The sequence below is a fragment of the Schistocerca cancellata genome, chromosome 7, assembly GCF_023864275.1.
Source record: "Schistocerca cancellata isolate TAMUIC-IGC-003103 chromosome 7, iqSchCanc2.1, whole genome shotgun sequence".
NCBI classification, from domain to species: domain Eukaryota; kingdom Metazoa; phylum Arthropoda; class Insecta; order Orthoptera; family Acrididae; genus Schistocerca; species Schistocerca cancellata.
Window position 1 is genome coordinate 401,983,618 of NC_064632.1, and position 144,179 is coordinate 402,127,796.

General features: G+C 43.8%; 1 pseudogene; it reads left to right on the forward strand.

Annotated features, from left to right (window-relative positions):
- Window positions 1-25,363: 25,363 nt before the first annotated feature.
- Window positions 25,364-25,481, forward strand: LOC126093145 (5S ribosomal RNA; annotated as a pseudogene).
- The last annotated feature ends 118,698 nt before the right edge of the window (window positions 25,482-144,179 follow it).

Here is a 144,179-nt window from a genome sequence, read left to right on the forward strand (position 1 = left end):
CGTCGAATGGCGCTAGCTGCGCAGCATTTGTGCACCGCCGCCGTCAGTGTCAGCCAGTTTGCCGTGGCATACGGAGCTCCATCGCAGTCTTTAACACTGGTAGCATGCCGCGACAGCGTGGACGTGAACCGTATGTGCAATTGACGGACGGACTTTGAGCGAGGGCGTATAGTGGGCATGCGGGAGGCCGGGTGGACGTACCGCCGAATTGCTCAACACGTGAGGCGTGAGGTCTCCACAGTACATCGATGTTGTCGCCAGTGGTCGGCGGAAGGTGCACGTGCCCGTCGACCTGGGACCGGACCGCAGCGACGCACGGATGCACGCCAAGACCGTAGGATCCTACGCAGTGCCGTAGGGGACCGCACCGCCACTTCCCAGCAAATTAGGGACACTGTTGCTCCTGGGGTATCGGCGAGGACCATTCGCAACCGTCTCCATGAAGCTGGGCTACGGTCCCGCACACCGTTAGGCCGTCTTCCGCTCACGCCCCAACATCGTGCAGCCCGCCTCCAGTGGTGTCGCGACAGGCGTGAATGGAGGGACGAATGGAGACGTGTCGTCTTCAGCGATGAGAGTCGCTTCTGCCTTGGTGCCAATGATGGTCGTATGCGTGTTTGGCGCCGTGCAGGTGAGCGCCACAATCAGGACTGCATACGACCGAGGCAGACAGGGCCAACACCCGGCATCATGGTGTGGGGAGCGATCTCCTACACTGGCCGTACACCACTGGTGATCGTCGAGGGGACACTGAATAGTGCACGGTACATCCAAACCGTCATCGAACCCATCGTTCTACCATTCCTAGACCGGCAAGGGAACTTGCTGTTCCAACAGGACAATGCATGTCCGCATGTATCCCGTGCCACCCAACGTGCTCTAGAAGGTGTAAGTCAACTACCCTGGCTAGCAAGATCTCCGGATCTGTCCCCCATTGAGCATGTTTGGGACTGGATGAAGCGTCGTCTCACGCGGTCTGCACATCCAGCACGAACGCTGGTCCAACTGAGGCGCCAGGTGGAAATGGCATGGCAAGCCGTTCCACAGGACTACATCCAGCATCTCTACGATCGTCTCCATGGGAGAATAGCAGCCTGCATTGCTGCGAAAGGTGGATATACACTGTACTAGTGCCGACATTGTGCATGCTCTGTTGCCTGTGTCTATGTGCCTGTGGTTCTGTCAGTGTGATCATGTGATGTATCTGACCCCAGGAATGTGTCAATAAAGTTTCCCCTTCCTGGGACAATGAATTCACGGTGTTATTATTTCAATTTCCAGGAGTGTAGATTAGGAAACAAGACACTTAAAGTAGTAAAGGAGTTTTGCTATTTGGGGAGCAAAATAACTGATGACGGTCGAAGTAGAGAGATATAAAATGTATATTGGCATGGCAAGGAAAGCGTTTCTGAAGAAGAGAAATTTGTTAACATCGAATATAGACTTAAGTGTCAGGAAGTCGTTTCTGAAAGTATTTGTATGGAGTGTAGCCATGTATGGAAGTGAAACATGGACGATAATTAGTTTAGACAAGAAGAGAATATAAACTTTCGAAATGTGGTGCTACAGAAGAATGCTGAAGATTAGATGGGTAGATCACATAACTAATGAGGAGGTATTGAATAGCATTGGGAGAAGGGGAGTTTGTGGCACAACTTGACAAGAAGAAGGGATCGGTTGGTGGGACATGTTCTGAGGCATCAAGGGATCACAAATGTAGCATTGGAGGGCAGTGTGGAGGGTAAAAATCATAGAGGGAGACCAAGAGATGAATACACTAAGCAGATTCAGAAGGACGTAGGTTGAAGTAAGTACTGGGAGATGATGAAGCTTGCACAGGATAGAGTAGCATGGAGAGCTGCATCAAACCAGTCTCAGGACTGAAGACCACAACAACAACAGCGTATTTAGTAATAACGACGCTGTAATTCACGATTCCACTTTTACCGCACTCCGCTTCGGAAGGACGCGAATGTCACATTAATCCCTGGCCCACATGTTATTGTTGTTGTGATCTTCAGTCCACAGACTGGTTTGATGCAGCTCTTCATGCTACTCTATCCCGTGCAAGCTTCTTCATCTCCCAGTACCTACTGCAACCTACATCCTTCTGAATCTGCTTAGTGTATTTATCTCTTGATCTCCCTCTACAACTTTTACCCTCCACGCTGCCCTCCAACGCTAAATTTGTGATCCCTTGATGCCTCAGAACATGTCCTACCAACCGATCCCTTCTTCTTGTCAAGTTGTGCCACAAGCTCCTCTTCTCCCCAATTCTATTCAATACTTCCTCATTAGTTATGTGATCTACCCATCTAATCTCCAGCATTCTTCTGTAGCACCACATTTCGAAAGCTTCTATTCTCTTCTTGTCCAAACTATTTATCGTCCATGTTTCACTTCCATACATGGCTACACTCCATCCAAATACTTTCAGAAACGACTTCCTGACACTTAAATCTATACTCGATATTAACAAATTTCTCTTCTTCAGAAACGCTTTCCTTGCCATGCCAGTCTACATTTTATATCCACTCTACTTCGACCATCATCAGTTATTTTGCTCCTCAAATAGCAAAACTTCTTTACTAGTTTAAGTGTCTCATTTCCTAATCTAATACCCTCAACATCACCCGACTTAATTCGACTACATTCCATTATCCTCGTTTTGCTTTTGTCGATGCTCATATTATATCCTCCCTTCAAGACACCATCCATTCCGTTCAACTGCTCTTCCATGTCCTTTGCTGTCTCTGACAGAATTACAATGTCATCGGCGAACCTCAAAGTTTTTATTTCTTCTCCATGGATTTTAATACCTACTCCGAATTTTTCTTTTGTTTCCTTTACTGCTTGCTCAATATACAGATTGAATAACATCGGGGAGAGGTTACAATCCTGTCTCAGTCCCTTCCCAACCACTGCTTCCGTTTCATGTCCCTCGACACTTATAACTGCCATCTGGTTTCTGTACAAATTGTGAATAGCCTTTCTCTCCGTGTATTTTACCCCTGCCACCTTCAGAATTTGAACGTAGGTTTTCCTTTCGTTAATCTATCTTCTAAGATATTGTCGTAGGCTCAGTATTGCCTCACGTGTTCAAATATTTCTACGGAATCTAAACTGATCTTCCCGGAGGTCGGCTTCTACCAGCTGTTCTATTCGTCTGTGAGGAATTCGCGTTAGTATTTTGCAGCCGTGAGTTATTAAACTGATAGTTCTGTGATTTTCACATCTGTCAACACCTGCTTTCTTTGGGATTGTAATCATTATATTCTTCTCTCCCACATATCGGTGTATATTACCCGCTTCGGGACGTGCTATGTTGCATATGCGCCGCAGCAACGCTAGGAAACGCTAGTTGTTTGATTATCGTTTCTTGTAAGGAACTTGATTACTTCTGTCCATAGATTATTATCAACTCACAACTGTTCTACCAGCAGTGCGTACAACTTACACTACCAAAACAATTTGTAGAAAACACACGGCAAATTTCGACACGATAACCTCCAGTTACACATTTGATCGGAATGGTACACATAATATAGAACCGTGAGACAGGCACATAGTCCGATTGTTAGACGGTTATGAAAAAAGCAGTCCGAATATACTCAAGCACATGTATTCAGTATAATTACATAGAATACATGATTGATCACATTTATTCAATTAACGGAACAATATTCGATATATGTTACTAATACCCCTTCCGCAATCTTTTTCAGAAAGTTTACATCAAAAATGATTATTGCGACCGCGTGGTAATATGCTAAAAATGAATCTTGGATAATGAAAAGCTCCAGACCAAGATTTTCGGAAATTTCATCACGCATGGTTTTTATACGAAACTTCAGTTGTCCACATGTATGCGGTTATTCTACAGTTTACACTTAAGGTTTAGCAGAGGTTTCATGGAACCACCTTCAGACTTTTTTCGACCGTTCATCACTCGAACAGCATGTGGGGAAAAATTAACTCACACAACTTTCCGCGCGGACTCTCATTTTTCTTATTTTATTAAGATCGTTGTTTCTCCCTCTGTAGATAGGAATCAACATAGTCTTTAATATTTAGACGTGGTGATTTAAGTTTAGTTAACAGACTTCACCACAGCAACAAACACTTAGTCTTAACGATTGTCACCCCAAGTGACTTATCATATCCGTGGCACTCTTTCTTCTCTATTTCGCGATAGTACAAAACGACCTCCCCCCTCCCCTTTTTGTTTTACGAGCGGGATGGCGCATTGGTTAGTATACTGGACTCGTATTAGAGAGAACGACGGTTCAAATCCGTGACCGTAGATCCAGATTGAGGTTTTCAGTCATTTCCCTAAATCGCCCCAGGCAAATGGCGGAATGGTACATTTCAACGGATACGGCCGATTTCCTTCCCCATCCTTGATATATCGAGCTTGTGCTCCGTCTCTAATGACTTCGATGTCGTTGGGGCTTTGAACCCGAATTCTACTCCATTTTTGTTTGTACCTTTTCGGTGTCCTCTGACGACCCTATCTGGTAAGGATCATATACTGTGCAGCAATACTCCAGAATACAATGGACAAGTGTAATGTAGCCAACCTCTTTAGCAGATTATGTCCATCTTCTGAGTGTTCCGCCAATGACACGTAGACTTTATTTCGCCTTCCCCCCCAACATTTTCTGCGTGATGCTTTCAATTTACACTACTGACCATTAAAATTGCTAAGGCAAGAAGAAATGCAGATGATAAACGCGTATTCATTGGACAAATAAATTATACCAGGACATGTGATTACGTTTTCTCGCAATTTGGGTGCATAGATCCTGAGAAATCAGTACCCAGAACAACCACTTGTGGCCGTAATAACGACCTTGATACGCCTGGGATTGAGCCAAACAGAGCTTTAATGGTATGTACAGGTACAGCTGCCCATGCAGCTTCAACACGATACCACAGTTCATCAAGAGTAGTGACTGGCGTATTGCGACGAGCCGGTTGCTCGGCCACCATTGACCAGACGTTTTCAATTGGTGAGAGATCTGGAGAATGTGATAGCCAAGGCAGCAGTCGAACATCTTCTGTGTCCAGAAAGGCCCGTAAAGGACCTGCAACACGCGGTTGTGCATTATCCTGCTGAAATGTAGGGTCTCGCAGGGATCGAATGAAGGGTAGAGCCACGGGTCGTAACACGTCTGAAATGTAACGTCCACTGTTCAAAGTGCCGTTAATGCGAACAAGAGGTGACCGAGACGTGTAACCAATGGCACCCTATACCATCACGCCGGGTGATACGCCAGTATGGCGATGACGGATGCACGCTTCCAATGTGCGTTCACCGCGATGTCGCCATACACGGATGCGACCATCATGATGCTGTGAACAGAAGGTGGATTCATCCGAAAAAATGACGTTTTGCTATTCGTGCACCCAGGTTCGTCGTTGAGTACACCATAGCAGGCGCTCCTGTCTGTGATGCAGCGTCAAGGGTAACCACAGCCATGGTCTCCGAGCTGATAGTCTATGCTGCTGCAAACGTCGTCGAACTGTTCGTGGAGATGGTTGTTGTCTTGCAAACGTCCCCATCTGTTGACTCAGGGATCGAGACGTGGCTGCACGATCCGCTATAGCCATGCTGATGAGATGCCCGTTATCTCGACTGCTAGTGATACGAGGCCGTGGGATCCAGCACGGCGTTCCTTATTAACCTCCTGAACCCACCTATTCCATATTCTGGTAACAGTCATTAGATCTCGACCAACGCGAGCAGCATCGTCGCGATACTATAAACCGCAATCGCGATAGGCTACAATCCGACCTTTATCAAAGTCGGAAACGTGATGGTACGCATTTCTCCCCCTTACAAGAGGCTTCACAACAACGTTTCACCAGGCAACACCGGTCAACTGCTGTTTGTGTATGAGAAATCGGTTGCGCGACCGCTACGGTCGCGGGTTCGAATCCTGCCTCGGGCATGGATGTGTGTGATGTCCTTAGGTTAGTTAGGTTTAAGTAGTTCTAAGTTCTAGGGGACTGATGACCACAGATGTTAAGTTCAAAAATGGTTCAAATGGCTCTGACCACTATGGGACTCAACATCTTAGGTCATAAGTCCCCTAGAACTTAGAACTACTTAAACCTAACTAACCTAAGGACATCACACACACCCATGCCCGAGGCAGGATTCGAACCTGCGACCGTAGCAGCCTCGCGGTTCCGGACTGCAGCGCCAGAACCGCACGGCCACCGCGGCCGGCAGATGTCAAGTCCCATAGTGCTCAGAGCCATTTGAACCATTTGAGAAATCGGTTGGAAACTTTCCTCATGTCAGCACGTTGTAGGTGTCGCCACCGGCGCCAACCTTGTGTGAATGCTCTTAAAATTTAACATGTTTGTATCACAGCATCTTCTTCCTGTCGGTTAAATTTCGTGTCTGTAGTACGTCATCTTCGTGGTGTAGCAATTTTAATGGCCAGTAGTGTAATTAGCTCGTACTTGTAATCTCCACGTATGTAGCTGAAACTACGAAATTTAAAATAGCGTGATTTATTGTTTAACCGAAACTTAACGGAATTTTTATAGCATATACGTGTAGAGTCTCACATTTTCTTTACTTAGGGTCAACTGCCACTTCTCGCACCATTCATATTTCTTGTCTAAATTATTACGCATTTCGTTCTGATCTTGCGATAATTGTGTTAGATTGTAATCCAGCTGGAATATGGAACCATATGGTCGACCATATCGAGTATTTAGTTGGATCCTGTGAGTTCAGTTAAGAGAGAGGTAATTTCTGCAGTGAATATCGAGTCAGTTCCTTACTTTTATTCAGTGGCGTAGCAATTCCCCCTGCCAGAAGAATGTTGGTGTATCCAGTAAGTTGGACTGAAAACAGCAGTCTGAAATAACAATGCTCTCTCAATCATGTAATCGTTTGTAAGTTCCCGCTGCAAGAAGTAAAGTTTTATGTTGATTTCTGTGCTTTAACGATTATGTGGACGTATAAAAATGTTGTAAATGCTGTGACTAAAGTCACACCAAAGAAGTTCCGTAAGTGTAGGGAGTGAGTGCGCAGCCACTGTGGAACAGAGGGCCAACAGAAGTCAACGAGAAACAAGTCTGCGTCCCTTGTCACACTAGGAACAGATAATGTGACTCACCTGGGAAATACTATGCAGCTTATGGTTCTACGCAGAATATGGATCTATCTGAAACACAAGCAGACGTAGAGTGGCCAACTCCATATCTAAGCTACATAAATCACGAAACAGAAAATATGTTGCACAGGAAACGGAAGCACAAGTCCCAGTCGACACTAGCCAGAAACTGGCGTCGTGCCTCGCGTGGCGTCAGAATCTTGGGATGACACTATCAGGGAGAGGAGTGTCACATTTTGACAACATTCCGGCACAATTTACTACTGAATTTATAGAGAATGAGCATCTTGACTTCATGAATTTCTTTGACGACATGACACTGCAGAATAGATTAGAGACAGCGGTTGCAAAGGGACTTAGAATACAATCTATTAAATGGGTAATAACCCAGAAAAAGATGGGTTGCATGATAAATGAACTTGAGCAACAGAAGTTTTGTGGAAGTGAAGCTGAACATTCAGGTAGCTTCAGCAGAGATAATATAACTCATAATGACCTGTCCTCAAGACAAGGAGGCAATTCATCACGTGCGAAACCATACCAGATGAAGTTTGTGAACTTAGATCAAGGAAAGACATTGTGGGTGAACACCTGCACCAGACCAAGCTGCAAGGGCTGGTGGCAGAAGAGATGTTCCTGGTGCAACAACGCCTGCAACACGAAGCTTTCCGCCTTGACGCTTTGTAAAAGCGTATGAACTCGTTTTCTTTGACCCAACTCTCCCCTCTCTGAAGTGGTTTGTTTACACTCGAAACACATAAAAGGATGATGTGCTACAGATAAATGATGCTCGCAGTAAACTGGGAATGACTAATATTGACGAGCTGATGGTGGAATTTAAAAAAAAATCTCGCTAAAAGAAAGAAAAGTGTTGATATAAGCTGTTTATAGGAACCATACTGTAGAAACAGTAAGTTGTTACATTTTCCTGTGGATATGGTAACAGCTACTGGTCACAATGAGGCAATGTCAGCCATTGCGTTACAATTAGGATATGCATTGTGACAAAGGTGGCACAGCTGAGTGACAAGCACATGTTCACAGTACAAGGACGCGCAGGCAAAGTGGGATGTAGTAATCGTATAACAACCAGTATTCTCATCACATCGTACCGTATGTAGATTAACTCAGTGAAGTTGTTCTGTATGGATGCGGTGCGCGTTTCCTTGTGGTAACAAATGCGAATGTAAAATCCTTTCTGTGCCACATTAGGCAAACTGAAGAACGAGGTGAGATACTAAACGACACAATACAGGAACTGGTCCTTATTGTTTTAAATCTAGAAGGTCACCCAAGTATGTTCGAGATATGAGTAGGTGTAGCTACTAGCATAGATGTCACTTTAGCAAATCGCATGGCAGTAGCTAAGATTAAGAACTGGCAAGTGCTCCAGTAACTAACATCCTGTGACCGTAATGCATTTCTAATCGAAGGGGGAAATGACAATAACACAGGGAGACAAGCAGAGGAAAGCAGGAGTAGTAGGGTACTGGGGCTCCTGGTGCAATTTTGCCAAATTGGTGGCGGTGTTGGTGGGACCTCTGTGAAACATGAGGAGTAGAGGAGTGGGAGGCACCTGTGGTCGAGTGGGAGCAGGCGGCAAAAGACTTCCCAGGCGGCCGTACGTAAGGTCTTCCCGGTTTGTCTGACAAACAGATGCTGTCGCTTGTCCTGTTTCAGAGGAAACCACTCAGTGTGCAAGATCCCGGCAAACACAGAGTGTCGGATTATTGGTAGTTGGGAGCTCCAACGTTAGGCGCGTTATGAGGCCCGTTAGGGACTTGGCTGACAAGAAGGGAAAGAAAACCAATGTTCACTCCGTGTGCATATTGGGTGGAGTCATTCCAGATGTGGAAAGAGTCCTCGCGTGAACTGATATTCTGAGATTTTTGCCTCAAATTTTGTTATGTCCTGAATCTTTATGGGAAACTAGATAGTGTCAAAGTTATAACAGCCACGAATGTTAAGGTCTATTCTGTATCAAGATATGAGCTCTGGACCCTATTTTTCTTTCAGAAGCCACGATTTGCCATCCAAAACAAGCATTAGCCTTTCCATTTTGGACATTAATGCATGTCTTCTTGTCAGCTATATCCTTAGGAAATTTGATATAACTGGACCCTTCATTTAGCAGACCATAGACATAAATATAGATGTCTAGGTGTGGTATTTGGCCGAGTGGTTAAGCTGACCCTCTTACTTCCATCTCGGAAAACTGGACCAGTATAGCACCCTAGGTGGGCTCACGATACCACTTGGCGATTGATAGCGATTGATATAGTAGTGCAAGCCTTTCTGCTCAACAGCACCCTGCTGCTTGGGAGGGTAAGTCAACATGCAGCAGAGTACTGCGTTACATTTAATGGCATTAAATCTTGGATCATCTAGGGCTTTGAGGAGCTCTGCCTCCAGCACATAGGCATGCTTCTAGAAACCTGACTGGGTTGCAATACCTCCCCGGGGAATCATCTATTCTGATGAACGAGATATGCCCCTCAAAGGCCCTATCAACCAACAACCGCCGAGTATTCTAGAGGAGTCACGACACTGCAAATCTGATGTCCTTCACTATCAGAATGATATCTCCATTTATATTTATACTCCGCAAGCCACCCAAAGGTGTGTGGTGAAGGGCACTTTACGTGCCACTGTCATTACCTCCCTTTCCTGTTCCAGTCGTGTATGGTTCGCGGGAAAAACGACTGCCGGAAAACCTCCGTGCGCGCTCGAATCTCTGTAATTTTACATTCGTGATCTCCTCGGGAGGTATAAGTAGGAGGAAGCAATATATTCGATACCTCATCCAGAAACGCACCCTCTCGAAACCTGGACAGCAAGCTACACCGCGATGCAGAGCGCCTCTCTTGCAGAGTCTGCCACTTGAGTTTGCTAAACATCTCCGTAACGCTATCACGCTTACCAAATAACCCTGTGACGAAACGAGTCGCTCTTCTTTGGATCTTCTCTATCTCCTCTGTCAACCCGACCTGGTACAGATCCCACACTGATGAGCAATACTCAAGTACAGGTCGAACGAGTGTTTTGTAAGCCACCTCCTTTGTTGATGGACTACATTTTCTAAGGACTCTCCCAATGAATCTCAACCTGGCACCCACCTTACCAACAATCAATTTTATATGGTCAGTCGACTTCAAATCGTTCCGTACGCATACTCCCAGCTATTTTACAGAAGTAACTGCTACCAGTGTTTGTTCCGCTATCACATAATCATACAATAAATGATCCTTCTTTATATGTATTGCAATACAAATACATCTGTCTATGTTAAGGGTCAGTTGCCACTCCCTGCACCAAGTGCCTATCCGCTGCAGATCTTCCTGCATTTCGCTGCAATTTTCTAATGCTGCAACTTCTCTGTATACTACAGCATCATCCGCGAAAAGCCACATGGAACTTCCGACACTATCTACTAGGTAATTTATATATATTGTAAAAAGCAATTGTCCGAAACACTCCCCTGTGGCACGCCAGAGGTTACTTTAACGTGTGTAGACGTCTCTCCATTGAGAACAACATGCTGTGTTCTGTTTGCTAAAAACCCTTCAATCCAGCCATACAGCTGGTCTGATATTCCGTAGGCTCTTACTTTGTTTATCAGGCGATAGTGCGGAACTGTATCGAACGCCTTCAGGAAGTCAAGGAAAATGGCATCTACCGGGGAGCCTGTATCTAATATTTTCTGGGTCTCATGAACAAATAAAGCGAGTTGGGTCTCACAAGATCGCTGTTTCCGGTATCCATGTTGACTCCTACAGAGTAGATTCTGGGTTTCCAGAAACGACATGATACGCGAGCAAAAAACATATTCTACAGTTCTACAACAGATCGACGTCAGAGATATAGGTCTATAGTTTTGCGCATCTGCTCGACGACCCTTCTTGAAAACTGGGACTACCTGTGCTCTTTTCCAATCGTTTGGAACCTTCCGTTCCTCTAGAGACCTGCGGTACACGGCTGATAGCGCACTACTGCTAGCCACAGGTTCATTATCATTTACACTACAAATAGGAGACTACTGTGTCCACCTGGTGAATGATGGCGTTGTGGGGAGGTGCCCTCTGTGGTGAGGCACACATACCTTTCGCTGCCAGTGAGGGCGAACAGCTAGAGACGGAGTATGAGGAGGTGGCGGCAGTGAGCTTTTGTGGGAGCACCCAGGCTGTGATGAGGGTTCTCATTGGTGCTGCTGCACGCTGAAGCCTTCACCATCGATAGCCTGGTGAGTGGGAGATCGTTGCTCTGACTGAATCACCCATGGATGCCAGAGAATATGCGATGGTGCGGGAGCCACGACTGCAGCGACGGAAGCTGCTTCCGCCGCCTCTCGCGTAGCCACCAGTGGCGCTTTGCACGCCGGTACGCGTCACTCGGGCGTATGTTTGTTGCCAGCCCCCATGACCACCGCTCTAGGTGCACATGCGACAGCAAGCTGGTGGCGGTGTTGGTGGGACCTCTAACACATAAACAACGGAAAAAAGTATACCGATCAAGATTTTTAAAATATAAGCTGTAAACAAATAACAACAAGTACATCAGCATTCCAAAATAATAATTTTACTGGGTGATCAAAAAGTCAGTATAAATTTGAAAACTGAATATATCACGGAATAATGTAGATAGAGAGGTACAAATTGGCACACATGCTTGGAATGACATAGTGTTTTACTAGATCCGAAAAAATACAAACGTTCAAATAATGTCCGACAGATGGCGCTTCATCTGATCAGAATTGCAATAATTAGCATAACAAAGTAAGACCAAGCAAAGATGATGTTCTTTACAGGCAATGCTCAATATGTCCACCATCGTTCCTCAACAATAGCTGTAGTCGAGGAATAATGTTGTGAACAGCACTGTAAAGCATGTCCTTAGTTATGGTGAGGCATTGGCGTCGTATGTTGTCTTTCAGCATCCCTAGAGATGTCGGTCGATCACGATACACTTGCGACTTCAGGTAACCGCAAAGCTAATAATCGCACGGGCTGAGGTCTTGGGACCTGGGAGGCCAAGCATGACGAAAGTGGCGGCTGAGCACACGATCATCACCAAACGACGCGCGCAAGAGATCTTTCACGCATCTAGCAACACGGGGTGTTTTTTTTTTTGTTCTAATAAAACCCCATGTCATTCCAAGCGTGTGTGTCAATTTTTACCTCTCTATCTACATTATTCCGTGGTTTATTAAGTTTTCAAATTTATACTGACTTTTTGATCACCCGGTATGTTGTAACAATGACAGTTGCATTATAATCACCTTTTACACTCTGGGTCCCAGGATTGATCAGTTCAGTCGATCTTTCTGCCAGTTCACCCACCCAATAAAATATTTCCTCTTCTTCATCCAAAAGGGCGAGATGGCAATCCCTTTCAGCAGCTGCCACCTCATGCACCTACTCTGGTATTGCGCCCTCGCCAGAATTTTTGTTGTGCAGCCACTGATCCATCTCATTGAAGTCGTCTACAACAAGATATTTATGTATAGAAAATAACAAAAAAAATCTGTACTGAATTTGCCTGCAGCGAAATACTGATTAACTACCAAAAAAAAGTTCATACCAGAGGGGAGTGATGAATCCTGGTCATCATTCTCGAAACATACCCCTGCTAGATTCTCATCCTCCTCTTGCTACATACCAACATCTTCAACAATGAAGAATATATGCCTCACACAACTGTATACGATGAAAAAAATGTCTAACAGGTATATATTACAAATATATTTACATCTTTGCTGCCTTTTGGCTTCCAGCAGCCTCTCAGTGTACGTCAGTTGACACTATAATGCTGCAACAGCGAGATCAAAACTTTTATAATCAAGTGTCACAATCTGAGTACATCAGGAGCTGTTTTCTGAAGATGTAATTCTTACACAGAATTTGGAGATGTACTTACATGATGGTAGCGCAACCTCCTCGGCTTGCTGGAAACTTCCACCATCCAGCTGCTGTTGCTCTACTGTCAGAACAGTTATAAGCACTTGTTACGATTTGACTACTTTAAGATATGTTTTCTGAACATGTAAACTATCACACACAGCACTTTTTGGGTGTACTTATATTATGGTAGAACAATCTTTTCGGCTTGCTGGCGACTTTCAACTTACAGCTGATGTTCTAATTCATCAGCACTGAACGCTTCAACAGCAAGGAAAATAAAATGAATTTTTATAACAACTTTTTACGAAAATGTATCAGCAAGGAAAATAAAATGAATTTTTATAACAACTTTTTACGAAAATGTATCAATCTCCAAAAATTGAGTACTGTGCTATGAAATTTTATAACTGACGCAATTCGAACTCATAATTTTTTTTATAAACCCTTGTATTGTATTTTATTGTATTGTATGTAACTCGGGGACCTAGGAACGATGGAGAGGCTCCATCCCCGCCGCAGCCGCAGCGGTCCACAACCCCACGACGACTAGCGCAGTCCACTTAACCCCTCCGACGCCCCACACCGAACTCAGGGTTATTGTGCGGTTCGGCACCCGGTGCCCCCCCCCCCCCCCCCCCCCCAGGGAACGTCTCACACCAGACGAGTGTAACCACTATGTTTGCGTGGTAGAGTAATGGTGGTGTACGCGTACGTGGAGAAAGTGTTTGCGTAGCAATCGCCAACATAGTGTAACTGAGGTGGAATAAGGGGAACCAGCCCGCATTCGCCGAGGAAGATGGAAAACCGCCTAAAAACCATCCACAGACTGGCCGGTTCACCGGACCTCGACACGAAGCCGCAGCGCGGATTCGCGCCGGGGAACAGGCGCTCCTTCCCGACCGGAAAGCCCTGCGTTAGACCGCATGGGCAACCGGGCGGGCTTATAAGCCCTTACATGGCAATTGCCCCAAGTTTGGCCATTTCCCATCACTACTGGCGCTGGCATCGCTACTTGCTGATCATTTCATGTTGTGAGAATCTACATGGACTGGCACTGTCAAAAACTGATCATCGTTGTGGCGCGTGTTAGGTTTTATATAACTTCAGACTCCACTCTCTAGTTTGCAGAGGACCAATGGAAACTCAGAACGGCATACCAGGAAGTTATAACTTGCCTTGTTTTCTTGTAGCACGCTTGGTGCAGGTAGCTGCTGTGAGGGAGAAAAAAATTCTGGGACAAACAGATAGAGGCAGCTATCGAAAACATGCTCTGTTTGCTGGCAAGTGACCGCATGGAGCTGGGAAACTGGACGGATCTGCTGTCTTTAGACTAACAGATAGCCTTCTGAAACCGAGTGCATCCCTCAAAACACAAGTTGTTGTTCGTCAGGTCACAGCTGTGGAAGGAAGATGCTAACCTTCGAAAACAAATCTATTGTTTGGGGTAGATGGCCACCGCCGTGCAGCGCACCTGGGGAATGGCAGCTCATATTACAGTCATCTGGCGATTTCTCTTTGACCGCTGGCTGGCCGCTCCAGTCATCCCCTGTGGCGCTGAGCGGTAATAGAGGGCGTGGAGGCTGGATGGGAGGCAGTAGGCAGATCTGGTAACGTGATGAAAGGCGAGGCAGCTGTGGTCCAGCCCGTAATTTTGTTCTGACAGCTGGGCAGCCTGAGAGAGAGAACCCTCACCTTACAGTAACAGTTGCGTGGCGTGCCACATGCACCCTTTGGAACGACCGCAGTGTATGATGTGATAAGAAGATAAATAAGGTTATCCCTGTCCTTCGAAACACAAATGCGTAATTTCCCTATTTCCAGCGACTGCTACAGTCGCAGGTTCGAATCCTGCCTCGGGCATGGATGTGTTTGATGTCCTTAGGTTAGTTAGGTTTAAGTAGTTCTAAGTTCTAGGGGCTGATGAGCTCAGATGTTAAGTCCCATACTGTTCAGAGCCATTTGAACCACTTTGAACCCGATTTCCCGTCATCTGAATTTTTTCCGATTTCTGCTTCCTATCCTCATTTTATAAACAATTTTCACCAACAATTCACGTTAATATTACGTCCTCTGAATTGACAATTGCATTTAACAGTGAAATTCCGAAATTACTGCCAAAATTAGAACTTCCCGCAAAAATTCGAAATTTCCACCAATATAGTAGATGGAGGAGGGGGAGGGGTCAGATGGGGGGGGGGGGGGAGGGGGCGTTGGTCAGGACGGGGACTCATGTGCCGGATGGAGAAAACATATGATCAATTTGAATATAAATTTAATAAATCCCAATACCGTACTACTAACAAGATTCGCTTGGACATCAAGAAAACGGATTGTGATGACTTAGTTGCCTACTTGCAGCATTCTCGATGGGTTCGCTTCTGATACGTGTGGAACTGGGTGCGCAGCTACTATCTAACTCTTGCAAAGAGCACAAGACATTTATATTCCCAAGAGAAACGTAAACAGTCAGGCTACAAATCCTGGAGCGCAGAATTCTCCAAGCTAAGGCGAAGGGCGATATCAACAAGAACTTATCAACGTGCTGTAGGGCAATCATGGCGCTATGCTAGGATCCATGAATACGGGGCAATTAAGATGCGCTACAAAACATCGCTTCAAGAAACTAAAAGAATAAACTGGGAGAAATTTCTGCGAAGGCGATTACAATCTGGAATATGGGGAGGACCGTTTAGATTAGTGACTGACAAGGGTAAGGCGCCTACTGATATGGCCACAATTTGTAAAGAGGAGGGCTCAATGACTGCTAGATGGAGGGAGTCAGCAAAATATCTGCTAGCCGCCCTGCTCCCTGATGATAACATACACATAGATACTGAAATATAAGCACAAATGGTTCAAATGGCTCTGAGCACTATGGGACTCAACTGCCGTGGTCATCAGTCCCCTAGAACTTAGAACTACTTAAACCTAACTAACCTAACGACATCACATACACCCATGCCCGAGGCAGGATTCGAACCTGCGACCGTAGCAACAGCGCGGCTCCGGACTGGAGAGCCTAGAATCGCACGGCCACCGCGGCCGGCAATATAAGCACAACTTAGAAGTGAACTAGATAACGAATACGACAATAAGATGTTGGTGATAACGCCTATCGCAGTTTCCAAGCTCAGAACTGGAAAGTCGCTTGGTTCGGATGGCGCCCACGCCGAGGTTGTGCGGGTGGCAGGTCCTTTAATAGTGCCTTATTTGACAGCATTACTAAACGAGGTGTTGCGAAGGGGAAGGATCTCGGCGATATGGAAAACAGATATGGCAGTAGTGATTAAAAAGGGAAAGGATAAAGATCCAGCATCATCGAAAAACTATAGATCTATTTGCTTATTAAATGTCTTGCCCAAATTTCAGGAATGTCTGTCCTGTGATCGGTTGCATGCGCACAGAGAGCTGTTGGGACTAAAAAAGGAGGTCTATAGATGATGCAGTTTATAGAGCTCTTCACTTTGTAGAAAATTCAACAACGAAGTATGCACCGCGTTCGCGATTAACATCGCAGGTACATTCGACAATCTATGGTGGCCAGCGCTGGTCGTACGCATTCGAGATCTCAGAGTCCCCAAATATCTGTACGAGAACTTTGCAGATTATTTTACAGGACGTAGCGTTCAGTGTCTTGCGGGCCTGAGCAAGGTAATTTAAACGGTTACAAATGGTTGTCCTCAAGGCTCCATAAGTGGTCCACTGTTCTGGGATCTTAGTATTGAACCTGTATTACCTCTTTTAGACGTGGCAGATGCTACTGAAGGAGCTGTTTCATACGCAGATAAGATCCTAGTAGTTGTGTCTGCAGACTCCAGGGCGGGGCTTGAGGTAAAGACCAATGATGTGATTGCTCAGATGCAGCATTGTTGCAAGAGCAGCAAACTTACTATAGCTGTTGATAAAACCACATACAGACTTCTGAAGGGAAGAATTCCCAGAAATCCTTCTCCGAGGCTGTGAAACGGAGCACTGTTTGTAGATACGAAGTTTGAAACTTAAACAGTGGCAACTATTTATTCACAACCGATACTCTGTTACTGTCCTTCAAAGTAGTAACCAGCGTTGTGTAGAATCCGTTATCAGCGATGTGGAAGGCGCAGTATACCGTTAGCAGAGCCTGTTCTGATGATGGTGCGAATGGAGCGGTCTGAAGTTACCCCAACGCGTTACGTTCCTCCACGGCAGACCGTCAATGCACAGTATTACTGTTCGTTTTTGGAGCCTCACCTGCGACCAGCTTTGCGAAAGAAGCGGCGATGCTTTCTGCGCAACCCACCCATCATTTTGCACGACAATGCGCGGGCGCATACAGCGCAAGCTGTGGCTGCTCTGTTCGGTCGATGAAATTGGGAAGTACTGTACCATCCACCATACTCCCCGGACGTATGTCCTTGTGACTTTGATTTGATTCCGAAGATGAAGGAACCACTTCGCAGCATTCGCTTCAGAACTGTTCCAGAGATTCGACAGGCAGTAGACCGCTCCATTCGCACCATCAACAGAACAGGCTCTACTAACAGTGTACTACGCCTTCCACATCGCAGGCAACGGGTTCTACGCAATGCTGGTGACTACTTTAAAGGATAGTAACAGGTGCAAACGTGTAACTCTTTTGTATCGGTCATGAATAAATAGTTGCCACTATTTAAGTTCCAATCCTCGTATTTAGGCATTCTTCTAGACGAGAAAATAAACTTGCTAGAACACGCAAAATCTGTTACGTTACTCAGAAAGCGGCCAAAATTATGCATAAGATTGCCTGTGCTTGCACTGCTGACTATGAATTACCGTTGCATGTTGTGCGTTCGTATCACAAAGCTATCTTCAACGCCGTTGTGGGCTTCGCTGCCAACTTCTGGGCAAATCGCCTCAGACCGGCAGCTACAAAACAATACTGCGGCGAATCCAGCGGAGCCTGCTTCTGAGGCTCACCGGTGCCTTTCGCATTATACCTGTTTACTGGTGCCTCTCGCATTACATCTGTTTACTGGTGATCCGATGGATATCGTGGTACGTTACAGGGCAGCGCTGTATTGGTTGGCGCGTGAACGATATGATCGCGTGTACGAGATCGCAGGAACGCTTATTACTGATAAAAGACTTTTACCAACCTGGAAGTTAGATGAACGGCGGTCTGATTGGGACACTAGGAGCACTGCAATCCTCTAACTGCGCGACATTGCCCCTACTCGAGGCACAGTGCACCTATTAACAGGTGGCAGTTATATCCCAAACATCTGCATATCGAGTGGGGTGTAGTAAGACACCAATCTGTGAACGTGGAGACGAAGGTTCCGCTGATCATGTCGTTCTCAGACGTCCCGTTTCTCAGATAGAGAGAGACTGCAGATGATTAGACCGCGATCTGCAAACGATTGTAAGAGACCAAAACTAGTGGACTAAGGTCAGCATGTTCAAATAACTTACGGGTTTACTGCCGGGTGACGTCGTCGGACACCGCCGATATTTCGACAGAAGTACACCCTGCCATTCTCAAGGCACAAATGCAAGGAAGAAAAAATGTGCAAGCAAATTTAATACCTCGGTTCATAGAGGAGAAACAAGGAAGATACCACACACAGAACAAGTGTCAACACAACCAAAGATAACCAACATCAGAAATATCGATGGTTACTATTCATCAACAGATGAGGTAGCACTAATTTTGTCCCTCTGTTTTTTGAGGAGAGACAGAACCGGATTCCAAGCAGCATTTAAACAAACTCCACCATCTCTGTTAATAAGGTTGCTTGATAGTCTGATTTCAACAGCTTACTTAATAACACTATCCCAATAGTTTGACGTGCAAGCCAGAATCTCCGTGTTGTTTTATTCCATAGGATGACCGGCGTCAAGACAATGTTCTGCAATAGCGGATTTGCTCGGCTGTTGTTAGCGTGTGTGACGCTTATGTTCAATACACCGGTCTTCCACAGTCCTGATTGTCTGACCAATATATGACATGCCACAAGGAATACGATAGACCCCAGCCTTACGCAAACCAAGATCATCTTTTACGGACGCCAACAGGGCCTTAATCTTGGAAGGTGGTCGAAAAACACATTTCACATTAAGGCCCTGTTGGCGTCCGTAAAAGATTTACAGAATCTTTAAAATTGCCAATTATCTCTTATTAGTCATCTTTTTAATTTTATCTATATAATATACTAACTTCTTTTTATCTATACAGTGTATTATCTTAGTGTTATTCATAAATCTATCTCAGCCAGAAGAGTCGCAGACCGGAAGTTACCTCTATCGATTCATAACGATGTTGAAAGATCGCGCTACTGTCGACTAATGGTCGTGACTGTCACCTACACTGCATATTGTTATACAAACTAACAAAAAAGAAATGACAGTTGACGGTTGGTTTTCTTAAACATTTTTGTATTCCTATTTTAAAGAAACGTAATCAGTTTCACTATATTATTTCATCTGCAATTAAATTTTATATACAGATTGGATAATACATATATCTGTGTATCATATGTCACTCAAGTAGATAAATAAAAACAAGCACGTATTCCATTACAACTTTATCACGATTTCAAAAGAATCAGTGAAGAACTTTCGGAGATTTAAGATGTTGTGCAAACGAACATTTACACCTTTATTTATACAGATAGATACAAATATGTTTATTGGCTCTAGGATGTGACTAAAAGAGGAAAGTTTCCTCTTTTTGTTGTCTCCTAACGCTTTGTCTTTTGTGGGTACATAATATAACTTCTTTGACTTACACGTGTATATCAGTGTTTACGTATGTGCTAGACAGGAAACATCGCCCATTTAGAGATGACCTTGAAGTAAAAAGACTGAAAAGGAAGGAGCTTTATTATATATTATGCACGCTTTTTACTGTGATAAATCATGCAAATTCCGGAGGTTTATTTTGTCATGCTTTGCGCATTCATGTGCAGCAATTACTCATCTTACGCAGTAAATAAGAAATGCTAATGGTAGGTTACGCGGTAGAGAGGAAAATGGCAAGGCAGTTGTTGTTGCAAATTGGACAAGAAATAGGGCAATTAACGGATCTGATATGCATGACTCCCTCCATAAATCATGTCTCTATGAACGCAGAAGACTCCCGTTTGCCCAAGTGTGCTAGCAGCGCATGCACGTGTTTTGCAAGCTGGATGTAAGTACAGAGGCAGAGGTCAGATCCTCGAAATCGTCCCCTACCGATTCAATTACAACACTTACGACAGATTCAATTATAACACTTCCGTCTTGCTCATTGATTTTCCGTCGTGATGTAAGGTATAATTTTAATGTTCGCTTAAATGGGAATCGAGTAGGTAACTAAACGACTCTCCTACGCTATCTTTTTCTTTTATTCGTAAAATCGTTGCCTCAGAGCGTTATGAAATGTCGGTTAATATACGTTAGTAGGGACGAGGCGGTCAGGTAAAATATTTTATCAGCCAGATCGAGGTGCCGGCCCAGCATGGCCGAGCGGTTCTAGGCGGTACAGTCTGGAACCGCGCGACCGCTACAGTCGCAGGTTCGAATCCTGCCTCGGGCGTGGATGTGTGTGATGTCCTTAGGTTAGTTAGGTTTAAGTAGTTCTAAGTTCTAGGGGACTGATGACCTCAGAAGTTAAGTCCCATAGTGCTCAGAGCCATTTGAACCATTTGAACCAGATCGAGGTAACTAACAACAAAAAATGTATACGGTTTTACCTCTGTATGAGATACTACCGTGATCATGGCGCAGAATGTACTGCAGCATGCGACGAATGGGAAAAAAAGTACTCCGTCTTCAGGCCACAAGTGGCCCATCGGGACCATCCGACCGCCGTGTCATCCTCAACTGAGAATGCGGATAAGAGGATGTGGTTAGCACACCACTCTCCTGGTCGTTAAGATGGTTTTCTTCGACCGGAGCCGCTACGCTCGAGTAGCTCATCAAGTGGCATCACGAGGCTGAGTGCACCCCAAAAAATGGCAACAGGGCATGGCAGCCTGGATGGTCACCCATCCAAGTGCCAGCTACGCCCGACAGTGCTTAACTTCGGTGATCTCACGGGAACCGGTGTATCCACTGCGTCAATGCCGTTGCCAATGGGAGGAATTACGAAATTTTTAACCGCATGTGTTGGGTAAGATGGAGCATTACTTGTTAGAAAAACTTATAAAAATTCATTAAGTGTGCAGGGTGGTTACAATTAAACTTTCGCTCCTTGAAGAGGCGCCCGCGTTCGATTCCCGGCGGGGTCAGGGATTTTCTCTGCCTCGTGATGGCTGGGTGTTGTGTGCTGTCCTTAGGTTAGTTAGGTTTAAGTAGTTCTAAGTTCTAGGGGACTGATGACCATAGATATTAAGTCCGATAGTGCTCAGAGCCATTTTTTTGAAGAGGCGCACCCATGGAAAAGTGTAATCTTAGGGCAGTGATACTTTGTGAAAACATTTATAAGACTATGCGGAAGAGAAATAACGAAAAAACCATTGAAAAACACATATTTTAATTTTCATATGAAAGGGTAACATTTTTTAATTACGTACCATGTCACAAATGTTGCTCAATATGAGGATAACCTATAACCATGTCAGCATGGAAACGCACTGTAGATTGTTCTGTTACTGCCCGAAACAACTGTTCGCATCATTTTTCGAACGGTGGACTTCGAAACGTTCGTCTGTCATGACACAGCTCACACACTGCTTGCAGACCGCACATTGCTTCCAGCATTCTCAGCCATGGCAACAGCAACTTCAACAGTTTGTGGCGCATGCCATGTAATTCGAAATTCCGAATCATGTTCTTCAACCCCGGTGCGGAAAGAAGACCCCCCCTCCGTATTCCTTTAATGTGTCGGTACTTGCGAAGAACAGAAGCACTGTTCATGCTGGTTTGATAAAACAACAAGTAGAACTCTGCTCGCCTTGTACAGTCCCATGTAAAGTTTAATTTTAATGCACACTGATGCTTGTGTTTTAACGCTACGTCGTTGTACCAGTACTGGCGCCTAACGGCAACTCATTACACGAAAACTGCTAACAAGCAAATCCTGAAGCACACAGCCTGAGTTGGCTACCCATACAGTAAATAGGTTTCTATTCACACTGGCTCAAGTAACCAAAGTATTAATAACTACCCTGTATAACAAAACAGGAGGTAGTGCCGAAGATCGAACAAATATACAGAGAAATGTTTCGCAACAGACGTATGAGTCTACGTCTATGTGATTACTCTGCTAGTCACATAAAGTGCCTGGCAGAGGGTTCAGTGAAACGAGCACTTAAATTTTTCTGTGTGAGTCCTGATTTCTCTTATTTTATCGTGATGATCATTTCTCCCTATGTAGGTGGGTGCGAACAGAATGTTTTCGCAATTGGAGGAGAAAACCGATGATATAAACTTCATGAGAAGCTAGCGCCGCAACGAAAACCGCCTTTGTTTTAATGATTGCCAATCCAGTTCACGTATGATGTCTGTGGCACTATCTCCCCTGTTTCGCGATCATACAAAACCAGCCGCCCTTCTTTGAACTTTTTCGATGCCATCCGTCAGTCCCATCTGATGCGGATCCCACACCGCACAGCAATACTCCAGAATAGGGCGGACAAGCGAGGTGTGAGCAGTCTCTTTAGTACAAATGAATCGCAGTCTTTGGTTTGCTCTACCCACGGTATTAACTATGTGATCGTTGCAAATGGTTCAAATGGCTCTAAGCACTATGGGACTTAACATCTAAGATCATCAGTCCCCTAGACTTAGAACTACTTAAACCTAAGTAACCTAAGGACATCATACACATCCATGCCCGAGGCAGGATTCGAACCTGCGACCGTAACAGCAGCGCGGTTCCGGACTGAAAATCCTAGAACCGCTCGGCCACAGGGGCCGGCGATCGTTCCAATTTAGGTTATTTGTAATTGTATTCCCTAAGTATTTAGTTGAATTTACAGCCTTAAGAGTTGTGTGACTTATCGCGCCATCGAAATTAAGCGGATTTCGTTTAGTTCTCATGTGAATAACTTTACACTTTTCTTTATTCAGGGTCAATTGCCACTTTTCACACCATACAGGTATCTTATCTAAATCATTTTGCAATTCGTTTCGGTCATTTGATGACTTTTACAACACGGTAAATGACAGCATGATCTGCAAACAATCTCATATGGCTGCTCAGGTTGTCTCCTATGCAGAGCAGGAACAACAGAGGGCCTATAACACTTCATTGGGGATCGCCAGATATTACTTTTGATGACTTTCCGCCTATTACTACGAACTGTGACCTTTCTGACAGGAAATCACGAATCCAGTCGCACAACTGAGGCGATACTCCGTAGGCACGCAGTTTGATTAGAAGACGCTTGTGAGGAACGGTGTCGAAAGCCTTCTGGAAAGCTAAAAATATGGAATCAATTTGACGCCCCTTGCCGACAGCATTCATTACTTCATGAGCGTAATGAGCTAGTTGTGTTTCACAAGAACGATGTTTTCTGAATCCGTGTCAATAAATCGTTTTCTTCGAGATAAATCATAATGTTCGAACACAGTATATATTCCAAAACCCTACTGCAATTCGATGTTTATGGGCCTACTGCAATTCGATGTTTATGGGCCTGTATTTCAGCGTCATCCTAATTGACAGACTCTGGTCGATAGACAGTACCAAGTTAAAAATGGAACAAAAGTATCATGGGCAAGTGCTACTGTGTATACTGGTATTATGGTAATCTTATACACTGGAATTTTTGATGAGATCGATGCCTTCTCAATATGTATAAAATCTCATTAGTGTCCAGACCGCGTCAAATCGGAGTTGAAACTCGAGCTTTCGAATATTAATAACATGCTCTTCGTCAAGAGATGACTCTCTGCAGGGAAGGCAGTCTACTTTCTTTATTGTGACGTTCAGGCTTGTCAGTGATCGGCTGATGCCGCTTGGAATTATTGTGACTTCTGTTGGTGATGTCGCCTCGAGGACGGAATTCGCCTGTTCCATCCAGGAAATCGGTAATTTGGTGATATGCCACCACTCTACCACTGGGCCGCGACTGAGGGTGTAGAAGGGACTGTAGAGAACCCCAGCATCAACTGTCCCGCTCAAGAGTTGTAATAAAGGATTGTATACCTTTTAAAGACGCTCCATCTCAAGTGCTTATGTTCGGGCACCACTCAAATTATAGCTCCTGTCTGTCACAATTATTACTGCATATGCGAATTGCTACCGCTTCTTTTATTGTGAAATCCCCTTACGTCGGTTCGTGGAATGGGACCTTCGTTTTCCCGAAGCCGATGTTGTGCCCGGTCTACGTTGAGTGCAGCGCTCCGCTAAGGTGGGGATTGTCTTCCCTACGTAATTTTGGTCACATTACCGTGGGACATTATAGACACCAGGCACTCTCAAATCCAGGCTGTCATACAGGGGACACAGCAAATCCATAATATTCCGTGAAGGTCGGAATACTTGTTTAATACCACATTTCCGTAATACGCGCCCAAATTTGCTTGAGGCTGTTCGCAGAATGGAACGAATGCTAGGGGTTCATCTCCTTCCGTTGGGTGCATGACTTTGCACCTATGTTTACCAGCAAATGCAAATCTACTTCGATGAAGTTTGCATCCATTTTTCCTAAATAGTTTCTTAAGGTGTTTTAATTCAGAACTCAGGGGATTTTGGTCAGAAATTATCTGCGCTCTCAGGTTATTTTACACAAGGGTGCCGCTGCGAATATGATGATGATTTGAAACCTAAACTGCGAAACGCCGACATGCAGAAACAGTTAGTATTGCCTGATCATCTGCAAAAGCTAGGCAAAACACCTGGATGTCGCCTTTAGGTCTGCCACGTCGTATGAGTTTCCAGTAGTTTTGGTTCTTAAGTTATTTTTCTTACACTCTGATGACATTGTCCAGCACAAGATTAAAGCGGGTAGGGTTCAAATGGTTCAAATGGCTCTGAGTACTATGGGACTCAACTTCTGTGGTCATCAGTCCCCTAGAACTTAGAACTAATTAAACCTAACTAACCTAAGGACATCACACACATCCATGCCCGAGGCAGGATTCGAACCTGCGACCGTAGCAGCAGCGCGGCTCCGGACTTCAGCGCCTAGAACCGCACGACCACCACGGCCGGCAAAGCGGGTAGGGGGCAGACAACTCTGATGAACACTGGTTTTGATCAGAATTGGTTCTGACACTTCGCCCATTAATTTACTTTGGTTGTTGTGTTGTTGAGTGTTTGTCTGTCGACATTTCAAGTGTTCGGGTCGAGTCCTTGTTATTCGAGGATTATAAGAAAGGATTGCCAATCGTGTGAATCACAAAGGAGCCTATAATGGAGCTGTTCCTGAGTGCTTTACGTTAGGCAACGGCCTTGCCGCAGTGGATACACCGGTTCCCGTCAGATCACCGAAGTTAAGCGCTGTCGGGCGTGGCCGGAACTTGGATGGGTGACCATCCGTTCCGCCACGCACTGTTGCCATTTTTCGGGGTGCACTCAGCCTCGTAATGCCAACTGAGGAGCTATTCGACCGAATAGTAATGGCTCCGGTAAGAAGAAAACCATCATAACGGCCGGGAGAGCGGTGTGCTGACCATACGCCCCTCCTATTCGCATCCTCATCTGAGGGTGACACGTCGGTCGGATGGTCCCGATGGTCCACATGTAGCCTAAAGACGGAGGACTTTAAACTCCACGGCTGGCCGTGGTGCATTATAGGAATTAATATGCACATGCATGGTTTGGTTTAGCGATGTAGGCCACATTGATTTGGTGGGCTTCGTCAATAAGCAAAATTGTTGCATTTGGGGGACATAGAATCCGCATTCACGATCGAAAAGTCTCTTCGTCCTCAACAGGTGACTGTATGGTGTGCAACGTCTAGTCACGGAATAATCGATTCGATATACCTTGATGGCACGGTGACTACCGAACGGTATGTGAAGATTTACGAAGATGATTTCATCCCCATTATCCAATGTACCCTGATTTCGACAAGATGTGGTACATGCAAGGCGGAGTTCGACCCCATGGCTTTGGGGACTGCAACCTGGCTCTGGGGTACAAAGAGGCCACCGACATTGTGCTCGATTGGCCGACATATTCTCCCGATCTGAACCATGTGAATCTTTTTGTGAGGCTATATTATAGACTAAACTAAACTAAATTCCGTCCGAACAGGCCACGAAGGCCCAACGGTACCGACAGGCCGCCGTGTCATCCTCAGCCGACAGGCGTCACTGGATGCGGATATGGAGGAGCACGTAGTCAGCACACCGCTCTCCCGACCGTATGACACTTTACGAGACTGGAGCCGCTACTTCTCAATCAAGTAGCTCCTCAGTCTGCCTCACAAAGGCTGAGTGGATCCCGCCAGCCAACTGTGCTCGGCAGACCAGACGGTCACCTTTCAGAGCGCTAGCTCATCCCGACGGCGCTTAACTTCGATGATCTGGCGGGAACCGGTGTTACTACTGCGGCAAGGCCGTTGGCATATTAAAGACAAAGTGTACAGCAATAACCTCAATAGCACTGCTGAGCTGAAAACAGGCGTTCAGGAGGTCATCGACAGCATCGATGTTCCACTTCAGTGGGTTATGCAGAATTTCGCTATTCGTGTGCGCCACATCATCGCCAATGATGGCAGGAATATCGAACATCTCATAATGTAAATCCGAATATCTGTAATGACGTTTACATGTTGAATAAAATATGTGCACGTCATAGTTTGTAACTAATTTATGTTTCTTTCATATAGCTGAATAATTGTCACCATATATATTATACGAGGTGCCCCTCCTAGCAGCCTTCAGGAGCATTTTCTCTCACGTTCCGACAGATATTACTATCATTTTTATAATGTGTCGCTTGAGTCAGCCCAAATAAATAGTGCTCATGGGGTCTTTCTAGGGACGCCCATTGCCGACAGAAACTTTCGGCTTGTTTCCCGTTACGAGAAAACTGTTTTCTTTTATTTTTTTCTTTTATTTTTTTAAAGAACTTTTACGTGCCCATTTGAATGAGCGATTCTAAATTAGTGCAGTACGATATTTGTTTTATCGATATGCGTTAATGGGGACTGTAAAACACAAAAAATAATCAGTACTCCAAGAGCGACAGCAGTGTCCTGGCCTGCGCTGATTACTACCCCTATTCAGCAACGCTCCTCAGTGACTGTCCCTCTTAATGCATATCGATGCCGCGCGGGATTAGCAGAGCGGTCAAGGGCGCTGCAGTTATGGACTGTGCGGCTGGTCCCGGCGGAGATTCGAGTCCTCCCTCGGGCATGGGTGTGTGTGTGTGTGTCCTTAGGATAATTTAGGTTAAGTAGTGTGTAAGCTTAGGGACTGATGACCTTAGCAGTTAAGTCCCGTAAGATTTCACACACATTTGAACATTTTTGCATACCGATTAAATAAAAATCGCACTAGACCAACCTGGGACCGCTCAGTCGAATGGACACGTAAAATCCCGCTGTAAAGATCATTTTGCTCGTAACGGGAAACAAAACTACACTCACTGTCGACAGCGGGCGTCACATGGAAGACTAGATGAGCAGTGGCTCTTGGTGCTAACTGCAGCCACACATTGCGGAAAAGATATTGCTAGTATGTGCCGAAACACCATAGAAAATGAGCCTGACGACTTTTAGGAGAGACACATGGTATATGAATATATTCCTCAAATGATAGTAGGCAGAGGAACACATACACTACTGGCCATTAAAATCGCTACACCAAGAAGAAATGCAGATGATAAACGGGTATTCATTGGACAAATATATTATACTATAACTGACATGTGATTACATTTTCACCCAATTTGGGTGCATAATTCCTGAGAAAACAGTACCCAGAACAACCACCTCTGGCTGTAATAATGGCCTTGATACGTCTGGGCATTGAGTCAAACAGAGCTTGAATGGCGTGTACAGATACAGCTACCCGTGCAGCTTCAGCACGATACCACAGTTCATCAAGAGTAGTGACTGACGTATTGTGACGAGCCAGTTGCTCGGCCACCATTGACCAGACGTGTTCAGTTCGTGAGAGATCTGGAGAATGTACTGGCCAGGGCAGCAGTCGAACATTTTCCGTATCCAGAAAGGCCCGTACAGGACCTGCAACATGCGGTCGTGCATTATCCTGTTGAAATGTAGGGTTTCGCAGGGATCGAATGTAGGGTAGAACCACGGGTCATAACAAATCTGAAATGTAACGTCCACTGTTCAAAGTGCCGGCAATGCGAACAAGAGGTGACCGAGACGTGTAACCAATGGCCCCCCATACCATCACACCGGGTGATACGCCAGTATGGCGATGACGAAAACACGCTTCCAATGTGCGTTCACTGTGATGTCGCCAAACACGGATGTGACCATCATGATGCTGTAAACAGAACCTAGATTCATCCGAAAAAATGACGTTTTGCCATTCGTGCACCCAGGTTCGTCGTTGACTACACCACAACAGGCACTCGTCCTATCTGTGATGCAGAGTCAAGGGTAACCGCAGCCATGGTCTCCGAGCTGATAGTCCATGCTGCTGGAAACGTCGTAGAACTGTTCGTGCAGATGGTTGTTGTCTTGGAAACGTCCCCATCTGTTGACGCAGGGATCGCAACGTGGCAGCACGAACCGTTACAGCCTTGCGGATAAGATGCCTGTTATCCCGACTGCTAGTGATACGAGATACGAAGCCGTTGGCATTCAGCACGGCGTTCCGTATTACCCTCCTGAACCCACCGATCCCATATTCTGCTAACAGTCATTGGATCTCGACCAACGCGAGCAGCAATGTCGCGATATGATAAACCGCAGTCGCGACAGGCTACAATGCGACCTTTATGAAAGTCGGTAACGTGATGGTACGCATTTCTCCTCCTTACACGAAGCATCACAAAAACGTTTCACCAGGCAACGCCGGTCAACTGCTGTTTGTGTATGAGAAATCGGTTGGAAACTTTCCTCATGTTAGCACGTTGTAGGTGTCGCCACCAGCGCCAAACTTGTGTGAACGCTCTGAAAATCTAATCATTTGCATATCACCGCATCTTCTTCCTGTCGGTTAAATTTCGCGTCTGTAGCACGTCATCTTCGTGGTGTAGCATTTTTAATGGCCAGATGTGTAATTCTGTTACGAGGTTTGTCCGTAAAAGAAGGTTTCCCCGGACCTGCACCTGTGAGGAACGCTGTTACGCGGGATCCGGAAACGCTGGCATGTGCGTAGCTTGGTTCTCCCTATCCCATTTCCGCCGCGGCAGGCTGTCTCCGGCGCTTAGTCTTGGCTTGGCAGCCGTTAGAGATGATCCTCCCACTCTCTATTCACGCCAGGTGCGAATTACCCTCTGTGATTCGTTTTTGTGTGCAAAAAAGACTGCGCCGAAGGATATTCATTCCCAAGGGTGTGGAATCTACGGAGAAACGTGCATGAGCGTACAAAATGTGTGAAAATGATGCAGAGAATTCAAGGGCAGACATACAGATGTCCATGACGAACAGCTTTCTGGGAGGCCATCGGTTTCAGACGAAAAGATTACAAAAGTGAAAGAAGCAATGCTGAAAGATCGACGGATGACGGTTCGGGAGCTCTGCGAGATGATCCCTGATGTTAGCAAGACCAGCACTGACAAAATTTTGAGATACCGTTTAGGGTATGCTAAGGTTTATGCAAGCGGGGTCCCGAGAACGGGAACGTGTGGAAGCCGCCCGTAAATTTCGTCAGGCCTATGCAACTGATGGCGAGGAATTCTTGGCCTCTGTTGTCACTGGGGACGAGACCTGGGTCCGCTACACAACACCGGGAACGAAACAACAATCCCGTCAGTGGCAACATCGTCCGCCCCCGGTAGCTGAGTGGTCAGCGCGACAGAATGTCAATCCTAAGGGCCCGGGTTAGATTCCCGGCTAGTTATCAGATTTTTCTCCGCTCAGGAACTGGGTGTTGTGTTGTCCTAATCATCATAATTTAATACCCATCGACACGCAAGTCGCTGAAGAGCCATCAAATCGAAAGACTTGCACCCGGCGACGGGAGTCTCTAGTCACACGACATTTACATTTAGTGCAAACATCCAGCGTCGCTGAAGCCGTGGAAACTTAAACCAACACTGTCTGCCGGCAAAGTGATGGCCAGCGTGTTTTGGGACAGGAAGCGGTTATTGTTCTGTGGATTCCTGCCTGCTGGTACAACAATCAATGCGGAGGGCTACAGTGAAAAGTTGTAGAACCTTTACCGCTTGAACCGAAACAAGAGGAGAGGCATGCTCACAAAGGGAGTGCGTTTCCATCAGGACAACACTTATTCGCACATCGCCCATGTGACAACCAATCTCAACAACAAATTTGGGTGGAATACTCTCTCAAACCAGCCCTACAGCCCAGACATAGCCCCAAGAGACTTACATCTCTTCCCTGACTTGAAGAAGCACCTGGGTGGCACACATTTCACAATTGGAGAAGAGCTGAAAGAAGAGTTTTCAAACTGACTTTGTGACACGGCGGGAGAGTTTTACGATGCAGGCATACAGAAGATGGTACACCAAATGCAAAAATGCATTAATCTCAATGGAGATTATGTCGAAAAATAGGTAAAAGCCTAAGCTCTCCGCACATGGATTATTCGGTGTCAATAAACATATTTAATATTGTGGAAAATAAGTGAGAACTTTATGTTATGGACAACCCTCGTGCATTGGTAATAAAATTAAAGTATATGGTGCCTGGAACCTGCTATTGCTGTGTAGACACTGGCTTGTTGGACTCTCATATTACGCTCTGTACTTGTATCAAACCTTGCGACTGTTTACTTGTTTCGAAGAATTCTGGTCTTTTAAACATGAGTTCGAATACAAATCTGAAATAGTTTTTTTAAAAAAAAGGTTCAAATGGCTCTGAGCACTATGGGACTTCACATCTGAGGGCATCAGTCCCCTAGAACTTAGAACTACTTAAACTTAACTAACCAAAGGACAACACGCACATCCATGCCCGAGGCTGGTTTCGAACTTGCTATCGTAGCTGTCGGGCGATTCCTGACTGACGCCCCTAGAACCGCTCGGCCACACCGGCCGGCTGAAATACTTTTCCTAAGTCCCTTCTGATACGTTAGAAGTTTGCATATTCACAGTCCAGTCAAATCAATGTGAACGACCTCAGTGACTCACTTTCTGCACGTCCGCGCTGCACAAGACAGTTATTCAGAGTTTTGATCGGCGGTCACGTTAATGTGACTGGACAGCGTAGCCCCTTACCGCTGGCTGTCGGGAATGGCAGATGTCGTGCCTTGCTCCCGCGTTTGAATTGCCGCGGGAAGAGCAGCCGACAACTTTCCGCAGTGCTGGCACCCTTGTCCGTATTTTGCTGTTCCATTAAGGCAGAGGTGACACGCATGGAATTATTGCCAGCTCTCGGAGACAAATGAGTATCTTCCAACTAGGGCCGATTTTATCCACTACTGGCAGCACAGTGAAAAGGTTCAATTTATCGTTGCCAAACAGGAACAAGAGTCGTAGCTGGCTCTTTATGTACGCTGTGAAAAGTAGGGCCAAAAGGAAGTACGAGGGTCACTCCAAAAGAAATGCACACTATTTGTTTTAAATCCCTCTTTTATTATACATGTTTAAAAGTTTTACAGTGTGTGGATAAATCCTTTAGGAACAATATTTTCATTTCTCCACATAATTTCCATCCCTCTCAACTGCCTTACGCTATCTTGGAACCAGCGCCGGTATACTCGAACGGTAAAATTCTGGACCAACCTCTTGGAGCCAATGTTTGGCAGCGTGCACAAGGGAGTCATCATCTTCAAACCTTGTTCCACGAAGAGAGTCTTTCAGTTTCCCAAAGAGATGAGAGTCACATGGCGCCAGGTCAGGACTGTAAGGCAGGTGTTTCAGTGTTGCCCATCCGAGTTTTATGATCGCTTCCATGGTTTTTTTGACTGACATGTGGCCGTGCGTTGTCGTGCAACAGCAATACATCCTGCTTTTGCCGATGTGGTCGAACACGACTCAGTAGAGCTTGAAGTTTCTTCAGTATCGTCACATATGCATCAGAATGTATGGTGGTTCCACTTGGCATGATGTCCACAAGCAAGAGTCATTCGGAATCTAAAAACACTGTATCCATAACTTTTCCGGTAGAAGGTGTGGTTCTGAATTTTTTTTTCCTTGGGTGAATTTGCATGATGCCACTCCATTGATTTCCTCTTCGTCTCTGCTGAAAAATGATGGAGCCATGTTTCATCACCTGTAACAATTCTTCCAAGAAATTCACCTCCACCATTCTCGTACTGTTGCAAAAGTTCGCTGCATACCGTTTTTCTTGTTTCTTTGTGAGCCACTGTCAACATCCTGGGAACCCACCTGGCACAAACCTTTTTAAAGCCAACACTTTCAGTATTTTGCAAACACTTCCTTCCCCTATCCCAACGTAGCGTGACAATTCGTTCACTGTGATGCGTCTGTCAGCAGTCACCAATTCGTTAACTCTCTGCACATTGTCTGGAGTGTGGGCAGTACGAGGCCTGCCGCTGCAAGGACAATCCTCAATACTGCCGGGCACGCTTTCATCATGTAACCTACTTGCCCACCGCCTAACTATACTGCGATCGACAGCAGCATGTCCATACACCTTTTTCAACCTCCTGTGGATGTTTCACACTGTCTCGTTTTCACAGCACAGGAATTCTATGACAGAACGTTGCTTCTGACGAACGTCAAGTGTAGCAGCCATCTTGAAGACATGCTGTGACGGCGCTACTCACGGGAACATGTTGAACTAAGTTTGAAAACAAGCGGGAAGGATGTATATAAACACGGTAAAACTTTCACACATGCAGAACGAAAACTGTATTTTTACAAAAATAGTGTGCATTTCTTTTGGAGTGACACTCGTAAATTCTACCTTCGTGGCGTAGGACGATCGTACTGCTTCCTGTGAAGATAGAAAGCTGACATAAGAGCCGCACTTCGCGTTGTTCTGCCTGGGGACTGTATGCTTGTGTTGTTCCCATCATTTCATCATCATCATCATCATCATCATCATCATCATCATCATCATCATCATTTGTGGCAGTCGCTATATTGGACTGAGTACTAATCGGACTGTGTAAAAATTGGGATTTTGTACAGTTGCTGATGGGCGCGCAGTTGAGCGCCCCGCAGACCAAACATCATCATCATCATCATCATCGACACTTCGCGTTGTTCAGCCTTTAAATTCAATTTCATTTCTCGGTTCTTTTTGTGAAAAATGTCGACACCAACATTAATGAACGTTGTATCACAGTGCTCGTCTTTTCAAGAGCAGTCTAATGCATTTAAATAAAAGTGTAGCATTCCACTAAAGAATACATTCTTGTTTCGTTACCTCTGTCGTACAATAATTGGGTGTATTACCCATGCAACAAACTTACGCGCCCCTCTGTTTACTATCATTGTCGATATCTTAAACCGTTCACAAAACAAAAGAGGTGCAAGTTTTAGGTAATTCACAGTATGTATTGGATGCTCGCACGTTTCAGCAAAAACGGTTAGGATGGTGGTCCTTAGTATGGACGTTCAAAAGAGTTCCAACTACGTACTTTAAATGTCGTCCGATAGATGGGGTCCACTGGAGGTTGTAAAAAACATAAGGTCCAAGGGTTTAAAGATCAAGCCGTGAAGATTATTTCTACGCATCTTTCTAAATTTCAGCGCTATGCGATACTAACACACAAACGCAGTACAGTGCCTTCGGTCGAAGACGTAAGGCAACAGCTCTTTTAACATTCGAAATACTTTATATAACGTTGGGAATCGTTAATCTTTTTCTGTTTTTATTAAATCTTCAAAATAACTATTCTTGTATATAAAATATTTGTGACTGCACCAAACGCGTGTAGTCTGGAAAGATGATGTTATCAGGTGCGCTGTAACACTGTTACTGTAGAAATGCTGATACGTGGTAAAGTCGTCTATGAGCTGCCGTGGAAGGATGAAGTTTGGGCGCCAATACAGGGTGTGATAATGTGGCACGACTGGACGAGGTATTAGTCACAAATTGCCTCTTTACAGTGTGCAGGGATGTTGACACTCGTGAGTGACTCTCAAGGCCTTGTCAATTGCACTGTTATTGAAGTGTTGCAGTCTTTCGCTTGACAAGTTACTTTCTTTTTAGGTCGTCATTCCTTGGACCGGTGTGATGCACCTCGGCACGAATTCCTTTCAGGTACCGACCTATTCATGTCAGAGTAGTACTTGTACCCAATATTCTCAATTATCTGTTGGATTTATTCCATTCTCTGTCTTCTTCTCTTCAGCTCCCTCAAGTATCATGGAATCTATACCTAGATATCTTCACAAATGACCTGCCAACCTGCCCTATCGTGTCAACGTTTTCCACATGTCCCTTTCCTCGCTGATTCTGTGGAGAAACTTCTCATTTCTTATCAGTCCACCTAAAGTTAGACATCTTTGTATGGTACCCCATCTCAGACGCTCGATTCTCTTCAACTCTGGTTTTTCCACATGCATGATTCACATGCATACAATGCTGTGCTCCAAAAGTACAATCTGAGAAATTTCTTCCTCAAATTAAAGCAGACCTTCGATACTAATAGACCCTTTTTGTCCTGGAAATTCATATTTTCTTGTGTTAGTATCCTTTTCATATCGTTCTTGCCTCCTCCGTCATGGGTTATTTTCCTTCCAAGGTAGCAGAATTTCTTCATTTCGTCTGCTGTGTGATCCCAAATTTTGATACTCATCTCTGCTAATTCCAGTTATTACGTCTTTCTTCGGTTCACTTTTAACCCATAGCGTGTGCTCATTAAACTATTCGATTCATTCAACATATTCTGCAGTCTTCTTCACGTTCATTGAGGTTGATGTTATCTGGGAATCTTAACACTGATATCCTTTGATCAAGGAGTTTAATTCCACTCCTAAACTTATCTTCTATTTCCACCATTGCTTCTTCGATATACAGAATAAACGGTAGCGGCAAAAGACTATCTCTCCGTCTTATACCCTTTCCAATCGGAGCGCTTCGTTGTTGGTCATCCATTCATATGGTTACCACTTTATTCTGTGCGTATTGTATATTACTTGTCTTTCTCTACAGCTTATACCTATTTTCCTGAGAATTTCGAACATCTTGCACCATGTTGCACTGTCGAACGCTTTTTTTATGTCGACAAATCCTACGAGTGTGTCTTGATTTTTCTGGAGTCTTGCTTCCGTCATCAAGAGCAAAGTCAGAACTGCCTCTTCGGTGCGATTGCCCTTCCTAAAGGCAAACTCACGAGTTACCATGTAACGTATTAAAGTGCGTGTTAGCTATATATAGAAGTTGTCTTAAGTTTGCAATTTTAGTTTCTTAATATCTTGCTATTTTAATTTTTTCTTTTTTTTTCGCAGACATCATTTGCCGTATTTTTAAAAAGCCGAAACCGGTAATGATCTTTCTGTCCCGAGGCTGGAAAGATATATGAAAAATAGAAAAAAAACTTCATCCTTGATCTGTTTTGAAGGGATAATGCAGTGATTATTTTCTTCCCGGACAGCAATGACGTGCCAAGATTGTTCACGTGTTTGTACCACTTTAATGACTTCTTGCGTGTGCTCATACGTCAGTCGATTCTACAACTTCGTTGTCTAGCCAAATTATAGGTAATTACGAGTTGATTCCTGACAAAATTCCAGTGAAACTAAACACTACACCTTCAGTTGCTATTAATTCACTGATAGACAATACCACCACTTTCAGTCTCATGAAAGGACATTATCCAGAAGAGACATTTCGCTTGGCCGAAATTCTGTATTTCATAGTGGCTCTGCATGGGTCCAAAAGCCATCACAGGTTTCTTAATTGGTAAGTTAACTGAAACTGGAACTGTCCAATTCAAGATTGGATAACGCCATTCAGTGTTTTTTCTGAATCGGTTAGAAGCTCGCGTCATAATATTTGAGCAGTTATGAAGGTGGGTATTACTTTTAATTATATGACGGAGAGATCTGTCACCTCTTACGTGACGCCGGCCTCTGTGGCCGAGCGGTTCTAGGCGTTTCAGTCTGGAACTGCGCTGCTGTTACGGTCGCAGGTTCGAATCCTGCCCGGGGCATGGATGTGTGTGCTGTCCTTAGGTTAGTTAGGTTTAAGTAGTTCTAAGTTCTAGGGGACTAATGACCTCAGATGTTAAGTCCCATAGATCTTAGAGCCATTTGAACCATTTTTGTTACGTGACGGCACGTCTCATGTTTTTGGATTTAATGTATACCCAGTACCGCGTATTGTTTGTCGGGCCACAGTGAGGAAAATGAGGAACAGGGAAGCAGGAAGTTCGATATCTGTTATTGTTGTGCTATGTCCTAATGTACATTCGATATCAGGTCTATTTTGGACCAAGTGATCGGTTCGTGATCACCGTGTGCTCGCGTCCGTCGAGTTACGTCGTTAATTTGTTTCCATTCTACTGTAGGCGTCTAGTTTTCTTGAGCACGAGTTAGGTCACGGTGCTGGCCTTCGACAAAGTCAAAGGACAAAACAAGTTTAAATTACAGCCACGAGTCGGGACGAAGTATACGACATAGGGGGACGAGTAATCTACGACGGTTGTAAAAAGCAAGTTGGCGTAATAAGAGTGAATGATCCTCGACCTGAAGGCCACCTTAGGACGATAGGTAGAAGCTGTCGTCTCTCATTACTTTTGCTTAATGGCGAAGTCATACATGTCATGAAAAAAGTGAATGGAAATATCTGAAGACTAATAAATCTACAAGACAAATATGCTAAGTGTTGACGAAGATACAAACAGCGTAAGGCCGATGGGAGGGAGAAGTACTGGCTGGAATGGTCAACATAACAGAACTTTATATTGTAAATTAATATTATTATTGTTGTATTGTATTATTTTGTTATATTATAAAGCAGTATTTATTATGGAGCAGTGATCACTACAGCAGCAACAGAACTTGAAAGAGGGCTGTCCTATTTGCCATGAAGATTTTCAAAAGTTTACGAATTTTTCAGGTAGCAACTTGAGTCTTTCAAACACCAGTTTAAATCAATACGAACACTTTTCTCCAAGCTGTTATCAGAAAACTTTGTAAAACTTATTTTGATATCGAAATACGTAAATCTCAGTCCAGGGCAATAGAGCTGTGTGAAAATTTTATAGCCGGCCGGGGTGGTCGAGCGGTTCTAGGCGCTACAGTCTGGAACCGCGCGACCGCTACGGTCGCAGGTTCGAATCCTACCTCGGGCATGGATGTGTGTGATGTCCTTAGGTTAGTTAGGTTTAAATACTTCTAAGTTCTAGGGGACTGATGACCTCAGAAGTTAAGTCCCAGTTCATCTGCTCTGCAACCTGTCACTATTAGGAATATTGATCTGACTGTCCAAAACCAAATTTCATTTGGCGTACTGTAAGTAGGCTGTTTAAGTTTTTATGTTGGTAACGTCACGTAGCGCTCATGTACCTTGAACCTAACATAGCATGTACCAAAAATTGTGAAAATGATAATTCTGAGGAGAAAGGAAGAAAAGGTGGAAGGCATGCTGAGTGAAGATCGGTTTGAATTCAGGAGGGGATTAGGAGCAAAAGAAGTGATTCTGGCACTGAGGTTTCTTACCGAAAAGCAAATACAGAAAAAATACACTAACTTACATTGCCTTTGTACACCAGGAAAAGGCATTTTGATGATGTTGTCTGACAAGAGATGGTCAGAGTGGTGAAGAAAGCAGGCCTAAAATACAAAGTCATGCGGGTAGTATACAACTTTTATAAGAACAAAGTCGCTGTGAGTAGAAATTTTCGTCAGGAGCAAGTAGCAAAAATTAGAAAATGCTTGTAACGAGAATGGGCTCGTTCTCCTCTTATTTTCAATGCTTGCAACCAGGGAACTTTACGCCAAGTTCGTGAAACTACTGAGGTGGGAATCAAAATTAATGGACAGAAGCTAGAGATGCTGCGTTACGCAGATGATATTGCTATGGTCACGGAGACGAAAGGAGATCTGGAGAACGTCCTCAGCACAATGGAAAGGGTTCTCTGTAATGAATATGGCATGAGAATGAACAAGCCAAAAACTAGTGTGATGGTATACAGCACTGAAAAAGAATGTGAATCTTTAAGAATAATAATTGGAAGAGAGGAGCTACCAATTCGTGAAGTAGTAATACAATCGATGATACAAGCCGGAACGAAACTGTGAGCAGTATAAGACAGTCCAAAATTGCATTTCATTTAAGAAATAACTCACTCACCAGCAAGAACATCAGAGTGGAAATAAGGAAAGGGATTATGAAAGCATTTGTTTGGAGTGTGGCTCTATATGGGTGTGAAACGTGGACAGCAGGCAAACAAGAGAGAAGACGGCTAGGTTTGGTGCAACACAAAGATGATGTTCAGCTGGAGAGACACAGTTACCAGTGAGGAGCCGCTGAGAAGTGTACAGAAAACGAGATCTCTGTGTAGACACATCCAAAGAAGAAGAGACTAACTCGTAGAACACATTTTAAGACACAACAACGTCGTCAGAACAATATCTAGACGGAGTTATTGGGGGAAGGAATCGCCGGGGACGAACAACGATGTCATACATGCAGCACATTTATTTATGGATGATGTCGGATGCACTAAATGCGAATAAATGAAGAGGAAGGCAGACAGAAGAGGGGAATGGCTTACTACTGCAAACCACCTCCGCGTTGAGCACTACAGAGAGAGAGAGAGAGGGATTGGCAATAGGCAGTCTTATCCACTGCACAAACTTATCTCGCACAATTCTGTTGAATACAAACTACGTATGTCTTTCATTTATAGAGTGCCCTCAAATCGTGCGCAATATTTTTAAAGGAAATAGCAAAGCTGAACTAGAAACAAAATCCTGTGAATATACACTGATGAACCAGAATATATGACTCAAATTCTTATCAGTGTATAAGTCCACCTTTAGAATGCAATAGAGCAGCGATTCTTTCTGGCATGGCTTGTTAGGTTCTTGGAGGCCACCAAATGTTGACAGAGGTAACACAGTTCTCGTAAATTAAGAGCCGAGCTGTTGCCTGATGGCGTACAAGATGTGCTCCTCCGGGTTTAGATAAACCGAATTTGACGGCCAATAAATCAACGACTCTGGCAATGATTTTGCTTTCAGTCGCTGGATTTCACGATATCTACACACTTTCATTCCTGAGAAATGTAGGAACTGTCTGTTGCGTAGCAAATTATTCCGAATCTTACTTCCTTTTCAGTGAAGTGAGCAGTGTTATAGTGCGTCTTCTTATATAGCCGGGAAGAGAGCAGTTTTTTTTTCCACATCGTTGCAGCTGTCGTTGTACGTCATGCGTACCTACTCCCTATGAATTTAAATAAGTAGTATTAAATTTCATTCGATATTTTTCACATTCCGTATACAGACCTGTATTAATAAAACAACTATGCTGTAAAAAGTTCTTCAGCATATCTTCAATACATTTTGGAGACATAAATTTTAACCTAAAAGCCCCAACTACTTTTCTGGTGTTACGAAACAGAGTAGGGACTATACCGTGTTCATTGATAATTTCAGCTGAAACTATAACTAAGAAGATTCAGTTCATATAAGAAGATTCAGTTCATATAAGTTTAAAAAAAAAAACTTCTCTTTGATTTCATTACAATAGCTGAACATATAATATTAACCCCTTTAAAATTATTATTTAACTATGTTTTGTTGCGTGAGTGTCGTGATGAGACTGAGAGAATGTTTGAAGGACATGCGTAATTCGTGGAAGTTTTATTTTATCAAGTGTTATGTAAAATGTTTGCGTGGAAAATTTCTTGTGCAATCATAAATCATGTGGTGTATGTGAAGTATGTCACAGTGTGCATGCTTTTGGGAAAAAATAACAAGAAGGAATAATAGGTGTTAAATCAGTTTGTATTTGATTTCTGGAAGTATTTCGTATTTTGTTTTATTTAAATTAGACTTGATTTCGCAAATGTAGAATTTTCATTTGTAAATTGCTTTGTGTAATTTAATTCAATGATGTAAGAATTACCGCGACTATTTGAGGGCTGGAGCTGTTCTGAATGGCTGCCTAAATTATCAGCCAATAGGAATTAAGAAGTTCTTGCGCTTTGTGTAGGGATTTGTAATATGGTTCTGTGTCGCTAGGAATTGCTTGTGAAAAGTCTTATTGTACAGATCAACGTGGAACTGATGCACGTGAATTTCTAAGATGAAAGAAATCTCACGTTCTATCGGCTCTGTTATCGAGATTATAAAGCGACTTCAGTTTTGAACGCTATAGTGAAAGTCTGTAAATTTGAAGAGTGTTTTTTGGTTGTTAGTTGCGTGTGAACATTCTTATCGTACATAAAACTCCGCATGGCATATTTCGTGAACGTCTTGGAACACTTTGACGAACACTTTTTTTAAGGAGCCCACCGAACGACCTGATGTAATTCGCGAGTAGCTGTGGGTCGGTGGTAGTATAGAATGTTAAAATCATTCGGGTCGGATAGGTGAACCTCTCGCTGCTTTCGTGTGGAGAACTTGCAGCAAAAACAGTCATTAATTTGCATCAATATTAGTTGGACAGTAAATACGGACTTAATAGCCATTTACAAGATTCTTTTGGAAGCAATAAATGCCTAATTAGTTGCACTTTGAAACATTTTCAAGCACTTTAGAATCCCGAACGCCTGAAATCTTATGAACTTACAGATGCTGCTTGCGAGTTTCCATTACGGGACCTTTGCTTGGGAGATATTTAGTCGGTATATCTTCAGCGCTGGTTTCCATCGTCTGGGTGAGTGTCTACCAATGCAAAGCGAAACATATCGAGATAGGTGACCTGTTAAGGATGAGGGAATATAACCCACCGTGCTGCAACGCGAGGCAAAACTGACACTACGACTTAGCTTAAAGATAGGTTAAGGAAAGGCAAACATACATTTATATAGCATTTGTAAACTTAGAGGAAGCTTTTGATGGAGTACTCTCTTTGAAATTCAGTAGGAGTGAAAGGCTATTTCAAACTTGTACCGAAACCAGACGGCAATTATATGAGTCGAGGGGCCGGAAAGGGAAGCAGTGGCTGAGAAAGGATGTTATTCAATATGCTCACTGAGCAAGCAGTAAAGGAAACCAGAGAAAAATCCGGATAGGAATTAAATTTAAAGGAGAAGAAATAAACACTTTGAAGTTTGTTGACGACATTGTAATTCTGTCAGAGACATCAAATGACTTAGAACAGCAGTCGTACAGAATGGACAGTGTCTTGAAAGGAGGATATAAGATGAACATCAACAAAAGCAAAACACGAATAATGGAATGTAGACTAGAAAAAGGAACGCTAAAAGTTGTAGCTGAGTTGTGCTATTTATGCAGCAAAATAACTAATGACGGCTAAAGTAAAAGGGATATAAAGTGTAGACTGGGAGTGGTAAAGGGAATAAATGCATTTCTGAAAAACAGAAATTTGTTAACATCGAATATAGATTTACGTGTTTGAAGGTTTTGTCTGGAGTTATTTGTCTGTAGTGTAGCCATTTACGGAAGTGAAACATGGACTTAAACAGCTCAGAGAAGCAGAAATTGAAGCTTTTGAAATGTGTTGTTACAGAAGACTGCTGAAGATGAGATGGGTAGATCACGTTACTAATGGCGAGGTACTGAATAGAATTGGGAGACATGAAATTTGTGACACAATTTGACTAAAACAAGGGATTAGTTGACACCAACGGATCGTCAGTTTAGTATTGGAGGGTGTGTGTGTGGGGAGTGGGGGGGGGGGGAGGGAGGACATCGAAAGGGCGACGATGGGACGATGGTAAGCAGTAAGCAGATTCAGAAGGATGTATGTTGCAGTAGTTATTGGAAGATGAAGAAGCTTGTACAGGATAGAGAAGCACTGAAGACCAGCACAACAACAACAACAACAACAATAGCAACAAGAACATACATCACAATTCGATCAAATTTCTTTCTTACGTCAGTAACTCTAGGGGGTCTATCTCCAGACCTCCGGAACGAGGAACTGATGACCTCGCCGTTTAGTCTCTTAAACTCCCCACACCTGCAGCCCTGATCATCGAACCAAACGCGAGGACAGTCGGGTGTCTTCGCACGAATTCGTGAGTCTGTGAGGAGCAGAGACGAAGAATGTGTAGAACTGAAAGGCAACTGTATTCTGCACCTATTGTAGTGTCAACAGTCTATATTTGAGCAAATATTGTTTCTGGCCGCCTTCGTAGGACTTATATTTCACTTTTGAGAATTATATACTGATTCTGTTTAGCAATATGTTACCTAGAAAAGACGGCTGAAAGCTGTTCCAGTTACAATCTGAAGCGAATGACCAGAAACTATTCAACGTTCGCAGGGGATGGAGATCGTCATATACTGAGCAAAAAAAGGTTGTTACACAAGTGGGAAGTTCTTCCAGTAAAATTGTTAACCCACCAAGAAAAACAAATGTAAGCCCTGTATTTATTCTGTGTCAACTTGGCAGCGTCTTCAATGGTCACTGTATAAGACGCGGCAACGTATGTCTTCTGATTCGCTTCCACGTGATAATAATAAATAGGTGTGTCAGTGACACTTTAATGTGTCTTCGTCGTCCGCTTGTTTACATGGCGTCCAGTAGTCAAAGTCACAGTCATACTTGAGCAGCCGATATGCTCCTCACCTCTGTCGCAACTTTTACTTTCGCACTTCCGTCACCTCCTCCACCTTCTCTCGCAGCGCTTCCAGCAGGGGGCTTTGTACAGCAGCGTTACTTAAAATGTTTGTTTTTGGTGTTAGAGGTACTCGACCTCCACTGTTATTTATCACTGTGGTTGAACTTTCCTAAATTTTGATATGATGATATGAGGACGGGTGTAGGTCTTTCACACATTGTTTCGTATTCCATACTTCAAAGCGTGGGAAAAATAATCGGTTAGCAACAGCGCTGCACCGAAGTGAGAGAGCGGTAGGGAGGTTGCCATATCGAAACTGCCGTTATTCCCCGAAACAAGATGGAGTAACTTCTGCGCTGGTTCCTAGACATGATAATAGCTGTTCCGGGTTTCTGCGGTTTTCCTCTGCCGTTTAGGACGTGTTCTCCATTGTTCTCCGCTTCCTCATTAGTTAACAACGTGTGAAATCACGTTATAGCCCAAGACGGAAGTTCCTCGTTTAGTACGATCACTAACTTCCGGAGATTGTCCTGCGGCCTCTGGTTGGTTATAAATGTAATTTCCTTTGGCTTTCGTGGGGCATGGAGATTATTGAAGGAAATATGAAGAGATAGCTGCAGAGAAGTTCGGTTACCTAAGAAAATACGCGGTGGCTTTAAGAGGCTAAAGTACCGGGTGATCAAAAAGTCAGTATAAATTTGAAAACTGAATAAATCACGGAATAATGTAGATAGAGAGGTACAAATTGACACACATGCCTGGAATGACATGAGGTTTTATTAGAACCGAAAAAATACAAAAGTTCAAAAAATGTCCGACAGATGGCGCTTCATCTTATCAGAATAGCAATAATTAGCATAACAAAGGAAGACAAAGCAAAGATGATGTTCTTTACAGGAAATGCTCAATATGTCCACCATCATTCCTCAACAATAGCTGTAGTCGAGGAATAATGTTGTGAACAGCACTGTAAAGCATGTCCGGAGTTACGGTGAGGCATTGGCGTCGGATGTTGTCTTTCAGCATCCCTAGAGATGTCGGTAAGTCACGATACACTTGCGACTTCAGGTAACCCCAAAGCCAATAAAAACACGGACTGAAGTCTGGGGACCTGGGAGGCCAAGCATGACGAAAGTTGCGGCTGAGCACACGATCATCACCAAACGACGCGCGCAAGAGATCTTTCACGCTTCTAGCAATATGGGGGTGGAGCGCCATCCTGCATAAACATCGTACGTTCCAGCAGGTGTTTATAAGCCAGGCTGGGGATGATGCGATTCTGTAACATATCGGCGTACCTCTCACCCGTCACGGTAGCAGGTTTGCTCTCCAGCGCCATCTGTCGGACATTTTGTGAACTTTGTTTTTTTTTTTTTTGGTTCTAATAAAAGCCCATGTCATTCCAACCATGTGTGTCAATTTTTACCTCTCTATCTGCATTATTCATTGGTTTATTAAGTTTTCAAATTTATACTGACTTTTTGATTACCCGATACTTGGAAAATATCCAGATTGATCGCTTCGATGAACGGACCAATAGTAGTCGTAGTAGTAGTAATAATTCGTCCATCCGTGTGTCACTTTTACGAGGGTTTTGGATGTGTCACGGTATTACTGTTTAAGAAGAACAAAAAATTAGCAATTAGCTTCAAATAAATTGTAGTTCATGGTATCCCATCCCCCCATTTTCTTTACAGTATTTATTACTTTTAATATAATTATTTACTACATACACGGTGCGTTGTTGTTGCAGCGTTGCTGTGTTACAAATTTATGTTTGCAAACTTCTGTAATTATAAACGGAAGTTTCTCCGGTTTAGCAATTAGATTTAATAAATTTAATGTGTACCCTCCACTCTCTTTGAAGTATTTACTACTTTTAATAAGAATTTTACTGCATTCACGACGAAGTTTTTTTCGTTGTTGTCTTGGCTATACGCACTCTTATATTTATTTAATTTTATATCATTTTAGGTTAACAGTGGTCTCATGGAAGACGCGATGTTCTTTTGTTTTTCTATTGTAATTGCATGATCTACTCACTACAGACAGTCTAGGTGGATTTCATAGGTGCACACATTTAGCGCCCTCTGCAGATAGCTTTCCTTAGTGCTGGAACCTCCACATTTGGGTAGTTGACTTTCCTGTTTGCTGCAATCTGGATGCCGTCATTGTCTTTTGTTGTGTACAAAAGTCAACTTCACGGCGCCAAAAGACTCGTGTTAAGGGGCCACTATACTTGGCATTTGATCTGCTCATCTGTAATACAGTTCTATGGTGCTGCAATCCCAAGTCATGACTTGTACTTATTTGTATTCTTGAGGTGGATATCGAGTATGACGAGCCGTTCGGCTTCATTCAGTGCACTTAATCAGCATGTGCTGTAGCAAGCGAGTATCCTTATTATACAAACTTTTAACTACAGATGTTACTTAGTCCGTTCTAAAATATTTTTGTAACCACTAACGTAATTTTTATGTTGTGTTGCACCTTATGAAGAAGACAATTTTAAAATTGTTGGGACCTAGTTCAAGGGTCCCAATAAATCTTTATTTGCAACTGGTTGTAAACCTTAAGGTTTACAACGACGTAATTCCTACGAACATACGTTTGCATAATTGTAGTAAGAACCGTCCCATGATGTGCTTCAAGTAATTTAGCGAAACAACGGGTATCTTAAATCAGTATGATCGGATGGAGACTGCAGTCTCCAGCTGACGAACGAAGGGACCACGTTGTCAAAAAAGCCTACGGATACCAACTACTGCGTGCAGACCGCTATTTCGATTCCACATGAGGTTGGATTCTTCCTACACGCTAGTCACGCGGCCTGAACATTGCGTAGTGAAACGGCGAAACTTGTCGCTTAAGTAAGAAAAATCAAGACACTTTCATAGGATTTGTCGACCTGGAAAAAGCGTTCGACAATATAAAATGGTGCAAGCTGTTCGAGATTCTGAAAAAAGTAGGGGTAAGCTATAGGGAGAGACGGGTCATACACAATATGAACAACAACCAAGAGGGAATAATAAGAGTGGAGATCAAGAACGAAGTGCTCGTATTAAGAAGAGTGTAAGACAAGGCTGTAGCCTTTCGCCCCTACTCTTCAATCTGTACATCGAGGAAGCAATGATGGAAATAAAAGAAAGGTTCAGGAGTGGAATTAAAATACAAGGTGAATGGATATCAGTGATACGATTCGCTGATGACATTGCTTTCCTGAGTGAAAGTGAAGAAGAATTAAATGATCTGCTGAACGGAATGAACAGTCTAATGGGTACACAGTATGTAAATCGGAGAAAGACGAAGGTAATGAGAAGTAGTAGAAATGAGAACAGCGAGAAACTTAACATCAGGATTGATGGTCACGAAGTCAATGAAGTTAAGGAATTCTGCTACCTAGGCAGTAAAATAACCAATGACGGACGGAGCAAGGAGGACATCAAAAGCAGACTCGCTATGGCAAAAAAGGCATTTCCGGCCTAGAGAAGTCTACTAATATCAAATACCGGCCTTAATTTGAGGAAGAAATTTCTGAGGATGTACGTCTGGAGTACAGCATTGTATGGTAGTGAAACATGGACTATGGGAAAACCGGAATAGAAGAGAATCGAGGCATTTGAGATGTGGTGCTATAGACGAACGTTGAAAATTAGGTGGACTGATAAGGTAAGGAATGAGGAGGTTCTACGCAGAATCGGAGAGGAAAGGAATATGTGGAAAACACTGATAAGGAGAAGGGACAGGATGACAGGTCATCTGCTAAGACATGAGGGAATGACTTCCATGGTACTAGAGGGAGCTGTAGAGGGCAAAAACTGTAGTGGAAGACAGAGATTGGAATACGTGAAGCAAGTAATTGAGGACGTAGGTTGCAAGTGCTGCTCTGAGATGAAGAGGTTAGCACAGGAAAGGAATTCGTGGTGGGCTGCATCAAACCAGTCAGTAGACTGATGACCAAAAAAAAAAAAAAGTAAAATAAGTTTGAAATATAGACGATTGAAGGTATTTTTGATTTGACGTTTTGTACTGAAAAACCGAAACCCCTCAGCCATCCTGTATGAAGATGGACGGTGATTGGAGTCTCCGTCCTCACGAATACAAAGCTTGTCTGCTTAAAACACCGCAACCTCAAAAAGTTTATCTCCACTGTAAAATACTATTTTGCATATACTGTATATTTTAGCAAAGAAGTTATTTAGTAATCTGGGAAGCTAGGGCTACAAAGTTCATTTATTTCTTATTACTGGCCACTTCACATAGCACACACACTACACCTGCATTACGTCGTAATATAACACTACATACACACTATCAACTCACTTAATGACGATGGCGGTGATGTTAAGTTTCCATTTTGTCCACTCTTCCCTTTTAATTGCTTGACAAAATAAAACTGTATCCGTAATGACTGAGATGTTTATCTCAGAAAGAGAATAAGACTTTAGTATTACCCATTTCAGAGCTGTGGAGTAAGGCTTTCTAAAAAATCAAAAAAATTAATATTTTGGAATGTATGGTGTTAAATGACAGATGTTTTGTTATACTATTTACTTGTGTTTTATTTTTTACGAACGCCCCCTCTGTTTGATTTCAGGAACCATTCAGTGTATAGAATGTATTGCTTAACGTCTAAGGATTATGGCTGTTTGTAATCTTCGAAAAGAAGGACCAGAGTTTAGAGTCTCGGCAACACGGAGGTCATTAAATCCATAAGCTACACAGTAAGGAAATTACACAACTCTCTGAAATTCTCAGAATAAAGAAACGATTTCGTTGTTTGGTTTAGAAGCCCCCACTTTACTTCGCTGGCGACACTTTTGTTAACGTGAGTGGGTGACTAGGTTATCCTAAGGAAATATAGAAAGATTTAAACAGTAACTCCTCTTGGCAAATCTCATGCAGTGGTTTCATGTACTGCGTAAAGCAGGTATACCAGGGAGGATAAACAACAGAATCGCATTATATGACGTATGGTAATTTTCTGCAGACAATCACACACTTCGGATATTCAACGGAAATAAAATTAAGGATTAACGTTCCATCGACATCAAGGTCACTACATACGAAGCACACGTTCGGATTGTGGGAAAGATGGGAAACGAATCCGGCCTTGTCCTTTTCCAACGAACCATCCTATCATTTGCCTTACCTGATTTAAGGATGTTGAAGGTAGGCGAAATGCTACGCAGGCAGCGGAACTGTACAGAGAGCGATATCCTGACAAGAACCCACCTTCCCGATGGATGTTTTCTCGTCTTGTTGCGACGCTTCAGGAAACGGGAAGTTTCAACCCACGACAACGCAGTCGTCGTAGCACTCGTACTGACGAAGCTGCCGAAGTTACTGTTCCCGCTTCCGTTGCTTTGAAACCACATGTGAGCGCACGACAGCGTGAACACTTGATTGGCATTCCTAAACCCAGTGTACGTCATATTCTTACACATCAAGGTTCCATCAAATGTTCAAATGTGTGTGAATTCGGAAGGGACCACACAGCTGTGGTCATTGGTCCCTAAACTTACACACTGCTTAAATTAACTTATGCTAAGAACAACAAACACACCAATGCCCGAGGGAGGACTCGAACATCCTGCGGGAGAGGCCGCGCAATCCTTGACATTGCGTCTCTAACCACGCGGCCACCCTCCGGTTCCATCCTTACCATTCACACCTACATCAAGAATTGCATGGGAATGATTTCCAGAACCAGAACCGTGTACAGTTCTGTCAGTGGGCGCAGCAGCAAATCCTCGCCAACCCGAATTTCTTCTCCAATGTTCTATTTACCGATGAATGTTCCTTCTCAAACAAAGGACAGGTAAATACAAGGAACATGCATTATTGGTCCAGCGACAACCTACGATGGCTTAGACAGGTGGAACATCAGTGTCAATGGAGAGTTAACGTCTGGTGCGGGATGCTTGGTACAACAATTATTGTCCCTTATTTCATCAGTTGTAGTCTAAACGACACAGCGTATGCCAACTTCTTCAGACGAATACTTCCTCCTTTTCTGGATGAAGTGCCGCTAAGAACCAGAATACTTATATGGTATCAACACGATGGATGTCCAGCACATAAGGTCTTGCGCGCACGTCGTTTTCTGAACCGAAGGTATCCTGCCAGATGGTTTGGTCGAGGAGGAACAGTTACTTGGCCTGCTAGATATCCTGATTTAAACCCTGTAGACTTTTGTCGTAGGGGATGCATTAAAGACGTTGTCAATCTCAATATTCCAACAACTACAGAGGACATACAGGAACGTATCGTGCTTGCTTGTAATTCTCTTCAGCAGGCAACACTGGAAGCAGTAAATAGTTCTTTCATTTAACGAGTGTTCCAGTGTATCGGTGTCCAGGGTCACTACTTTGAGCACCTTTGAGTGTTCTACTCTTGGGCAGTGGTACAGGAGAGTCAACGTCAATTTTGTGTTATGTTTTTACTTGGTTTTCACTTGTTTTCTGAAAACTCCAGCAAGTGGGCGAGTTTGTGATCCCGGGCTCAAAGTCAATGTTTTGTTATGTAGTTAATAACGTTTTGTTTCAATGAATGGTACGCTGTGATACGTTTTTGAATAGGTCTTTATGAGAGGAAATGAATTACCAAATAAAAAATACAGGATGCCATACCGCTGTCCATATCTTCGTAAAAAAACAAAGTTACAACGAAGGCAATCATGCTGATTGATGTCCCCCTGACGGCTAAAGAACATTTGGTTGAAACATTTTGTAATTTGCGTCTGGAGAAACAGTTATTTAACGTGAATGTGAGTGAAAAGTATTTAGTTGCAGTGAGGTGAGAACGAGAAACACACCACGCATTACCTTCCAATGCCGCTTCTCTGTTCAGTACACTACAACGACTGATGATGACCAACGACGATGCTTTACAACTTACCATCTCCTGAAAACTTTAATCGTAGATATGTTATCAGCTGACATTTCACCATAATAAATTGCACCAAGAAAATGCGTTTTTGCTCGCTCGTAAATGTACCGTTGCCTTGAAACGGAATACTTTCATAACATGCAATTTATAATTTGATAATTCTTTAACAACCAGTAAGACGTTTCCCATAATTTCATCTACATCTACATCTACATCCATACTCCGCAAACCACCTGACGGCGTGTGGCGGAGGGTACCCTGAGTACCTCTATCGGTTCTCCCTTCTATTCCAGTCTCGTATTGTTCGTAAAAGAAGGATTGTCGGTATGCTTCTGTGTGGGCTCTAATCTCTCTTCGTAGGAGGGAGCAATATACTGCTGGACTCTTCGGTGAAGGTATGTTCTCGAAACTTTAACAAAAGCCCGTACCTAGCTACTGAGCGTCTCTCCTGTAGAGTCTTCCACTGGAGTTTATCTATCATCTCCGTAACGCTTTCGCGATTACTAAATGGTCCTGTAACGAAGCGCGCTGCTCTCCGTTGGATCTTCTCTATCTCTTCTATCAACCCTATCTGGTACGGATCCCACACCGCTGAGCAGTAGTCAAGCAGTGGGCGAACGAGTGTACTGTAACCTACTTCCTTTGTTTTCGGATTGCATTTCCTTAGGATTCTTCCAATGAATCTCAGTCTGGCATCTGCTTTACCGACGATCAACTTTATATGATCATTACATTTTAAATCACTCTTAATGCGTACTCCCAGATAATTTATGGAATTAACTGCCTCCAGTTGCTGACCTGCTATTTTGTAGCTAAATGATAAAGGATCTACCTTTCTATGTATTCGCAGCACATTACACTTGTCTACATTGAGATTCAATTGCCATTCCCTGCACCATGCATCAATTCGCTGCAGATCCTCCTGCATTTCAGTACAATTTTCCATTGTTACAACCTCTCGATACAGCACAGCATCATCTGCAAAAAGCCTCAGTGAACTTCCGATGTCATCCACCAGGTCATTTATGTATATTGTGAACAGCAACGGTCCCATGACACTCCCCTGTGGCACTCCTGAAATCACACTTACTTCGGAAGACTTCTCTTCATTGAGAATGGCATGCTGCGTTCTGTTATCTAGGAACTCATCAATCCAATCACACAATTGGTCTGATAGTCCATGTGCTCTTACTTTGTTCATTAAACGACTGTGGGGAACTGTATCGAACGCCTTGCGGAAGTCAAGAAACACGGCATCTACCTGGGAACCCGTGTCTATGGCCCTCTGAGTCTCGTGGACGAATAGCGCGAGCTGGGTTCCACACGACCGTCTTTTTCGAAACCCATGCTGATTCCTACAGAGTAGATTTCTAGTCTCCAGAAAAGTCATTATACTCGAACATAATACGTGTTCCAAAATTCTACAACTGATCGACGTTCGAGATATAGGTCTATAGTTCTGCACATCTGTTCGACGTCCCTTCTTGAAAACGGGGATGACCTCCGCCCTTTTCCAATCCTTGGGAACGCTACGCTCTTCTAGAGACCTGCGGTACACCGCTGCAAGAAGGGGGGCAAGTTCCTTCGCGTACTCAGTGTAAAATGGAACTGGTATCCCATCAGGTCCAGCGGCCTTTCCTCTTTTGAGCGATTTTAATTGTTTCTCTATCCCTATGTCGTCTATTTCGATATCTACCATTTTGTCATCTGTGCGACAATCTAGAGAAGGAACTACAGTGCAGTCTTCCTCTGTGAAACAGCTTTGGAAAAAGACATTTAGTATTTCGGCCTTTAGTCTGTCATCCTCTGTTACAGTACCATTTTAGTCACAGAGTTTCTGGACATTACGACAAATGGTACAATTAACGACGAGTTTTCGGGAGATTCTCAAATTGCTGTTTCTTTGAAACGGCATGTACTCACTTAAAACCCACCACATATGGGTCTTCAACTGAAGTCCAATATGGCATCTCCCGACCCTGTAGTGAAGAGGAATGGCGTCATGTGCCGTAGCTGGGGTTCTCCGTATGACTGGTCAACGTTCAGATGCGCGTTCAGAATATCGTAGGCGCTAGATATTGCTCTGCACGTTCGGAAACACTCCCGAACGTGCTTTTGCCATGCTATGACTTCAGAAACTCGGCACGCTGACCGTTGACGTTCGAATGCGCGGTCGGCGCGCCGACGTCTCAAGTCGCCATTTGAACAGCCGCTCCTACCCGTCCATACCCGCATATACCCGGTAGATCCGACTGGGCGGCGCATTTAGGGCTCACTGTTGTGTCGCAAGATTGAAGCCTGATGCGGTGGGCTGCATATGTACTCGATCGTACCCGCTAGAGTACTGCATCAGAGTGGTGAATCCGAGTGAGTAGCGTTCGTCTGTCACTCGCTATGCACGCGCACGCGGTATCACTCGGTATTACGCGGCGCTCATTCATCGAGTGATGGGCAACAGCCGCGTGGTCTTGCCTTGCGGGTAAGGGAACAAAGTCGCTATACAGATTCTTCACAACGTAGCGGCACTAGTAGGGCCGGCCAGCGAAGGAGAGCACTTAGAATTTCTTTTTGTAGTTGTCGATTTTCCATGCTTTCTATGGAGAAAGTGTGCGTTGTATACAGGTTGGTCGGAAATTCCCGTTACAAACTTCTAGGACATGTAGAGGGCAGTGAGTACAGAACATTTTCAATAGAAATCCATGTCCGGAATCGCATCGTTTCCGTTCTAAGACAGTTTCAGTTCTGATGTGTACCTCGTCAAAGTCTTGCTTAGGGCAGGAGGAACGCCTCAGAGTTCCCTATCCTGGTATGCAACAGGGTAGACGCGATGACGTGTACTACGTCGAACGATCCCCAGATGTCACTTATTGTCCGCTTTGCTGTGAGACCGAGCCAATACATGTGCATCACCGGTAGAGGAAAGATGGTGTCGTACACGTTTGCGGAATACACAGACATGCTCCTTGTGTATGGCGAAGCTGGAGGTAACGGAAGAGCTGCTAGTCGGCAGTATCACGAACGTTTTCAACAACGTCACACTACTTCTTGTGGGATCGTATGAAGAGCCTAATTTATGAGAGACCTGTAGAGACAGAGGAAGATCTGCTGGCACGAGCTCTGGCCGCTGCACAAGACATTGAAGAGACACCAAGTGGGATGGAGAAAGTGCTTTGGAGATACATGGAGATACAATGTGTGTAACAACGTTGGTGGTCGCCGCTGTTGTTATGTATCGGTACGTTGCGACTTGTGCTGTAGATGCTGAGTTCTTGTTGTTGTCGACTGATGTAAACCATAAGGTGTAAGTTGTAATGCAAATGCGTAAGTAATAACGAAACGAGTTAGTATTCCTTTCAAATAGATTGCAACAATTGTACTGGGTCACGGCTAAGTACATTCCTCACGTGGGTGTGGATGAGATAATCATCAGCACTGAAACTGTCGTAGAACGGAAAAGATACGTTTCCGGGCATGGGTTCCTATTCAAAATGTTATGTACTCACTACCCTCTAAATTTCCTAGAAGTTTGTAACAGGAATTTCCGACCACATGCTATATGAGATTCACCAAATGTGACCATAGTGTAACGAAAATTAAACCGATAATCGACTATTGAATGTTATTGAAGCTGTTTTGCCTGTAGAACTTTATATTTTCGTGAAAGAATAGCTGACGGTTCAAAATGGTTCAAATGGCTCTGAGCACTATGGGACTTATCTTCTAAGGTCATCAGTCGCCTAGAACTTAGAACTACTTAAACCTAACTAACCTAAGGACATCACACACATCAATGCCCGAGGCAAGATTCGAACCTACGACCGTAACAGCAGCGCAGTTCCAGACTGTAGCAGCTAGAACCGCTAGGCCACCTCTCCCGTCATACCTGAAGGAATAATGCTCGCTTTCACCCAGCTGCTAACATTGACACATATTTTGAACAGAACAGATGAAAGAGATTCGTGTTGAGGAGCGTGACAACAGACTGTAACTGTCAACTGTGTTTGTAATCAAGAGAAAACAGCAATCTAGATACAATGTCCGTTTTCGTGAATAAATAGAGCAGATGAACTAATAGGACTCGTTACAGTTGATAGTATGAACGGAAAGAGAAAGGAAGCGAAAGGTGTAGTGGTGTGAAGAGATGGTTATCTTTCTAAAAAAAATTCTATCTGGATAATTATTCGAATAAGTCCTCACTCAGCTGTGCCGGCCATGCGGCCGGGTGTACTTACGCACAGGCTGTAACTAGCATCGCTAATCTTCGGCAGCTTCCGCCAACGTTCGCTAAGCGTATTCGCGCTCTTACTTGCACACTGCAGGCGCATGCGGGCCATGCGGACAGGGCAAACGTTTGCAGGGTTCTAGTACCCATACTATGCAGATCACTTGTGAACACGACCATCGATCTGGTGTAACATGAAGTGTGATTCATTCGACCTGGCGAGACGTTTCCATTGATCCACGACCCAATCTCGTTGAACCTGTGTCTACTGCCATCGTAATTAACGATGTTGAGTCATCGTGGACACACGTAGGGTTCGCCTGCTGCGGCGCCCGTGTTGAACAATGTGCGCTGAACACCGTGCTCCAAAATACTCGTGTCTACATCACTGCTGTACCCTGTCATTAGGCCTGCCGCAGATCACCGCCTATCTTGCTTTACAGAGCAGGCAAGCCTCCACGTTCTGTGATGAGGCGTGGCTGCGAACACCATGGCGTGTAAATGGGCTCACCGCCCCAAGATTTCTATTGATGATCAGTACAGTAGCACGCGGACAACAGACCAGCTTCGTCGTTCGCGAGACGCCCGCTACGCCACCAGGTGGCATTTAGTCTCCAGTTGGGGAGCACTCGTAATGTTTTGGCTCATACGGCATGTACTTGGTCGTGGACTTTTGTACACTCTTTACCTGCTAACAACGCAAGTACCTATCATTCTTAAGCTTTCGACTATCAGCGAGATGTTTCTATAGTACTCATAGTAATGAGAAATTCTATAGTTTCCTGACGAAATATCCGGGCGACGATCGTCTTATGGCAGTGGTACACGGGCCAGTCACATTAATGTGGACACTTGTCAAACACTCAATAACCACGTTGAAATGCCTGGGCTAGCAGGACAGAGCAGATTAGGTTGTGGAAATGAGTTCCTGTCAGTTGCACTCAACATACAAACTTTATTTATCAACACACAATATTGCAACACGGATGCAAAACACTCAAAACTTTAATCGAACTCCTTTGATTAACTTTAGATCGGCTGAAAGCCACATTCAAAATCCAAGACATAAGGCTTAAGAAAAATTGAAATACAAGGATTTTCTGGAGGTTTCACCCAAGAATAATTTCTCAGTCATCAATTTAATCGGCTGAAGGCCTTAGAAATTTAATTTTAATGGAACTAGGCTGTTGGTCGCATATTAAGCAATAAGAGGAGTTTCAATTAAAAGGCAGAAGGCGTTATCTTAAAACATCTCCAGTAAAATTCGCCTGAAGGCCCCATATAAAAATACAAGAATCTCATGCCTTAAGGACAAGACGAGACATTAATTTAAGAGGTATTGATACTCGGATGAAAGCCACACATCAACCAAATAACTAAAATCCAAACAGGGAAATTACAACACAACTCGCTCATAAATTTCCAAGGGACGGCTTGGGATTGTGACACTAACGCCCGTTTAGGTGAGACAGACACCCTGTCCAAAGACTTCTTAATCTGGAGGCAACCAAACCGACGGACAGCCAGCCGAGCAACCAATCAACCAAATCAGTTCCGCTCCACGCAACCAGCAGAACGACCACAAGATTTCAATACACGACACACAGAATATTGGCGCCCACGACGACCAACAACACCTCAGCTGTCGAACTACACGCCGCACTGGACAGCAACAACACGATGAGAAAAATACACTGCCTAAAATTACGTCAACGACCAGGGTAGGTAACCGGAACGTCAACGGCCACAAGGCAGAAGATACCGCTGGTAAACTTCCATAACAGGGAATAAATTAAGTTAAATTTCGCAGGAAGACGGTTCGAACCTTAGCCGACTTAAATACACATACGTTGTTGCTCGCGGAAATGTCCCAAAAGCGACAACCAGGATCAAACGAAGAAATGTAAACAGTTGAGACTCAATGGTAAGTTAAGTGAGGACTAAGCTTCCATGTCGAAGATCGGTGGGCGACGAACTCCGTAGCACTAGCAAGCAGCACCTCACACTCCAACCGCGCGTGCACGCCGCCAGTGGCTGCAGCCAACACCGACTCAAAGGAAGGCCTCGGCGCTTGTTGGTGACGTCACGTCAGCCAGGCACGGCGAACGCCAGGTCTGTTGCAGGCAGAAACGCCTGGAAGTGCTTATCACTATAAATCTCTTATTTTTGGACAAACTGTTTGGTATTGTTTTGGATTCTGCAGTTTTATTTAGATGAAAGATTTTCTTTTTATCGTAAAGCTACAAATGAAGATCATAGTTCTGTATTACTGAATCCTGTCGAAACAAACGTAGATCAATATGATAAGATCCTTTGCCACATTGCAAGCTTCGGAAATTTTACATTCAAGTAACTATATTTACTTGATCCATTTTGTTATCGAAACATACCCAAACCCCCTTACAATTAACTCGTTTCTTTTATTTATTTATTTATTTTTGTTTGACAACGTCACTGGAAATGTGAACTAATTTACATGTGTAAATGTCCAACTGTTGCAAGTCATTAGATTACAGTCGTTTTCAACGAAGGAATTCTAACCAGGAAACAAAATAGCTTCATACATCGAAAATACTGCTGAGCTTAAACTTTTTTAAACATGCACATTAGAAAAGATAAATATTCCCCTCTTGCAACTGAAAGGAGAAACTTTATAAGATAAAAAAAATTTTATTGGATAAAACAAGTATCTCTCTTTTGTCTCTTCTTCTGTCCCCCACTCCCTCTCCCAACGTGTACAATCGCAAGATATTTCATTAACATTCAGTGCTCCTCACCCCATAGTCAACCAAGATACCTAAAGAAGGGCACCAATATGTTCACAGTTTCTTGTAAAAGCAACCCAGTACAAACGTAACTTCCTCAGATTTACAAATAAAGTAAAGAAGCACGAATTCTGTTGCTGCTGGACCATGAAGTTGTTCTTGTATGTCAGTCCTTAAAACAGGTGGAAATTTAAGTTCAGGAGTACACTATTTGTTAAGAAGTGTAATGAATTGCACAATTAATTGATTGCAGAAATCTCTCAGAACAATCTGTGTTGGTCAACTACCGCCAATAGTTTCACATTTTCCTGTGTCAGAGAGGGAGACACCACCATTATGAGTACGCCTGCAACAGACCTGGGGTTCGCCGTGCCTAGCTGACGTGACGTCACGAACCCGCGCGACGGGGGCTTGCTTGCTGCTCCACGCCAACCGACCGACTGGACTGCTGGTCCGTCGTGGACTGTTGCTCTGTGGCGACTGCACTGCTGGTGCGTCTTCCACTCACTCCTGTCCGAAACACGACGACCCGGAAATACCATCGGTCGCTCCAGAGATGGTACAACAGTGCGGTTATCGATACGCGCTGCTGCTGCCACTCACGGGCAAGCAAGCCAGGAAGTTAGTGGCGCCAGTAAATGGAATAAGAAAACGACGCAGCACTACCGTAATAGAAGATGACAAACACTTAATGGGATGAACACGAGCCGTGCACGGCACACACGTATTGCTGTAGTGACGCACAAGAAGCGATACTAGAAGGTGCCGACAGGGACGTGGAGCCTCGACGATTCCAGTGTCGTGGCCAACTGTGCTAGGTTTCTCGGCTGAGGATCCATTGTAAGAGGTCCATGATTAAGGAATTGGTCGCTAGCGCACTCGAGCAGATGTAATTTCGATGGGTTGCTCACGTGCTGCCTGCGATATGTAAGGTATAAGAGAATCTCAGACCAAAGTGCAGTGTTGTATGCAGTAAGAGCAGTGTCTGTAGCAGTTGTAGTAGTAGTAGCTAGCAGTCGTGTTTATGAAGTTGGCTAGGCCGGTCGTGGGGAGCGATGGCGGAGCCTGAGCGATATAATATAAGGTAAAAGCAGTCTCGCGCATATGTACTATTGTTGTGTGATGTTTTTTTAAAAAAATCTCTTAATAATAATCCTTCTTATGAAAAATTAACTTTTGATAATCATTCATCTCAATTTAAAGAACTTACTAATTTCTCCAATCCATGGTCATCCCGATTATTGTAAAGAAAAACCAGTTGTTTCTTTTTATACATGACAAATCTATCGGCCAGCATTGCACAGGGCTGTACCAGAAAAATTTCTTATAGGAGCAGATATATACGCGTTATCCGGCGACCTTATTGAGGTAAGAATTTTCAATTTATTCAGAATGATCTTTCAAGGCCATGATGCAGCACTGCTGACGTCCAAATTTTACCAGTTTAGATTCAGAGTCAGACAATTATTGAAAGGTTATCTATGAGTCACATTTTTTTTATTAGGAGATTAGTCACATTTTATTGTTCCAAGGTTACGGAATTTATCTGTGGGAGGTTACGCTGAATGTCAATGTTATAATTATATTTTCTACTGTTGGGAAATTATTATATAATTATCTTTGGGGAGGTTACACCGTGGCGCCAACAGCCCGAACGAGGTGGCCCCCACAGATTTTCGATCGAGCTTAAATGCGGCGAGTCTGGTGGCCAGGGGATATGGTAGACTCACACTGTTGCTCTTCGAGCCCTGACGTACACTGCGAGCTGTATGACAAATTGCATTGTTCTGCTGGTAGATGCCATCGTGTCGAGAAAAAATAAATTGCATGCTGGGTTGCACATGGTCCTCATGGATATATGCATACGTATGTTGATCCATTGTGCCTTTCAGAATAACGAGATCACCCAGAGAATGCCACGAATATACTCCTCAGACCATAACATTCTCTCCTCCAGCACAGACCCTTTGGTTTCAGACATGTCGTACATGCTAGTGGCTCCAATGGAGCCTGAAACGAGTTTCATCTGAAAACAGCGCCTGTCTCCACTCAGTGGACATCGAACTGCGATAGTTGTGTGCAAATTCCAGTCTTCTTTGCCAATGAACAGCAGTCAGCGTGGACGCATGATCCAGGTGCCTGCTGCAGAGACCCATATGGAATAACGTTCTCTGCCGGCCGCTGTGACCGAGTGGTTCTAGACGCTTCAGTCTGGAACCGCGCTGCTGCTACGATCGCAAATTCGAATCCTGCCTCGGGCGTGAATGTGTGTGATGTACGTAGGTTAGTTAGGTTTAAGTAGTTCTGAGTCTAGGGGACTGATGACCTCAGATATTAAGTCCCATAGTGCTTAGAGCCATTTGAACCATTTGAATAACGTTCTCTGTTGGTAGCCCTTTTGTTCATCTGGATGCTCGTTTACTTAATAGTTGCACGTCTATTCGCCCGTACACATGTCTGCAGCCGTCGTTCACGCTGTCATCTATGACCCGTGGTGCACCAGTTACCTCAGCGCCAGTTTCGGATAGCGCCATTTTGCCATGCACGGTATACTTTAACCACGGCAGCGCGTAAAGTGTTCACAAACCTAATCGTTTCATAAATAATTCCACTCTTGGCGCGAAAGCCAATGATCATGGCCGCTTCGACGTCAAATAAATCACTCTGTTTCCGTATTACGGCAACGACTGCACTGTTTTCCACATCGCCCCGACACGCTTTACATAAGCTCCTCTGCCAGTGTTGTCACCTGCCGCCTGTGGTTACTGCACGTTGACATCGTACATAGGCGTTGGATGGATGGATGGATGGATGGATGGAGAGGGTTTTAAGGGCGCACGACGGCAAGGTCTTCAGCGCTCGCTCCGTAACAGATTGAGACGGGTGTCAAGAAAAGACTCAGAACAATAAGATAAAACAGAACGTAAGACACAGGAAACTAGCTTGGAAAAATATGCGCCTACCTACACCGAAGCGTGGGACGAAGAATGCCGCCAGCAGTAAAACATGGACAATCCAGGAAGAAAGTGGTAGAGGGAGCTAAAACAATATAGGAGATGGAAGTGGCTGGCTGACTGCAACGGAAAAGGAAGGAGCTAGCCACTGTGCAATACACTGAAACCTCCACTCTAAAAGTTTGGGCCAGAGTCCAGACACATCACAAAACTTTAAAACCCTAGACACACACGTCTCATCATTAGCTAAAACACAGGGCAGATCCCCATCAACTTGTGCTTCTGACCTTGCATCACGGTATAAAATGCAGTCTGTTAAAATGTGGCGGACAGAGATGTGTGAGAGGACAGTGCCCAATCCGAAGACGCGTGAGGGTCACTTCTTGCCGCCTGAGCACCCTGCAGGAGGTACGCCACGGCCGAGTTGTTGATTTCACCAACCGCAGTTTATTGGTCGTCACCGCCAGCCATTCTTCCTCCCACAACTCCATGCACTTCTTGTGGAGTGCAGAAATGACAGACTGCAAGGACACTGGACCACATCCTGCTCTCTGCAGGCCTCCTTGGCAGCCCGACCGGCCTGTTCATTGCCCCATATTCCTACATGCCCAGGCACCCAGCAGAAGGACACCTGCTTACCCCGCCTTTGGAGCAAGTACAGTTGGTCATATATCAGCTGGACCATCTCCTCTGTTGGGTACAGATTCTGCAATGATTGTAAGGCACTAAGAGCATTGGCGCAGAGGAGAAATCGATTACACCGAACACGATTCATCCGCTCCAGTGCCTTCAGGATCGCGTGGAGCTCCGCTGCGAAAACGGTATATTCATCAGGGAGGCGAATCCGGGTAACCTGATCAGGGAACACTACAGAACAGCCAATGAAATTCTCCTGTTTGGAGCCGTACATAGGCGGTGGTCACACTAAAGTCACTGGATCACGTATGAACCTAGCATAGCGCCGTCAATTAACTTCTCACTGCAGCCTTATACGCCTACATCCACATCTGTATTCCGCAGGCTAACTTACTGTGTGTGGCAGAGGGTACTTTGTCTACCAATTTCACTTCCCCTTTTCCTATTCCTGTCGCGAGTGGTTCGCATCGAGAACGGTTCCTGCTAAGCCTCAGCGTGGCCTAGCATCTCCCTATGGCTATCTTCTACAAGGCGCATAGATTCACATCGATGACGAATATGGACAGTCTGGTGCATAGTTGTTCTCCCAGTGCTTGCAGTTTGATCAGAAACTCGTTTCTTAACTCAGAAAGTATCTCGGAACAGAGCTTGTAAACAACTTAAAATGCAGCACTACCGGTCGACAAGAGTGCCTGAAAATGAGGAAAAATATGCTGCTTTTGCTGACCGGTTTCTGTAGACAGTTTCAGTCCTCTACATAGAATAAAATGAGACAAGTCAGCCTCAGAACAGTTTGCTACTTCGCGTTGCATGCTTTCGCATTTTAAGTGTATACGACTGTTATATTATATTGCATCCAGTATCTCTCACATTAAAACAGTCTTCTCTTTATTTACAGGTAAGACAACAGCCTGTAGTACACTTGGGAACCTTGGAATCTACTTTAGCAGCCGATGCAGGTTCGGAAGTACTGTGGCGTGAGTGCTCACCTAGTAACATTGTTATGGACATCTGAGTAAATTGTCTTTGTTGATGGCATATTCACACTTTTGTTTCCTCGTTATTTCTGATGCTCTGCCATCTTTCCCATACATTTTACTAAAGTTTTGTCAGTTATGATTATTGCATTTTCAGGAGAACACTTAAAATTTTGACTGTTTTTAGAATTAATATATTTTAACAAATGCCATTAATTAATGGTGTTAAAATTAATAATGAATAGTTTTCTTGAAGAATTAGCTTTGACAAGATCGCTAGCAATTCTTTTTATTACAGTTACCGGTCAGTTAGAGGTGGGACTCCGTCACTTCCAAAGGTCCGAGGCATTTTGCTCTGATTGTTGCCAGTTAATGCAGTGAGCGCTCAGCTACGATCTACTCTCTTCTGCAAGAAGGAAGTCAGTACCAAGACTAAGTTATCTGTGCACCGTTCAATCTTTCGACCAACTTTGTTGTATGGGAGCGAAAGCTGGGCGGATTCAGGTTACCTTATCAACAAGGTTGAGGTTACGGATATGAAAGTAGCTAGGATGATTGCAGGTACTAGTAGATGGGAACAATGGCAGGAGGGTGTCCACAATGAGGAAATCAAAGAAAAACTGGGAATGAACTCTATAGATGTAGCAGTCAGGGCGAACAGGCTTAGATGGTGGGGTCATGTTACACGCATGGGAGAAGCAAGGTTACCCAAGAGACTCATGGATTCAGCAGTAGAGGGTAGGAGGAGTCGGGGCAGACCGAGGAGAAGGTACGTGGACTCGGTTAAGAATGATTTTGAAGTAATAGGTTTAACATCAGAAGAGGCACCAATGTTAGCACTGAATAGGGGATCATGGAGGAACTGTATAAGGGGGGCTATGCTCCAGACTGAACGCTAAAAGGCATAATCAGTCTTAAATGATGATGATGATGATGATGATGACAGTTACCGGTTTCGACAGAACCACGCTGTCATCGTTATATCTGGTAACTTTACGCACTGCTCGACATGAACACAACAGGTTATATGTTTCAATTGTGTAGTATTTTATTTGTGACATGCTTATGTTCCCTGTCGTTTTTTATTACAGTCTGACGCAACACAACTATATATATTGTAAAACCATTAACATCTAAGAATGTTAAAAGATCCGATGACGTCAGCGTAGATCTGTCGAAACAGTTTAAAAGTAATAAAAGAATTACTATTGATTTTGGCTACATTGATTCTTCAAGAATAATATAACCCTCAACGACTGACGCAATGTATAACTTATGTAACTAACAATGTACGTCTAGTAATACCTTAGAAAGCCCTAATAACTATGATTTTGCGTTTAAACATAAATATATCAGTTGATCATGTTTTTGCAGGCACAAATTGATCGAGGACAGTTACAGATAGTGGGCTATGAGTGAAGCACTGCGAACTGGTAGTAAAGAATGTCACAGGTGGTAGGAAGAAAGTACTTTGTTGTCAAAGACGCTGCATTCTGAACGTAGGCACCGCATCGCCACAGGAAATACCCGAGAAAGCAGTAGGTAGAGAGACTTCTGCAGGAATATTACTTACCATTGGCGAACTATGCTATAGCGTATAGTCTCCGTATAAAGCTGTATCGTCGGCTTTATCCCACAAATAGAAAATGTATTTCATTGTGATCTTGAGAGAAATTGTAGACACTCTTTACAAATCGTCAATTTTTCACAAGAAGAATTAGTGTCGTATCGATTGACATTCCTTGCCGTTTAAGGTCAGTTCATGCCATCAAGGCTGACAATAATTAAACTATATAACAAAAAACGTAAATTAGTTACAAATACGGCGTGCACACATTTCATTCAACACGCAAACGTCACTACAGGTATTCGGACTTAACAGAAGCTCTCCTGCGAACCTTGCAGAACTAGCACTCCTTTGGAAGGTAGGAGACGAGGTACTGGAAGAAGTAAAGCTGTGAGGACGGGGCGTGAGTCGTGTTTGGGTAGCTCAGTTGGTAGAGCACTTTCCCGCGAAAGGCAAAGGTCCCGAGTTCGAGTCTCGGTCCGGCACACAATTTTAATCTGCCAGTAAGTTTCATAGTTTTACATGGTTACACGACCTGCCAACAGATGGCAGCACATACTTGTCAGCTATTAGATGTGCACTGTAAATATAAAATGCTCTCTTTGTAAAGGAAACAAATATATAAGTGAAGCCTTAGAATTACAGTATATTATATATATTACAATATATTATATATAAAAGGTGATTATAATTAAACCTTCAAACCGCTGTAGAAAGAACAGCACTGGTCAGAATGACGTCAAATTGCAACCGAATATTATCGGAGAAGGGGGATAACGTAGGGCAAAAGAAAAATAAATAGTTACAATATGTAGCAATGGATGGCGCTGTAAACATCATACACTCCTGGAAATTGAAATAAGAACACCGTGAATTCATTGTCCCAGGAAGGGGAAACTTTATTGACACATTCCTGGGGTCAGATACATCACATGATCACACTGACAGAACCACAGGCACATAGACACAGGCAACAGAGCATGCACAATGTCGGCACTAGTACAGTGTATATCCACCTTTCGCAGCAATGCAGGCTGCTATTCTCCCATGGAGACGATCGTAGAGATGCTGGATGTAGTCCTGTGGAACGGCTTGCCATGCCATTTCCACCTGGCGCCTCAGTTGGACCAGCGTTTGTGCTGGACGTGCAGACCGCGTGAGACGACGCTTCATCCAGTCCCAAACATGCTCAATGGGGGACAGATCCGGAGATCTTGCTGGCCAGGGTAGTTGACTTACACCTTCTAGAGCACGTTGGGTGGCACGGGATACATGCGGACGTGCATTGTCCTGTTGGAACAGCAAGTTCCCTTGCCGGTCTAGGAATGGTAGAACGATGGGTTCGATGACGGTTTGGATGTACCGTGCACTATTCAGTGTCCCCTCGACGATCACCAGTCGTGCACGGCCAGTGTAGGAGATCGCTCCCCACACCATGATGCCGGGTGTTGGCCCTGTGTGCCTCGGTCGTATGCAGTCCTGATTGTGGCGCTCACCTGCACGGCGCCACACACGCATACGACCATCATTGGCACCAAGGCAGAAGCGACTCTCATCGCTGAAGACGACACGTCTCCATTCGTCCCTCCATTCACACCTGTCGCGACACCACTGGAGGCGGGCTGCACGATGTTGGGGCGTGAGCGGAAGACGGCCTAACGGTGTACGGGACCGTAGCCCAGCTTCATGGAGACGGTTGCGAATGGTCCTCGCCGATACCCCAGGAGCAACAGTGTCCCTAATTTGCTGGGAAGTGGCGGTGCGGTCCCCTACGACACTGCGTAGGATCCTACAGTCTTGGCGTGCATCCGTGCGTCGCTGCGGTCCGGTCCCAGGTCGACGGGCACGTGCACCTTCCGCCGACCACTGGCGACAACATCGATGTACTGTGGAGACCTCACGCCCCACGTGTTGAGCAATTCGGCGGTACGTCCACCCGGCCTCCCGCATGCCCACTATACGCCCTCGCTCAAAGTCCGTCAACTGCACATACGGTTCACGTCCACGCTGTCGCGGCATGCTACCAGTGTTAAAGACTGCGATGGAGCTCCGTATGCCACGGCAAACTGGCTGACACTGACGACGGCGGTGCATAAATGCTGCGCAGCTAGCGCCATTCGACGGCCAACACCGCGGTTCCTGGTGTGTCCGCTGTGCCGTGCGTGTGATCATTGCTTGTACAGCCCTCTCGCAGTGTCCGGAGCAAGTATGGTGGGTCTGACACACCGGTGTCAATGTGTTCTTTTTTCCATTTCCAGGAGTGTAATTTAATAGTGGTCGACTATAAATGACAAATGAACTATACATCAATGCCTGAGGTGTACATTTGTCGTTAGGCAAGTGTGATACTGTCAGTTACGTAAGCGCATCCACCACGGCAAGGTCATATCACATTGGATGGGAAAATCGGTTTTTAATTGTCCTGAGGCCAAAAACCGTATAAAAAGCATCAATCAAAATAAAATCGGATTATTAATTTCGGTGTGACTGGTGAAAAACATGTTCAATATGCTGTCCATCGTGTTCTGCAACAAGTTGATATCGAGAAACAGCATGTTCCATAACCGATCAAAGTGTTTGCGGGGTCATGTTCAAAATGTGTTGCGCAACGCATGCCTCCAATGCAGCTAAGTTTGCGATCGGAACACTGAACACAATATCTTCCAGACAGCCCCACAGCCAGAAGTGACACGGATTAAGATCAGTTGATCGTGACGCTAGGCTGTAGGGAAATTGCTGCTGATAATTCTACCATTTCCGAAATGGCGCTTCAGCAGCTCCTTAACCGGATTTTCAATGTGCGGAGGTGCGCCATATTGCATAAAAATGATCCCATCCACACATCCACGCTGTTGGAGAGCTGGAATGACGTGGTTGCGCAAAAGACACTCACTCATAGCGGTTACCAGTGACGGTACAGGTAACAGGACCGGAGGCACCTGTCTTTTCGAAAACATATGGCCCTGTGATAAATGATACCTTAAACCCACACCACACAGTGACCTTTTCAGGATGAAGTGGTACTGTTTGATTTGCGTGTGGATTTTCTGTTGCCCATATTCGACAATTCTGTCTACTGACTTGTCCTGTCAGATGAAAGTGGGCGTCGTCTGTCCACAAAATCTTCCACGGCGAATCATTGTCCACTCTCACGCGAGCAGGAAATTCTAAAGCAAAGCTCTTTCTTGCTGACAGGTTAACAAAAAGCAAGTCGTGCACATGAATAAATTTGAATGGATTGCAGAGAAGGATGTTTACTAGGATTTTACGAACCGTGCTCACGGGTATCTACAATGTTCGGGCACCGAATCAGTTCGTTTCCTCCCTCTACCAGGTTGGACGCCAAAAGAACCCGTCTTTTCGAATTTCCGAGTCATTTCCTCCAGACCCACGAAAATCATAGCATCTTCGCCTTTTTTCAAACCCTCCAGTGTCCGGAAGTTCTGCAGAGCGACGTGTAAACAGTCATCATTCTTGTGATACAACTTTACAAGTAGAGCTTGATCCTGCATTGATACAGTCATGGTGAACGTCGCAGACGCGAAAGGAGGGAAGACTGTGTACCCGGCGTCTATATACCATGGTTCGTGCACATGACAGGTGTTTTCATTTACGTGTTCTGACACATACAGCGCCATCTATTGATCAATTTTCACACTATTTTTTTCTTCTGCCATCGTCTTCCTCCTTCTCCGATAACACTCCGTTGCAATTTGACGTCATTCTGTCGAGTGGTGTTATTTCTCCAGCGCTTTGAAAGTTTAACTTTAGTTATAATCACCCTGTATATATATAATACAGTATATATTACAATATATTACAATTCGTTAGATGCGTATTGCTGCACTTGCGGAAGTGGATACTATGAGCCTTCCTGTGTTTTATACGTGCAGAATTCCGTTAAACGTTATGCAAAGAGAAGGCGTAAGTAGCCTTGGGGTCTAGACTGAATTCAATAAATAACGATATAGCTCACAAATAAATCGAGGTCAAAGATAATATTGTCCAATATAGGGTACAAGAAACTACTTCAGGATTATTGATAGCAATATCGTACTTACAATAGTAAATTACGTCTAGAATCGTTTGAAACCAGTTATTACGTAATATCTCGCGGCGAAGCAGGCCTAAGAAAATTGAAACCCGTCCAAACTTTTCGTGGGTAGCGGCCTTGGCAACTCTCGACTGCAGCCGGTGCCACGTGTTTGCCTGCACATTGACGTAAGTCTTCGTAGTTTTGGCAGAAATTCAGACTTTCCAGATTCTGCTTTAATCATACCTGTTAATATACACGGCCCAATCACGTTAATGTGACCACCGCCTATATTTGACGTCAACGGGCAATAACGGTTCACCCACTGCAGGTTGCACCACTAGGAATGCAGAGTTCACAGTATAGAGTAAGTCCGGAGCACGCGGAAAATCAGTACTTGTCGTAATACAGAAGCGGAGCTATTAGTCTGATGTCCAACAGGGCATGATCATCGGCTTTCGTGTCTAAGGTGGAAGAATTTCCGAAACGGCTAAGCCTCTAAACTGACGCCTAGGTTAAAGTATACCATATAAGGCAAAATGGAGCTATCCAAAACCGGCGCCACAGGCCATAGATGTGAGGGGTGAACCACGGCCGCCGAAATGTGCATGGGCGAACTGACGTGCAACTGTTGAACAAGTGACCGCTCATATGAACCTAGGGGCTACCAACAGTCTTTCCTCAATGTTCAGCGAACATTTCTGCACATGGGTCTCCGCAGCGGGCTCCTGTTTCATGGATCCATGGATCCATGCTGACTGCTGTTCATTAGCGACGAGGGGCACAGTGGCCAACTGGTATTATTTCATTAAACCGTCATCAGAATACGCCACATACCAAGGAGGTTGGTAGCAACAATACCACTGTGAAAATGGCTCTGAGCACTATGGGACTTAACTACTGAGGTCATCAGTCCCCTAATTAAGAACTACTTAAACCTAACTAACCTAATGACATCAAACACACCCATGCCCGAGGCAGGATTCGAACCTGCGACCGTAGCGGTCGCGCGGTTCCAGACTTAGTGCCTAGAACCGATCGGCCACTCCGGCCGGCACAATACCACCGTCTTTCCACAAACATCTAAATGTATCTAATTGTTGAGCAAGGATGGGCACGCATTTTACGTTTTCTTGTTGTTGTCGTTGTTGTTGTTGTGGTGGTCTTCACTCCTGAGACTGATTTGATGCAGCTCTCCATGCCACTCTATCCTGTGCAAGCTTCTTGATCTCCCAGTACTTACTGCAACCTACATCCTTCTGAATCTGCTTAGTGTATTCATCTCTCGGTCTCCCTCTACGATTTTTACCTTCCACGCTGCCCTCCAATGCTAAATTTGTGATCCCTTGATGCCTCAGGACATGTCCTACCAACCGGTCCCTTCTTCTTCTCAAGTTGTGCCACAAAGTCCTTTTCTGCCCAATTCTATTCAATACCTCCTCATTAGTTATGTGATCTACCCATCTAATCTTCAGCATTCTTCTGTAGCACCACATTTCGAAAGCTTCTATCCTCTTCTTGCCTAAACTATTAATCGTCCATGTTTCACTCCCATAAATGGCTACACTCCACACAAATACTTTCAGTAACGACTTCCTGACATTTAAATCTATACTCGATGTTAACAAATTTCTCTTCTTCAGAAACGCTTTCCTTGCCATTGCCAGTCTACATTTTATATCCTCTCTACTTCCACCATCATCAGTGATTTTGCTCCCCAAATAGCAAAACTCCTATACTACATTAAGTGTCTCATTTCCTAATCTAATTCCCTCAGCATCACCCGTCTTAATTCGACTACATTCCATTATCCTCGTTTTGCTTTTGTTGATCTTCATCTTATACCCTCCTTTCAAGACACTGTCGATTCCGTTCAACTGCTGTTCCAAGTCCTTTGCTGTTTCTGAAAGAAATGAATGTCATCGGCAAACCTCAAAGTCTTTATTTCTTCTCCATGGATTTTAATACCTACTCAAAATTTTTCTTTTGTTTCCTTTACTGCTTGCTCAATGTACAGATTGAATAACATCGGAGAGAGGCTACAACCCTGTTTCACTCCCTTCCCAACCACCGCTTCCCTTTCATGGCCCTCGACTCTTATAACTGCCATCTGGTTCCTGTATAAATTGTAAATAGCCTTTCGCTCCCTGTATTTTACCCCTGCCACTTTTAGAATTTGAAAGAGAGTATTTCAGTCAACATTGTCAGAAGCTTTCTCTAAGTCTACAAATGCTAGAAACGTAAGTTTGCCTTTCCTTAATCTTTCGTCTAAGATAAGTCGTAAGGTCAGTATTGCCTCATGTGTTCCAACATTTCTACGGAATCCCAACTGATCTTCCCCGAGGTCGGCTTCTACCAGATTTTCCATTCGTCTGTAAAGAATTCGTGTTATTATTTTGCAGCCGTGACTTATTAAGCTGATGGTTTGGTAATTTTCACATCTGTCAACACCTGCTTTCTTTGGGATTGGAATTATTATATTCTTCTTGAAGTCTGAGGGTATTTCGCCTGTCTCATACATCTTGCTCACCAGATGGTAGAGTTTTGTCAGTACTGGCTCTCCTAAGGCTGTCAGTAGTTCTAATGGAATGTTGTTTCGGGGCCTTGTTTCGTTTCAGGTCTTTCATTGTTCTGTCAAACTCTTCACGTAGTATTATATCTCCTATTTCATCTTCATCTACATCCTCTTCCATTTCCATATTATTGTTCTCAAGTAGATCGCCCTTGTATAGACCCTCCATATACTCCTTCCACCTTTCTGCTTTCCCTTCTTTGCTTAGAACTGGGTTTCCATCTGAGCCCTTTATATTCATACAAGTGGCTCTCTATTCCCGAAATGTCTCTTTAATTTTCCTGTAGGCAGTATCTCTTCTACCCCTAGTGAGATAAACCTCTACATCCTTACATTTGTCCTCTAGCCATCCCTGCTCAGCCATTTTGCACTTCCTGTCGTTTTAATTTTTGAGACGTTTGTATTCCTTTTTGCCTATATCATTTACTGCATTTTTATATTTTCTCCTTGTTATTCTTGTTAGTGAAAGTAAATTTATTTTCTTCTTAGTGAAAAATTTTTGTTGTGTACTCGAAGACAACGCTCGTACTTAAGAGGTAAGTACAACGTTCAAAGTCCGTAGTTTAATGTTTATTTTGACACTGCTTACTGCGATAAATGCCTAAATAGTTTCCATAAACGTTCTAAGATAATTGCAATATGGCGACGGAGCACAGTGTCCCACTCAAGTAGGGGCACTTTGGCCCACATGGCCAACCTGCCCCTCTATCTTTAAGTAAGTAAGTAAGTACTCCAAATCATATCCAGTGGAATTTACGGAGGCCAATTATGTGTTGCGATGAATTTAAACCGGTAACCTGTATGCGATTTTGTTTTTTTTTTTTTCTATTTGATTTTTTGATTTTGACATATGCTTTCGTACATAACGGGTATATTTGATCTTAATGCTGTTTGTTCTGATTATGTTGCTGAAGCTGGCCCTTCAACTCCTGAAGGACGCAGCGGTTGGTCTGTGCTGTCGAAATGACGCCTATTAACGTCACTTCAGCTAACCAACCGTGGTACCCAGCGCCTGAGGAAGTCCGGCCGTTAGAGAAATGGCAACCAAGAAAAAACATAGAACGCTAACAGTAAAGAACTTCAGCAATACTGACAGGCACTCCAATGAACGATGCGTTGCAATGAAAACAACAAGCCTCCACAGACAGAAAAGAAAGCACTTTAAAGGGGAAATGAGGATGTTCTGCGTAAAAACCAATTTTCTAAAAAAGTGCCCGTGATCAAGCTAAATCACATGATAAAACTTAAATAAAATGCAGTAGGGAAGCGGGCATTCCTAAGAAGGTCCTTCAAGACGAAGGTGAGAGGGTAAGAATGCCCTACGTCTTAGGTGTGTTAAATCTTAGGTGTGTTAAACCATTTTCTCTCAACAATCCACCTGATGAAAAGATTCAATGGACAAGTCGTAAGCTGTTAGCACATCCATTATGTATTGAAAACGACACGGAAAATCTTTTTTTGAAGATTGTTTGAACGGTAAAAATCCTATAGGGCATTCAGACAAAAAGAGATAAACGTTCTGTACATACTTTTCTATCAAACAGTTATTCCAACAGTTTATGATTATAATATTTATCATAAGGTTGTAAGAATTTCTATTACAATAAACCTGAGTGGAAATCGATATATTTTCAGTTAAATAAAGTCATAACTAATTAAATGATAACATCATATGGGGGAATTTGTCCAAACTGCTGGGCCAGCTTACCTTATGGGTGACGTAGCGTGGTCCCGATGGTTCTACTGTACTAAATATTTTTTTATGAATAGACAATCAGTGAGACGACATAATTACTTAGCAGTAAAGATACTGAAATAATGTACCAGTGTTTTCTCATAACAAAATCAATGGCAACATTTGAAATACAAGCTGGAAAAATATCAAGAAAGAGAATGTGGGTCAACCTGCCCCATTCTCCCCTACCGTGCGTTGCAAAATGGCGCTATCCAAAACTGGTGCCAAGGCAACAGTGGTGCACCAAGACCACTGTTGCAGTGGTGCAACAGTGGTGACAGGGGTGAACGACAGCTACGGAGATGTGTACGGGTGAAGAGACATGCAAATTTTGAGCAACTGACCACCCAGATGAACCTAGGCGCTACTAACACTCTCTCCTCAACGACCGTTCAGCGACCATTGCTACATATGGCCCTCAGCACCAGGCTCCTGGTTCATGTACGCAAGCTGACTGCTGTTCATCAGGGCTGGAATTTGCACGACAGTACTGCAACTGTACGCTCACTGATTGGCTACAGATGGGCTTTTGAAATAAATCGCGTTTTATGCTCCAGCGGCGTGATACGTCTGGAAGTAAACACCATGTAACAATCGTCGTATAGAGGCAGGTTGGAAGAGCGAGCGGTACGGTTCTCATGGCGTTCCCTGGATGATTTTGTCATTTTGAAAGGGACAATGAATCAACAGAAGTATGCATCTATCCTTGGGGATCATGTCACACGTACAAGTAATTTGTTTTTCCCCGGCACGATGACATCTACCAGCAGGACAATGCAACGTGCCACGTAACTCGTAGTTTACGTGCATGGTTCAAAGAGCACCGGGTTGAGTTAACTGTACTCCCTTGGCCACCAGACTACCCAGTTTTCAACCCAGTCGAGTATCTGCGAGACCACCTCGATCGGGCTATTCCCACCATGGATCCTTAATGAAGAAACCCAACGGGGCTGGCCACGTCAGTGGAGTTGGCGTGGATCCACATCCCTGTAGGTACCTTCCAGAACATCTCTCTCTCTTTCTCTCTCCCTTCTTGCATGTCTCGCAATGGACTGCGCTGCAAAAGGAGGTTATTCAGGCTCTTGCCAGGTGGCCACATTAATGTGACTGAACAGAGTGACTCCTTGAAAATAGAAACTTCTAATGAGATGACTTACAGCTGTAATATTTGCTAGACGCGTTGATAGTTTCCAATAATGGAGGAAAGAAGGAAAGAAAAATAATCGGGGAAGTCTTGGGACCAAAATACGAGAATAGGAAATGGAAGTTAAGAAGTAATAAAGAAATGTATGAAAAAATAGAACCAATATCAGACACAATGAGGAAGAGCAGAGTCGTATCCTATGGACACCTAAAATGGCTGGATTAAAAGACGCTAAGAAAAAGAATTTTTAACTTTTTTGACAGAAACCCAAAAACGGCAGTGACATGGATCAAGGAGGTTAAAGCAGACTTGAGAGAAATGGAAATAACGCAGGAAGAAATAGGAGGAAGAGACAAGTTCAGAGCGTAAGTGAAATAATTTCTTTTTTTTTAATTTTTGACACAACCACTTTTTTGCGCTACAATCATAACCGGTTTCGGTCTTCAAGGGCTATCTTCAGATGCTACAATAGAGAACAGAAAAGCCTAAATTAGGACCGAAAACAAGTCGTTATTTTCACTAGGTCTACATGTGAGCTTAATAATGTCCGAATGACATGCATACCGTCCATACCTATGGGTGGAATTTGATGAACAAGTGTACATGCGTTGTCAAGTGAATATAAAATCAGAAGTCAGGGAATTATAGACATACAACCAAGAGAACTTCTCCTTCCCTACTCTCTTACATAGATGCGCACTTTTTTATAAGACCATCATAAATTGTAAAAACCATACAATATGAAAATTATGACAAAAATATTTGAATCAGTTATACATAAAATATGTAAGTAAATACCAGTTGTTAAAACAGCGGAACCTATTTAGAACATAGGGAGGTCTTTACAGTAAAAGTGATAGAGTAGCAATCCTTATGACATACTTCCGGTGCCCGATGGCGCTGAACTTCACGCTGCTTGATGTTTACGCCACTGAAAATAAGCTTAGGAGAGATGACGTGGAATGGATGAACAGGGCAGTTCCTTGTTCAGCTCTCTGGCGCGCTTGACGTACAGTAAGTCAATTACTATCTCCGCAAACGGAATATGTTTTTTCCGGAATAATTCCTGCTTCAAAATACTTGTACCCCATAGAATTATTGAATAGGTGATATCCGTGTGTACTTTTGGTTAAATTTATTAAATTTTGATATGGATTAACATTTAACTAAAAATCCAGTTATGTAATTGGCCAGCGTATACACTCCTGGAAATTGAAATAAGAACACCGTGAATTCATTGTCCCAGGAAGGGGAAACTTTATTGACACATTCCTGGGGTCAGATACATCACATGATCACACTGACAGAACCACAGGCACATAGACACAGGCAACAGAGCATGCACAATGTCGGCACTAGTACAGTGTATATCCACCTTTCGCAGCAATGCAGGCTGCTATTCTCCCATGGAGACGATCGTAGAGATGCTGGATGTAGTCCTGTGGAACGGCTTGCCATGCCATTTCCACCTGGCGCCTCAGTTGGACAAGCGTTCGTGCTGGACGTGCAGACCGCGTGAGACGACGCTTCATCCAGTCCCAAACATGCTCAATGGGGGACAGATCCGGAGATCTTGCTGGCCAGGGTAGTTGACTTACACCTTCTAGAGCACGTTGGGTGGCACGGGATACATGCGGACGTGCATTATCCTGTTGGAACAGCAAGTTCCCTTGCCGGTCTAGGAATGGTAGAACGATGAGTTCGATGACGGTTTGGATGTACCGTGCACTATTCAGTGTCCCCTCGACGATCACCAGTGGTGTACGGCCAGTGTAGGAGATCGCTCCCCACACCATGATTCCGGGTGTTGGCCCTGTGTGCCTCGGTCGTATGCAGTCCTGATTGTGGCGCTCACCTGCACGGCGCCAAACACGCATACGACCATCATTGGCACCAAGGCAGAAGCGACTCTCATCGCTGAAGACGGCACGTCTCCATTCGTCCCTCCATTCACGCCTGTCGCGACACCACTGGAGGCGGGCTGCACGATGTTGGGGCGTGAGCGGAAGACGGCCTAACGGTGTGCGGGACCGTAGCCCAGCTTCATGGAGACGGTTGCGAATGGTCCTCGCCGATACCCCAGGAGCAACAGTGTCCCTAATTTGCTGGGAAGTGGCGGTGCGGTCCCCTACGGCTCTGCGTAGGATCCTACGGTCTTGGCGTGCATCCGTGCGTCGCTGCGGTCCGGTCCCAGGTCGACGGGCGCGTGCACCTTCCGCCGACCACTGGCGACAACATCGATGTACTGTGGAGACCTCACGCCCCACGTGTTGAGCAATTCGGCGGTACGTCCACCCGGTCTCCCGCATGCCCACTATACGCCCTCGCTCAAAGTCCGTCAACTGCACATACGGTTCACGTCCACGCTGTCGCGGCATGCTACCAGTGTTAAAGACTGCGATGGAGCTCCGTATGCCACGGCAAACTGGCTGACACTGACGGCGGCGGTGCACAAATGCTGCGCAGCTAGCGCCATTCGACGGCCAACACCGCGGTTCCTGGTGTGTCCGCTGTGACGTGCGTGTGATCATTGCTTGTACAGCCCTCTCGCAGTGTCCGGAGCAAGTATGGTGGGTCTGACACACCGGTGTCAATGTGTTCTTTTTTCCATTTCCAGGAGTGTATTTATGTCTTCACAGAGAAAATGTAGCATTTTGTTGAATGTCACTTTTCACTCACAGCATGTGTTGTGAATGTGGTCCGCTTTACGCGCAAAGAACTTCCAGATTTCTTATATACTTTACGACACAATGGGATGAGCATTTCGCAATGATGTAGCAATTTTCAGCCAGCCAATAGTCACGGTCTATCAAATAAGCCAAACAACTATCTACGTTAATGACGTAAAACAATAAAATTATACCTAAAGGCACGAGCTACAAGCGGTGCTGTAAAATTCCCGTTGCGTTGTCCCGCTTGCAGCATATGGAGGAGCATAATTTGTGAATTAACGTCCATTCAGCGAATTCATATTGCGAACCTTTCGGAACCGTGCAACGAATTGCCCAATACGTTAGATACGAGTTGCGGCTGTCCGTCTATGTTCTTACAAGAAAGGTTTATATGAATCAAAAGGGACAAATATAGTATGTGTAATGTCGATAGGACCGGAAAAATAATCTCCTATAGAAATGCAGATTTAATTTGAATGAGCAAAATAATAAGAACAGCGATGGAGTTAATATATTCGTCCTGGCCTGATATTATCTTTTATATCTGGCCCTTACAGAGACTACTTTCAGAAAACTAACCAAAGACGACTGTCACTTGTTCTGGATATGACTGGCGCCTTATTTCCCTTAGTGATTACAAATCACCGACAAGTACTTACGAACGTGGATATAATTTCTTATGCGAGTTTTCTGGTATTTTTAATCTTGGCAGATCAATATTCGTAAGATGCAGTCAAACTATTTACAATGAAATTTGTCTTAGAATTTGAATCGCACTGAATCTCAGTGAGTCCCATGTGATTAGGCCCTGATTCAATATCAATTGAATAACTTTAATGAAGCAAAGATAACTTCCCTTCCAAAATTGTGAAGTCGACAGATTCAGGTCTCTGAGTTAGAGTTTTCAACGGGTATTTCTGATTCAACGCGGTTTTACTTGAAATAGATTTTATGTTTCATGTTGGAAAGTACGCCCACCTTCTTTGTTCAACTGATTTTCACAAGGATCGAGTTAATGTTTGAATGCTTCGACACACATGTTCATGATAATCCGACCTTTCGCTTGGAGGTTTGAATTTATATCGCGCTGTTGTTTTATTATGTCAGTCACGAAGAATAAATCTTTCAACCATATGGCGTCAAAAACCAGGCTTCTATCTTCGTAGTTGTTAATAGGAACTGACATATTCCTTCTTTAAAGTTTCGGAATTGTTAAGGATCAGTTTCTGCGACGTGTATGGAAACGGCGACGAAAGAAAGTGTGACATTCATCAGTTAAGTAAAGGAATACCGAAGGGCATGTACCATCCGTCTCGCCAACAATGCGTTTTATTTGGGACGTCGAAGTCGCAATCGGAGACAGTATCAAGCTTTCACCAGGGTTCCGAAATTAGGTCCTATACTGTTTTAATTAAATTTCTATGACGTGTTATCAACTTAGTCCCACTGTAAATAATGTGTGGTGATGAGAATGAGTCATAACTAAGTACGAAACCAGCTTGAAGGCAGCTACCGAGTATGTCACTGCAGTTCTGCAGGCGTTTTGAAAATGGGAACAGAGTAATATAAGGTTAAAGCTCAATCCATCCAAAACCTAAGCGGTCCTGATTAGTCATAATGGGCTCATTAATCCGAAACTTGATGAGACCCTACGATCTTTAATCCTAAATGGGACGAATATAAATTTATCTCCCTAATCAAAAATGTAAAAATCCCTTCTCTTTTGGATCAAAAAGAAAACTTGCGCTTCCAATTGTTGATTAAAGCGCTGTTTTGCTACAAAATCTTTCTCAGGAATGCTCTATGTGCTTGGAACTGGTGATAAATACCTGTGTACGATAATCTCAAATGGTTCAAGTGGCTCTAAGCACTATGGGACTTAACATCTGAGGTCATCAGTCCCCTAGACTTACAACTACCTAAACCTAACTAACCTAAGGATATCACACACATCCATGCCCAAGGCAGGATTTGAACCTGCGACCGTAGCACCAGCGCGGTTTCGGACTGAAGCCCCTAGAACCGCTCGGTCACAGCGGCCGGCACGATACAACTGTGATGTTCGACTGTTTATCATATTTCACTATCTTATATACATCTATCCTGGATACATCCTTTCAAGCGTAGCGATTTCCATAGCTTTCATCGTTTCTACCCTTTTATTGAAGTATGCAGTCCCTGATATTTCTTCTCGACATTAACGCTCTCGTCTGAAATACACTACAGAAACATTCGTCCCAACCAGAGAAAAGCCCTTCACGTCCGATTCCATCACCCAGCCTGTAAGCCCTCGTCAGTAGCAGGGACCCGATTCTAGGCCTTTCTCCTTCCCCATATGAGAGAACTGAATAAAATATCCAGCTTCAAAAGACAATAAACGACATATCTACTACAACAACAATGTCTGCCAATGCACAGTAACGTTACGTCATTACAGCTGAGTGATCCTTCAATCCCATCACACCTTCCTCATTCCCCAAAGTCCTCAGATGGTATAATCTACCAAAATCTATCGCCTTTAAAACTGTTTACAGCAGTAAACATTCCGAGAGCGTACATTCCTAGAAAAGTCAACAAATAAACGGCCCAATCACATTAATATGATCACCTGTCAAAAGCTTTTTGCAGAGTGGACGTGCAGGAAGAGAGTCATTGAGCTTCTGGAAGGTGCAGACAGCGTATGGAGCCATGCCGACACCGAGGAAGCACTGTTGGTAGCTCCTTGTTTCACCTGGTCAGTCAGTTGCTCAACAGGTGGGCGGCTATTAGACTGTACAAACCTCTGCTGTGATCGTTCATAGGTGCACCGCACTTGCCTCTGTGCCTGTTTTGGGTAGCATCATTTTGCCATACACAGATTGCCTGTAGCACAGCAGCAGTTTGCGAAATTAGCCGTTTCGGAAATGCTTTTACTATTAACCCGAGAGGTAATTATCATACCTTTTTTGCTTCGTTTCCGCATTACGGCAGTGACTGCGCATTCAACCGATACGCATAACACGTACCATACAACTAGTAGTACTGTCATATTCCGCATGTGAGTGGTTATTACACGCTGACGTAGACCGTGTATATTACCTGCTCCTGCGTTTATTTCGTGAAAGGGCAGTGAAGATAAAAACAGAGGAAATTATGCTCACCAGCAACGTTTTTCCGCGAACTATTCGCGACTAGAACAGGAAAGGCAGAAGTGACAGTAGTACCCAAAGTAACCTCCACCACACACCACAAGGTGACTTGCCGACTGAACGAGGGCTATTTTTCTTTTCCAGCCCACGACCGGTCGCAAAATTAAAAACACAGTGAAAATTCGGCGAATCTTTGCGCAGATGTGTTGTGCAGCGTCTCTACGAGTAGTATACCTAACTATCACATCACCTCACACTGTTCAAGTCTGAATGCACAGTGAGTACGCGAAGAAGCCTAGAACTTAGCATCTGTGTGGAGCTCCGACGATGGGTTTCGCCTGATTCCGTGCATCCTACATAAAGTACCTGTCATGCATTTCCATCTTCATGTCAATTCTTGTCCTCATTCTGCAGGTGCAATGAAGACGCTACTGCAGCGCTTTCGACGGGATGTGTTTGATCACCCGCCATACAGCGCAGACTTTTCTCTCTCTGAGGGCGAGAGGCTCAAAGTATTGTTGAGGCACATACCCTCAGATGAAGGGTAGTGGTAGGTCGGACGGTGGCTGCGCACGACAGAGAAACTCAGTGTCTTTCTGACGTACTTCCTCCTGGACAGCATCGGTAGCGGTATTTTATAAATCTAAATCTTTTGCAATCTTTCTAATTTTTTATCTTGTTAATACATAAATTTTGAAATACACTCCTGGAAATTGAAATAAGAACACCGTGAATTCATTGTCCCAGGAAGGGGAAACTTTATTGACACATTCCTGGGGTCAGATACATCACATGATCACACTGACAGAACCACAGGCACATAGACACAGGCAACAGAGCATGCACAATGTCGGCACTAGTACAGTGTATATCCACCTTTCGCAGCAATGCAGGCTGCTATTCTCCCATGGAGACGATCGTAGAGATGCTGGATGTAGTCCTGTGGAACGGCTTGCCATGCCATTTCCACCTGGCGCCTCAGTTGGACCAGCGTTCGTGCTGGACGTGCAGACCGCGTGAGACGACGCTTCATCCAGTCCCAAACATGCTCAATGGGGGACAGATCCGGAGATCTTGCTGGCCAGGGTAGTTGACTTACACCTTCTAGAGCACGTTGGGTGGCACGGGATACATGCGGACGTGCATTGTCCTGTTGGAACAGCAGTGGCTTGTGGAATGGTAGAACGATGGGTTCGATGACGGTTTGGATGTACCGTGCACTATTCAGTGTCTCCTCGACGATCACCCGTGGTGTACGGCCAGTGTAGGAGATCGCTCCCCACACCATGATGCCGGGTGTTGGCCCTGTGTGCCTCGGTCGTATGCAGTCCTGATTGTGGCGCTCACCTGCACGGCGCCAAACACGCATACGACCATCATTGGCACCAAGGCAGAAGCGACTCTCATCGCTGAAGACGACACGTCTCCATTCGTCCCTCCATTCACGCCTGTCGCGACACCACTGGAGGCGGGCTGCACGATGTTGGGGCGTGAGCGGAAGACGGCCTAACGGTGTGCGGGACCGTAGCCCAGCTTCATGGAGACGGTTGCGAATGGTCCTCGTCGATACCCCAGGAGCAACAGTGTCCCTAATTTGCTGGGAAGTGGCGGTGCGGTCCCCTACGGCACTGCGTAGGATCCTACGGTCTTGGCGTGCATCCGTGCGTCGCTGCGGTCCGGTCCCAGGTCGACGGGCACGTGCACCTTCCGCCGACCACTGGCGACAACATCGATGTACTGTGGAGACCTCACGCCCCACGTGTTGAGCATTTCGGCGGTACGTCCACCCAGCCTCCCGCATGCCCACTATACGCCCTCGCTCAAAGTCCGTCAACTGCACATACGGTTCACGTCCACGCTGTCGCGGCATGCCACCAGTGTTAAAGACTGCGATGGAGCTCCGTATGCCACGGCAAACTGGCTGACACTGACGGCGGCGGTGCACAAATGCTGCGCAGCTAGCGCCATTCGACGGCCAACACCGCGGTTCCTGGTGTGTCCGCTGTGCCGTGCGTGTGATCATTGCTTGTACAGCCCTCTCGCAGTGTCCGGAGCAAGTATGGTGGGTCTGACACACCGGTGTCAATGTGTTCTTTTCTCCATTTCCAGGAGTGTATTCTCTTTTCTTAATTAGTTTTAAGTTTACAGCTATTTAAAGCTGCAGGATTGTTAAATTTGGTTAAAATAAAAAAAAGGCTTCATATCTTGGGCGGCTGCTTCATATGAAGATGCTATTGGGAAGCTGGTACCACACTACGACAGATGTCTCACTCGGAGCGTTGACTATGCCGACCAGTAGCTGGAAGGTTTTGATTTTCACTATGGTTTCCATTGCGCAGCCGATCGGAGGTTGGAAAAAAAGTAGCCCTCATATAAGTAGATGAATACACCTATAAATATATTCTGCATCTTTTAATCTCACTATTACTATTTTTTTGTTGGTTTGGGCTACTAAAGAATACATGAAGTAATATCTTCCTTCCCTATGGTTTTTCTCTTCTTTCTTCTGTCCACAATGTGTCTGTCTTTTTCTTTGTTCTCTCTTGGAAGCCCTTGAAACTTTTTACTTACGCTCTGAACTTGCCTCTTTCTTCTATTTCTTCCTGCGTTAATTCCGTTTCTCTCAAATCTGCTTTAACCTCCTCAATCCGTGTCAATGTTGTTTTTGCGTTTCTGTCAAAAAAGTTAAAAATTCGTTTTCTTACCATCTTTAAATCCAGTCATTTCAGGTGTCCATAGGATATGACTCTGCTCTTCCTCATTGTGTCTGTCATTGGTTCTATTTTTTCATAAATTTCTGTATTACTTCTTAATTTCCATTTCCCAATCCAGTGTTTTGGTCCCAAGACTTACCTGATTATTTTTCTTTCCTTCTTGTCTATTTCACCTAATTTTTTAGCTGTATTTAACAAAATGCAGTACATGATGATATTGTAGTGCCAGAATATTGAATTACATTTTTTGTTATATGGTCTTTCGTTGGTTGAGTAGCCATTCCCATTTTCCGTGTTCTTGCTAAGTTAGCTTCTTTGTCCAAAGCACCTGATTGCAATATTTCACCTAGGTATTTAAATTGTATAGCCTTCCATAATCAGTTTCCATGTATTTTGGAGCCTCTATTTTCTCCTGAAGATATACATAGGCCTGCTTTTGAAGCTGTCTCTTGTAGGAGATTTATCCGTATTGTTGCATCTTCTGTAAATTGAGCTAAGATGACAAGATCGTCTGCAAAAGCCAGCAATCAGAACTAGTGCTACTGCAGACTAACGAAACTAATATTCCTGTGTTCCTAAGGAAAGACATCAACGATAGCATGTGTTAAGGAAATAAAGAACTAGAAAGAACAACATCAAAGAATCAGAAGTAACAGAAAGAAACATAATAACAAAATAGTAAATTTAGAAGTCTTTCACAGCAGAAGAAATAAGAAATCGGGAACTATGGTTAAAAGAACGGAAAAGACAGCCTGGGGAGAATATGGAGTACTGGAAAAATAACAAACAACATCGAAAAAGGACATGAAGGTGTCACATGGTCGTAGTTGGTTAATACGAAGATTTTTTTTAAAAAGCAACAGATTTTAGATTTTTTCTGAAGTAAGAAATTAACACCAATGTCGACCTTGCAGCTTGAAAAACGTTTGGAATTACACAATATAAAGGAAAACATGCAGCTGAAACAAAGTCTTCAAAAGGAAAGTGTTAAAATTGGAAGAGCTCTGGGGTGGAAGCTATAAGACAACTGTAATATTATCTCAAAAAGACAAAAAGGGACGTAATGAAGAAAAGGAATAATTGTATCGGAGGAGAAGATAACGATTTGTTGTTCGTTTATAAGAGTAAAAAGTACAATTTACCGGCACAAATTTGCACACATCACTTGAGGCTTATTTTATGTAAAAAGTAAATTTTTGCTGCTAAGTTGGACGGGTTACTCCTCTTGTAACCAATGCAATCGGATGGTTAGGATGGTTAAAGGAAACTGAAACGGGCCATCTAGGAAAAAAACCAGTTTAGACCAGGGATGGCTAAAAATTAAACTCGCAAACTTTGCCCTGGCATAAGTGCCATATCGCTCAACTTAGCTTACTTTTACATCACTACCACAGCATGCTGTCCACGCGTGAGGAGAGGAGAAACTGAATGCCTGCATTTAAATTGCAATGCAATCACATTGCAGACGACTTGGTGTTATTTCTCACATTTCTGAACAGCATAGATCACAAACAAAACAAATTTTCAGTATTATGTAATTATTTTTGACGCACTGAAGGCATAATATAGTTTTCATCTGGTACAGACCAGATGCGGAAATTTTCACAGATTTTTGCACTGAGGTTGCCACGTGATCATGACTGACTTAATCACATAATCGAAAGAGGTCTTTCACACACGTTTTGCTCGAAATATTGAAGCAGTGTTGTAACCTGACTGAGGAGACGCGGAAACTCTACCTTGGGAAAACAATGTACATGTCCTGGACAAAAGTAAAAAGGATTTGTCTTTAAAACGGGAATTACGTTGCAGATCAGTCAGTTACATCTGCAAATGCACAGGGGCGCTTTCACCTGAAATATCAAATAGCCTCGAAAACATACACTCCTGGAAATTGAAATAAGAACACCGTGAATTCATTGTCCCAGGAAGGGAAAACTTTATTGACACATTCCTGGGGTCAGATACATCACATGATCACACTGACAGAACCACAGGCACATAGACACAGGCAACAGAGCATGCACAATGTCGGCACTAGTACAGTGTATATCCACCTTTCGTAGCAATGCAGGCTGCTATTTTTCCCATGGAGACGATCGTAGAGATGCTGGATGTAGTCCTGTGGAACGGCTTGCCATGCCATTTCCACCTGGCGCCTCAGTTGGACAAGCGTTCGTGCTGGACGTGCAGACCGCGTGAGACGACGCTTCATCCAGTCCCAAACATGCTCAATGGGGGACAGATCCGGAGATCTTGCTGGCCAGGGTAGTTGACTTACACCTTCTAGAGCACGTTGGGTGGCACGGGATACAGGCGGACGTGCATTGTCCTGTTGGAACAGCAAGTTCCCTTGCCGGTCTAGGAATGGTAGAACGATGGGTTCGATGACGGTTTGGATGTACCGTGCACTATTCAGTGTCCTCTCGACGATCACCAGTGGTGTACGGCCAGTGTAGGAGATCGCTCCCCACACCATGATGCCGGGTGTTGGCCCTGTGTTCCTCGGTCGTATGCAGTCCTGATTGTGGCGCTCACCTGCACGGCGCCAAACACGCATACGACCATCATTGGCACCAAGGCAGAAGCGACTCTCATCGCCGAAGACGACACGTCTCCATTCGTCCCTCCATTCATGCCTGTCGCGACACCACTGGAGGCGGGCTGCACGATGTTGGGGCGTGAGCGGAAGACGGCCTAACGGTGTGCGGGACCGTAGCCCAGCTTCATGGAGACGGTTGCGAATGGTCCTCGCCGATACCCCAGGAGCAACAGTGTCCCTAATTTGCTGGGAAGTGGCGGTGCGGTCCCCTACGGCACTGCGTAGGATCCTACGGTCTTGGCGTGCATCCGTGCGTCGCTGCGGTCCGGTCCCAGGTCGACGGGCACGTGCACCTTCCGCCGACCACTGGCGACAACATCGATGTACTGTGGAGACCTCACGCCCCACGTGTTGAGCAATTCGGCGGTACGTCCACCCGGCCTCCCGCATGCCCACTATACGGCCTCGCTCAAAGTCCGTCAACTGCACATACGGTTCACGTCCACGCTGTCGCGGCATGCTACCAGTGTTAAAGACTGCGATGGAGCTCCGTATGCCACGGCAAACTGGCTGACACTGACGGAGGCGGTGCACAAATGCTGCGCAGCTAGCGCCATTCGACGGCCAACACCGTGGTTCCTGGCGTGTCCGCTGTGCCGTGCGTGTGATCATTGCTTGTACAGCCCTCTCGCAGTGTCCGGAGCAAGTATGGTGGGTTTGACACACCGGTGTCAATGTGTTCTTTTTTCCATTTCCAGGAGTGTATATAAGATTAGCAGTGTCCTTAAAGCGTTTAGAAAACTACATTTTAATTTTATGAAGGTGACAATGAATTCATCAAACCTTGTGTTTTTGTTAGCTCCTGTAAGTTTAAGAAAACGGATGCTGTGTTTTGTCAGAATTTGCCCCTTTCAGTATGCGATTTTCTTTTCAAAAGTATCCCAATCAAATCAAAAATCTTTTTTTTCACACCTTGCACTGTCTTACTTTGGGCAGCATACAGTCAAGTTCACTTAAAATGCAAGGTCTGCAATCCATTCTGGATGCTCTAATTTTCGTTCCTGTAATCCTTTTTCCTTCATAAACTCAACAATAGTGGATTTTAAATAGAAAAATCGTTCCAGGCATGTCCCTGCACTTAAACAACGTACTTCTCAGTAATATATTAAAGTCCCCATACTCTTCGTTCAATCCCATTGAAAACGGTTGCAACTGACAGAGGAATAATGCGTGTGACTTCAGGAATTCTACTATTTTTATCACAAATTTCTTCAGGTCCGCCATGCCTACAAATTTAGCGTAAAGTAAGTGTTGCTGTATGTAACAGTGAATCATGTCTAGCGATCGTTGTAATTTTTTGTTCTTTCATAGTCAAATAATCATTAAATTCTTGTTGCATGGTATTACATTGTCATTTCATAGCAAAGTTCTGGTATCTATCGATTATGCGACTGTATAATACATATTAAGAATTTTCATCCATCTTTTGTGTGACAGTCATTCAGTTTTAGAGGTTTGTGCGGACAGATCTCTAGACTGTCTGTTTTTGTGCAAACAGACATTGGACCTGTGAACGTCCTTCATACCGCGAACATGAACAAAAAACGAATGGTAAACAGCGCTGACACCACGATTCGGCAAAACTGAAGTGAATTGTGCCGACTGAAAGATGCCACTCCGCAAATACTAAAAGAAACGTCGCGTTTTAGTGGGTACTTCTGAGGAGCGTCGAGCAAAGCCGAAACAGGCCGCCCCTTCGCATGCACGCAACCCGCACATCTCGATCGCGAGCAGTTTGGCATGCCGTGTCTGGCCCTAATTTAGATGGGTAACAAGATCTATACCAAATAAGTGCAGAATTTCTCTGAAGACAGAATATCATTTTTTTCCAAGGACAACAAAATGGTTGACACATTTTCAATAGACGGGCATAACGAAAAAATTATCAGAGTAATATACACTACTGGTCATTAAAATCTCTACACCATGAAGATGACGTGCTACAGACGCTAAATTTAACCGACGGAAAGAAGATGCTGTGATATGCAAATGATTAGCTTTTCAGAGCATTCACACAAGGTTGGCGCCGGTGGCGACACCTACAACGTGCTGACATGAGAAAATTTCCCAACCGATATCTCATACACAAGCAGCAGTTGCCTGGTGAAACGTTGTTGTGATGCCCCGTGTAAGGAGGAGAAATGCGTACCATCACGTTTCCGACTTTGATAAAGGTCGGATTGTAGCCTATCGCGATTGTGGTTTATCGTACCGCGTCACTGCTGCTCACGTCGGTCGAGATCCAGTGACTGTTAGCAGAATATGGAATCGGTGGGTTCAGGAGGGTATTACGGAACGCCGTGCTGGATCCCAACAGCCTCGTATCACTAGCAGTCGAGATGACAGGCATCTTATCCGCATGACTGTAACGAATCGTGCAACCACGTTTCGATCCCTGAGTCAACAGATGGGGACGTTTGCAAGACAACAACCATCTTCACGAACAGTTCGACGACGTTTACAGCAGCATGGACTGTCAGCTTGGCGACCGTGGCTGCGGTTACCCTTGACGCTGCATCACAGACAGGAGCGCCTGCGATGGTGTACTCAACGACGAACCTGGGTGCACGAATGGCAAAACGTCATTTTTTCGGATGAATCCAGGTTCTGTTTACAGCATCATGAGGGTCGCATCCGTGTTTGGCGACATCGCAGTGAACGCACATTGGAAGCGTGTATTCGTCATCGCCATACTGGCGTATCACCCGGCGTGATGGTATGGGGTGCCATTGGTTACACGTCTCGGTCACCTCTTGTTCACATTGACGGCACTTTGAACAGTGGACGTTACATTTCAGATGTGTTACGACCCGTGGCCTTACCATTCATTCGATCCCTGCGAAACCCTACATTTCAGCAGAATAATGCACGACCGCATGTTGCAGGTCCTGTACGGGCCTTTCTGGATACAGAAAATGTTCGACTGCTGCCCTGTCCAGCACATTCTCCAGATCTCTCACCAAAGGAAAACACCTGGACAATGGTGGCCGAGTAACCGGCTCGTCACAATACGCCAATCACTATTCTTGATGAAATGTGGTATCGTGTTGAAGCTGCATGGGCAGCTTACCTGTTCACGCCATCCAAGCTCTGTTTGACTCAATGCCGAGGCGTATCAAGGCCGTTATTACGGACAGAGGTGATTGTTCTGGGTACTGGTTTCTCAGGATCTATGCACCCAAATTGGGTGAAAATGTAATCACATGTCAGTTCTAGTATAATATATTTGGCCGATGATTACCCGTTTATCATCTGCATTTCTCCTCGGTGTAGCAATTTTAATGGCCAGTAGTGTATAAATTATTTGTACCCTACAACCTCACTTTTTCGTTGGAAGTATTCTATGCCCTGTCTTCCCCTACAATATGTTTATAACAAAGCGTTTTCATCGGAAGAACTATTTCTTCAACTCCGACATAACTTTTTTTGTACGTGATTGTGGGTATATGGCGGTAATTATTGGAGTGTGTGTGTGCCAACTTGCCGCCAAAACTTGAAGCCATCTTGGAAAATTTTCTGAAAGGTCTAGGAATTTTAAGACCGATCTATGCACGTGACGAGAAAGGTGCGGTGAGCAGACTGGTGCGAATTTCGCGCAGTCAAGCTGTCGGCCTCGCCCACTTTGACTGGCGAAAACCATCGGGGGCGCTGGGGGGGACGGAGCTGTCAGACAGGTTAATCTCTGGCGAAGGCCGCGTCTGGCACGTGGCGCAGAGGCTGAGGCCGGTGCCAAGGCGCTTTGCAGAGTAAGGGCCGGCGCCACCATCCACACCGACGGCACGGGATGGCAGCTCGGCTAATTCTGTGGCCGCCTTCATTGGATCCCAGACGGGGAACCGAGGTCTTTATTCTACAGGAAACAGGTGGCCGCCACCTGAAGTTAATACCAAGGCAATTACCCAACAATGAAACCAAGCAGACAGTATTCACATATTATCCTTCCCACTAAAAAAATGGTTCAGATGGCTATGAGCACTATGCGACTTAACTTCTGAGGTCATCAGTCGCCTAGAACTTAGAACTAATTAAACCTATCTAACCTAAGGACTGCAAAAAGGTGGGAATTTTTTTAAGGAGATGGGACCTGGAGAAACTGAAAGAACCAGAGGTTGTACAGAGTTTCGGGGAGAGCATAAGGGAACAATTGACAGGAATGGGGGAAAGAAATACAGTAGAAGAAGAATGGGTAGCTTTGAGGGATGAAATAGTGAAGGCAGCAGAGGATCAAATAGGTAAAAAGACGAGGACTAGTAGAAACCCTTGGGTAACAGAAGAAATATTGAATTTAATTGATGAAAGGAGAAAATATGAAAATGCAGTAAATGAAGCAGGCAAAATGGAATACAAACGTCTCAAAAATGATATCGACAGGAAGTGCAAAATGGCTAAGCAGGGATGGCTAGAGAATTATCTCACTAGGGGTAAGATAGATACTGCCTACAGGAAAATTAAAGAGACCTGTGGAGATAGGAGAACCACTTGCACGAATATAAAGAGCTTTGCTGGAAACCCAGTTCTAAGCAAAGAAGGGAAAGCAGAAAGGTGGAAGGAGTATATAGAGGGTCTATACAAGGGCGATGTACTTGAGGACAATATTATGGAAATGGAAGAGGATGTAGATGAAGATGAAATGGGAGATATGATACTGCGTGAAGAGTTTGACAGAGCACTGAAAGACCTAATTCAAAACAAGGCCCCTGGAATAGACAACATTCCATTAGAACTACTGACAACCTTGGGAGAGCCAGTCCTGACAAAACTCTACTATCTAGTGAGCAAGATGTATGAGACAGGCGAAATACCCTCAGACTTCAAGAAGAATATAATAATTCCAATCCCAAAGAAAGCAGGTGTTGACAGATGTGAAAATTACCGAACTATCAGTTTAATAAGTCACAGCTGCAAAATACTAACACGAATTCTTTACAGACGAATGGAAAAACTAGTAGAAGCCGACCTCTGGACAGATCAGTTTGGATTCCGTAGAAATGTTGGAACACGTGAGGCAATACTGACACTACGACTTATCTTGGAAGAAAGATTAAGGAAAGGCAAACCTACGTTTCTAGCATTTGTAGACTTAGAGAAAGCTTTTGACAATGTTGATTGGAATACTCTCTATCAAATTCTGAAGGTGGCAGGGGTAAAATACAGGGAGCGAAAGGCTATTTACAATTTGTACAGCAACCAGATGGCAGTCATAAAAGTCGAGGGGCATGAAAGGGAAGCAGTGGTTGGAAAGGGAGTGAGACAGGGTTATAGACTCTCCCCGATGTTATTCAGTCTGTATATTGAGCGAGCAGTAAAGGAAACAAAAGAAAAATTCGGAGTAGGTATTAAAATCCATGGAGAAGAAATAAAAACTTTGAGGTTCGCCGATGACATTGTAATTCTTTCACAGACAGCAAAGGACTTGGAACAGCAGTTGAACGCAATCGACAGTGTCTTGAAAGGAGGGTATAAGATGAACATCAACAGAAGCAAAACGAGGATAATGGAATGTAGTCAAATTAAGTTGGGTGATGCTGAGAGAATTAGGTTAGGAAATGAGACACTTAAAGTAGTAAAGGAGTTTTGCTATTTGGGGAGCAAAATAACTGATGATGGTCGAAGTAGAGAGGATATAATATGTAGATTTGCAATGGCAAGGAAACCGTTTCTGAAGAAGAAAAATTTGTTAACACCGATTACAGATTTAAATGTCAGGAAGTCGTTTCTGAAAGTATTTGTGTGGAGTGTAGCCATGTATGGAAGTGAAACGTGGACGATAAATAGTTTAGACAAAAAGACAATAGAAACTTTCGAAATGTGGTGCTATAGAAGAATGCTGAAGATTAGGTGGGTTGACCACATAACTAACGAGGAGGTATTGAATAGAATTAGAGAGAAGAGAAATTTGTGGTACAACTTGACAAGAAGAAGGAACCGGTTGGTAGGACATCAAGGGATCACAAATTTAGCATTGGAGGGCAGCGTGGAGGGTAAAAATCGTAGAGGGAGACCAAGAGATGAATACACTAAACAAATTCAGAAGGATGTAGGTTGCAGTAGGTATAGGATAGAGTAGCATGGAGAGCTGCATCAAACCAGTGTCAGGACTGAAGACCACAACAACAACAACAACCTAAGGACATCACACACATCTATGCCCGAGGCAGGATTCGAACCTGCGACCGCAGCGGTCGCTCGGTTCCAGACTGTAGCGCCTAGAACCACACGGCCAATCCGCCCGGCCTATCCTTCCCACTCCTAAGTTCTTTTTAGGTGATTAAACTTCGTGCTTAAGCACAAACATTTTCCTAGATAGGCCACACCTTGTAAGCACCTGATGTATTCCTCATATCGTGACCAATGAACATAAATGTTAAGACAGTCGATCTAAGTACGTTGTGCACAGGATAACATATACGCCCTTTTCCTCAGTTATATCTTTTATTTCACTTTACTAGTAAGTTAAAGGTCAGGTGTTAGGTTCGAGTCTTGTCCCAACAAGTAACTATCAAACAGTTCATGCGCAGGCGCAAGGTATTGTGTCCGCCTTAGGGGGGGGCCTCATGGCGCTACGGTCAGTTCCAATACAGCACTCGTGGCTGCCTCATCGCGGTGGCGAAGTGGGGCCGAGGCAGATTAAGATACGTTTTTACAGTCTGATGATAATTTATGGATTTCTGGTATTAGCTTGACAATGTCCACTATGGAGAAACGGTAGTTACTGTTATTCAGAAGAAGGTTGGGTTATCCCGACTGAAAACTAGGTAAATTCTAGGTAAACGGTGCAACTGAGGCTGTTGATTATTAAAATTAAAATTAGTATCCACATATTCCGTTCAATGTACGTACAAAAATATAGCATTGTAACATACGATTATTATTAATCCCATCAATATTTTGACTTACACGATCATGAATTAATATTATCTGGATTAAACTAAACTTAACCCATTTTGCTGGTCCTGGCGGAGGTTCGAGTCCTCCCTCAGGCATGGGTGTGTGAGTTTGTCCTTAGGATAATTTAGGTTAAGTAGTGTGTAAGCTTAGGGACTGATGATTTTAGCAGTTAAGTCCCATAAGATTTCACACACATTTGAACGTTTTTAACCCTTTTTATGAGAATATTGTAGGCTTTGATTCTTTAAGGTGGTGACTTTTATTCTTTTATAATAATAAATGTTGGTCTATTATATAATTTTTCTAAAGATATTGTTATTTCTTGATAACTGATTTATTTCCGGTTTACAAGACCGGTGTTTTCTTAAACTATTAAAACTAATGTTTATATTCTCTATTTTACTTTTTCAAAATGGCTCTGAGCACTATGGGGCTTAACATCTATGGTCATCAGACCCCTAGAACTTAGAACTACTTAAACCTAACTAACCTAAGGACATCACACAACACCCAGTCATCACGAGGCAGAGAACTTTTTCATCTAAATTGAAACTACCTTAAAATAATTAAAATAAATCAGGAGATACGATGTCATGAACACTGAAATGCATGAGAAATTGCGTCTGAATGCCACTAATAGAATTTAATTACTTATTTGAACAGCTAAGAGAAGTTTAATATAAAACCGATGTTAATCACACTTGGCTACGTGTTGTTGAAATCATCCCCCAATAGGAGGGCAAAGAATGTGACATATTTTACTACAATTTACATTTCTGCTGTTGTTTTTGTCACAGGTTTACAAGGTGAAGTATATACTAAAGTGACAAATGTTATGGGATAGAGAAATGCACGTGTGCAGATGGCGGTAGTATCGCATACACAAGGTGTAAAAGTGCAATGCATTGGCGGAGCTGTCATTCATGCTCAGATGATTCATTTGAAAAGGTTTGCGACGTAACTATTACCGCACGGCTGGAATTAACAGACTTTGAACGCGGAATGGTTGTTGGAGCTAGACGCATGAGTTACTCCATTTAGGATATCGTTCGGGAATCCAATATTCCGGGATGCACAGAGTCAATAGAGTGCCTAGAATACCATCATCATCATCATCATCATCATCATCAGTGTTCTGCCAAAAGGCAGGTTTTCACATGGTAGTTCTCCAGGTTGCCCGGTCTTCTGCCATTCTCTTCAGGTCTGCATAATTTCCTCTTCCCTTTATGTCGTCTATCATCTTGTATCCTCTCAGTCTTCTCCCACAAACCAATCCTTCCAAAGCATATGCTAGCAAGCATTTCCTTCTCAATGAATGTCCCAACCAGTTCTTTTTTCTTTCTCTTACAACCTTCAGCAGACATCTTCTCTCACCAACCCTTTCCAATACTTTTCATTACGCCCTCTTTCTATCCAGCTTATCCATTCTCCTCCACATCCATATCTCAAAAGCTTCTAATCTTTTTTATCCTCTCGTCTCAGCGTCCATGTTTCTGCCCTATATAGTGCCACACTCCAGACAAAACATTTGCCAAGCCTTTTCCTTAGACCTTTATCTAATTTACCACATAAGAGTTTCCTCTATCTCTTGAATGCCTCCTTCGCTATGGCAATTCGAGTGACATCTCAAGTCTTAAGTTATTGTGCTTCTAAGATATTTAAATTCACTTACTTGGCTAATGGTAGATTGTCCTATTTTAATATTGGACAGTCTGCGTCTTGTACTGATGACCATACTCTTTGTTTTTGCTGTGTTTATTTGCATCCCATATTCCACACAAGCTTCTTTCAGATCTTTCAGCATTTATTCACTGTCCGCTCGCTTTCTGCCACTAATACCATGTCATCAGCAAATCTTATACATTCTATTCTCTTTCCATCAATACATGTTCCTCTTTTCCCATCTAAGCCTTTGGCAATAACCTCTTTAAGGTATGCATTAAACAACAGTGGGGCCCGCATCTCGTGGTCGTGCGGTAGCGCTCTCGCTTCCCACGCCCGGGTTCCCGGGTTCGATTCCCGGCGGGGTCAGGGATTTTCTCTACCTCGTGATGGCTGGGTGTTGTGTGCTGTCCTTAGGTTAGTTAGGTTTAAGTAGTTCTAAGTTCTAGGGGACTTATGACCACAGCAGTTGAGTCCCATAGTGCTCAGAGCCATTTGAGCCAAACAACAGTGTGGAAAGGCAACAACCTTGTCTAACACCTCGTTCAATGCTGCTTCCTTCTGACATTTCATTTCCAATCCTTATCCCTACTTTCTGGTGTAAATATAGATTCTGTATGAGTCGTCTCTCTTTCCAATCTACTCCTTTCTTCTTCAAAGTATCCATCAGCTTGTTCCACTGAACTCTGTCAAAAGCCTTTTCTAAATCTATAAAAACAGTAAAGACTTCTCTATCTTTTTCCATATATCTTTCCCCTATAGTTGTTAACATGTCAGCCGGCCGGAGTGGCCGTGCGGTTCTAGGTCCTTCAGTTTGGAACCGCGTGACCGCTACGGTCGCAGGTTCGAATCCTGCCTCGGGCATGGATGTGTGTGGTGTCCTTAGGTTAGTTAGGTTTAAGTAGTTCTAAGTTCTAAGGGACTGATGACCTCGGATGTTGTCCCATAGTGCTCAGAGCCATTTGAACCATTTTCATAACATGCCGATAGCATCTCTTGTTCCTTTTCCTCTTCTAAATCCGAACTGCTCCTCTGCAATCCCTCTATCCAGCTTGCCACATAGCCTTCTGTTCAACACTCTCAGTAAGAGAATATCAAATTTCAGGTAATTATCTCTCACCACGGACAACGCAGTGACCGACGGCCTTCACTTAACAATCGAGAGCAACGGCGTTTGCGTAGCGTTGTCAGTGCTGAAATTTTTGGAAATATGTGGTAAGCTTCCAAGGGACCAAACTTCTGAGGTCATTGGTCCCTAGACTTACACACTTCTTAGTCTAACTTAAACTAACTTACGCTAAGGACAACACACACACCCATGCCAGAGGGAGGACTCGAACCTCCGACGGGGGCAGCGTGCGAACCGTGCAAGCCACCCTAAACCGCGCGGCTACCCCGCGTGGCGTCAGTTCCGATAGACAGGCAATAATGTGTGGAATAATCGCAGAAATCAATGTGGGACGTACGACAAACGCATCCATTGGAACACTGCGACGAAATTTGGCGTTAATGGCCTGTGGGAGCAGACAATCGGAGCGACTGCCTTTCATAATAGCACGACATCGCCTGCAGCGCCTCTTCTGGCTCGTGATCATGTCGGTCGGGCCCTAGACGACTGGAAAATCGTGGCCTAGTGAGATGAGTCCCAACTTCAGTTGTTAAGACCCGCTGGTAGGGTTCGAGTGTGGCGCGGACCCCACGAAGCCATGGACCCAAGTTGTCAACGAGACGCTGTGAAAGCTGGTTGTGGCTCCATAATGGTGTGGACTGTGTTTACATGGAATGTTCCGGGCCCTCTGTTCCAACTGAACCCATCGTTGACTGGAAAGGTTTGTGTTCGGCCACTTGGAGACTATTTGCACCATTCATGGACCTCATGTTCCCAAATAACAATGGAATTTTTATGGATGACAGACGCCATGTCACCGGGCCGGAATTGTTCGAGATTGGTTTGGAGAACACTATGGACAATTCGCCCGACATTAATCCCACTGAAAATTTATGGGACATAATCGAGAGGTGAGTTCGTGTATAAAAACCTGCACCGCGAACACGTTCGTAATAATGGACATCTACAGAGGCGCAAGGCTCAATAATTCTGCAGAGCACTTCCAACAACTTTCGAGTCCATGCCACATCAACTTATTGCTCTACGCGGCGAAAGGTAGTTGCACATCAATAAAATAACCATCGTAAGTTTCATTTCTAGTGACGTACTAACAATCTAAAACTTAAACATCAGCAACAGTAACCAAAAGGAAATCACACAAACTCTTTCATAAAATTTGATTTATGCCATTGAATCTTCGAAATATCCTGCGTCTGCTCCATTAAATGTATATAGTCTCTGGTGGAAGGACTTCTGGTCGGACTTGCGATATAACTTCGGTATCGGTGAACATGTTGCAACAATACGATTGATTATATTCTCTTAGGTCGTTGGAATTTGTGAATAGCCTCTGAGCTTACGACAAATAATGAAGTTCAACTGTATCAAATCAAATAAACGTGCAGGCCATCTAATAAGCTTTCGAAGATTTGTTAACGTTGCTTCATCGATAAAAAAGAATTCTTTGACGAAGCAACATGCGTTCTGAAGCAGCATCAGAGCAGAGAGAAAGAACTGCGTGTATCTTCTCGGAACCCGCTGGTTAATCTGGTGGCGAAGCGACACGTGATGAGTCTGGAAACTGTATGCCTGCACACGGAAGCTAAATGTCAGCGATACTCGCAGTTTCTCTGGAGCTAATGTGGGTTATGAGCAACAGCTACCAGAAAACCTTTTTCATTCATTTCGCTCGTCGAAGTTTTGCCTTTTAACGCATGCGTAGCGTTCTAGTACCTTTCCAACTACAACTTCAGCACATTCGCTAAATCGTCATTTTTGTTGGACACTGTCAGGATATCTTTGCAGATACAACCTAATTTTCTGCGTTCTTAAGAAGTAGAGCGTCTTCTTTCTCATTGTCTGTAGAAGAATTTTCGCTTCTTCAAAGTAACCGAGAATAAATAAACGTGACCTAAGTAGTCAAATAGAAAGCTTCATTTCCTCTGTTGCTCTTTTACACCTGCATCACGACGATGCCTTACATTGGTTCCTTGTTATCCGACGTGGCTTATTTCCTTATTAGGGCAGGAAATCAAAAACTTTCATATAAGACAGCAATTTGTTTCATACTCAGAATAGGGAAATCTTATCCAAGACAACTTACCAGATTTCGAATAGTGAAACTCGGCTGAATTCATCCGTTTCATATCTACTATACTTCTAGCAGAAATTACTGTAGATCCACTAGAAAAAATTAAGTTGATACTTGTGTCATGGAGTCAGCAAGTTTCTGTAATTTTCACAGCTATGACAAGTGCTCGTAAGTCATTTAGTGAAAACTTCCTTACGATTAATTTACGTGGAAACGAAATTAAGGTATATTAAACGGTTCTGAAAATGAAAGTTCCTGGGAGATTAAAACTGGGTGCCAGATCCGGGCTCGAATGCGGAGCCTTGCGGAAGAGATGCTGTGAGGGAGGGTCAGCTTGTGCCTGGATAGCTCAGTCGATACAAGCTTTCATCGTGGCAGACAAGGTTCAGGTTTGAACCACAGTCTCCTATTTTAATCTGCTTGGAAGTTTCAAAACAGCTCTCGCTCTGATACAGAGTGAAAGATTCATTTTGCTTTCTTAGTTATTCCACATGTACAGCTTAGGTGAATCCCCTAATTTCAACAGATTAATGTTACACAACGAATGTATTCCATCTAAACATCCTTGATCGAACAGATTACTAATTATTTTGGCTCTGAAAGGAGTGGTAAAAAGGAAATTGTAGGAACTGAGAAAGACTAGAATTTGAAAACTATGTTATTGAGGATGGTGAGAGCCAGCTGCATAAAGATAAGAAGACAGGAAAAGTCGGGGTACGATATTGAATTATTTGAAACACTAAAAATAATTTCCCTGACATCTTTATCCAACCATGACGAAATTTATCGGTGTATGATTAACATGAAGTAGGAAGACAATGCTTCAGTCTGAAAATTTAAAACTGTGGCTCACTATGGAAAACACCCAGTTCAATAAAAAGAAGGGATGCGAACGAAAAGGAAAAATACACCAAAACGAGACTCGATCTAACGATTACCATACTCGAGCGCTACTGACTTTTTTTCCATCTTTGTGTGTTTTACGCTTCAGGTAAATGCTCGTAGAAGACGTGGCTTTGTTTAAAAATTTGAATCCACCGGAAAACCAGTCCAGGCCCCCAATGGCAATCGGATATTAGCAAACAGTCATGCTGCTTGTCGAAGTATCGATCTTACTTTAGCACATTCAAGATAGTCGGAAAAAGCCATAGTTTTCTTGAGAATTTTTGAGAGTTGCATTGACGTGATATTGATGATTGATGTTTGAATTTCACGGACCATAAATTAAAAAAAAATGCAAAAATACCATTGCCAGGTGGTCTGCTTGTCAGATCGACTATGAACGTCGCCACCTTGTGGTGATGACGAGCAATAGGAGCTTAAACAAGTAGTTTATTTTGAAGTTTTGTTGAATATTATTTAAAGTAAAACTCATGTTAAACTATTTATTACTAATTCCTTAATTACATTGGATAAACAAATGTTGGTTTTTAACTCTTTAGAGAATATGTTATGAATTTTTCTGATATTTTACACCTTTCAACGAAGTTACCGATGCGGCTGGTGTACCAGAACATAAAAGATTTTGAAGTCAATAATGAAAACATAATTGAAAACATCTTCGTCAGTTTACGCAATCCAGATACCTTTTTAAGTGCGTGACGATAAGTGATGATAAATAAATGTAAATGTCGTGTGACTAGGGCCTTCTGTCGGGTAGACCGTTCGCCTGGTGCAACTCTTTCTATTTGACGTCACTGTCATGAATGATGATGATGAAATGATGAGGACAACACAAACACCCAGTCCCCGGGCAGAGAAAATCCCCAACCCGGCCGGGAATCGAAGCCGGGACCCCGTGATACGTGCGTGACGTAATTTCTTATAAATAATTCAGATGGTTTAGATACATTTGAAGACAACCCAGATGGAGCTACATTGTAACTGGCTCTTTCATTTTAATAGGAGATGAAATACCTCACTCAGATTGGAGAAGGGAAGATGAGAGGGGCTGGTACATTATGCACTGTGTGTGTGGGGGAGGGGGGTTCTTTGTTTATGGAAAATATCATTACCATTTTACATGAATTTGTCATTTATACGCAGCATTTTATTACAACGTTGTGACTGGTTGGAAAAGAGTAGGAATGGGTGAAAGGCGGCGTAACTTTTTTTCCATGCTAGCACAGTTGGACTGGTTCCCCTATCTTTGATTTAGATTGGTTGTCTCATGATATTACTACACTGTGTGTAGCTGGACGGGGACAGTAGCGGAGGGCAGTGGGAAAGGGGCACGGCTTGATAATGCCACAGATAAGGGGCGTGGCTCGTGATGTTATCATGGAGAGGTTGATGACCAGGGTTTCGTGATGTAAGCAAAGTGTTTTGGGCTCGTAATAGCTATGCTGTTGAGATGAGTCAATAAGTCATAATTAAACATGATCTACGATGAAAAAATTTTTTCTATCCAGATGATAGTAGACCCATCGCGGAAGATGTGGAATATTGCCTGTAAAAAACGTAGAAATGTTATTAGAAGTGATGATTTATTATCAGGACATGGTAAAATAGATGTAATCGGACTATTAAAAATTTATGGAATTGAATAAGTACTGTCTTCCAAGTTCCCAATGAGGATCTCGAGCAGTAAATGTGTCCTGCTGTCTCCACCCACAAAAAATAGACCACTGTCACTGAGAATCGGAAATTTATTTATTTCGCTTATATTTGCGGAATGAATGGACAGTGATTGTTTCCTTTCTTTTAGTCAGCTAAGAAGGTAAAGTTTGAGGCGCAAGGCTGTGACCGTATTATTCAAATGTTCAAATGTGTGTGAAATCTTATGGGACTTAACTGCTAAGGTCATCAGGCCCTAAGCTTACACACTACTTAACCTAAATTATCCTAAGGACAAACACACACACCCATGCCCGAGGGAGGACTCGAACCTCCGCCGGGGCAAGCCGCACAGTCCATGACTGCAGCGCCTCAGACCGCTCGGCTAATCCCAAGCGGCCACCGTGTTATTGGCTCGACTGCGGTTAGAGTACAGCCTTTCGTAGTCGCAGCACTAGGAGGAGGAGGATGTAGGCTCTCCCGCGGCTGTAGGAGAGATACCTCGTACTCATTTGTCAGCTGGCTGAGAGGACGTAGGGACGTCGTGGAGAGACTGGAACAAGGTAGGTCCCTGTCCTATGTGGAAGTGGTCCCAGGACCTACCGGGACAAACGTCTAGTGCTGCACCTGCTAGACCACCACAATCACACTAGTAGACAATATGCGACTTACATTTCTTTTTATGGCCGATTAGGCTCTGTAGCTCTTCATCACTTATCATCTGGTCTTCAACATTCTTCTGCAGGAACACCTTTCAAAAGCTTCAGCTTTTTTATCCGCACTTTTCATCTCTCACGTTTCACTTCCGTCGAAGGCTACACTTACGACGTGTACCTTCAGAGAAGATTCACATATTTCTCTTTTTCAGGAACACTTTTCTTGCAATTGCAAGACTGTTTTAATATGTTTTTTACTTAGGCCTTTATCAGGTATGTTTTTCACTTATGCCATCGTCAGTTATTTCGCTCCCAAATATACTTCAGTCATTAAAACTGCAATGCTATCAAGGCAGTATACAGCAAATGTCAAATTGTTTTGAAGTGTACTATATTTTTGGATATGCAGATAATTCATATTTTCGCGTAGCCACATAGCATTTACGCCGTCCAAATCCATACATATGATAAAATTGTATGTATGTATGTTAGAATCTACTCCTATACCACTGGACCGATTTCAACCAAACTTGGTGCACAAATCACTTATTGTCTGGAAAAAATTGCTGTGGGGATGAGAACCTCGTACCTATCAAAGGGGAGAGGTTGGGGATGAAAAACAAATGCAGCACATCATACGCGAGTTCGCAGACCTCATTCATCCATTATTTGACAATGAGAGAACTCAATGATTTGCAAAAAATTTTACACATTACTTCAAACCTTTCCAAAATCTTTTCTCGCAGAGAAACCCTCATAAAATGATGAAAGCGAAAAAGTGTATCGCTTACTACGTTTTCGCTGTACATGCAGTAAAACTGCCGCATCGGGCATGACATTTTAATTCATTACTTCTTTACTACTAAATTTATTCACAAGACCTTTTGCATACAGTACTCTCATACACCAACGAATGTACCTCCAAAATTGCAGTATATCATGGTTGACACATACTTCAGGAGATGTGACATTTTAATTCATTACTTCTTTACTACTAAATTTATTCACAAGACCTTTTGCATACAGTACTCTCATACACCAACGAATGTACCTCCAAAATTGCAGTATATCATGGTTGACACGAACTTCAGCAGATGTGACGTCATAAACACCGAGTTGCGTGAAAAATTGTCACATCATGCATGACGTTTGACTTATTACTTTTTTTTACTACCAACTCAGTTCGCAAAAAGTTTTGCAGATAGCATCCCAATACACAATTGAATGTACCTGCAAAATGATATATTTGTGTGACACATCGTTTACGGGATATGATGTCATAAACACTGAGCTGCGTGAAAACGAATCTGCAGGGCGAAATTCGCTAAAGATACTGCTGGAATATACTCGTATATACAAATATGTATGACATATATTAAATGTATGTAACAGGTGCTTACTTTGGAAAAAAAACGCGGGGAAAAGAGCTCCTCCTTAACCCCTTGATCGATTTCAACCAAACTTGGTACACATATTACTTACTATCTGGAAAGAAATACCGTGGGTTAGGAACCGCCAGGCTGGTATTGTGGTGGGAATTATATCTTGGTCATGGTGAGAGAGAGAACGACACGGACAGAGAGGGGGAGGGAGAGATGAACACAAAGAGGAGGGGGAGGGCGAGGAGGGAAGGGCAGATAAAGGGAAGAAGTTGAGATGGATAGACAGGGGTGAAGAGGATTTGGACAGAGCGAAGGGGGTGGGGAGATTGACAGAGAGAGAGGGTGACTCAATAGGTGCGTCAGGGTGGCAGGACCTCTAGTTGTAACCACTCTCGCATTTCCGTCAGTGTTAGGGAAATATTTCAGTAGTTCTTTCTTTCAAAATAATTTTTAAATTAGCATTATTTGAAATATTTAAAAATTTTAATTAAATGGAAGTAAAATGACTAAGAACATGAAGTTGTAAGAGAACAAAGCTGTAACACCATAGTTTGTTTTGCCTATATATGTACGTAAACATTATTGTTAGCTCATTACTGTTCAAATGTGTGTGAAATCTTACGGGACTTAACTGCTAAGGTCATCAGTCCCTAAGCTTACACACTACTTTAACCTAAATTATCCTAAGGACACACACACACACACACACACACACACACACACACACACACACACATGCCCGAGGGAGGACTCGAACCTCCGCCGGGACCAGCCGCACAGTCCATGACTGCAGCGCCCCAGACCGCTCGGCTAATCCCGTGCGGCGTTAGCTCATTACTATTCCGATTCCTGTTCGGGTTCCTGTCCTTTGATTGCAGTTATTACTGTCATTGCGATTGCTAATATTGCGCGTTGTGTAGGGCGAAGTACTGAAAATATACCAAGTTATTTTTAAAAGTTTGCCGGCCATTTTACGAAAATATTACATGCCCTTAGTCGGCGTAATTTTCACCATCCAAAGATATAATTTCAGAGATTTGGATTTATTTAAAGAGAGGGAAAGTCAGATTTTTTACTGATTAGGGCTGATGGTTTGTGGTATTTGACATTAAACGGAATTACCAAGTGAAAAGTAAAAAGTGAAATTAACTGCATTTTAGTGTGAACATTTACAGTAGTTAACAGTATCGATATCGACATTCAAGTGTTAGTATAAAATTTCAGTACTGCAGACTGTTGTAGTCTGTGATCGGACGGCCGCGCGGGATTAGCCGAGCGGTCTGGGGAGCTGCAGTCATTGACTGTGCGGCTGGTCCCGGCGGAGGTTCGAGTCCACCCTCGGGCATGGGTGTGTGTGTTTGTCCTTAGGATAATTTAGGTTAAGTAGTGTGTAACCGTAGGAACTGATAACTTTAGCAGTTAAGTCCCATAAGATTTCACACACATTTGAACATTTTTTTTCTGATCGGACGTTACTTTGAGCTAGTTGGATCGTTTTGACAACTTATTAATGAATTTTTATTGACCTATCTAAAGAAGAAAAATAGGAAAGGCTATAAACTTTGCAAGCCCATAATTAAAAATCAGAATGAATAGTGCAGGCCAGATAATTACGTCGACGCAGTCCCTTCTGTAACGTGTGTAATGGACAGTTCACTGGTATCACGCGCAGTGACTATAAACTATTTAAATTAAATTGAAACGAGTTGTGTTTTCTTCAAGCGAGATGTTGGTTTTTACTCTGTGCTCTTATACGTGATCAGAACGTAATAACTGAGTCGAACCTTCGTCGCCGGCAGTTGTGACCGAGCGGTTCTAGGCGCTTCAGCCTGGAACCGCGCGACCGTTACGGTCGCAGGTTCGAATCCTGCCTCTGGCATGGATGTGTGTGATATCCTTAGGTTGGTTAGGTTTAAGTAGCTCTAAGTTCTAGGGGACTGATGATCTCAGATGTTAAGTCCCATAGTCCTCAGAGCCATTTTCTATTTGAAGCTTCGTCGCCGCATTATTGAAATAAAACAAAATAAGACAGGGCCAAACTCTGCACAGTGTGCAGACGTGCGGAAGTGCTGCACATGTGCGCACGTGTGCGACAGCGACATCTGTTATTAGACATGTGTCCTAAATGAACGGCGGCGGCTCCACTTCCCTGTGGTACAAGCAAGAGCGCAACATATCCAGTCTCGTTTATCCCTGGCGACCGTAACCTTAACAGAGATGTACTGAGAAGTGGCAAGTACTGTGAAAAAGCGAAGGACGGGCGATCTATGTTCTCAGTCGTTTAAAAATGACTGGGAACTGCAATTCTTTTTTGTAGCCGTTAGTGAAAACTCACAGTGTTTGCTGTGCCGCCGAATAATAGGCGTCCAGCGTAAGTTTTCAATTGAGAGACATTACAATAAATATCACAAAGACGAGTGTAGTGTACTCAACAGTGAAGAACGGCAAGCAAAATTAAATGTCCTTAAGAAAATGGATGAGACACATCAACTCGATTTTTCTGTAAGTCAAAGTAACTGATACTTCTTGAACTCTTAGTTTCTTGTGTTACATTTATGTCTGTTTTACTGTACGCTGTAGAATGTACTGTTTTCAATTTTCCAAGATGACAACCACACTAAATGTTCACTGCGAGCAAGTTTTAAAATCGTATTAAGAATTGCACAATCTGGGAAACCATTTTCCGAAGGGGAGTTTGTGAAAGGGTGTCTGATTGATGCTGCAGAACTTGTGTCTCCCACGAACGTTAGCAGGTTTGAAGAAATCAATCTGTCCAAACAAACAGTGACAAGACGTGTCAGTGCTATGGCCGGCGATCTGCACAGGCAGCTAATAAATAAGGTTAAAGACTTTGTTGCTTTCTCTGATGCGCTCGATGAAGCAACAGATCTTACAGATACAGCCCAGGTTGTGATATACATTCGAGGTGTAGATAACGCACTTTGTGTAACAGAGGAGCGACACCTGTGCGTAGAAACATGCACTACATAAACGCTGACGGCTGCGGCGTGCACGCTGTGACCCGGAAGTTGCACATGTGCAAGAGCACCGCACGCGTGCAGAATTTCTCGCCGGCCCTGAAATAAGACCTAGCATACTCCGGTAACAATTCGTACGATTTACGTCGAGTTTTGCTTACATGACGACGCCACAGCTTAAGAGAACCATATATTAAAATATCTACAGTCAAGACAAGACCACGACAACTCAGCACCAGCTTCAGCCGCTGGTGGTGGCTGTGGAACGGCCGGTGCGGTGTATCTGGCTCCAGAGGGACGGCCGCTTTGACGTGCGATTTAAGGACAGCCGCGGTCGGCACCGGCCTCACTCAGTTCCGGGCAGGCAGTGAGCTGCGAGCGAGGGCAGTGTTTTCGCAGCCGGCGGTGGAGCTGCGGCAGCAGCAGCTACACGTAAAACATTAGTCTGTGCTGTTCTGATGTGACGGTTGTTGATGTTTGGACAACAAATGTCGACTGGTGGGGACTTGTTCCGACGTAACGGTTGGATCTTTGCTTCTGCTCAGCAACCGAACATCTGAAGGATCTCTGTATCAGCTGTGGTGCCGAGTTTGCTACCTGCCCGTCAATTCCGAACAGTGGTCGTAAGGGCTACCTTTAGATTGTGGTGCGTTGGTTGCTGAACTGCAGCTGTACGGTGAAAGTACCCCTTGCTAGCAGCCTCGGTTATTTGGGGCTGCTATTTATTTCCTGATCGATCTTCAGAAATAACGGTGAGCATTTTGTTTTACGATTTTTATGTCGCTTGTGATCTCCCCGTTTGTGTGCTCGCCATTCTGGTTGGCTTGTCAGAAGCCGGCCGGGGTGGCCGAGCGGTTCTAGGCGCTTCAGTCTGGAACGCGCGACCGCTACGGCCGCAGGTTCGAATCCTGCCTCGGGCATGGATGTGAGTGATGTCCTTAGGTTAGTTAGGTTTAAGTAGTTCTAAGTTCTAGGGGACTGATGACCTCAGATGTTAAGTCCCATAGTGCTCAGAACCATTTGAACCACTTGTCAGAAGCACAGTATCACCAGTTGTAAGTAGGCTGTTTATGTTTTCTTTATGTAAGTAGGCTGTTTATGTTTTCTTATTGGCAACGTTACGTAGCGCTCTATATGAAAATCACTGGCTGTGCTGTGTGCAGTCTGTGGCTAGTTTCCATTGTTGTCTGCCATTGTAGTGTTGGGCAGCGGCAGCTGGATGTGAACAGCGCGTAGCGTTGCGCAGTTGGAGGTGAGCCGCCAGCAGTGGTGGATGTGGGGAGAGAAATGGCGGAGTTTTGATATTTGTAAGAATGGATGTTATGAACTGCTATATATATTATGACTATTAAGGTAAATACAATGTTTGTTCTCTATTAAAATCTGTCATTTGCTAACTATGCCTACTAGTAGTTAGTGCCTTCCGTAGTTTGAATCTGTTATTTAGCTGGCAGTAGTGGCGCTCGCTGTATTGCAGTAGTTCGACTAATGAAGATTTTGTGAGGTAAGTGATTTGTGAAAGGTATAGGTTAATGTTAGTCAGGGCCATTCTTTCGTAGGGATTTTTGAAAGTCAGATTGCGTTGCGCTAAAAATATTGTGTGTCAGTTTAAGCACAGTCATGTATAATTTTTCTAAGGGGACGTTTCATACAGTGAACTAGTTATCTCAGATTGGGCACTAATGATTTCCTATAAAATTATTTCTTATTAATCATACGGTATCAGCAGAACTACTAGGCCAAGATGGATCGTGTTAAGTATGGGCCCTGTTGAAAATGGCAAATCTGAATGCAAATTCACTCCTGTGAAGTGGCAGTTAAAGTCTTACTTATTGTACCTTGTGTGGACGAGCAATTCTTTAATCTGAAGGTGGCCTGTTCTGTGTATGTGTAGTTCGTAAATTTATTTTGATTGTTTATCTCTGCCTTGTGTGTTACAGGAAGGGGCTCTTGTTATTCTGTCTGTCCATTTTGTGTATTCATGGATCCTGGAACCGGTGGCAGCAAATGATTAGTAAGGCTCCTACAGGAACAGATAGATGACTTGCTACTATAAGCTTTACGTTATCCATAAGCTACGATAATTGAACTAAATAAGGAAACTAGTTAGACAGGCCAGCTGTTTAGTCTAGTGCTCCTAAGCAAAATTCTGTTGTGCTTTTGAGTTGCTACTGTCTGATAGTTCCGTCTTACAGAAGGGCTTTGGTACTATTTCAAGGTACAGATAACGGTACTGATTTTTTTGATCATACATCTTTGAGTGCTTTTCTGCAAGTTGTTGTCTGATCGAAGGTGCGTACGAGGGGTTGCTGAAAAGTTGCTGGCCTTACCAAGAATGAATAAGGTTATAGTTTTACCCATTTATTCAATATATTATTTCCTGAGAGTAGCTCTCCGCAGCCTCCTTAACATCTTCAGTTTCCTGAAAACGGTTACCCTTCAGGTGTTTCTTCAAGTTCGGGGAAGATGATAGTTCGAGCGGCCTAGTTCAGAGTCGTGGGTCGTCAATTTGTGAGCCACAAAGTTGGACTTGTGCGCAGGTGCGTTGTCATTCATCAAAAGAATCCCTTTGGTCCTCGGCGTTTATTCTTAACTGCTTCGATCAGCTGGTACAGCAGGTTAGCATATTTTCCGGTTCTAGTGGATCCCTGAGATAAATAGTCCACCAGCAGAATGCCGTCAAAAATGGTTCAAATGGCTCTGAGCACTATGGGACTCAACTGCTGTGGTCATAAGTCCCCTAGAACTTAGAACTACTTAAACCTAACTAACCTAAGGACATCACACACATCCATGCCCGAGGCAGGATTCGAACCTGCGACCGTAGCGGTCGTGCGGTTCCAGACTGTAGCGCCTTTAACCGCTCGGCCACTCCGGAATGCCGTCCTTCTCCCAGAAAACAGACAGCATCAGTAAGTGTGTAACTTCTTCAGGATTGCTGTGGCGCCATTATTTTGTTTCTTGTTTGCTTTCAGGGCCATAAATGTGAAGTCAGGTTCCATCCTCAGTCAATAACTTCTAAAAAGATCTCTGGAGCTTCAAAATGACGCAAAGTGATTTTAGATGTTCCTTCTGCTGATAACAGTTCAGATATTTCGGCACCCATTTCACTGAAAGCTTGCGAATATCTAGTATTGTGGCGCTCATGAAACCAACACGCTCCCGGGAGATGTCCGGTATCTCGGCTATCTTTTTGGCGGCTGTTTGTTAGTCCTGATGAAGCAATTCATGGACAGCATCCGATGTTGCAATGTCTGTTGCAGTTTGAGGGCCACTGCTGCGGGGCTCGTCGAGATATACAAGTTTTCACAGTGCTGTAGGAAGCACTGCAGTGCAGTGTGAATGTCCTTTACGAACTTTGCCCGGATAACCCCAGTGACGGGAAACTTGCTTGGGTCTGTGTCATTTCGGCAGTTACGTGCCACAGAACCAATTGTACGAATAGTGAACACGTTTTATTTACGTAGTTACGTATTAAAATTTCAATCTTTCAAATGAGCATCTATTTTCTTTTTCTTCTTTTTTTGTTTCAACTATAAGGCAACAAAGCCAAGAACTTTACAGCATCTCCTCGTACTGTTTGTTTTTCATCATTTAAAAGGGCCTTTTGGGCCGGTAGAAGTAAACATATTTGCTCCCGTATTTTGCTGGAGTACCCATTCTGAATAATATTTAACTTACAGTTTAATTGTCATAACACATTAAATTATATTCACGCCAGTGGTTTTTCTTTCAGTAAATCTTGTTTTTCCATTTTTGAATTCTGCCGACAGTTGCATTTCTTAAGTTGTAATAGTAAATCTTGTTGGCAGTTGCTGTCTTGCTCATTGATTATTCTTTTAAATTATGCCAACAGTAAGTGAAACATGGACGATAAATAGTTTGGACAAGAAGAGAATAGAAGCTTTCGAAATGCGGTGCTATAGAAGAATGCTGAAGATTAGATGGGTGGATCACATAACTAATGAGGAGGTATTGAATAGAATTGAGAAGAGGAGATTGTGGCACAACTTGACAAGAAGAAGGGACCGGTTGGTAGGACATGTTCTGAGGCATCAGGGGATCACAAATTTAGCATTGGAAGGCAGTGTGGAGTGTAAAAATCGTAGACCAAGAGGTGAATATACTAAGCAGATTCATAAGGATGTAGGTTGCAGTAAGTACTGGGAGATGAAGAAGCTTGCACAGGATAGAGTAGCATGGAGAGCTGCATCAAACCAGTCTCAGGACTGAAGACCACAACAACAACATGCCAACAGTTACTTTTTTTAAATTGTAACAGTAAATCTGGTAGACAGTTGCTGTTTAGCTTTATGCTCATTCTACTAACTTCTGCCAGCTGTGGCTTAGTAGATCACTGTAGTAAATCTTGTTGGCAATGGTTGTTCAAATTTGAGGTGACAACCGTTTCTTCTCTTAAGTTTAATAGTTAATTTGGTTGGCAATGTTACTTAAATGTTGACGTCATTAAATTGTTGTCTTGAGATTTTTGTGGTAAATTCTGCCACCAGTATTCTTTTGTAAAGTGACATAAGTTCCGGTGGTATCTGCTGATATATTTTACGCTTGTTAAATTTCCTGCTTTTTGAAATAAAGTGGTTTTTTGAAATGTGAGTAAACTTGCTCTGACCCAGCACCTTACCACTCAACACTATCTCCCTAGAGCTCTTAATGACGCAAGTCTAGTGTTGCAAAACAGGTTGTAAGAGTAAAGGGTTATTGAAAAGCTGCTGCGGTTTTGCTTATCAGGAGTACGATTAAGGACCTGACTGGCGGGCAGAACAGAAAAAAAACTTGGCAGATTGTGAGGGCGGCCACAGTGAGCCAGTCTGTAGCGTCATTTCCTGGCTGAGAAGACAGTGCTGGAGAAAATATTCAGCATCTGGCAAGCCAAGGTAATCACGTGCTACATCACAGCACCAAGACAGTTGTCATGCTCCAAGTGCTCGGGTGCAGCCAATCAGCACAGCACCTGCCCTGCATATAGAGCTAGGTCACACACGTGCCTTCAGACTCGGAAGCCTCGGCTTCTAGTACCTGCTCTGTGTACTATGCGACGCATCACACCCACTTCCTTTCGCTTAACAGCGCCGCTCCGTGCTCTGCGCACCGTGCCTGGACGTGTAACAAAAGCGGTTCGGTAAACCGCGGCTGAGTTGCAGTTCTGCAGAGAGATTTTCTTCGTCCGTTCATGTGGTGCACCTCTGCTACACGTTACAACGCTATGAGTAATGTGAAAGGAAACCGATACTGCAGCTTCTGGGTGGGGGCCGATACGCCATTTTATAATTACACTCCTGGAAATGGAAAAAAGAACACATTGACACCGGTGTGTCAGACCCACCATACTTGCTCCGGACACTGCGAGAGGGCTGTACAAGCAATGATCACACGCACGTCACAGCGGACACACCAGGAACCGCGGTGTTGGCCGTCGAATGGCGCTAGCTGCGCAGCATTTGTGCACCGCCGCCGTCAGTGTCAGCCAGTTTGCCGTGGCATACGGAGCTCCATCGCAGTCTTTAACACTGGTAGCATGCCGCGACAGCGTGGACGTGAACCGTATGTGCAGTTGACGGACTTTGAGCGAGGGTGTATAGTGGGCATGCGGGAGGCCGGGTGGACGTACCGCCGAATTGCTCAACACGTGGGGCGTGAGGTCTCCACAGTACATCGATGTTGTCGCCAGTGGTCGGCGGAAGGTGCACGTGCCCGTCGACCTGGGACCGGACCGCAGCGACGCACGGATGCACGCCAAGACCGTAGGATCCTACGCAGTGCCGTAGGGGACCGCACCGCCACTTCCCAGCAAATTAGGGACACTGTTGCTCCTGGGGTATCGGCGAGGACCATTCGCAACCGTCTCCATGAAGCTGGGCTACGGTCCCGCACACCGTTAGGCCGTCTTCCGCTCACGCCCCAACATCGTGCAGCCCGCCTCCAGTGGTGTCGCGACAGGCGTGAATGGAGGGACGAATGGAGACGTGTCGTCTTCAGCGATGAGAGTCGCTTCTGCCTTGGTGCCAATGATGGTCGTATGCGTGTTTGGCGCCGTGCAGGTGAGCGCCACAATCAGGACTGCATACGACCGAGGCACACAGGGCCAACACCCGGCATCATGGTGTGGGGAGCGATCTCCTACACTGGCCGTACACCACTGGCGATCGTCGATGGGACACTGAATAGTGCACGGTACATCCAAACCGTCATCGAACCCATCGTTCTACCATTCCTAGACCGGCAAGGGAACTTGCTGTTCCAACAGGACAATGCACGTCCGCATGTATCCCGTGCCACCCAACGTGCTCTAGAAGGTGTAAGTCAACTACCCTGGCCAGCAAGATCTCCAGATCTGTCCCCCATTGAGCATGTTTGGGACTGGATGAAGCATCGTCTCACGCGGTCTGCACGTCCAGCACGAACGCTGGTCCAACTGAGGCGCCAGGTGGAAATGGCATGGCAAGCCATTCCACAGGACTACATTCAGCATCTCTACGATCGTCTCCATGGGAGAATAGCAGCCTGCATTGCTGCGAAAGGTGGATATACACTGTACTAGTGCCGACATTGTGCATGCTCTGTTGCCTGTGTCTATGTGCCTGTGGTTCTGTCAGTGTGATCATGTGATGTATCTGACCCCAGGAATGTGTCAATAAAGTTTCCCCTTCCTGGGACAATGATTTCACGGTGTTCTTATTTCAATTTCCAGGAGTGTATTAGTTGGGCTGCATCGTGTTGGGAGCATGTAAGCCTTGTCTAGGGTATGATGGCTTTTTTAATGTGCAGCGTAACGGTTCATTGTCCGTCCCCGGTAGCTGAGTGGTCAGCGCGACAGAATGTCAATCCTCAGGGCTCGGGTTCGATTCCCGGCTGGGTCGGAGATTTTCTCCGCTCAGGGACTGGGTTTTGTGTTGACCTAATCATCATCATTTCATCCACATCGACGCGCAAGTCGCCGAAGTGGCGTCAAATCGAAAGACTTGCACCCGGCGAACGGTCTACCCGACGGTTCATTGCTCTGTATGTTCGACGTCTCGCCAGGTCTACCCTCCAGCAGAAAAAGGCGCTCCGCGGCTGGGGTAATTTGATGTCATGTTCAACGTTATACCATTTACTGCTGCTGTTGATATCGGGTAGTATCAACAGCAGCAGAAAATGGTATAACAGGTGTAGGATTCGTTATGAATAGGAAGGTAGGGCAGAGGGTGTGTTACTGTGAACAGTTCAGTGACCGGGTTGTTCTAATCATAATGGACAGTAGACCAACACCGACAACGATAGTTCACAATATAGATCACAATATAGTAGTGATGAAGAGTAGGCTGAAGTTCAAGACATTAGTCAGGAAGGATCAATACGCGAAGAAGTGGGATGCGGAAGTACTAAGGAATGACGAGATACGTTTGAAGTTCTCTAACGCTATAGATACAGCAATAAGGAATAGCGCAGGAGGCAGTACAGATGAAGAGGAATGGACATCTCTAAAAAGGGGAAGGAAAACATAGGTACAAAGAAGGTAGCTGCGAAGAAACCATGGGTAACAGAAGAAATACTTCAGTTGATTGATGAAAGGAGGAAGTACAAACATGTTCCGGGAAAATCAGGAATACAGAAATGCAAGTCGCTGAGGAATGAAATAAATAGGAAGTGCAGGGTAGCTAAGACGAAATGGCTGCAGGAAAAATGTGAAGACATCGAAAAAGATATGATTGTCGGAAGGACAGACTCAGCTTACAGGAAAGTCAAAACAACCTTTGGTGACATTAAAAGCAACGGTGGTAACATTAAGAGTGCAACGGGAATTCCATTGTTAAATGCAGAGGAGGGAGCAGATAGGTGGAAAGAATACATTGAAAGCCTCTATGAGGGTGAAGATTTGTCTGATGTGATAGAAGAAAAAACAGGAGTCGATTTAGAAGAGATAGGGGATCCAGTATTAGAATCGGAATTTAAAAGACCTTTGGAGGACTTACGGTCATAAGGCAGAAGGGATAGATAACATTCCATCAGAATTTCTAAAATCATACCGGCCGGTGTGGCCGTGCGGTTAAAGGCGCTTCAGTCTGGAACCGCGTGGCCGCTACGGTCGCAGGTTCGAATCCTGCCTCGGGCATGGATGTGTGTGATGTCCTTAGGTTAGTTAGGTTTAATTAGTTCTAAGTTCTAGGCGCCTGATGACCTCAGAAGTTAAGTCGCATAGTGCTCAGAGCCATTTGAACCATCTAAAATCATTGGGGGAAGTGGCAACAAAACAACTATTCACGTTGGTGTGTAGAATATATCAGTCTGGCGATATACCATCTGACTTTCGGAAAAGCATCATCCACACAATTCCGAAGACGGCAAGAGCTGACAAGTGCGAGAATTATCGCACAATCAGCTTAACAGCTCATGCATCGAAGCTGCTTACAAGAATAATATACAGAAGAATGGAAAAGAAAATTGAGAATGCGCTAGGTGACGATCAGTTTGGCTTTAGGAAAAGTAAAGGGACGAGAGAGGCAATTCTGACGTTACGGCTAATAATGGAAGCAAGGCTAAAGAAAAATCAAGACACTTTCATAGGATTTGTCGACCTGGAAAAAGCGTTCGACAATATAAAATGGTGCAAGCTGTTCGAGATTCTGAAAAAAGTAGCGGTAAGCTATAGGGAGAGACGGGTCATATACAATATGTACAACAACCAAGAGGGAATAATAAGAGTGGACGATCAAGAACGAAGTGCTCGTATTAAGAAGGTTGTAAGACAAGGCTGTAGCCTTTCGCCCCTACTCTTCAATCTGTACATTGAGGAAGCAATGATGGAAATAAAAGAAAGGTTCAGGAGTGGAATTAAAATACAAGGTGAAAGGATATCAATGATACGATTCGCTGATGACATTGCTATCCTGAGTGAAAGTGAAGAAGAATTAAATGATCTGCTGAACGGAATGAACAGTCTAATGAGTACACAGTATGGTTTGAGAGTAAATTGGAGAAAGACGAAGGTAATGAGAAGTAGTAGAAATGAGAACAGCGAGAAACTTAACATCAGGATTGATGGTTACGAAGTCAATGAAGTTAAGGAATTCTGCTACCTAGGCAGTAAAATAACCAATGACGGACGGAACAAGGAGGACATCAAAAGCAGACTCGCTATGGCAAAAAAGGCATTTCTGGCCAGGAGAAGTCTACTAATATCAAATACCGGCCTTAACTTGAGGAAGAAATTTCTGAGGATGTACGTCTGGAGTACAGCATTGTATGGTAGTGAAACATGGACTGTGGGAAAACTGGAACGGAAGAGAATCGAAGCATTTGAGATGTGGTGCTATAGACGAATGTTGAAAATTAGGTGGACTGATAAGGTAAGGAATGAGGAGGTTATGCGCAGAATCGGAGAGGAAAGAAATATGTGGAAAACACTGATAAGGAGAAGGGACAGGATGATAGGTCATCTGCTAAGACATGAGGGAATGACTTCCATGGCACTAGAGGGAGGTGTAGAGGGCAAAAACTGTAGAAGAAGACAGAGATTGGAATACGTCAAGCAAATAATTGAGGACGTAGGTTGCTAGTGCTACTCTGAGATGAAGAGGTTAGCACAGGAAAGGAATTCGTGGCGGGCCGCATCAAACCAGTCAGTAGACTGATGACAAAAAAAAAAAAAAAGTTCAACGTGACAGAATTCAGGAACAGTCGGCCAGCGTCCTATTGGTGGACGTTTCAAGGTTCAGACGAGAGACTGGTCTTCGACTTAAGCGCATCTGGTGTAACAATGAGATGCTTTACCGTCCTTCCAATGGCAGACCGTGATAACCTTGGCAATGAGCGCCCGTAAGCTGCTCCTCCAATGATAGACCAATATGACTGCAACAGTGTTGTCATTAGAAATTCTTCCAATCCATATGTGGCATACAGCAAACCAGTGCTTAACAGTATTGGTTAAAAACAGTCTTGGTTGCAGTTTTATTTTTTTATTTTTCAACGACGCGTTTCACCTTGTTTAGGCATCTTCAGGTTATATTTTCTAGATTGACGCGAGAAGCACCAAGATCTACATAAGGCGTTCCCGTTCACAGGAGCGAGTAACAGAGTAAGATGGGGGCTCAGGTACTGTGAACGGGAACGCGTTATGCAGATCTTGGTGCTTCTCGCGTACATCTAGAAAAGATAACCTGAAGATGCCTAAATAAGGCGAAACGCGTCGTTGAAAAATAAAAAACTAAAATTTCAACGAAGACTGTTTTTAACCAATAGTGTTCTCATTCTCGTGAAACGGTAGGTTAACCTTTTTCACCGTGTATATGGATCTGTATTTCATATGATTGATTTAATTTATTTGTTTAGCATACGGTTACATCACAAACAAGTAATACAATTATCTTAAATTTCAAACTAATATCCGGGCCATGAATATAGTCTATTGATTTTCTGTCATCACCAGGAACTCTGTTGGGTCGCCAGGCAAAGCTCTCAGAGGATATTCTCGAATTGTGTGGCGAACAATCTACTTCTCAGGGTCACAGTCACTGTGCAGTTATTGAGTGGTCAGCGCGACAGAATGTCAATCCTGAGGACCCGGGTTCGAATCCCGGCTGGGTCGGAGATTTTCTCCGCTCAGGGACTGGGTGCGGTGTTGTGCTAATCATCATCATTTCATTCCCATCGACCCGCAAGTCGCCGAAGTGGCGTCAAATCGAAAGACTTTCACCCGGCAAATGGTCTACCTCGACGGGAGGCCCTAATCACACGACATTTACATTTTTTACCTTCCACTACTTTTCCTTTTAGTGTATGTTTACCTCTTTTGCTTAACTTCTTTCGTTTTCTCTTTCCGTGCAGTTCCCGGTTATTTTACCGTCCTTTTCCTTTCTCCGACTCCTTTTGGTAATTGTTTTAACTTGAGCCTTGTTTCCATGAGGGAAAAGGGACTGATGACACTGTATTTTGGTCCCTCTGCGCCCCAAACCAACCAACTAGTCGTCAGTATTAAAGCCGCATCCACCAAAAATGCTTGCGGTTTCTAAATGTGGATGACGAGAGCGAAGCTTACCTTCGCTAATCCTTGGAATACCCCCGTGAACAGGGAGTTTTTCTGTAGTTTTTTGTGCTGTGGCACAAATGCACATTCGCGCCGCAGAGATGTAGGTGGTACACGGCTAAGTATGGGTAGACGGAAAGAAGGTATGGGTATTCTACCAGTTATAAGATGCATGGTAGGTTGAGCTGTGTGTTAACAACTTTTCTTTGGGCACTACTCATCCAAGCTGGTGGGCAGTATTACGCCACAGGGTAACCCGTCTCAGACCTGAAGTACGGAATGTTGATGCAGTTGATCCCCATGATGTGCTACAGAGTTTCTGGAGGATGGTGATTCGAGTTTTGATTTTGGCAGCTGTTTTTAACAGAAGTCACACACGGCCCTGGTGGATCAGTATATGCATAATGAGGACATCGCACTTCTTTTTCTTTCTTGCTAGGCTGTTTTTCAGATCCATCCTTTTCAAAAATTAGAAATTAGATGGCTGGCTGAATTATGTATCTTATCCGCTGTGAGCAGCTAATATTCAAATGTGAAGAAGGATAGTAGTCAGTCACAGAATCCGTAATTTATTGCTGATCCGGATTTCAATTATAACATCGGTAGTAAAATACGAAAACGGAAGGAATCAAGAACAGGCAAAGAACGCAGTTACACGAGTCCATATAAACGCAAAATAAGAATACATACGATTACCAGAAGAGTCGTACGGGCATAACCAAATCAGAGCATGAACATGTGACAATTGACGCTAGCTTTTACATGGCAGAAACAAAACTGAAACCGTTGTATTCAACCAGTACAGACAGTGATAAAATGCACCATCGAGGCCCTATAGTGCCCTCTATTGGTGTGTACTTCCGAGAAGCTATAACTCAGTTTTACTGAAGACCATAAGCATACTATATTTGGAATTTGAAAATTATATATATACCAACAGAATGTAAATGGAAATAAATCATAAGACAGATGGCGTCCTGTATGAGATTACACTGTAACAAAAACAAGTCGAATTTTCTAATGAGACTGATGGATTAAAAATCAAGTTACAAAAGTTTTATACAACATATTTCATTAATACGCGTCAGAAGAAGATATAACGATAATTCAGCAGTGGAATGTGGGCTTGTTTGAAACTTTCTCGCAGATTAAAACTGTGTGCCGACCGAGTCTCGAACCTGTGACCACTGTGTATAATTTCCTTACTGCGTCACGTGACCAGTGTCACCAGGCGGCATTCAGTTTCGTGATGTTAACGGCCATAAACTTTTTGTTCCTCAGAGTATACAGCCCGCCAACATGTTGAAATGAATTCACTAACAGCAGTTATGTACTTCCCGTGCTTGTGAGCTGATGTGTCATGTGGCCATGTGACAGTGGAATATGTAATGAATGTTCTGTTTGTTACGTTTATTCGGTAGAATGTGTGAAAACCAGCCAGTACATAGTTACAAACCCTATTGGAAGCATGACTGTACGAAACTGTATAATGTGTGCGTGCTAAATCGAGGGTATGTGTTGATGTAGCATTAAATAGACACTTCAAAATCGTTGTCAGTATTGAAACTTTTACATATAAACTTAGTAATTAAAAACATAAACTTAATAATTAGAGACTGCGTGTGTGATAAAACTTCTCGCTAGCAATGTGAAATCAAGAACTTTTAAAATCCGATTACAGTATCATCAGTGTATTCTGATCTAGAATGGCCTTAATGTATCGAATACAGTGGAGTGAGAGCAAATCGAAGAAAGACGAAAGTAATGAGATGTAGCATAAATAAGAACACCTAGAAACTTCACATCAGGACTGGTGATCACATAGTAGATGAAGTTAAGGGAGTCTGTTTCCTAGGCAGCAAAATAACTCATGGCGGACGAAGCAAGGAGGACATCAAAAACAGACTAGCACTAGCAGACAGGGCATTCCTGACCAAGAGAAGTCTACTAGTATCGAACATTGTCCATAATTTAAGGAAGAAATTTCTGAGAAAGTATGTTTGGAGCACATCGTTGTATGGTAGTGAGACATGGACTGTGGGAAAAACAGAACAAAAGAGATTCGAAGCATTTGAGATGTGGTGCTAAAGACGAATGTTGAAAATTAAGTGGACTGATAAGGTAAGGAATTATGACGTTCTGCACAGAGTCGGAGAGGAAAGGAATATATGGGAAACACTGACAAGAAGGAGGCACAGAATGGAAGGACATCTGTTAAGGCATCGAGTAAACACTCCCACGGTACTAAAGGCTGTAGAGAGTAAAAACAGGAACAGGAAATGGAGGAAAAGTGAAATTGAAATGCATCCAGCATATAATTGAGTATATTAACTCGAACATTAACTATGTAAATTACTTTTGATGTGTGTGATACCAATTAACGGAAATTAAATCTGATGAATTTAAATGCAAAGAATGGTTATCAATAATCTGGAAATCTGCAGAATTGCTTCTTATGAAACAATCACGCGCAATGACTAATGCTGAGTACTGAAATTACGTCCGGTTAGAAATTTTGCAAATGAAAAGAGTTACAAAGTTCATCATAGAAAGATCGCTTAGGCCTTACAGTTGATTGTTATCTTGCAACTGATAGGTCAGCTCTGATCTTTCTCATGAAATGCTGAAGAGCGTAATATGAACTGTAAACAGCGTGTCCCTGAAATAAATCACTACGTGGCTAATTGCTTTATCTCTTGCTTTAGGCTGCCTTTGCAAACTAGACTTTTATATTTTCGAAAATGCAGCTACGTATCTACGTAATAGCGCAAGGTGCGACAGTGCAGTAATGTTGGAATTGCATTCAAACTGCGAGAATAAACTTTAGTGAAGTGGTTGCAAACGAATAAAAGGGTATTTTGAATTTATATTAAACCCATTTTAACTACAAAGAAGTGACTCGTACTAAAATGAACTACGATTTTTTTTCCTAGCTTTGCCATACACCACGAAAATGAACTCACACAAGTAATATTTAAATTAAGTAAAATTTACTCTTTGCTTTTCTGATGAAATACTTTTAACTGAAGGTGGAGGGTGAAGAAAAATAATTATGATTCTGAAGACATGACAGATAATTCGCCCTGGATACCAAAACGAGATATTGTTAAACACAATGTAATATTTACTCTACAATAAAAAAGAAGAGGGCTAGTAGAAATCCTTGGGTAACAGAAGAAATATTGAATTTAATTGATGAAAGGAGAAAATATAAAAATGCAGTAAGTGAAGCAGGCAAAAAGGAATACAAACGTCTCAAAAATGAGATCGACAGGAAGTACAAAATGGCTAAGCAGGCATGGCTAGAGGACAAATGTAAGGATGTGGAGGCTTATCTCACTAGGGGTAAGATAGATACTGCCTACAGGAAAATTAAAGAGACCTTTGGAGATAAGAGAACCACTTGTATGAACATCAAGAGCTCAGATGGAAACCCAGTTCTAAGCAAAGAAGGGAAAGCAGAAAGGTGGAAGGAGTATATAGAGGGTCTATACAAGGGCGATGCACTTGAGGACAGTATTATGGAAATGGAAGAGGATGAAGATGAAGATGAAATGGGAGATACGATACTGCGTGAAGAGTTTGACAGAGCACTGAAAGATCTGAGTCGAAACAAGGCCCCCGGAGTAGACAACATTCCATTGGAACTATTGACGGCCTTGGGAGAGCCAGTCCTGACAAAACTCTACCATCTGGTGAGCAAGATGTATGAAACAGGCGAAATACCCTCAGACTTCAAGAAGAATATAATAATTCCAATCCCAAAGAAAGCAGGTGTGGACAGATGTGAAAATTACCGAACAATCAGTTTAATAAGCCACAGCTGCAAAATACTAACACGAATTCTTTACAGACGAATGGAAAAACTAGTAGAAGCCGACCTCGGGGAAGATCAGTTTGGATTCCGTAGAAATACTGGAACACGTGAGTCAATACTGACCTTACGACTTATCTTAGAAGAAAGATTAAGGAAAGGCAAACCTACGTTCCTAGCATTTGTAGACTTAGAGAAAGCTTTTGACAATGTTAACTGGAATACTCTCTTTCAAATTCTAAAGGTGGCAGGGGTAAAATACAGGGAGCGAAAGGCTATTTACAATTTGTATGGAAACCAGATGGCAGTTATAAGAGTCGAGGGGCATGAAAGAGAAGCAGTGGTTGGGAACGGAGTAAGACAGGGTTGTAGCCTCTCCCCGATGCTATTAAATCTGTATATTGAGCAAGCAGTAAAGGAAACAAAAGAAAAATTCGGAGTAGGTATTAAAATCCATGGAGAAGAAATAAAAACTTTGAGGTTCGCCGATGACATTGTAATTCTGTCAGAGGCACCAAAGGACTTGGAAGAGCAGTTGAACGGAATGGATAGTGTCTTGAAGGGAGGATATAAGATGAACATCAACAAAAGCAAAACGAGGATAATGGAGTGTAGTCGAATTAAGTCTGGTGATGTTGAGGGTATTAGATTAGGAAATGAGACATTTAAAGTAGTAAAGGAGTTTTGCTATTTGGGGATCAAAATAACTGATTATGGTCGAAGTAGAGAAGATATAAAATGTAGACTGGCAATGGCAAGGAAAGCGTTTCTGAAGAAGAGAAATTTGTTAACATCGAGTATAGATTTAAGTGTCAGGAAGTCATTTCTGAAAGTATTTGTATGGAGTGTAGCCATGTGTGGAAGTGAAACATGGACGATAAATAGTTTGGACAAGAAGATAAGCTTTCGAAATGTGGTGCTACAGAAGAATGCTGAAGATTAGATGGGTAGATGACATAACTAATGAGGAGGTATTGAATAGAATTGGGGAGGAGTTTGTGGCACAACTTGGCAAGAAGAAGGGACCGGTTGGTAGGACATGTTCTGAGGCATCAAGGGATCACAAATTTAGCATTGGAGGGCAGCATGGAGGGTAAAAATCGTAGAGGGAGACCAAAAGATGAATACAATAAGCAGATTCAGAAGGATGTAGGTTGCAGTAAGTACTGGGAGATGAAGAAGCTTGCACAGGATAGAGTAGCATGGAGAGCTGCATCAAACCAGTCTCAGGACTGAAGACCACAACAACAACAACAACAACAATAACCACTCGACTAGCGCTTGCGCAAAACAGAACTCAAGGCGTAGTATCTTTTTTCGGTGACTTCTCTCTACAAAATCATCTCAGAAGTTCATCCTCTATATTCAGCCACAGCAGTGAGTATCTAAATAAAATTCATTCTCTGTACGGCACGTCCGCCATCAAATATCACTCAGCAGTGACACCACTCTCTCTCTCTCTCTCTCTTTCTTTCTTTCTTTATTTCTGCACTCGACTCACTCACTCGTGCTCTGCTAGTAGGCAAAGAATACGTATCCCTTGTGTGTTCAGGCATGTAGACGTTCATAATGGCAAACAGTTCAAAGTGCCATTTCTCATTACATATACACTTTTCAGTATATCGATATTACTTTTCGAAAATTCGTCCTGGAAATAATCCCCTAGACTGTGGCCAACCCATTTATCCGCACTTTCTCCTTTCCAGGAGTAACCCCTGCAGGTATGCACAATCACTTCTTTGAAGTTTGGAAAGTCGGGGAGAGCTACTGAATTTTGGAAAGCAATAGATGGCTACTGGCGATAGGAAAGCTACGGGGATGAATCGTCAATCGTGCCAGGATAGTTGGGGCCTAGAGCATTTGCCCACGAAAAGCAAGGGTTCCATGTTCCAGTCCAATTCCGGCAGACACGTTTACTTCGGTTAACCTTTAATAGGAGTCGTAAAAAAACTCGTACATAACTGGAGCAAATTAAAGTCTATGGTCCGTTGGAGCTGTAAAAATTTTAAGCTTCTAAGCCACTTCAGTGATAAAATACGCTCATTTATGTCACATATTTTCATACTCGCAAACTCACTCAACAAAGCCTGTAGGTACTTCCCGTTAAGCTATAGACATGAAATTTGGTAAGCAAGATCGTGTAGAGCTCCTGCGAGCACACAGAAGTGCCGCAACACGACATGACATGGACTCGACTAATGTCTGACTTAGCCCGCCCGGCTAGCCGCGCGACCTTACGCGGTGCTTCCCGAGCAGGAAGGCGTGCCGGTCCCTGGCAGGAATCCGCCCGGCGGATTAGTGTCGAGGTCTGGGGTGCCGGCCAGCCTGTGGATGATTTTTAAGGTGGTTTTCCATCTGCCTCGGTGAATGTGGGCTGGTTACCCTTATTCCGAGTCAGTTACACTATGTCGGCGATTCCTGTGCAAACACTGTCTCCACGCAAGCATATACGAGGGCAGTTCAATAAGTAATGCAACACTTTTTTTTCTGAAACAGGGGTTGTTTTATTCAGCATTGAAATACACCACGTTATTTCCCAATCTTTTAGCTACACAACACTATTTTTCAACGTAATCTCCATTCAATGCTACGGCCTTACGCCACCTTGAAATGAGGGCCTGTATGCCTGCACGATACCATTCCACTGGTCGATGTCGGAGCCAACGTCGTACTGCATCAATAACTTCTTCATCATCCGCGTAGTGCGTCCCACGGATTGCGTCCTTCATTGGGCCAAACGTATGGAAATCCGACGGTGCGAGATCGGGGCTGTAGGGTGCATGAGGAAGAACAGTCCACTGAAGTCACAGCTGTGCATGGCCGGCCCGCACGCAGGAGATCAGACAGTCTTGCTTGACCTTGCGGCGATGATGACACACGCTTTGCCCAACGACTCACCGTGCTTTTGTCCACTGCCAGATCACCGTAGACATTCTGCAAGCGCCTATGAATATCTGAGATGCCCTGGTTTTCCGCCAAAAGAAACTCGATCACTGCCCGTTGTTTGCAACGCACATCCGTTACAGACGCCATTTTAACAGCTCCGTAAAGCGCTGCCACCTGTCGGAAGTCAATGAAACTATACGAGACGAAGCGGGAATGTTTGAAAATATTCCACAAGAAATTTCAGGTTTTTTCAACCAAAATTGGCCGAGAAAAAAAATGTGTTGCATTACTTATTGAACTGCCCTCGTACCATAATTACTCTAGCACGTAAACATTTGGGGTTACACTGGTCTCATATGAGACGTTCCCGGGGGGTCCACGGGGGCTGAACCGCGCAGTAACCCTGGGTTCGGTGTGAGTCGGCGGTGGGGTGGGTGAACTGTTGTGGCCTGTTGTGGGGTTGTGATCCACTGAGGACTATGGCGGGACGAAGCCTCTCCGTCGTTTCTAGGTCCCCGGTTTAACACGAAACACACAATATCTGAAATAGTGTTGGAGGGAACTGAGACCATGAATCCTGCTGGGCTGTCTATAAATCGGCAAGACTACGAGGGGGTGGAGATCTCTTCAGAAAAGCACATTGCGAGGCATCCCAGATATGCTCAAGTTTTTTGGCTAGCGGAAGTGTTTAAACTCAGAAGAGTGTTGCTGGAGCTACTCTGTAGCAATTCTGGACGTATGGGGTGTCGCATTGTCCTGCTGGAATTGCCCAAGTCCGTCGGAATTCACAATGCACTTGAAAGGATGCAGGTGATCAGACAAGATGCTTAGAACGTGTCGTCTGTCAGAATCGTATCTAGACGTATCAGGAGTCACGTATCACTCCAACTCCACATCATTACAGAGCCTCCGCCAGCTTGAACAGTCGCCTGCTGACATACAGGGTCCATGGATTTATGAGGTTGTCTCCATACCAGTTCACTTCCATCCGCTCGATACAATTCGAAACGAGACTCGTCCGACCCGGCAAAATGTTTTCGGTCATCAATAGTCCAATGTCGGTGTTGATGGGCCCAGGCAAGGTGTAAAGCTTTGTGTCGTGCAGTCATCAAGGCTACAGGAGTGGGTCTTCGGCTCCGAAAACCCATGTCGATGATGTTTCGTTGAATGGTCGCATGCTGGCACTTGTTAATGGCCCAGCATTGAAATCTGCAGCAATTCGCGGAATGTTTGCACTTTTGTCACGTTGAACGATTCTCTTCAGTCGTCGTTGGTCCAGTTCTTGCATGGTCTTTTTCCGGCCGCAGCGATGTCGGAGATTTGATGTTTTACCGGATGCCTGATATTCACGACACACTCTTGAAATGGTCGTACTGGAAAACCCCAGTTCATCGCTACCTCGGAGAGACTGTGTCCCATCGCTCGTGCGCCGACTATAACACTACATTCAAAGTCACCTAAATCTTGATTGTAGCAGCAGTATTGTTTTATTAACTCTTGCCTCTCTCTCCATCTATAAACTCAAGTCCCTTGTTCTCTTTTTGTGTCTGGGCTAGTCTGGGAAACAACTTGAGAGATTTCGATGTGGTATTGGAATTCCCGGGATCAATGTCCTGCTAGTATCGATAACGAAAACAGGTAAGAATCGTTGAGATGTTCGATTTCCAGGATGAATGAACTACATACGTACATAATTAAGTTTGTACAGAACCCTCGTGTGGGAGTCATACTCGCACTTGGACAACTTTTTTTCCTTGTGCCAGCGGTATGAAATATATTGAAAGTATTTTATTGAAAAGTTATTTGAATAGACATACATTGATAAAGATAGAGAACACACATTTCAAGACTACTTAAAGTAGACAGAATTTATACTGAAACTTTATAACATGTTTCTTTTCGTATTCAAAAGTAGATTTGAAGACAATAATAACAATAAAATTTTTTCCTGTTGTACACAATTTTTGCAAATGGTTTGGAGACACATATTACAGATACGTTTTTTTACATTTCTTACAGTATTGTGAAGTTTTGGTGTCTGCCTTCGATGGACATATGTAAGGCCTCTTTCTTTAAAATGTTAGCTTCAGGGAACGAGGGTCATTCACAGTCTTTTTCTCAATGTTCTCCAAACTAGCCATTGTAAACTACAGTGATTTAAAATAAGGCCCTAGAATATACAATTATGTTATTCAAACCTTAAACTTAAATAAGTCATTACAATAGATAATTATGTTATTAGCTATCAGTATACATAAAAATATGAAAACTGGAAACTTACTTAATTGCAGCAGCTGAATCCTCAGTTACGTTTCCGCAAACTGACAATGATGTGACACTCTTCAATGAACAACGTATTGGTCTTAACGGTCAACGAAAACGATAACACTACTGATAAACACATAGCGTTAGTAGTACGGATAACGAATATATGATTTATAATCTGGGCTTCGGATTTTTTTGACTCGCAGTTCTCGAGCTGGAGGCTAATCGTTGCCATTCTCCGCTGTTGTCAGCGTCATCCGCCTTTGTTACAGGCTGCCGCGTTTGCATTCGCGCGACGACGCCACTGCCTCAACTCATCGACTGTAGCACAAAGTTTGCACAGCACCATACCGGAGGCATAAACAACACATATGAGTGAAACACTCCATTGTAAATACGAAAGTCACTGTCACGTACACGAGACGGTTAAACGTCAGCAACACTTCGCGAGTGGAAATTGCCACTGTGCACGACGGGAGAAAACGTTACCAATTAGGCCATAAAACATGCCCGTCGGAGTCTCAGAGATCGTATAAACAACAGTCGATCTACAATCATTGTATAACACTTATTCAGATTTTAAGTTCCAGTCTCAAGTCTTTGCAGTGATCGCTGAACATCTTACTCACCTTCACTGATAATTAGGTCCTGCTCAGTTGACTTTGGATAACTACGAGAACAGAAGAATTAGCTGACGGACCCGTGACACCGCTACACTAATATACATCTCACTAGATTTTCTCTGCTGCTTATGACTTGGATTACATGCTACCAAATTGGAAAATTAAACCTGCTACGACACGAAACAGTTTCTTTTCCCCTTCACGCTGCAGGCTCTTCGTAGTTGCCTTGCAGGTGCACGATCACAGCTGGTCGCAAAGTGTTTGCACGCAGGAAAGCGCAGGAGCCAGATTTACATTACCATTGGCGATGGGAAGAAACTGGACAGGCACATACTACAAAACTGGTTCCACAAGCGGCTCCAAGGCTATAGTCTCGACATACGCCAATAGCCCGACCGAAACGCAGCGCAGCGAAACCAGTTTCCAGTGCAGCTGCTTTGTTTTCCAGTCGCACCAAGGTGCTTCACTAAATGCAGTGGGTGCATAATAAAACGTTCAATGCGCGGTATCAGACACCCACCCCCTTATACGGTGCGTACGGAGTACTTAGCCCAGTCAACGAAGACCAACGAAGGTTGATTAGATGAAAGAATTCGCGCAGTCGCAGTTTCTTGTACTCTCTCTCTCTCTCTCTCTCTCTCTCTCTCTCTCTTTCTCTCTGCCCCTCCCTCCCCTTCTCCTTCCACTCCCTCTCGTTAAACACACACACAAATATATATTCTCCCCCAGCAAGCAAACCACAATAGCTTTCACCTAACATTCAAAATTAGCCCCACACTGAACAGAAACGAAACGATGCACGAGTGAGCAGCGACAATGACACATCGCATCTCTGGATATGGCGACATAATTTTTTTTTCAAATCCGGTTTCGTGAAAAAAGAGAAAAGTTTGAAAACAAGTGAGAATGAAACATAAAAACATATGGAAAACTGTGTATACAATCGCGATAGAGATGTACAATTGGATCGAATTCGTAGGGATGGTTACACATACAACGACTACTGATGAAAAAGTATTTCGAAAATCAGAAAATTTCTTTCGAATTACTCTGAAGGTGTCACGCTGCCAAAACTACAAAAAGGCAAAAAAAAGTCATTTTCGTAAGTAATGTAATTTCAGGTGAGCAATCGAAAAAAAATGCACATGTTTTAATGTTTAAACCTGAAATACAAAAGAATTATACGATAATTACAGAAATAAATTGATACCAACAGAATATTACAACACGTGTCGAAACATTTCTGAGTAAACAGAAAGAGAAGTACAGTGTTTTTCATAAGTTGAAGCTTTAAAAAAAGTTCGCAATCACGGAAACAGGGAAAGAAGTCAGCAGGGGCTTCCATCCCGAGCAAGATGAAACAGATAGACATTTTACCCCGTTCAGGTGTTACCCAGTATAAAAATATACTCCGCTAGACCCGTAATGAATTTTAACAGGGATTGGAAACTAGCACCTTTGCCTTTCGCACGTAAGTTTAGAGGGTAGGCGAACAGAACTGGCTGAAGAAAAGCTATGAGGGCGAGTCTTGAGTCGTGGTTGGATATTTAAAACGGTAAACACCTGTCCGCGAAAGTCAAAGGCTCCAAGTTCGACATCCGTTTCGGCACATAATTTACCAGGAAGTTTTACATCCTATTACTTTCCAATATTCCACAGCTAAAACTCAAGCAACCACGCCAACGTCGGTGATGTAAAACTATCTGAGCCGATGTAGGCGAAAACTATTTGCGGTATGGGTACCCAACATTGCAGCAATGACGTTCAGACCACTCGCTGCGCGATTTCCGTTGTTACTTGTAGTGTTAGTGTCATGACTGGCCTTTGGGAGCAGCTACTGATACGACGACGTTAGGTTGAAACACAAGCATCAGTGTACATTACAGTTGCAGATAGTAAACACGGTTCTGGATAAGGCGAGCACGGGTTACTCGTAAAACTGTTTTATCGGAACAACAGAAATAGTGCCGCTAGTCTTCGCGATTATCGACGCTTTAAAGGAACACGAAGAGGCATCTTTCCGCGCCGGGGTTTAACAACTCGATTCGGAACTTCGAAGTAACTGGTGATTTGGGAATTGCTCCTGTGAGTGGCCAGCGGCCAATTGCGCCACAAATTGTTGAAGGTCACTGTTCCACAGCTGAGAATGCGGGACGCAATTTGCAACCTTCAAGCAGTGCACGAGCTATGTCACGGCATCTAAACATTACACGGTCCACCCTACGAGAAGTGGCGCGAACAATTGTGGTTATTCGAATATGTTACGAGAATGCAGACAGGTGGCGTCGTAGACAACCGCCGACATTTAGACAGGAGCACAACTGCCATTTTCAAGGCAAAACTGCAGCTCGTAAGTGCTGTTCAAGCGAATTTAAAACGTCAGTTTCACCAGAAACTCCGTAAAGGTAACACACAAACGCGCGCGCAAGCGCGCGCGCGCGCACACACACACACACACACACACTTAGGAACAATACAAACCAGAGATGACCGACGTCAGAAATTGTCCCTCTGTTTTTTTTTTTGCCAAGTGAGAGAGAAGGATCCCAAGCAGAATTCAAGCAAAAACCACCAGTAATATTTATAAGATTATTTCCTAATTTAATTTCAACAGCTTTCTTAATAACATCATCCCAACAGCTGGAAGCGCATGCCAGATTCTCCGTGTTGTTATATTCCACAGGATGACCGGTATCAAGACAATGTTCTATCGACCAACTGTGCACTGGGTGACTGATGATAATACCGAGGTGGCACGAAAGTCTACAGCATTTATGCCTTACACATGGAGCATTTCGAACAGAATTGGTCGTATTTGCGGAAATATGATGTGAAGTGTGTTTTTCACCCACTATCTAAAATCAGGGTTCTTTTAGGATCCGTAAAGGATGATGTTGGTTTGCGTGAGGTGCGAGTGTCTACCGCATTTCTTGTAGTTGTGGCATGTCAACCACTTGTGAGACTGTCAGGATTGTAGAGGAGCGGTGTACCGAGCATAAGCGGCACACACGCTTAAGACTGACGAGCAAATCCACCATTGCAGAACATTGTCTTGACACCGGTAATCCTGTGGAATACGCTATGTCATCGAAAGTATCCGGACACCTGGCTGGAAATAACTTACTAGTTCTTGACGCCCTCCATCCATAATGTTGGAATTCAATATGGTGTTGGCCCACCTTTAGTGTTGATGACAGTTTCCACTCTCGCAGACACACGTTCAGTCAGGTGCTGGAAAGTTTCTTGGGGAATAGCAGCCCATTCTTCACGGAGTGCTGCAGAGAGGTATCGATGTCGTTCGGTGAGGCCTGGCACGAAGTCGGCGTTCCAAAACATCCGAAACGTGTTCTATAGGATTCAGGCCAGAACTCTGTGTAGGCCAGTCCATTACAGGGATGTTATTGGAAGTGTAACCACTCGGCCACAGGCCGTGCATTATGAATAGGTGCTATATCGCGTTGAAAAATGCAGTTGCCATCCTCGAATTGCTGTTCAACAGTGGGAAGCAAGAAGGTGCTTAAAACATCAGTGTAGGCCTGTGCTGTGATAGTGCCACGCAAAACAACAATGGGTGCAAGTCCCTTCCATGAAAAACGCTACCACACCATAACACCACCGCCTCCGATTTTTACTGTTGGCCCTACACACGCTGGCAGATGATGTTCACAGGGGATTGGCCATACCCAGACCCCGCAATCGGATCGCCACATTGTGTACCGTGATTCGTCACTCGACACAAGGTTTGTTGTTGTTGTTGTTGTTGTTGTCTTCAGTCCTGAGACTGGTTTGATGCAGCTCTCCATGCTACTCTATTCTGTGCAAGCTTCTTCATCTCCCAGTACTTACTGCAACCTACATCCTTCTGAATCTGCTTAGTGTATTCATCTATTGGTCTCCCTCTACGATTTTTACCCTCCACGCTGCCCTCCAATGCTAAATTTGTGATCCCTTGATGCCTCAGAACATGTCCTACCAATCGGTCCCTTCTTCTTGTCAAGTTGTGCCACAAACTCCTCTTCTCCCCAATTCTATTCAATACCTCCTCATTAGTTATGTGATCTACCCATCTAATCTTCAGCATTCTTCTGTAGCACCACAATTCGAAAGCTTCTATTCTCTTATTGTCCAAACTATCTATCGTCCATGTTTCACTTCCACACATGGCTACACTCCATACAAATACTTTCAGAAACGACTTCCTGACACTTAAATATATACTCGATGTTAACAAATTTCTCTTCTTCAGAAACACTTTCCTTGCCATTGCCAGTCTACATTTTATATCCTCTCTACTTCGACCATCATCAGTTATTTTGCTCCCCAGGTAGCAAAACTCCTTTACTACTTTAAGTGTCTCGTTTCCTAATCTAATTCCCTCAGCATCACCCGACTTAATTCGACTACATTCCATTATCCTTGTTTTGCTTTTGTTGATGTTCATTTTATATCCTCCTTTCAAGACACTGTCCATTCCGTTCAACTGCTCTTCCAAGTCCTTTGCTGTCTCTGACAGAATTACAATGTCATCGGCGAACCTCAACGTTTTTATTTCTTCTCCATGGACTTTAATACCTACTCCGAATTTTTCTTTTGTTTACTTTAGAGCTTGCTCAATATACACTCGTCCCCTCAGATATAAATTATACCGTCGCAGCGGTATGAGCGCTTGACGGCAGAGAAAATACTAAATTTTAACTCTTTTTTTTTGTTTTCTATCCGTCTATTGTCTCTCGAGAGCGGACGCTTAATGCTGACGTAAAAAACGTAATAGCTAGTCTTGATCTGATTTTAATGTTAGAGATATTGAGGAAGTTGTTATGAAATTTGGAGGAGGGAAGAAGCGTAAAATAAATTGCATTTAATATCAAGACGGTTTTGTGTACATTAGAAATTTCTGGACAATGAAACTTATTGCAAGATTTCGGAGCAGACTTTTCACGCAGAAATGAAGTAGGAGATTTTTGAAGGCCTGGACGCCGCACGAAAGAAGACATATTAACCTGGTAAAGGATGAACTCTTATCTACGCCATTTCTCACTGTCAGTTACATTTTGTTATTCTCCGTTCTTTTTCAATAATTTTTGTAGTGGAAATTGGTTTAACGTTTATCCACTGTTAAATCGTCCAATGTTTACGCTCCTTACACCAAGCGAGGCATCGTAGAGCATTTACTGGCCTATTACACATTACGACCGTCTTGAACTGTTGTTGGTCTCTGTCAGTCAAAAGACGAGGTTGGCCTGTACGCTTTCGTGCTGTACGTGTCCCTTCATGCCGGCCGCTGTGGCCGAGCGGTTCTAGACTCTTCAGCCTAAAACCGCGCTGCTGCTACTGTCGCAGGTTCGAATCCTGCCTCGGGCATGTATGTGTGTGATGTCCTTAGATTAGTTAGATTTACGAAGTTCTATGTCTAGGGGACTGATGACTTCAAATGTTTAGTCCTACAGTGCTTAGAGCCATTTGAACCGTTTTTGTCCCTTCACGTTTCCACTTCACTATCACATCGGAAACAGTGGACCTAGGGATGTTTAAGAGTGTGGAAATCTCGCGTACAGATATATGGCACAGGTGACACCCAATGACCTGACGACTTTCGAAGTCCGTGCGTTCCGCGGAGCGCCCCATTCTCCTCTCTCACGTTGTCTAATGACTACTGAGGTCGCTGATATGGAGTACCTGGTAGTAGGTGGCAGCACAACGCACCTAATATGAAAAACATATGTTTTGGGGTTGTCCGGATACTTTTGATCACATAGTGCGTGACAACACGGAGATTATGGCATGCACTTCAGCTATTGGGGGTAGTGTTATTAAGGAAGCCATTGAAATTAAATTATCAAACAACATTACAAACAGAGATGTTGGTTTTTGTTTGAATACTGCATGGAATACTGATCTCTCCCTTGTCAAAAAAAAAAAGACCCAGAGGGACAGAGTTAATGCTGCCTCACACATTCATTATGAATTTCTGCCTTGAAAATGGCAGGGTGTAATTATGTCGAGATATTCGCGGTTTTCGACGACGTCATCCAGCTGCATTCCCGTTAGTTATTTGAAAATGGTGAAATGTTAGTTGTAGTGTCATCCCAGGCTGTCGTGGATGCAGATGATCGCCCCATTGATGTTTACCTGGAATGTAAACATGGTACGCAGTTAACAAATGTTACAGTGTCATGTGGAAATCAAAATAAATTTCAGTAGTTTAATCTTTATTTCTCTTCAGCATGTGCTTACACATTTCTCAGAAAATTTCATTGACCTGTGATCACTGGTTTTGCGTGGGAGCCCACTCAAGTCACAAAAGCTTAATTAGAATTATTCTGTGCGCTACTTTGAACGTATTACCACGTCCTCGTTCATCACCATATCCAATGTGCTGGCTGAGATAAAAGCTATCAAACTACCTTGATCTTTGTTATATAAATACTAATTCGGATAAAGGACTAGTGTTTCGGTTCTTTACAGTGATGAATACAATGCTGGCTTTCAGTTTTAAGGAGCAGCTTATATTGTTTCAGTTTCTTTAAGTGCAACTATCGCGCGATGATGAGAATGTCAAGCAGCTTCCATGGTTGATATCATCACCATTCTCACTAGAGGACTCTGCCATCGCCCGTGCTCTCTCGTCCGTTGTAATTAACGTCTAACATAACGTGCGTACAACAGCAACGAATACTCGTATACGGCACGTTTTAACCGAGCTGTGGTTAGTACACTGGACTCGCATTCCGGATGACGGCGGTTCAAAACCGCGTTAGGTCATCCAGATTTAGGTTTTCCGTGATTTCCATAAATCGCTCCTGGAAAATGTCTTCCAAAGGGCACTGACCATATCCTTCGCTATCCTTGAATCAGTCCTAGATTGTGCTCTGCGAGACGCTACTCTTCTTTACTTTTTTAGTATTTTTTTTAATACACAGCCGTGAAATTTACGTACTTTCTAATAGGATCATGTCTTTAATGCGTGGTGCGACATTTTAATGTGTGAAAATGTGCAGTAGAGCAGATTGATGTCTCATGAGAGCGAGGATGGTTTCCCTGTGGTCGATCTCCGTCCCGGGGCTGTGCTGCAGCTTGGCCTGGCTGCAGGAAGTGAAGATGCGTCGCCTAAAGCTGCGTATACACAGCTTTAGTGCTGCTCTGCTTTCAACGACCTTTGGCGGCTAAGGACAGGTTAATTTTGGATTTTAACAGCGCTTCTGGTTGTGTGTCTTTAGTCCTTCACCTGTGCAGTTTTCCTCATGACGTGCACTGTAATGAAACTGTGATTACAAACCTCAGTCGCAGTTACTTCTAAGTCTCTAGCAGCACCTGTGGTTATCTATTTCTACTCACTCTCCTGCGGATCATCTTTTACCTCCTCCTAGGTAATTTTTCTTTTTTTGCACAGTCTCTAATAAAGGTATTACGATATGTAGTAAACTTTCTTCTAAGACAAAATTCTCATGTAATTTTCTAATCGGTTGTTTCCGTTAAGCTTTTAAAAATATTGCCTCTCACTGTTTAGAATTTTCTATACATACAGTCATGCTCTTAAGTTAAGGATGATTGCAGAATGTGGTGCCACGCAACGTGGCACTACACAAAACTGGCGCTAATAGCAGCACACGACACAGATCTGTATGTCCACGGTATGGTGATAAGTTAAGAAAACAGTCCCGAAACACACATGCTATAAAACGCCACTGTTTCCTGCGCATGTACCCCGACATCAATATGGGATATGATCACCATGCACACGTGCACAGGCAGCACAACGGATTGGCATACTCTGTATCAGGTGGTCGAGCAGATGATGCGGTATAGCCTCCCGTTCTTGCATCAGTGTTTCCAGTGTTTGTAGGAGCTCCTGAAGTGTTGTAGGGATTTGAAGACGTGGAGCGATACGTCGACCGAGTGCATCCCAGAGGTGCTCGAAGGGGTTTAGGTCTGGAGAACAGGCTTGCCACTCCATTCGCCTTATATCTTCTGTTTCAAGGTACTTCTCCACGATGGCAGCTCCGTGGTGCCGTGCGTTATCATCCATCAGGAGGAAGGTGGGACCAACTGCACCCCTGAAAAGGCGGACATACTGGTGCAAAATAACGTCCCGATATACCTGAACTGTTACAGTTCCTGTGACAAAGACTTGTAGGGGTGTACGTGCACCAATCATAATCCCACCCCACACCATCAACCCACGACCTCCATACAGGTCCCTTTCAAGGACATTAAGGGGTTTGTATCTGGTTCCTGGTTCACGCCAGATGAAAACCGTCGAGAATCACTGTTCAGACTATACTTGGACTCATCCCTGAACATAACCTGGGACCACTGTTCCAATGACCATGTACTGTGTTCTTGACACCTGACTTTATGGGCTCTCCTGTGACCCGGGGTCAGTGGAATGCACCTTGCAGGACTCCAGGCGAATGTCTGTTCAGTCGTCTGTAGACTGTGTGTCTGGAGACAACTGTTCCAGTAGCTGCGGTAAGGTCCCGAGCAAGGCTACCTGAAGTACTCCGTGGCCGTCTGCGGACACTGATGGTGAGATACCGGTCTTCTTGTTGTGTTGTACACTGTGGACGTCCAGTACTGTAGCTCCTGGGCACGTTTCCTGTCTGCTGGGAACGTTACCATAATCTTGACATCACACTTTGTGGCACACGGAGGGCCTGTGCTTCGACCTGCTGTGTTTGAATAGCCTCCAGTCGCCCTTAGTATTCTACTCCTCATAACGTCATCAACTTGTGTTCTTTGAGCCATTTTCAACACACAGTCACCATTAGCAAGTCTGAAAACTTCTGCACACTAAGTCGCTGCACCGTGCTCTAACATGTACCAACACACCTTAGCGTATGTGGACTGCTGCCAGCGCCACCGTGCGACGACCGCAGGTCAAATGCACCGCATGGTCATACGCCGAGGTGATTTAAACCCGCAAACCGTCCACCAGAGCGTCGTTTCACCATGTATCAGCATTATCCTTAATTTATGAGCATGAGTGTAGTTACTCGCGCACAAAACCAACACGAGATTAAAACAATATGCTAATACAACTAGGAGGAATTGTGATTTGGGCTTTGCCAGTTCACTCACGGGTTGCACTTGTATTACGCATTTATTTTCCAAGAACATCACACTGCGTCAATTCGTATTTTTAACACTCACAATGCATCTTTACCAGCGCCAAAATTTACTTTGTGCACAATATCGGTAAAAAATTGAAAAAAATGACAACAAAAGAATTTTACTGTAAAATTTTTGTCTTTTTAAGAATATTGTCAGAGTTCTACTAAAAGCTAAACTTACTGAATCTTAAAAGTTCAAAATCTTTTAGAACAAGGATAGGTCTCGAAGTGGCCCTGCATTTCAAAGACCGGAAGAGGTGGCGCAGTGGTTAGCACATTGGACTTGCATTTGGGGAGATGAATGCTTGAACTCGCGTCCGGCCATCCACAGTTAGGTTTTCCGAGATTTCCCTAAATCGCTCCAGGAAAATGTCATGATGGTTTCTTTGAATGAGCACGGCCGATTTCCTTCCCCATCCTAGACGCAATCCATGCTCCGTGTCTAATGACCCCGATGTCGACGGGACGCTAAACCCAATCTTCCTTCCTTCTTTTTTACCTCTCAAACGTAGGCTGCACATTAACCAACTTAAACGGTAATGATCGAAGCAGACGAAATGAATTAAATTTGTGCTGCGGTCGGGACTTTTTTTTTATATATAGTTCGCTGCGTTTGGTGTGGGCGGACGGCAGAAGACATCCGTTCAAGTTGATCGTTGATTCCTTAACTCATTTTTTTTTATTACAGAGAGCACCCAGCCTTCTGAGCGAACACGCTGAGCTACAATGCCGGAAAAGGGACTCGAACCCGGGTCTTCTTGTTTGCTAGGAAGAAATGCTAACCATTACACCACGACAGCACGATGGTCAACATTGCTGCACCCCATTACGCCCAATGCTGGGGTGCTTGCCAATATCGGAGAACCCTGGCAGTAGTGACAATATGTAAGGGAAAAATGAATTGAAGTTTGTAATGGTTAGAATTTCTGCCTATCCAGCAAGAAGAACCGGGTTCGAGTTCCGGCCGCAGCACAAATTTTAATTCATTTCGTAGATAATAAAAAGAGACTTAAATGTCTAAGGAAAACATTCAGTTATAAGACAAATTAAACGGATTCGGAGCACTGTGTGGGGGATGGCTCAGCATAGTCCATCCCTTAACTAGGGAAGCCAGATTAACATTATATGGAATCAGCAAAAGAACTTGTGTTAATATCACACAGTAATAATGTTAAATCTCACAAGAAACAACTTGCAAAGGAAGCAGTTGATGTGAGATACACGCTAATGACATATCAAGTAAACGCACTTAAGCTAATAATTTACTAAATTAAACATACATCGGCTCTGCTAAAACTATCCCGGTACTTTCTTCTGCTTGCCAAATAACCCGCTCGCTCAGTTCAGGAGTCTGGAAGAGTTATTGGAATCTTGATCTAAGTAGGGGATGTGGAGACTAGAGCTATAGCTGGCAGGATTTCTGGAGAGAGAGGGAGCCTGTAGAATTGCCTTGAGAAAGCATATGGAGAGTGTGGTGGCAAGAGGAGGGTGAGACGTGTTGGTATAGATGTGGCTGCAGCCTCGGATTGGAAAGACAGAGGTACAGAAGTTTGCAGGATGTTTAGGATTTGTCAAGATATTTAAGGGATCTGTAGTGGGTTGGCAGGAGAGCCAACACCGGGTACTAGAGGAAGCCGAAACGCAAGCGTTTAAGCTCACGCAGGCTGGCGTGAGGTCTGGAATAGGACAAGGAATTTAGACTTTAGAACGGACGTAGCTGGTGGAATACTTAACTTTAATCCATTAATGATGAGCGTCGCTCTTGACTGTACATGACTCAATAGCAATAGTAACTGGTAATGGCGCCTTGCTAGGTAGTAGCAAATGACGTAGCTGAAGGCTATGCTAACTATCGTCTCGGCAAATGAGAGCGTATTTTGTCAGTGAACCATCGCTGGCAAAGTCGGTTGTACAACTGGGGCGAGTGCTAGGAAGTCTCTCTAGACCTGCCGTGTGGCGGCGCTCGGTCTGCAATCACTGATAGTGGCGACACGCGGGTCCGACGTATACTAACGGACCGCGGCCGATTTAAAGGCTACCACCTAGCAAGTGTGGTGTCTGGCTGTGACACCACAGGATCTATCGAAAGAACATACGTATAGGAGAAGGGAGGTCGTTACGGAATGCGAGGCAGAGTGCACTGTGTCCGAAGACTTGTGAGGAGAGGAAAAATTTTTGGGGTGCGTAGATCCACTCTATATTGGCAAAGGTGAAGATACTGGACTCTCTCTCTTTTCTTTTTTGTGTTATCAGATTTCTGAGTCGTTTGATGTGACCCTTCACGAATTTCTCTCCTATTCCAACTTCTTTGTCTCAGAGTAACAATTGCAGTCAGCATTCCCATTGATGTGTTGGATGCATTCCAATACTTTCTCCCATACTTTTCACCCTCTACAACTCCTTCTACTAGCATGGAAGTTGTTCCCTGATATCTAAACATTCGTTCTACGTCCTGTCCCTTCGTCTTGCAGCATTTCCTCACTGATTCTGCGGAGGACTTTCTCTTTTTACACTGCTTCAGAAGAAAAAAGTGTAGCACCCGGTAGGTGAGGAGGAAACGAAATGAAACGTTACGAGATAAGAGGGTATATGATGTTATTTCAGTGATTACAAAGTCGACTCAAACTTGTTGTGCACGAAATCGTTTACGATTGTAAGGAGCCGTGGGCTACAGAATGCTGCGGCATCTGTCGTAGTAGAAAAGCTGCACAGTCGGTGGACGAATAACAACTGGTATATGTTCCACGAACCTGGATAGTATGTCTCTGAGAAACATTGTGTGCACTAGTGCATTTAACCCTTTATGATCTGATCTGATCAAAGTGCCACTTTACAAAAATGGGTGGAAAACATTCTTCGTCATTTGAATTGCCCCGGAAATGTAGCGCTCCACTTATTCGAGCTTTGGTACATTGTTAATGCATCGCGCTTCTTTCATGGTTGTGTTATCTGTGACGCCAAAGCAATTCGAATTTCAGTGCGCCCAGTCCTCGCGGTATTTAGTTGTTTGCACATGCAGTGATCTTTCAGTTTTAGTTCCGCGAATTTCCTGTGATAATCCTATGTTAATTTAAATTGGCTAGAAGCAAAATATATTATAAATACGCATCCGTCAGGCCTATAGATATGGGTTTTTGCATGACAAGCTACTGCGAGAAAGTTGAAAAATGAAGAGATACTGGAGTTACTCCTGGAGAATTTTCCATCTGACATCGATACGCCTGATGAGGAGAGCAGTGATTCTGAAACAGAACAAGTTTCAGAAAACTTCGAACTCAACAATGTAAAAGTGCAAAAAACAAAAAATTATGCCACACCATCCACCAGTCGACAAGAGAATATTCCCACCTGTTCTCAAGAAGCTGTAGAAATACATTTTGAAGAAAGTAGTGATTTTGAAAATGATCTGACAGACGACGAACAAGAAAGTAACAATGTACAAGCACAAAAAGAGGGAAATAACAAAAAGCAAGCAAGCAGCTAGTCGCAAAGACAATATAGAGTATAGACTGTCACTTCGCTGAAAATGAAATAAATGCCGAAATTGTGAATCGCAATCTAAAATTTCTCGCAAATTTAGGAGACAAATCTGTGTAACACATTTTCCTAAATTTGTGCTCCTAAAGGGAGTGATCGAGAAATACTTTGCGCGGAAGAAGGCTCCCCAGAACACACTGTCCTATTCTGCGGGCAACGCACAAACATTAGACACACACTACACATTACCCGGCAGAATACCCAAGATGAAATATACACTATCTTACGTGACCCAGACCTATGCGACAAACTTTATACACTAACTGACGAAATATCCAGGACCCTGTATACAGAATATCTGAACAACAGACCATTCAGAAGGTAAGGCCGGGGACGCAGACCACAGAGTGCCCATGGGACGGATAGCAGTACAAACACCTCGGGCGAAGACTCAGATGTTGAGATGAGTCATGTCGGCGACCCACTGTGGCAACCTGCGTATGAGTGGTCTAGGTACCTGAACAGCATCCAACACAAAAGAACACACACATGCACACAAAGTCACATAATCGAGAAATAGCCAAAAGCCAGGCACCTACCCCAGGGACCTACGCATCCTGGCGAGAAGCAACACCCAGCTTGGATGGAAGGATCTTAATTGTGGTTCCCCTTAGCAGGGCCCAACCCGACGGATACATAATGTAGATCGGGGAAAACCACCGTCCAGGCTGAGTTGCCATGTAGCCGGGAGGTGCCAACCATTCATCAAGCAAGAACTGGTCTGACACGCACACATACACAGCCACAAGCACACACATTGACATACATACACAGACCGAACAAAATATAATAAAAATCACTCCATCACATCTAGACTAGTTAATAATTAACTCAGTACCATGCAAGTAGTAATAAGTGAATTAAGTATGCTAGCATATGAGTGAACTGTGAGTGGCGGCCAGCGTCTTGAAGGTCATTCCAAGACCCTGACCGCAACCCACACACAGGTGGTGGTAATTTCTCTATCCTTTTCTTTCCTATCTTTCTATTTACTTCTTCTTAAATACAAAATGAAATTGTTTTCCATTTTCGTATTATTTATATTATTTCTAAATGTATCCAAAAGCTGCACAACGAGTAAAAATGAACAAATAGCTCAACACGGGCAACAGTGTGAGTGGGATCGAGAACAGGGGAGGTGACACACAAACCACTCCTGGGCCCGAGCCCACAGTGGCTAAGAGTCTTAATACGACCCACCATGAGAAATTAGAAGGTGGATCAATAAATAATGAGCAGCAAGTGAAACAAGAAAAAGAAAAAAATACTTTTCCCAAAAGGATTCTGCAACAGTGATCTTTTTGACTGTTTTGTCGAGCAAAGTGATTGAAAACATTAGTTTTCAAAGTAATCTATATATTGTGCAAAAGGGGAAACGGAGTCAGCCTATAACTGAAGAAGAGCTTTACGGATTTCTTGGTCTTGAATTCATGTGCAGCTATTATTGTTTGCCACAAAAACGTCATTATTGGTGTTGTGATAGTGATCTGAATGTTCCACTGGTCACACAAACAATAACAAAAGAGAGAGTACAAACAAATTCTGTCTGTGATCCAGCTGAATGAGAATCTTTCTATACGTAAGAACAGTACAGACAAACTGTATAAAATACGTCCGCTAATTACAGTGTTGAACAAAAACTTTCAGAAACTACAGCTTCCAGATCAGATACAGAGTATCGACGAGAGAGTATTGTTCGATTCAAAGTGCGATCTTCCCTAAAACAATACAATCCGATGAAGCCATTGAAACGTGGGTACAAACTTCGGAGTCACCCAGATATTTCAGGTTACATCTACGAATTTGATGTCTACCAGGGTAAAACATCAGATAGCGGCAAAGGAAAGTTCGGACTTAGTGGAAGTGTAGTGCAAAATCTGACATCCTGCCTTCACTACAATCATTATGTAGTTGTGATGGACACCTGTTTCTCTTCTGTGTATCTTCTTGAGTATCTAAAAGCTCATGGTGTATATGCATGTGGAACTGTGCGTCCCAATAGACTTGGCCTACTAAAACTAAAGAGCGATCAAGAACTGGTAAGAGGTGAATTTGGCAGTCAAACTTCGGAAGAAGGGATCACATTTTTCAAATGGAAAGACAATATTAGTGTATATTTTTAGCTAATTTTCATGGAACTGAAACAGTTAACGTAAAACGGAAACGAAAAGATGGTACAAAAATTGATGTGACGGCCCCAGTAGTGGTTAGAGATTATAATTCACATATGGGTGAAGTTAATAAAGCACATATGCTCCGTTCCATTTATGACAGATTGTAAAGCTTTGTGGCACCGCCTGTTTTCCGCTGTCACTGATATAACACTTGTGAATTCATACGTTATATATTCAGATTTCAATGGACGAATATCTTTCCTTCAGTTCAAGTGTATGGTAACTCAGGGACTTCTACAAAAGGAAAAGAGGAAGAAAAGAGGAAGACCAAAGCAAGAAATGTCTCCTAGCTCTTTACTGAATAAAAGAAGGAAGAAAGGTTTTTCACCTTCAGATGAAATTCGAATCCAAAATCTCGGAACTCATTGGCCAAATTTTGTTGCAAATCGTGGTATATGTGAAAACTGTGCTATTCGTAATATAGAATCAAGGCGTCATTGTAATGTTTTCATTGTAGAGTATTTTTGTGTGTCAATGAAAGAAAAAACTGAAACTTCCTGACAGATTAAAACTGTGTACCGGACCGATACTCGAACTCGGGACCTTTGCCTTTCGCGGGCAAGTGCTCTACCATTCTGTAAAGGAGAAACTGTTTTTATGAGTACCACTTTTCATGAAGTAATGGTTGTTAGTATCTTAACCGTTATGACCTGAAGGGACTATCAAGTCCCTTTTTGAACGAAATTAATAAAATTCGCATAATATTATTTGATAAGGTTTTTCTTTATACTAAACCTATTTCCTAACAACTATAATAACGCAGAAAAATTTCGAAATGTCAGTCAAAGAATAAAAAAAATCAGGCCATAAATAGTTCTGAGAAACATTGTGTGCACTAGTTATTTAAGTGGGGAAGAATGACATGAAAAAATGGGCCTAGTTTGTTGTCATTGACTATGCCTGTCCACATGTTGACTGATAATTATCATCTGCATTGAGGGCTCGTCGGCCCGAAAACGACTGTTGCGGCTATTTAGCATCCCGTCTCTGGTGTAACTGACTTCATCCTTGAAAACTACATACACCAGAAAGTGAGGATTGACTGTAAGGCGCTGCAAACACCGTGGGCTAAACGCGACCCGAGGTCCGATATCAGCAGCAAGAGTCAAACCGTGCACATTCTGTGAATGGCAGTAGTGTAGCTGCATTTCCCATAAAAGTCGCCTCACAATGCTCTGCAAAACATTTATTTCACGTGCAGCTGATCGAATTCTCTGACTCCAGGCGCCTCATCCACTCGAACAAGTACTGCGTCTTCTGAGTCGGCAGTCTTCGTAGTTCGCCATCCTCCTTGGTCGTCGTTTCGTGGTACCAGTTGCTACCATACAATGTTAGCAACGACGGTACCGGTACATGTCCACTGTCAGAGGTATCTGAAAGATTTTCGCTTTTAGCTTTCGACGTGATCGTTTCTGGGTCCAGATTTCTTACCTCAAATTGATACTCACTCTTCTCCGTCACTCCCGAAAGTCTGAAACATCATTACGGAGTCACCGTGTGTAGGTATATATAAGAAATAATTGAGAACGTTTGGCACAAGTGACGAGGAGATTGGCATAGGAGGGGAAGTGATGGAGTGCCGCTTCAAACCAATAAGAAGACTGGTGATGTAAAAAGGAAAAGAAATATTCTTGACTTGGATGCCAATATCCTCTTGCTTTATGTTCAGTAGGACTTCTGTGCATAGCAGTGTTTCGTATGTCAGCTTAGCTGAAATTTATCTTGTAGCTACCACGTACGTGTAGCCCAAATGGGGCAATAGTGCTTAACTCCATATACGAGAGGAGATCCAGATGTAAAGAGAATTCCTCTCCTATTGGCAGATAGATGGCAGTGCTTGTTTTCCCGAATGCTGTCTCTCTTCCGCGTTTTACTTCGGTATCCTGTGATGTAGTGCGCGGTGTAGCTGGTACTAGCCGAAATCGGCCGAGTATGTTCTGCGTATGTATCGTGAATGCAACGTCGAAATATATTAAAATTCCTTGACCTAAAGAAAGTAAGGCGCAGAGGATGACAAGCGGGAAGATAATACAAGAGATCGGATGGGGTAAACAGAATGAGATAGAAGGCTTCAGCTCCATGGAATGCTGTAAAATGTGTTCATATCCGTCCACACGAAAAAGGACCCCGTACCTTAGCAGCACCTTATCTGTACTTTACTGTTGGTACTACACACGACGTGGATGACGTTCTCCACGCACTTCCACTGGATTCTGTAGGATATAGAGTGTTTAATCACTAGCAGGGAAAAGAACTGAACCAGCGGAGAAATGCTGCCGCCAGAGCAAAAAAACAAAGAATATGTTTCACTTTGAAAGACCCTGACAGAAAAGTGAGCAACAAGCTGCTTGATCGTCATTCCGCCTTCCTCACCAAATATTTAAGCATGAGAAGATATTCTCATTTTTCTTTGTGCTGAAAGGGAATAGCACAGAGACAGTGATGGTGGAAGAGATGGTGGGAGAGAGAAAGTGGCAGTGAAAAAGAAAGAAATATCCATGAAAGCAATAGCAGTGGGAGCCAAAGAGCGTGGAGATAGTGATGGACAGTGAGAAACAGTCTCAGTAAAACATACATTTACATGTACATGGTTACTCTGCAATTCACACTTAAGTGCCTGGCAGAGGGTTCATCGAACCATTTTCGTGCTACTTTTCTACCATTCCACTCACGAATGGCGCGTGGGAAAAAGGAACACCTAAATCTTTCCGTTGGAGCTCTCATTTCTCTTATTTTATTATGATGATCATTTCTCCCTACGTGGGTGGGTGTCAACAAAATATTTTCGCATTCGGAAGAGAAATTTGGTGACTGAAATTTCGTAAATAGATCTCGACGCGAAGAAGGCCGCCGTTGTTTCAGTGAGTGCCACCCAACTCGCGTATCATTTCAGTGACACTCTCACCCATATTGCGCGATAACACGAAACTAGCTGCCCTTCTTTGCACTTTTTCGATGTCCTCCGTCAATCCTACCTGCTAAGGATCCCATACCGCGCAGCAGTATTCCAGCAGAGGACGGACAAGTGTAATGTAGGCTGTCTCTTTAGTGGGTTTGTCGCATCTTCTAAGTGTTCTACCAACAAAGCGCAGTCTTTGTTTCACCTTCCCCACAATATTATCTGTGCGGTCTTTCCAATTTAAGTTGCTCGTAATTGTAATTCCTAGGGATTTAGTCGAATTGACAGCCCTTAGATTTGTGCGATTTATTGTATACCCAAAATCTATCGGATTTCTTTTAGTACCCATGTGGATGACCTCGCACTTTTCTTTGTTTAGTGCCAATTGCCACTTTTCGCACCATACAGAAATTCTATCTAGATCATTTTGTAACTGGAATTGACCGTCTGATGATTTTACTAGACGGTAAATTACAGCTTCATCTGCAAACAATCTAAGGGGGCTGGTCAGATTATCACCTAGATCATTTATGTAAATCAGGAACAGCAGAGGGCCTATGACACTACCTTGCGGAACGCCAGATATCACTTCTGTTCTACTCGATGGTTTACCGTCTATCACTACGAACTGTTACCTCTCTGAGAAGAAATCACGAATCCAGTCATACAACTGAGACAGTACTCCATATGGAGGCAATTTGATTAATAGTCGCTTGTAAGGAACGGTATCAATAGCCTTCTGGAAATCAAGGAATATGGAATCGATCTGAGACCCCTTGTCGACAGAACTCATTACTTCATAGGAATAAAGAAGAAGAACAATATTTTCTGAATCCGTGTTGGTCATGTATCAATAAGTCATTTTTTTCAAGGTGATTCATAATGTTCGAGTACAGTACATGCTCCAAAATCCTACTGCAAATTGAGGTCAGTGATATGGGTCTGTAATGCAGTGGGTGACTACTATTTCCTTTCTTGAATATTGGTGTGAGCTGTGCTACTTTCCAGCCTTTAGGAGCAGACCTTTCGTCAAGTGAGAGGTTGTATATGATTGCTAAGAAATGCGCTATTCTGTCTGCATACTCTGAAAGGAACCTGACTGGTATACTATCTGGACCAGAAGACTTGCCTTTCTTGAGTGATTTGAGTTATTTCGCAACACCTAAGATATCTACTTTTACGTCACTCATGCTAACAGCTGTTCTGGTTTCCAATTCTGGAAAATTTACTTCGCCTTCTTTCATGAAGGAATTACGGAAAACTGTATTTAGTAACTCCGTTTAGTAGTACCATCATCGGTAACATTTCCATCGCTATCGCGCAGTGACCGTATTGACTGTTTTTTGCCACTGGTGTACTTAACATACGACCAGAATCTCTTTGGGTTTTCTACCATATTTTGAGACAATGTTTCATTGTGTAAACTATTAAAAGCATCTCGCATTGACGTCCGCACTAAATTTCGAGCTTCCGTGAAACTTATTCAGTCTACATAAATGGAGGTAGTATCAGTGGAGGAAAACAGAGAGGAGACAGTGGAAATGAAAAAGAGAAATGACTGGAGATCATTTATAGGTTTGTGGGTCTGGACACCTCCGCCACTACCACACACCGGCGAACTTAACATACAGGTATAGGGAGGAAAAAATTCTTGGAACACCCAAAATGTTTTAAGTGGCGAATTATGGTGGAGGCAGTGGTGGTGGGAAAGAAAGACGAAAAGAGACAATGTAAGTTAGTGATGAGATAGTGGCAGTGGGATCTACTGTAAATGCAGGAGACGGTGTAAAAAGAGAGACAGAGACAACATCAGTGAGAGAGAAAGAAACAATGGCAGACGTACAGAGGAACCTACATGTCAGCCCGTCGCCTGTTTCGGGGAGGAGGGTCGAATTTTGTCCATCATCACCCATCGCCCTATACTCACGCATTAAAAAATTCCCTAATTTTTCCCCGTACCCTATAACTATCTGTTGAAGTTTCCTGATCTAGGGATCGAAACCTCGAACAAATCTTCCCCATGGGCATGTGTGGGTACATTATCTCTTGTAGAGAAATATAGCAAATCGTAAGAGACAGTGGCAATGGGAGCTAAAGAGAATGGGACAAAGACAATGACAGTGGGACAGAGAGACAGTGCAAAAAGCAAACAGTGGTAAGGAAGAGAGAGAGAAAAGGATGAAGACACTGACAGTCGGAGAGACAGGTAGGAGGAGATTGTTACAATGGGTGAAAAAAATGTTCAAATGTGTGTGAAATCTTATGGGACTTAACTGCTAAGGTCATCAGTACCTATGCTTTACACACTACTTAACCTAAATTATCCTAAGGACAAACACACACACTCATGCCCGAGGGAGGACTCGAACCTCCGCCGGGACCAGCCGCACAGTCCATGACTGCAGCGCCTGAGACCGCTCAGCTAATCCAGCGCGGCCGACAATGGGTGAAAAAGGAGATAATGGGAGAGAGACGTAAACGGACAATGGAAGTAAGAGGGAGGTGCTGAGTATGGAGGCTGCGGTACAAAAAGATATTGGGTGAATTGATTTAGAATGTTCTGTGTTTAAAGAGCGCGATTATGTTTGCGCATACCAAAGTGTTTGGAGATCAAGGGGGAGATGAGGATTGAGGCAGCTGGTTATCCGCTTTTCTGCCAGAGGCTTTTAAAGAGGAACACATTCGCGTTTTTTTGTGCCACGACAGGAGCCATTTTCCGCTCATTATGTAAAATGTTTTACTTATTTATATTTATTTATGTTATTTGTTATTTTTTAAATCTTAGGCGTTTGTTGCTTTTTAAAAGTCAGGATGACGGCAATTTATATTTGCAAGGGGGGCGGAGGAGTAGGGGTCAGTACAAGAAACTGTTTCTTAAACCACCACCACCAACGGCCACGACCATCACACGCTATCAGGAACCGAACGTTAGGTCCGCGCCTGGTATGTCAGAAGAAGGGACCGTCCGCTGGGAAAGCTGCGCAGAAAGTACCAGTCACCGTATGTTGAAAGCCGCGGTCGACAGCTGAAAATGAGGCTGAGGAGGCCCGGTCTGATGTCAATAGCTCTTTCACATCCACAGCCACATTCCTTACGTAACCTGCCTTGGCCTTGCCACGTGCAGCCGAACCACTAGGTGAAATCGCAATCGGAAGGACAGGGATTTGAACCTCGGCCATAGCTGACTCAGGCTTTTTGCGCAACGTTAATATCGCTGCACTTCTGTATGACACGGAGTTCTCTATCTGGGATCTGTGTCGTG